A 140,864-nucleotide genomic window follows, 5' to 3' on the forward strand; every position below is an offset into this window, starting at 1 on the left:
TTGAACAACACATGATTCAACTAACCGCTACACCGCGATCGGCGAAGACCACACAGGCCTTAGCCACACCAGCTGTAGACGGCGAAAAGACATTCGCTGACGCAAAAGCCGCCGTGGAGGAGGCCAAGCAAATTCTGACAAAGGTATACGAACGTTCCCGACAAGGCTTGGAACGCTTCGCCTTGCAGAAGATAAACGACTTCACAACTCACATAGAGTTAGTCGAAAATCTGATCCGAAGCGGGATGCCACAGACGTTGGCGCATCAACAGCTGATACAGCCAGGAGTCGAATTATTGTCGAAACTTAATGCCGACAACCGGAGCATTCTAACCTTACCGTCGACGACGACCACACAGGCCGCAACGTCGACATTACCATCTACCGAGCTGGTAATTAAGTATGCCCGAAGTAAAATACAACTGGCGGAGGACCTCCTGAAGCGAATACAACGGCGAGCCAAAAGAGGACTCGAACATAATGTCCCGAGGACCACCGCCGAACTTACCAGCCGCATAGAATTGCTGAAGAACCTGACACAATCGGGTGTGGTCGAATCGGAAGACCACCTTCAACAGGTAGTGCAGGCTACAGATCAGCTGGTAGAGTACGAACGAAGCCAACGCCGACCAACCGACTCCGACACGGAGACCTCGGACGCATTACCGTCGACCTCATCGGCCATGGAAATGCACTCGGCAATGCGGAAAAGCCGCAGGGAAAAGATGGCTGGAATAATAACCGACGGGTGGAATCTACTGGAACACCTCCAGCGATCCTTTGTCAACGAAACACCGTCCGATCCTGAAACCCTTAAAGTGGCGAGACAGAAGATGAACGACCTGATGGCCTACCTGAAAAAGGCGGACATCCTCATGGGTAAAAGTGAACCAACCGAGGCCGACGAACGGCAACTCAGGTCGGTAGTCGAACGGATCACAGAGATCCTCGACGCGGAACCGGCATACTCTAAGCGGATTCCGACCCCATCGCCACCTCGCCGAGCAGCACCGACTACGACAGCGGTGATGACTCTAGTCGGCACGACACCGATGGAAAACCCAATCGCCAACATGGACATAATTACCCAAGCTGGACAGGATTTAGCCGATATCTTCTTTCACCGACTCAGTGGAACCTTAACGGAACAAGAGGAAACCGACCTCACCCGGATCGACCGAGCATTACGACTCGAGTTGGATTGGGCCGATACTCTAGGCTCATGGGAAATTCCACCGCCAGGTCCGAACCGAGACCGGCTAGTCGAAGCACTTCAGTCGGTGATCGACTACGTCAAACAGTACTTGGCTAACCCGAACAAAGCGGGAGCACCAGTACCAGCTCGGGAGAGAACACCTTCCCCAGTCCCATCAGTTGGACTCGACGTCGAACTTCCATTCACCGAAGCAGTTGAACAAAAAGAAGTCAACATCGGTGAAGTCGAAGAACAGTATCGAGAAGCGGTCGAAGTTATGGAGAAGCTCGGAAAACAACTCCGGGAGCTCGACCCTAACAACGCTACGGAGAGACAGATGCGTGACGCCTTGGACCAGCAGTATACTATCTGCTCAAGGCGGGTCGAAGATTTGTGGAAAGTCCTAGAAGCTAACCCACAAAGGGTTCAGCCGACCTCCACTCAGTCACAGCCGACTACTTCACAGCAACCGCCCGAGCCCACAATGGCCGAACAGCGGGCAGAACTTGATCAGAGGTTGGCTTGTGCTAAGAAGATTGCTGCCGACTTACAACGACAAGTCGACAGTATGGACGGAACAGATCCGACCATCCGCAACATACGGACAGCAATCGGAGATCAACTTAAGATTTCCCAGATGCACGTCCAAGACATAGAGGCGGAGTACGACATGCTCCGACGCAAATGGATGACGGATAAGACACGTCAGGAACGACTTGAGAGATACCGGAAGGAAACGCAACAAGGCGCATCCGGTCCGCAACAGCCGAACACTTCGAGTCAGCCGACCTCGACAGCAGCTCGGATTCAGCTCCAGCCGACCTCAACAACGAGTTTGGCTCAACCGAAACCGATGGAAATGGCCGACCGGCCCATGTCTCCAGCTACAGAAGCTCGGATCATGGAAGCAATACCGGACACTGACGAGTTGCCGAGTACGGTCGCGCCACATATAGTCAAATTGTTGGCCCGAGTAGCGGAACTCATCACAGAGATGAGAGCCCGCAGAAATTTTTGCGTCGACAACAGTCAGGAAGCAAACGACTTGGATCGAGACATCCTGGCCTGGGGAAATAACGCTCGGTTCATACGACGACTTTGTCATCCGGACGCCCCCCAAACGACCAGGACTCGACAACACCTGATTCGTACTACATCATGGTTGGAAACAAGGGTAAACGAGTACGAGGAAGAGAAGGAACGGGACAAAGAACAGTCGACGAACCTGGCAACAAACGCCATGGCTGAAGATCGGTCATCTCGGATCACAAAGATCCAGACGGCTCGGAAACCGAGCTTCGACTCAGTCCGACTTCCACCTCCAGCCCCACCAGCCAAACCCGACCTTGAATGGATAAAAGCAGTCAACACACAGTTACTGCGAGCGGACGCTGTTATAGTCGAACTCCGAAAAATGATGGACGAAACCGACCAACGGAGTCCACAGTATTGTCAGATCGACATCAACCTCGGACACTTGGAGAACAACACCAAGGAAGCCCGATTTATCCTTCGACCAACAACAGTGTGGTCAGCTAAGAATCAGGAACGGCTGCAAACATTGGTAGCCATGATTCAGTCTTTCGTAGACGACTTCTACAAACGGAAGGAAGCGGAAGAACAGAAGAAATCGAAGAGACCGCCATCCGCTAAAAAGCCAAAGGTACAATCGGTCAAACCGACACAGGTAGTCCCACCGGTGAGTCACCAAGACGAGCCGATGGACGAAGTACCAGTACCACCACTTGAAGGCGATGACGAACCGATGGATACGTCGGAGGAAGTCGGAACAACAGAAGTAATCCGACCTAAGCCCCTGGAACGACCTACAACGTTACCTGGGCTCTCACAAAGAGAACCACAGAGTGAACGAACACCTGACGGTCGACTTATCCTCCAACCAGGCGGATCGAACTCACCGAAGTTCGCACGGAAGCCGAAACGACGGATAACGTCGAAGAGCATGGACCACGCAGGCGGCTCTTCCCGTCGAAGTCGCCATCACCAGTCCCAGTCAGGACCAAGGAACAACTCTTGGAAATCCTGAAGGCGACCCCGTCTTCCCTACCACCGGCCGAAGAGAAGCCGAGCCCGTCGCGGAAAGTGATGGGAGCAAAAGCCTTGTTTACTCCGGCCGTCCATAAGAAGCTAGTCGGCCAAGCTAAAACGCTGGACCTTCAACGGATACTCTACGAAGCACAACTTCAAGGAGGTATTCGAGATCGGACCATGACAGAAGAGCAACAGACTCAAATGGCCCAGAAGATCCATGCTACCATCCAGGATAGAGACAAAGTCCTGAGAAGGTTGGTTACTCTGAGATGCGGAAAGCAGGAGCTACGACAACTCCCGCTGGATACGAACATGATCCAGACGATTCAGCGGCTCCGCAATCCGAGCATCAACCCGGGCGCCTACACATTGGAGATTCAACCTCGGCCTGGAGAAGAGGTTACCGAGAAGATTCCGATAACAATGTCGGATAGTAGCGAAGATGAGGAGAACGCGGACAACATCGACTCCGACGACTCCATGCATCAAAAGGCAGCGGCACCTACGAAGGGATCTACACCGAAACGAGGTAGATCGCCGGTAAAGCAGATTTCGCCGACTCGATCAGCATCCCAGCCGACTAAGCTGCCAAGTCAACCGACGACTGAGAAACCACCTAGGTTCTCACCTCGGAACACCCCAACGAAACCAAAGAAAACCGAAGAAGCGATGGATACAACATCCCCTTCGGAAGCGCGAGTCGGAATTACGGTCGAAACGTCACCACAAAGGGACGAACCGACCTCCGTTCACTCTGGTCCACGTCTAACAATAGACGAGTCTCGAACGAACGAGTCGACGACCGAGTCGGGTAACATACCGACCAAACGGAGTACGGCCAAGGAGAAACCACCTCAAGACTCGTCGCGGGAATTTCATGACGACCTAGCCCTACAACACGTAAAGGACTTAACGAGGTCGGAACAGGACGCCTGCATCGACATGGCGTACCCAGAGGATAGGGAACTCTGGCATTCGCTGAGAATCCGACGTGCCAGTATAGTCGGAAATACCACGGAAGCTCGGCGTGACCACGACCGACTTACCGAGAAGATGGCCGACGTGATGAAACGAATGGGAGAACACTACCGGGCGGAAAGGAGTCGACCTAAAGCCCTACAAGAGGCTACGCCGACTCAGCGCAAAGCCACCGCCCCGGAACCCAAGTCAACCAAGAAGACGGTACAACCACCCGTCGTCAAAATGAAAGTTCCCCCTCCGATTAGACAACCTTCTGTCCAAATCGACGATGATCTCGACGCAAGGGTCATCAACTCGGCTAATTCCGCGAAATCCCACAAGGATAAACGGAAGGCTAAGAAGGAAGCAGCAAAACAGTCTGCCAAGCCGCAACCGACGGAAACCCAAAAGAAACCAGTCAAGTCGGAAACCAAGGAGCCGGCCAAACCGAAGTCGGACTCCACGGTTAAGACGCCGAAGCCCAATCCGGCCAAGCGGCATAAGTCATCCGACGACTTGGATATTTCGGATGCCGGCCCACAAAGGACCGAGCAGAAGGAGAAGGCTCAAGAACCGCACGACAAGGAGGCGGTCGAACGGAAATTTAAGGAAGTCATGGAACGAACCGGCACAAAGCCGGCTAAGACTTCAGGAGGTCGGCTACGAAACCCACCAAGACCACCGACCCCGCCCGAACAATCTCAGCCTTCAACATCCAAGCAACAGTCCGATGTAGAATCCGATCAGGCCTCGGACATTGAAGATAAGGATTCAATCTCCGACCACGGAGATGGGGATCCCTATGAAGGATTTAAAGGCGACATGAAAGAAATGTTTAACCATGGAGCGGACACCGACGAATCCCAGTGGCCAGCTCCAGACGATGTACGCGAGCGTCTTCCGGACGAACAGCCGGAGGACCCGGTCGACACATTAATCCGCACAGTCCGCGTACACGTCGAAGTCGTCCGTAGTATTCGGAGTGCCAAGGAAAATGGCAGGGACATCTACCAATCCCTGGTACAAGACTTGTCGAATAACATACAAGTCGAAGGCGAAACCGGAAAGTGGTTAACGCATCAACTCATGATGCAAATCGTCGCCTGGACTCTCGACTATGGATTAGCAGTCGCCGTCCACCGACAATGGGGACGAATGGCTGAACTTATCCAACCGGACCTCATCAAGTCACTTAAAAGTGCAGCAGCAAGGAACGCGGATGACACACCGACTAGAATTGCACGGTGTATCGGATACATTCGGAACCCCCGCGGATCGACTCTGGTCCAAATCGCCCGTGTATACAACGTGATGTACATGGACAAGAAGGGGAACATCGACGAAATTATCACGTATAGGATAGGCGAACGAATCGCGCTCCTGGTCGAGCAACATACTCTCCAGACGACTAATGCGGAACGCGATGTGCCAGTTCGGTATACCGTGCCAAACTTCATACCGGAACAACATCGGCGTGAATTCAACCTCCGGATGTCTTACGTCAACACGGACAAGCCTCCGGCGGGCACGGAACCGACCGAAGAATACAGTGAATCCAACGAACAACCGTCGGAAGATGCAGCCACTTTGCTGCATATAGCTCGTACGGCTGCACAGTCGTCACAAAGACGAGTACAAGCCTTAACCCGACCTCGAGCACCGCACGAACCGACAACATATGTCGGCACGGCATCGGCTCCGGCGGGACGAGCAAGCACAGCCAAACCAACTCGGAGTGCGAAGGGACGGTTTATACCGAAGGACGTACAGTCACTTCCACCGTCCTCGCCTATGGAAATTTCGCCGGAACCAGAAGACTCGACCCAACAGAAGGGAAAGTCGAAGTCGACTAAAACGAAGTCGACTAAGCCGGCTAAGAAAAAGGAACCGAAGTCATCCGAGCTGATCTCGTCATCCGAGGAAGAAACCGAAGACGAAGACGACGACGACGAAGATTTCCGAACACCCGGAAATGGATCGCCGAAGGATGACGACGACGACGACGATGGAAACGGTAAACCCCCACCACCGTCGAGCTCGGCACCTCAACAGCAGGCCGAACCGGAGATACCGGCTAAACAACCCGAAGAGAAGGATAGCGGCGACAAGGCCGACGACTCCAAGAGTAACGAAGACGATGGCGGAGTATACGTTCCTCGTCAGTACGGTAAACGAGTACCACTGACGCCCGACTCCGACCACCAGCCACTTCGCTCGGACTTCCATGAGGATATGATAGAAGTCCTACCAGACGACATTCCCCCACTGGTCAACGTTAGGTTGAAGTATACCGGCATTAAATCGGCTTCGAAACCCAAGCCGAGTGTCTCGGAATATGACGCCGGATGGATGTACACATTCGCCGCTCTGAAGGCCTTAGCCACACGAGGACCGAAGTTCGCCACACCAAGAATCGCCTTCAAACTCCTCCAACACTGGAAGGTAGATGAGACGGGCGATTGGCGACAACTTAGTCAGAACAACGTACGACACTACTGCGACCTAGGATACCATGCTGGGAAGTTGATACGTACATACACCAGCGGAAAGCGGATGTACTACGAGTTCCCACCGGCTAAGAAAGACCCGGCTCCTTCAACATATGAAGGATGGATACACGCTATTGAAGCGTGCATGGAAATGTCCTGGCACCCTGACGGACTTACCCGCGGAGAAATACTCCACCAACTTATAGCGCGGTTTGAGTTCCAGTGGACATCGACGGAACCGCAGCTGGTCGATCCCAAATACAAGGCCAAACCGGACACGATTGCCGGACGGAAGAAGTACTCCCTGGACGACGAACTAGAATTCGTCATATCGAAGGCACTCTACCAACAACAATTCGCCACAAATACCGATAAAACCCAAGGCGGTCAACGGTTTATCGCCTTAAATCCATCAAATCATCGACATGGACATTTACCGAAGGAACGACCGACCTCGGCACAATCGACCGAGTTGGCCGACTCGCACCAAGCAAGTCGGCTCGGGTCGCCAGAAGCACCTACACGGGAATGAGGAAACGCAGAACGCGTTGGGAGAGAGGCATAACCGACCTCCTCCCATTGACACCACATAGGCGTCATCGACCAACAGAAGTCGACTTACCTCATTAGACGACCACAAAGGCGTCTTGGACCAGTTCGAGAACCGACCTGGCCCGACCGTAGTAATTATAGGGTGTAAATTATAGGATGCAACCGAGAAACGGTTTGCTGACTTTTGTTTTGACAGACTCGTACGGAAGAGCCCCGAACGGAAGCCTTCACGGTGGACTGCCAACAGTGCATGGATAATGCGACGAGGGACAACAACAGAATGCCCTGCGCGCTGTGCATCGTATCCTTTACGAACGAACGAATTTCCGGCACCGGAGCGCAACACCGTGCTCAGGCGGCGGCACTTTACCTAAACGTTGTCGCTGGCAATTTGAGCGCATACCGGTACTTGGCCGGCAGAGAATACCTGATTAATCAACTGGAGTCATATGAACAGGACAATCTGGCTACAATTCAGCGACAACGAGCTCGCGACCCGAGATGGGAAGAAACTCGACCACCAGTCCTAACAAATAGGCTGTTCGAGTACCGCCAGATGCTGGACCTGCAACGTCAACTTGACGACCAGAAGAAGATAAAGGAGGTCGATAGGAAGATCGCCACAATGCGAGTCCATCCACCACCGACCGATTTCGAACCGGAAATAAAGATTCGGGTACAGACACCCACACAGGGTCTCCCGACAGTCGGAGAATTAACTCCTACAATACGCGATGTCTTTCGTCGGAGATCCGAACCGACCGATGACCGGCGCATCTATAACGATGATGATGAATATGCCGGACGGAACTCAACAGCCAGTTACCTTCACACCGGCAACTCAGGAACAGTTGATGGCAATCCCACACAGGGCAACGCCAGTGGTCACACAGGCCCGTCCAACTGTTTCTCAGCAGATTCCTCAATCCGGAATCCCTGGAAATCGCGCTCAACAGCAGCGCCGACCGAGCAAAAACCTTGCGGGACATGATCTTAGACACCGGATTGGCCCAGTTGATCTTCGAGACAGAATCGAAGCGCAACGAGCCGTTATCCATGAAGCGGGAAAGGAGCCAACCAGAGCTCCACCAGGGAAACGTACTGGATCTGGAGAAACAGGGATCGGACTTACGGTCGACTTAACAAATAAGTCGAAACGTAACGTCATCCCACCTGAACAACGGCCGGAAGCTCAACAAGCAGAACCACCGGCCGAAGTCCAAGCTGAACTGGCAGCTCAACAGGAGCAGATGGACGTCGACGTAGCCGACCAGATGGCACAACTGCCACAAGTGGAAGTGCCGATCCGAGAAGACCCTCGCTATGACCGAGCTCGACAACAAGGAATCGAGGTCGTCATGCCACACCCTACCGAAAGGACGAACCACATTATGAACGTCATGAATTACGAGGAACGGTACCGACCACAAATCTGGCGGATGGTAGAAAACCTTCGTCAATTCCTCGTCCGATCCGGATATCAGGCGCTGTTCGAACAACACCAGTGGCAGGCCGACTTCAACATGAACGCGCACACAGCGCCGAATGTTGAACACCCGTACACCAGATCGAATGCGTTGCCGTCGATGACCGACCCGGTCTTGCTGAATGTACCATTGTACAGCCCGGACGGAACACGTGCGAGCCAACTAGGAGCTCGGGAATACTCCCATGACGAGTTGGAGAGTGTTGCCCAGTTCGTCATTACGGACGCACACCCAGCCTTTGTAATCACCGCGGCTCGGGCAGCACTGGACTTAACCCAGTATCTTCCGGAAGGAGAAGTCGACACGGCCCAAGACGGAGTCACGGCATTCCTGCGATTCATCTTCGCAGCTCGACTCGGCAATTACTTTTGCCATTACACCTTGTACGGACTGTACCAGAACGAGATGATACCAGCGGCTGTGGAAACCCTCGTAGCCCAACTCGGCACACCGATGAGAAGTGTTATCCTAGCTGTCTGGATGCGTGACTTGCTGTACACCCACGAACGGTATGCGACAAAGTATGCCTTTCGTGAGGATCACGTAGATCCCAGCGACGACGCAACTCGATTCATCAGCTGGTACCGCGAAAAGAAAACTTTGCCTAGCGGATTCAACTCGTCGCCCTACGAACCTTGGATGTCGGATGACATAGCACCTGGCGTACGACCATATGCGCTGCGGCTCCGCAAAACAAGCGGCCAAGGAATCGAGGAAGAGCAGAGCGGAGCGCTTAGGCCAAGAAACGGATGAGACTGACGAGATGTCTCAGCGGAGTGGCCCGGCGACTTGCAAACCAAGGGACCCGAATATACGGCCACATAACCGACCTGGCCCGGACGACGATGAAGAAGAAGATTACTTCGGCGGCGACAAACCTGTCGAAGTTCCACTCAGTTAAGATCGTGTTCCCACACTGGAACTCGATCCCATATTGGAATAACTTCAAGGAGGCATTGCCGAGAAACGGCACGGTCGAGAACCGACCTTCCGACTGAGAAACAGTCTAGCTGAGAAACAGCGCCGTCGAGAACCGACTTCGGAATGGACACTTCCCTCTAGTTTTCTTTTGGAAAATGACTAACCATGTACGCGGCGGACGTCAACGACGGTTTTGCCAGAAGGCCGACTACACAAGTCAGCCGGATTCTTTGGTCGGACCCGGAAACGCGTGGTTAGACCCGGGTATTTCGGCTCTTTCACCGTACCGGTACGTCCCCAAGGAATCCCCTGGAACGAACTGGGCAACCGACCCCAGTTCCCCAGCTTGGCAAAAACAGATCGTAACCACATCTGCTAACAAAGCAGATCGTCAACCACGTTCTGCGACCATCGGAGCCAACAGAAGCCCCAATCCGCGTTACATGGAGATTACTCCGGCCAACCGACTCCGGAGAAGAAACCGAGAGGATTACGCTAACATGGCGCGGAACACGTCGCTGCGCGCGTTCCACGCCATGTTTGCCAAGCACCCGTGGCCAACTTCGGAACCGGGTAGCCGAGCAGCCTTCACCATTGTAAACAGCGGAAATCCTCGGCCGAGCCGCCAACAGTGCAGGAAGACTCGGATTTGACTAGGTACGAGAGCCGACCACAAAGGTCGACTTCGTACTTCGCCCATAACTTGGAGACATAACGGATACTGCTGCGCAAGTCGACCACAAAGGTCGGTTGTGCAAGCCGATCACAAAGATCGGTTTTGAAAACTGTTCGACCTGTAACGACGCAGATCGTTAGAACCACGACTCGCTACCTTTAAACGATCACACAGATCGACGGAGTATTTGGTAGCCGACCAACAAGAAGTCGACCATGGACGGAAGCTGGCAGTAGCAACGTGGTAACTTAACCGGATTCTCCGTTTGAATCCAGACCTACAGGCTCTGTACCTGGAGATCAACCGCAGTCTCCCCCGGCCGATATCGGGTAAACCAGCCGATTCACCGGTGACCACGACTACGCGCGTCTCTGAACGTGCTGCCATTCCCTGAAGAGGAACAGCGACGGTGATTTGGATACTGGTGTACCAACGACTCCGCCGCGACCTGCTTCCCCATGCCTTCAATGGAACATCCTAGGCAGACTGAGTTAGAATACTCGACCTGCACCCCTTAACGAACCCCGATGGCGATGCCCACTTGCCCGCAACAGTACCGGCCAGTCGGTCTTCGTCAGCGGCAAAGAAAAATTTCCCCGCGGACGTGAGTCGTCTACCCCCAACAGAGCGGCTAGGCGTCACAGGTTCGCGACAAAACAGAATGGAAGAATCGGATCTGACGACCTCAGGGACTTGCATGTGCATGAAGTTTAAACCAAAGAGCTTGTCTCGGCAACCGGGGCCACAAAGACCCTTAGCGTTGTGAGCGAGCGCAGTGCATGATGAGACGCCAGCCAACCGGCCAACAGATGCCAAGAAACTCCTACCTCACAGGACTTGGCGACCCAGAAGCAAGTAATTCGGATTGACCGACCTCAACAGTAGCTCGGATCCGACCTGGAGTTCACGTCAGAAATAACAGAAGGAACGGAGTTGTGCTGCCGAACATCCTTCTGCCAGTCCGAACTGACCGTGGGATGTCCTGACACCAAGGACCCGGCCAACTGTAGCCGAACGCACAGGACTCCTAAAATGAAGTTGACAACCACCAGATGGAGGTCGGAAGTAAGCGACAACAGCTCGGAAAACCAACCAGAAGTACGAAATCGACCTCTCAGTGGAAGAACTTACATTCCCGGCGGATAGACACAAAGTTTATCCGACCTGGGGAAGTCGGAAAATAGCCGACCTCCGAACTTGGATATGGATATCCGACCTCAAGCCGAGGTCGGAAGTGACCGTACACAAGTCGGTAGGGTACAACAACAAGTCGGCAAAGACATTCAGAAGTCGAGAACCGACCTCCTAACGGAAAAATCCGACCTTCGGACGGATGGAAACATAGTTCATCCGACCTTCCGAAGTCGACCATAACCGACCACATGTCGGAAGTCGGCAACTTAGTCAACATGACGGAAGAAGAACGACAGATATCTGCGGTGGACGAATTCGACTTGAAGGAACTTGTTTAGCCCCACATGGGCATGTTATTGCAGGTTAACCCTAGTCGACCACTGACGGATAGGATAACCGACCTCGACAGAAGGTCGGATAACAACGGAACAGATCGGATGGAAGTCGACTGGACACTTCCATCGCTGAAACTCATAAATTCCGACCGGACCCTCGAGCCAGTTCGACTCGGAATACTAAAAACTAGGCTCGTGGTAGCAGATTGAACGGTTGTAACCGACCACTTTTGAACGGAACTGCTGTACATGACGACCACACAGGCCGCATGACTTTCATACAGCCTTTTCCGACCTGGACTTTAAGAATTCGGAACATAGCCGAATTTCCCAGCCGCCGGTCGACTTACCGGTAGGCCGACCTTGGTCAAACCGACCTCGGTTCTATTCCCCATTCAGAGAGGATGCCTCGGCATTTGCAACTCGCAACAGTGCCTCTCTATCCCGACGGACGGATACGAGTCGGAAGTAAGTGTTTAACCGTGCTTATCCGACCTCGGTGAATTTAACCGGTTACGACGGGTAACCCGGGAACCGATGCCCCGGACCCAACTTACCGGATGAAAGTGGACAGGAGACCCCGTGGAGACTCAACTGCCCCGTGGACGTCATCCTAGTCGGAATAGGACCCCGGACAGATTTTTGCATTTTTTTAGCATTTCTCCTAACAAACGGAATTGTATTTTTCTAGTTCGATCTCTTTAACAGATCTGTTTTTGTAACCCCTTTTGCTCACTGGAATTGTGATTAAACTTTATTTCATACTTTCTTTCGCGCTGTATACAACTTTCATTACACTTTTCTTTCACATTGTTCTCCGTTGCCAACAGAAGCAAGAAGCCAGCCAACAGAAGCATCACCGGTCCAACGAAACGCCCGAGCGGCTTCCGGATTTTTCGGCCGTGAGTGGTTTCCACTCATGGGTTCGGAAGTGAAGAAGGGACGGTCGACCAGACACCGGACTCCCACTGCCAGAGGACGCGTACCAGCGACCCCACATTGGGTCCGACTGGAGAGTTGTGCGGTACTGGTGCGGTACCGAGTCGGAGCATCCTTCGCAGGAGCTCGGATTCCCGCCCAGAGGCATGTCAGAGGCACATGACTGCGCCTGGTGCATACGGCCCACCATGGACGTATTTGCACTCATGCTTGCCATATCGCCTCTCGCTGTACGTACGTGTGCTGCTGCACTGCACTCATATCCGCTGAAGCGGATATACGCAGCGCACACACTGAGCATACTTGCTCTCTCGTCCCTCTCGCAGTATGACTCAGCGTTCATACGCTCGCGTTGGATTGAGTCCAGTCTGCGCATCATCACACAGCTGATGGCACACAGCACGTGCTTGCCGCCAGTTGCTTCTTTCACGCCTTGACGAACGCTCAAGAGCTCTTCTAGCATTCACTTGCTTGTTTAGCCATCAGTGCTTTGTTCTTGCATTCCCTGCTATTACGCAGCATTGTTCCTTTATTTGTACAATAAAGCACCACTCGTGATCTCCTCGCGCTTGCCTGTTACGCGTAACCTTCATTCGCGCTTGATCATCGCGTGCGTTATATGGTTTAACAAATTTTTAATAATTTTTCAATAAAGGTATAATAATTTTTCAATACCGAGTATTCAGTATATTGTTACAAAGTGTTAAAATTAAATTTAAATATTGTTAAAAATTAATTCGTCAGCCAGGATGTTCGATTATCAGTTTAGAAAGGTTTGCAAAAAATGTGTATCTACTTACAAAAAATTTATACTTCCTGTAAAAACATGTGGTATTGTATGTTCCTTTAATTTACGTTTGACCACGCCTTTCTTGATTACAGCAGCTGAAATTGTTTTTAAGTATACTGCGTAAGTGTGCACCCCTTCTGCAAAAAATAAAAATTTTTTTAATTTGGAGCCTCCTTATGTGCCCTGGTTATTTTTGTAGTATTTTACGAGTATTTCACCTGCGTTGTATTTTTCCTACGTACGTTGGTGTCCCACTGTCCGGAGTTAATTATTGGAGGTGCAAAATTGTGCAATTAGTAACGCTCCTGCCCACACTATCGTGTTCCTAGCAGAATAATTCCCGCTTTTGAACTGCAGGTTGGGGGCTTTGTTATCTTCATTCTGCCTTTCTGCCTGGAACTGGATTACCAGAATAATTACATTTTCGACGCTCTGCAACTGGCCGATCAGCACCGAACCTGGCACAAAGGAATCGTGGGAGTGGCTGGGATTTTTATTATGGGCATCGGTATACTAGGCGCCACTGCGGCCTGGGCTCATAAGGACGACAAAGCGGTCAGGATGCTGATGGCTCTCTTTGGTGTAAGACAGGAATATTTATTTCAATTAATAATTCGGCAAACAACAGAGAAAAGTCAAGCGATGACACTTAATCATAAGTAACAAGTAACAACTATACCTGCTCTATTAAGCCGATTGGCAGAATGTAGGATTGCAACAGACCAGCGTCCTCATTTTTTTGTTTGCAGGTAACCGCACTGCTTGCACTTCTCGGTGGTTTCCAGATCTTTGGCATCGTTTTCATTCAGACAGAAAGAGATTTGGTAAAAAAGAAACCAGAAAAATTTATTACAGAAATAAGTTTTTGTCAGTAACGGGTTTTACTTTTGCAGATGGAAACATGGACAAATACCGATTTGCTGCACAGCATTCACCTGTATAAGACCACACCCAACGGATCTATTCAGGAGGAAATAGATTTCAAACAATCTAAGGCAAGGTGGTCTTCACGGTAGATGTGGTAGGTCGTTAGCTACAAATATTTGAGATAACCTTGGCGCGTTCCATTTATGCCGCATACTATCGCGCAAAGGGCAGTCTATCTGTACAGATCTGTACTAGCACTTAACACAACTCTTAACGTGCTAATACTTAATTCTATTAAGTTATTAAACATTAACACTTCCTACAAAGCGAACGCATATGACCCGCAAATCGAATTGCAAGTAGAGCGGAAACTGGTAAAAAAAACGATTATGACAACGTCTGCGTCGACTTTGCTATTACAATCTTGGTGTCTGGGACGGGCCTTCTAAAGAGAAACGGATACTATTCTTAATTTTACGTGTACTATAATGTGCTGTGGTTTTGGCGACGGTAGCGCGTTGAACTCGATTGGCATAAATGGTGCGAGTGGATTTTTCTGCAGTTAACCCTGAACAATGCATTCTTAGCGCGTTGTCTTATCCGTCGACGAACAATTAGAAAAATAATAATGATAAATATACGAGTACAGCAATGCTTTAATGTAACTCACAGCAGACAATAAGGGGAGCGGGCACAAGTTCAAAGTGTGTTTGGGATAATTATTTGTATCACCGTTGAATTAGTCAGCGGACTGATAATTCGTCGACATTGCCGAAAGTGTTAGTCAACAACTGATTACAGTTCGAGCAATCTATTATCTACCATAGTATTATTATCTACCATAGTATTATTATCTACCATAGTATTAAGAAATTCAACATATTGGAACAAGACAAGCGTTGTTTGGCGTAATACGAGTTTAAAAACGGGTGTTATTTATAACTAGTTAGGCTTATGATATGACTGAATGCTTAATATACTGCTTATGATATCCCTGCATGCTGTTAAAATTAACCACTGTGAATAACTGACCAACATTTTTACTGTTTTGCAGGGTCAGTGTTGTGGTTCGCAAAGTTATCAGGATTGGCTGGATCAAAAGACCAAAGATCACCTTCAAAATTGGATTTTGGGGCCAAATTTTACACTTCCGCTGAACAGAACTGACCGCCGGGAAAGCTTCGCGAGACTTCAACATCAGTCAATAGGATACCAAACGTTCTACATGCCACCTCCGTCCTGCTGTAAGGTGGAGCAAAGCCGCTGCACTATTGATCTGAAAACGCTGGCCGGGTGCTCGATCAGCTCGGATCATGACTTCTGCGATATCTACACTGAAGGATGTGCACCGAAAATGAACGCCCATCTGGACACAGTTGTACTAAACGCGACGCTGGTCATCGCGTTTGTATTTCTCTTTTTAGAGGTAAGGAGCTCCCAGTTGCACAGTTTCTGATTAGTTACTCCTGTTCCGATTTTAATTCAGATTATTTTATTAATACACTTTATATACATCTAATTCAGTTTATTTTTTTCCAGCTTGCCGGTTTTATTGCCGTACTTTGCTGTGCTTGGCGAACACTGAACAACATGGCTCTCAACTACCACAAAATTAAGGATGATGGAATTCCCCAGCCAGTAACCGGATCCGCGGGCACAGCTACTCAACTTTCGCTCGAAACAACAAGCTTACAGTCGGTCTCAACAAGCGCACCAAATTACAGAACCTCGTCTTAGAATTATTGCAACAATGTCAGATTGTTTGATAGACATAATTTTTCATGATTTTATGCTGATGTTGCTGGAATGTGTTGCTAGAGGATTTTCTGGTGCAGTCTGAAGCAAAAACTAAAATTTTAAGTCATCTCCGCATGCATTATCCACGTACATAGGCTCAGCAGGTCGATACCACTAGCCGATGAAATACATCTGATTTCGCAAGAAAAACCACTTCCTTCTAGATTTTTCGAAAAATTTCGAACTTTTTTGATAGCACCGGTCATGCGTTCGGTGAAGAAATCACTGGAGTATTCACTTGTCGGCAGTGGCTCTCTCCAGTAGGAATACCGGGCAGATCCAGACGAAGTACAGCTGAATACTGGCGCACGCTCAGCGGTTGCCTAAAAAATACGGCCAAATCACCGACGAATACAGCTTATATACAGAGTAATTGTAGGCGAAATGCGAAGAAATATCATGAGTGCACAGCTGGACCAAAATGGGATGCATTTCGGGGTGGTACCAAGAAAAGAAAAGAAATGTGGTAGAAAATCCACTGACAAGCAAGATATACAGAGGGTGAGCCACCGACATTGGCACAATGCACAAACTGATTTTTTAAAACTTCCTTTCGTCTACAACAATTTTTTCCAAAACATTACCCGATAGCCTGGGGTATATTGTACTTGATAAATTTGTCTGAGCTTAGTAAAGGATGTCTTTCAAAATCCAGGAAGAAAAACCTGGAGCGGGGTAGTAAAACAGTGCGTTTCAAAACTGGAATGCCTTTCGCAAAACAATTTCCTAAAAATCCCCCTTTACCGATCATTACATACGAGATGCATTAAAATGTTAAAGAATCAGTGCTCTTTAAAACAAGTGTAATTCGGTTTTGATCAAAGCCATGGTTGAGTTTTTCTGGACGTCGGCTCCCAAAACTGACCGGATGTCCAGAAAACATCTGCCATTCTCTAACTAATTGTCCATTCGTCCTGAATTTCATAGAATATCTTCTACAAGCCTGTCAAAATAAATATTTGTTTATATCAAAGCGAAATCGGCATCGGCGGTTTTTTTACCACGAGTTTCCCACTGCAAAAGCCAGCCGCTTCATTGAGAGTGTAAATCCCCAATTTTTTAATACTTCTGTTTTTTTTCCCTCGGGATCCTGAACAAGGTTTTCACACAACTTTGTACGTTTTCATATAACCCTTAAAATCTTCTAAAATTAGAAACTGAATGTGACCAAAAAAATTCTTGCTTCATTTAATAATCATTTAAAAACAAAAATACAAAGTGAAATGTTTTGTCTGGGTTTTTTTCGCCGGTCGCGGACACTTGTGGTCACTTTATGTCACGTGTGCGCAATATCTTCTTGGAAAATTAGTTGTTTTCCGTTAACAGAGCGCTAAGGAAAAAAACTGCATCAGCGGATTTAAAAGGACTTGAGCCTGGAAGTCACAAATAATTTCCTACCAAAAGTGTGCCAATGTGGGTGGCTCACCCTCTGTAATATAACGGAATATAATCTTACGGAATTATAATATAACGATTACGGGCGATTTTCGCTTTAACACAGCTTGAGGCAGGGTTGACAGGCAAAAGCGCGTCGTATAAATGAATGTTTCCCAGTCCCGCCGCTCGTTATCTTACATTTTCGGCTTCTGAATTTGTAGTAAACTGCAATATTTCATCATTTGTGGTCCTTCGGACGGTAATCGTCAAGATCAAGAAGCAAAGAGCAGCAAATCAGCAGATCCATTGTGTCATAAGATTAGTCACAGGAAAAATCTCCGTCTTGGCAAAGATCCAGGCGATCACTAAGCCATAACCCTGCAGATTATGTAACAGAGAGCACGTTTGCCGGTTGTTATTTCATACAGAAACGACTCGCAAAAGTGTTTTCATCAACCGGCAAAAGCGTACGGCATACGGTGCATTTGTTTGGACAGTTTTATCAACTGCAACCGCGCATTCCTCTGTGACACGGGCATGGTGTAAAATTTTTCCGGAATTTTAAATAAACGAAATGGCTATTCGCCCGGGACTCCGGGCGAGAAGCCAAATGGCTATTCGCCCGGGACTCCCGGGCGAGAAGCCACATGGCTATTCGCCCGGGTTTGGACTTTCACCCCTTGCAGGTGGTATCATAATAGAAACAAAAGATCACAGACAGCGACGGCGAGTGACACTTTCCCGTGATCTGTCTGTTCCTTTTAAAGCAGTAACTAGGCCATCTTCCGTAATTTCTCCGTAAAACAATTCAAAGAACACAGACAAACAACATTTCTCACTTTCTTGCGATCAGTAACCACTGGCCAGTTAACAAAAGTGCCATCGAATAAGTTATTCGCTTCCTCAACACGCAAGCGGCATATTCATTTGGAATAAAATTACCTGCATTCAAATTGTCACTTTCGTTTGGTTGAAATTTTATCCAGGTTAATACTTATACCGCTTATACTTATACCGGTTAATACTTATAACGCCGCTTACAACGTTTTTTTACGGCTGCCGTTCACTGCAATTCCGTTTTTATTCCGCTAATCAAACACCGAGGTTAGTAAAAATGATACTGTATAAGCCGTTAGCGATTCCCGTCAAGTTTATACATGTACTTTTCCTTTTGAGTTTACTTTGTGTTATACTGCATTGACCGATGTCCATAAGACAGCAGTAATTTGAATCACAGGAAAAGCGGGTTGGCAGATAGGAAGGGGCGCTTTAAGTTGTTATGGCGGCAAGCACCTTAAAGGTGGCTGTAATAACATCTTGAGTGCCCTTTTGTTAAAGACGTAGGCAATGCACAAATTAAATCTAAATTATTTCTGCTAGATCGAAAAAAAGCTAAACACACAAAAGGCTATGTCGGTCACCGCTGTCGGACTGATGTTGTATTTACTATTAGCTAACCGGCTTACCCACTTTTTACTTTTTGTACTGTCGTTTATTTTGGTTTTTAAATTAATTGTTTATTTTTTGTAATCACCCTTCGATACTCATTACACACAGACCTTGAATGATCAAGTATTTCCGGCAGAGGGTGGAGCCTGTCTGTGTCAACTTATTTCTTTTTTGTGTTAGCCGTAATAACAGTGTTTTTACAATGGAATTGTTATTTCATATCGGCATTGTATGTACCCATGTTTACTTTTTTTCGTAGTAGCTTGTTTACGGCTTTGGCAATCACATTATTAGCAACATTTTCTATTAGTTATAAGTCTGTTTTTTCATAATAATGTTTAGTAGTTATGTAGCTGTTTTTTCATAATAATGTTTAGTAGTTATGTAGCTAAGTCAAAAACTACCCGGCTACCTGATAAAATTCCTAAAAAAGTAAAATAAGTTTGCGACGGCTAAGCATTAATTTCCAAAAAGTGTCCTCATTTGACTGAATAACCTCTGTATATGCCAAACAGCGGTGACCAACAAATCTTTTACAGAAACAGCAGACAAAACCTTGCACAATACAACAACCTTGCACTTGCAGGTTACGATACACATACAGTTGTGTTCGCAGGTGCACAATGACGTAGTCCAAGGCGTAACGTAAGGGAAGCCATGGACAAAGAACTGACACTTGACTCCGAATTTGGGTCGTATGCGGAACTGGAAGGCTTTATGAACGCTTACATGGACTCTACGTACCAGTATTTTGTTAAAGGAAAACGTACTGACACACTGCAAATTGCTGATAAATTGAGGAGTACCCACCGATACTGCAAAATCGTGTACGAATGTATTCACTACGGCGAGCCGCGAATTCCTCGATCAGAAGCGCGACCTAAAGACCGACCTAATCAGACTTCTGTTAAGCTGGGCTGCACAGTTAAGGCGATAGCGAAGCTAGAGCGACGTGATGGAAAAGCGTATTTTTATTTTACCGAAATCCCTGACGTCACAAAACACATTCACCCTTTAAGCTTGGCCACCTATAGCTTGTACCCACAAAAAAGGGCGCTATCACAAACCGAACGAACAGCTACGGTAGACATGCTAAAGACTGGATTGCCAGCGTCAGCAGTCGCAAAGGCAATAAACACGAATCGCGGAGAAAAGAACAGCGGGCGAGTAATCCACAAGACAATCCACAACACCGCAACAAAATGCAAAAAAGGAAAAAGACAAGGAAAAAGCGAAGAAGAAGTCATACAGGATGTGATTATTAATGTTAAAAAAAGCGACGCAGATGCCATTGTGGAACCCATCCTCGACGATAAAAAGCGCTTGACAGCACTCTATATCCAAACCGGAACAATGCGGGAAAATTATCGAAAATATCCCGAAGTTATATTTGTTGATGGCACAGGAAGATAACGCCACTACCCAGCAATCAAAAATCCGAAAACGAATTGACGGTGTGCCAGTTTACCACTACGACATGGACATTGTTCTGAAGCTTGGGAAGTTCATCGACATGAGAGTGGTTAATGCGTTCTGCTGTCTGCTAAACCGAACAGTTCGTGCGAACGAAAATCCGACATGCGCGGAAATCGCAAACCTGTCTCACATTTTGAAATGCCAGCCGAATTACGGAGTAATTGATACAGTAAGAAAGCAGATCGACAGCGGCCGCCTCCTGGTACAGCCGTTGTACGACCACTCCTGTCACTTTGTCACCATCAAGTACAACCCAAAAGACCAAGTAAGCTACGAATGTTTCTGATCAGAATAGCATAATAAAATGATTCGATATTAATACTTTTTAGTGCGTTTTCGTATTCGACTCTCTTGGCTGGGCGCAGAATAATTGGATAAAAATTCAAATTTGGACTCTGTGCGGAAGGAACGAGCCGCTGAACGTGCGTGTGGTGTCCTTGCATCCACAAGGTGGAGCATCGAACAGCTGTGCTATTTACGCTTGCGCGTACGCGTATATGTGCATTATGAAACCTGATGTACAACTTGATTCAATTAAGTTCAAATGCGGAAACGCATTCAGGCAAGTACTTTTTAAACTGCATTGATATACAGGACAGAGATAACACAGATATAAGTACAGAATAACACAGGACATAAAAGTTCAGATTTCACAATGTTATTGGTTTAGGCAGTGGATGCACACCGCAATTGATTCGGAAATACTGGCTGAACCTATCACTACATCTCCAAGAATTCGTACCGGCTGGACAAAGCCGAGCGTGCCTGAGTTTGTTTTGACGGAGGCATCAGTTAATCGCCTTCGGGAAGTGGAGAAGATTCCAGTTCTTGACGTTTTACACGAAAACGACGGATGTCCTGCATAAAGCAAAGTAATTACTTGCACTACCAAAGTAATCCGTAGCAAATAATGATTTTCTTGCATTGATTATATCAAAGCATGCTTCCGCGTTTGCAGAATGAGAACTTTGGAACCTTCAGGACGGCACATGTGGAATACTGTAACTTGTAAATGCATGCTGCGCTTCCGCCACAGTGACAGTTTTTCGCCTTTGATTTCCTAGCGTTTGTTTGTTTTGATTTTTACTTGGAACTTCATCGTTAACTGGCTGGAGTACTTCATTTAAGAAATATTGGCTCGATCAGTACTGTAGCTGTTTACGTATACTGCGTTTGGCTGTTTACTGCGTTTGATTATAGCTGTTTATACCATTAACTTGTATTTGAATTCACGTTTAGTTTTTCACATTTTGATAAGGTAAAATTTTGCCAGCAGGTTGTACATGTAATAAAACCTTGAAATGTGGCTGAGGTGTTTGTCACCGATACGGTACGACTATCTGGTCAGCATAATTACGGCTGACTACCACTTCCGTTCTGCTGGAGCGGCTTATTTGAAGACCACGTATACACCGGTTACACTAAAAACTTATAGAACGTAAAGATTGCTATTGCGGCCCACGTTCTCCGGCGAATAGCCGTTTGGTTTCTTGCCCAGTATCGATCCCGCGGTATCGATCCCGGGCGAATAGCCCTTTGGCTTCTCGGCCGGGAGTCCCGGGCGAATAGCCGTTTGGCTTCTCGCCCGGGGTCCCGGGCAAATAGCCCTTTGGCTTCTCGCCCGGAGTCCCGGGCGAATAGCCGTTTGGCTTCTCGCCCGGGGTCCCGGGCGAATAGCCCTTTGGCTTCTCGCCCGGAGTCCCGGGCGAATAGCCGCCACCTTAAATAAATTAACTGGTATCGGGCACGTCCTGCCATTTCCATCGCAAATGAATCGCAAATGTTACCCTAACAAACGTTTGCATCTACATTTGCAAATAGTACGTTTAGCATGGAGAGTTAGGCGAAGGTTAACGTCGTAGAATTTATATAAATCGGTGCTAGCAAATTCGAACATCTGTACTCGGATGCCGTAAATTATTGTGCAAGAACAAAACTGCCAATTTTAAATAAATTAAATTGTATAAAATGATGAAAATCTTTGGCTTGGATACTGTCACAAAAACGTTTTTTTGCCATAAAATGCCACACAACACAAATATTTTTGCACGGCGCATAGCACGAGTTATTGTACTGAAATATTTACCCCACACAAACATTACAGTACGTCAAAGTCTGCGCACAATCCACACTAAGAACATCGGGCTTAAATGCATTCGTTTTGACCATCGACTTCATATAGTTCCCAATCGCCGCCACCTCACCGTTCCGTTTGCTAGCCTTCCGATACGAATTACTCAGCATCTAGAATAAAATCCCACCATTGGTGGAGGTCGATTACATTTGGGTAAGCGTTGCGCGTCGGGTAACGGGAAAACGCGTAAAAAATGTGACGTAACAGCGCGTAACCAAGCAAACATTCTGATTCGCAGTCACAAAATCTGGGATGGGTTTTCAGCTTACTTGTCCGCGTAAGCGTTGCGCTTCGACGTCGAAGCGCAACCATTACCCAAACTACGAGTAACTCCTACTAGTAACTCTCCTGCACAGATCAACAAAATTTGTGTGTGTTTGGACTAAAGTAAATCCAGCGACTCAGAGTCACAATCTGAAACTCATAATTAACTTTTTTGACGTAATACCACATTTACCACATTACAGCATTAAAAATGAGTTTTTCAGTTCCATTTCGGTGTTCGATTTCTTTCTTGGCACGGAAGCGTACTCGACTCACGATTGGACGATTGTTTTTCTGCTGACAAGTGAGTCATGGCTAGTTTTTTATGCGTCTCTCCATTACCCACGCGCAACAGTTACCCAAATGTAATTGACCTCCACCAATAATAAACCAGCGACCCAAATCACACTCCAAAACCCATAATTCACTTTTCGACGTTATACCACATTTACCCCATTACAGCATTTAAAATGAGTCCACTTCGGTGTTCAATTTCATTATCGGCACGGAAGCGTACTCGACTTACGATTGGGTGATAATTTTTTCGCTGAGTCATGGATAGTTTCTTACGCGTTTCTCCGTTACCCCACGCGCATCGGTTACCCACATGTGATTGACCTCACACATTATCGTTTTAATAATATTACTCGAATTTAACCATTAGGCGGTATTAAGTAGGGTTGTCATCACGTCGTCCCACTGTTTCACAAACTCACCGTTTTCCTGCTCACAATCCCATCATGCCGAACAATTGCGGGCGTGATAAAAAAATGTGATGAGTGATGGGGCGGTGATGTGATGGGATGAATTTTTATTTTTAAAAATGAAAGGTGAAAATCCGTTACCTAAACTATAGAGCTTCGACAGTACATACATTTTTAGCAACATTTTTAACAAATTCTGTGTTAGAGCAGTTTAGGAACGAGAAATGCGAAAAGTTGCAAAAGCATACTTTGAGTGACTTGGTTCGCCTGTGGTTTGGTTTGATTTAATTTTAAAATACATGTATCTGCAAAAACTTGTAGCAATTTAATACCGTCTTTGTGATTTGGCGGTTTTTGATTTTGTGAATTATCTGGCAAAGTGGCCGGAAATTGCGATACTGAAGTGACCGTGGAGGAAGAGGTTCATTAGATACTTGACATAATCCACCAGCGGCTTTTTAGTTTTTGCGAACTGCTGCAAAACTGCGAGAACCATAAGCCTTTGTTGCTTGCAGCTTTTGACTTTGGAGGGTTGTCAACTTGTTGTAGTTTAACTATGTAGTTGCGTCGGTTTTCTTTAACGTTTTTGAAAGGTGTCTTTCTTGAAAACAGTTATCATAAAATTTTGAATTTTTTGTTATGAAAAATATGTCAGAATTATTCAATAAATTAATAATCTATCCCACCAATCACATCACTTCCTGTTCACATTCCCATCACATCCCACCTCCAAAACCATGGTGGGATGACAACCCTAGTATTAAGTATTCTTAGTTTTTATCACAACAGCCATCTCAGTGAGCAGGAAAATCCGCTACGTCTTCCGAATAATCGAAAGCAAAACGGACGAGTATTCGACATTCAAAACTACGGTCGAGGGAGCAAGAATATATCTATTGCACACCGGGACACAGGTACGCTGACCCGGAGAGCTTCAGAAACCCGGCACATTTTTAGCGGAGACACTGCCAGCTATGCGACTGTCAATTTAATAATTATTTACTTTCTCGTATGGCAATAAAGCATACCGGTTGCGTACCGGTATCCTTGGACGTATCCGCATAATGACCGTTTTCCGTGTTGCAGTTGTAACGCTCATGTAGGTAAGACATCGGGCCATTGCACCAAGGTCACGGTAGGTCGTTCGTGTTGGGACAATCAGTGTGTCCTACTCCATGAGATCCTGCATGCTCTGGGTCTCTTCTATGAGCACACCCGGCCGGATCGTGATCAGTACGTCGAGGTCTTCGAGGATGAAATCATGCCGCTCCACCGAGATGACTTCAAGATCCTGCCCCAAATGGACATGCACGGCACCGCCTACGATATCGAGTCCATCATCCATTTTGGAGCGTATGATTTTGCGCGTTCTACCGAGATACCCGCGATGATGCCCAAGCCACACCCGGACCACAGTTGGCCGTGGAAGATGGGCCAACGGAGAACGTTGTCGCCTCTGGATGTGGCCAAGTTGAAAAATATATACTGCGCCCACACAGCAGTTGATTTAAACGGTTTCGAGCACGAATAAACCTACGCACTGGAATTATGCATAAAGTTTTTAAATTTTAGTTCCCTACAAAACGTTCAGTGAGAACTGCTGTAATAGCGCTTGAATAAATAAAATTAATTTCATTCTGCGGATTCTCCACAACCCTTTTTTTGTCACTTAGCATTGCACAAATAAAGCGTTGCTTGATATTTTCTATAAAGCACTCCTCATTTGATTTTGTTGTTTGCTCAGTGAATGACCCCAAGTGAACTAATGACAACCGAAATCGGCGCTGTTCAGTCCTTAACAGAATTAAATCGATCGGCGGCACATGGATATAAGAAGCATTTCGACGCACTGTCGAAACCGATGCATCCATAATGCACTATTACGATTTCAAGCTTTGTTCACGGTGACGCTAATAAAATGTAGTTCCAGTTAGCATTTTATGGTTCGTTGAGGCAAAAACCGTGGGTTAAGTGCTTGTGCTTTATTCCGCAAAAACCGATAAAGGTTACAGCGCTTACATAAGCACTTCTGCAAACTCCGGTATTTCGTCTCCACTTCTACTACGTATCAGCTGACGAAAAAACAACACGAGTGCATCCATCAAATGCAATGCATTTTTCATCCAGCTGAACTGACAGTTAGGTCAGAAAACTATTTCTGGAAGCATCTGTATCACGCAATTTTAGTGGTAGTCCATATGGACATAAATCAGAAACAAAAAAGGAAGATCCACTTCAACAGATACGTGTGGACGTAGGAACTCACGCGGTGCCACTGATGGCGCTACCACACAATCAAGACCGAAGCCAGCGAACCACAGTTTACTCACTTTACTGTGTGCATCAGACGTTTCCGGTCATCGACTAACCCCACTGGAACGACACAATCTGTGTCTGTGCGAGATATTCCGTTACATGCACCGGGATGTGCTGAATGCACACAGCATGCGGCACGAAATCCTGCGGATGGTCGGCGTAGTTGATCAGGTACTGCACATCATTCAGCGAACGGATGCGCAGTTCCGCCGGTTTATGGGCGATAATGTTCACCACCATCTTGCCCAGCTCTACGCCCGACTGACCGTTCGTGGCCACAACAATTGACTGCGGAGCCGATGACCGCGGCGGAGGGTGGATTTGGTTACTAACGGAAATCTAAGAAGAACACTAATTATTGTTATTGTAATTTGTAGACCAGACTGCACAAAAAGCAGACGGCGAACCTGAGAATGAAACCCAGAATCGTTGCCCGGACGTCCGCTGTGGAATCTTTTCCGACGTTGCTGAAAAGAAGGATTCGGCAAGCGCTCCACAGGCGTATGCTCAGCAGCTTTCAGTTTCACCGGAATCGCACTGTGCTGCGGCTGAGTAGGCTGCTTAGCAACCTATAAACAAAAGGTAAATGAATAAACACAAAGAAAAAATGCACGAGGTGAACACAATGAGAAAATAACGATCTTTCATTTTTGCAAATAAGAGAACTGTGTCGTCATTAGAATGTCTGCTAGCGTCTTCTCTGGCTGCTTGGGAATGTCGGCTGCGGTCAAAAAGCATGAACTTTTCTTATGCCAAAAACGGGACGGCGGTCGGGAGCCAGGTCAAACAAGCACCGCACCGGAAATGCAAAGATCCGGTGCCGGTGAACGTACCAGCGTACCGTACCAATATGATCGAACTTGGAGCGAAAAGGAAACCGTACAGCCTGCGCTACACCAATTTACTGACCAGCAAGACCAGTGCGGACATCGAAGTGTGGGGACACAACGCTGTCCTGAAGACTGGGTAACTTTCTGAATAAGTTAACCAGTGCGGCAGTAATAATATTGATTTAAGTACACTTGACTGTTTTAAAGGCGCTCTGCTCTGTACACACTACATACCCAATTTCTGTTAACTGCATGTTTTGGGTGTAGTCAGTCTTGGTTTATTCAGGCTAGTTTTTTTATACTTTGAGGTTATTATATTCAGCTCCAAACAGGTTTGAAATCCCATGCTACTCTGTAGACATCATCCTAGCCGGACATGGGCTACCTGCACTGATTCAATTTAAATTAAAATCAAAGGCGTCTGGCACGAAAGGAGAATCGGTTGCTGGAGGGAGCAACACGTGCACCGGGCAGTGCCTCGGCGCAGCACTTTAGAACGTAGTGTTGAGCAGAGCAGTTGGCTTAAAATTATGAGTTGGGTCAGCTCTGCTCATATGCAACTAATTCCGAAAAATTGGGTACTCTTTGTCACAGTTAGCTCCCGGAAGTCGGGGTGGATGAATCGCCGTAAGAAGCAGCACTGGCGAATTTCAAGGGCGCGTTTCACCCTTTTTTTGCCTGGTCTGCTTTGTGGCATATTGTCATTGTGCTCTCCACAAGGCACGAGCCACTGATTCTATTTCTATTGCAGAAGCGGTTCGTCTAACGCTCCCTTACCTTTGAGTCTTCACTGGTCTCAGTTGTTAAGTTGCACTGAGACTCATGCCCGAAAATTGCGCCAGTCCGCAGCGCACGCTTATCACTTGGCAGCGATTCATCCAATATCGAAAAATTTTCTGGAAAATACTGTTATTATGACAACAGGTTCACTAACAACGTGTTTCTATCCACAACTTTACCCAATTCCACGCGCTTTTTCATTGCGAGCTCATATTCTGCCACAGCCTCCCGAGCGTTTTCGAGCTCTTTTTCCGGGATCCAGCAGGATTCAGAATCGTCATACCCCGTAAACTTGACAAAATATTCCACCAATCCGTTGCGATACCGCTTCTTTTTAACGCACTCCACTTCGTACTCTTCGCTGTCCGAGCAGAATTCCGGTTGCGTTAACAAGGACTCATCAGAGGCGGAACTAAACATTGTGAATCCTGGCGCACCCAGATCAGAAGTTGCCGGACAGCTGTGCCACTACAACAGATCCGAAACAGTAGGTTACCAAGGCTGTTTCGAATCGGGCACTGAGCACGAGCCTTTCTCCCACCGGGAGGCGCGCACTTATGCTCTCTAATATTATTAAGCCCGTCTATCAGATATCAATCATATCATCACTTTCTAAATGGTATTTGCGAAAAACTAATTTCCGTTTCAAGATAATTTTTTAGGTGACCACTACGTACACACTCTTTCACACCCTTTCACTCCGTACACAACCAATTGCACTCTCTTTCATTCGGTGCACAACCTTTTTGCGCACTACCATTCACTCGGTGCACTACCAAACTTTTATATATAGAAGTATTTATATATATTATACTTAAAAACTTGTAATCTATATTACTACAGAAAAGCAACACTACAAAAAAAATATTGCTACTTTTTTGCAACATTATGGGACCGTTCCGACGAAGACGTCCTGGTGTATGACAGCGTCGGCAAATAACTCACGTGGCAAGCAAAGATTGAATAAACAAGTGTTTCGGAGCAGGTCCTGCGGAGATTAGGGTGAAAAATGTTGTTGTTAAAAAAAAACGGTAGACATTGCGCGTTCTTTTATTCCAGAAATACAGTAACTCTGGTGTGAAAAAATTAAAAAAATTAAAAGGTTGTGTACGGAATGGAAGGTAGCGCAAAAATGTTGTGCACGGAAGGAAAGGGAGTGCCCAAGGCTATGTACGGAGTGAAAAGGGTGTACGGAGTGGTCACCTAATTTTTATCCAGAATATTCTCCTTACATTTAACAGAGCTCCGAGTCGGAGCCTCCGACTATCATAAAGTAAGGCCATAATGCCCATTCAGATGTAATATCACACCCCTGCCCCTGCCAGGGGCACCCCAAAAGCCACAACAAACCAGATTTATAAACATCAGAGGTCTGGCATTAAGCTCTTACTATAATTATCGTACGTCCTTAACTGTTGTAAGAATAAGAGAACCAGTAAAAGAAAAGTAAAACATGTAGAATGTCTGTAGCATCAGAGTGATAATGGTTGGAAATAAAAAATAATTCTGCACGAGCAAAGTGTGTATATTAGGCTTGAATTTTCCTATATACCAGACTTTGTGGAGCCACTCCATCTCGCTACTACAGTAGTTTAGCTTCATATTTGCTGAAGCGATATAGCATTACTACAATTTGCACTCCGCAGTAGCCAGACTATATTAACGAACACATCTTACCAGGCTATTGGAACTTTTTTTGGGTAATTTCAAGAATTTTATGCATTTTCGTTTTGATTTTATGAGATAAAACTATCCAGACTAGGAATGTAAAAAATATGCGGAGTAATTACAACACCACTGTATCCTGTACAAAATAAATCTGAGAGTTTCTTTTACATGTGTACTTCTATAGACTACAATTTTCGAAATAACACCTCTGTTTCATACTTTTACACTGAACTAGAAATTAAATTCTAGCAACATGATTTAACTTGATGGTAAAACGGACCTATTTTGTGCATGACCTCTATTCTTCCGCTTATAAATGATCTATTTGAATCAGATTTTACTTTCTTATTTTCTGATATAGTATATTGGATTTACTTCGATTTCTTTTCTTAATGGGCTCGTTATCGCCCCTGGATGTAAATATCCCTCATCCAGTACCGGAGTGTGGCTATGGGGCCTTGCCTGGGGAATTTCTCCAGAGGCTCTGGATGCAGTTGCCACGCATTTGTTGTGCCCCGACAGTTCCTTATTTTGTGAGCACTTTCTTTGATCTCCACGCACTCAGATCTCAAGCTGCCTCGCACGTTTGTTTGTAAGGAAGATAGGACCTGGTGAATGTAGTCGCCAGAAAATCCGTCCCAGCATGGAAAAAGTTTGTAAGAATTCAGCAATGCTACAGTGCGACAACCAAAAGAAGCTCCTTGTAACCGGAACTCCGGAAGCCGATGTTCTACCCGAACATTATCCACCGCAGTATTTAAATAACTGAACCCCCGAAGCAAGTCAAAGTCAGGGATTCACAGGCGACGCGAAGAACTAGACATTGACGATTCAGCCTGACTCCGAAAGCGGGTAAGACGTATCCTCAAAAACAGCAACGTTTCTGGTACAGTGCAGCAGCTGATAAGCAAAGAAATAGAAATGTCACTATCCGAAGAAACGTTGGCTGCGGAGAAAGAGATGCATCCCTTAAACTGCCGATCAGCCCACCACCTTCAGGCGCCGCAACGCCACTGCGAAATCCTGTAGGAGCAGCAGAGACCTTTTTAGCCATCCGTGCATCCCGAACGGCTCTGCAGCGGGGGCAGATTGGAGGAGACAAGCTATTTTAAGGTAATTCTGACCGTGAAAAACCCGCAAAGCAGCCAGATATCTCTATGGCACATTGGCGGACGTGATGAACATAACGCTCAGGGTATATGTGCCCCCAAGATCACTGATATCTTATACGATGCCAATTTTATCTGCCTCAAGAAAAAGGCGACAGAGCGCGCCCGATCGCGGTGCCACGCTGATTGCATTCTGCACTGTTTCTTCCAAAATTGCGTCGTCTTAGCAAAAAACTGCAGCCGCTTCTACTAGATGTAAAAAATGCGTTTGATTCGCTTGATCCCAATAAAATGCTGGAAGCAACGGAAAAATTCCTGGCACGATACTACCGATACGTGTGGCAATGCTACGATTCCCTAACGGTCTTTCTGCATGATGCCTATCGCATCTCATATCAAGCGGGGATGAAACAGGGCGAACCCTTCTGGCCGCTGCTGCATTGTCTTGCTACCATCAAACCACACCGTCATCCGACATCGAAATACGGTGGCACTTTTTTGGATTGGAATGGATTACGAAATGACTCGGCAGACGTGTGCGATGATTTGTGTATCACCTGCAAGGATCTCTGAAAAAACGCTCTCCGCCGCATCTGAACATCGCGAAATGCTTGTTATTATTGATCGAAGTATCCTAAACCGGTCCCCAAATAGAAAAAAACGAATTTTTTCTGTCGCTTTCTGATTTACTGCTGCCATTGAAACGAGCTGAATTATCTCGGCACACCATTGCATGAAAATCCGGTAGCAAGGATGTTAGCTGCTGAAATTTAGATTGGCAGGTTGACTCAGCGCTTCGCATTTCGGCCTGCAGTGTATCCTTTAAAATGCAGCATGCGCCCAAAAAAGAACGATATATAGAGTGCGGAATATGTAGTGTTAGCGTGAGTCAAAGTTGCTGGGACAGTGTGACAAAATGATCTTTAGCGAACTAACAATTAGCAATGTGAACATCACCGACGCCGATGCCAAGCGTCACTTCCGGTTGCAAAGGTCGGCATAGAAACGAAACTGGAACCTCCTGGTTCGCACCGAACCAGCGGCAAGCGCCGAGATGGAGTAACGTTTGCCCCGTGGACAAACAAAAATGGTTAACCTAGGACACACCAAGTATATGTGTTCGGTAGCTTCGTCACGCATTCCAGCAACATCGAAACAAGGAGGGGCTGCCGCGGAAAGCGCAGAGCAGGACAAAGTAGCGAAGTGTCGTGAAATCGGCTAGGAGTATATGCTCCGATACGATTCTACGGTACGGGTTAAACATGATTATAGCGTGGGTAAAGTGTGCACTGAACTATTTGACCTTCAATTCATTTATAAATGACTTTGAACGTTGTACAAATATTTGCCGGGACTCCTCAACCGAAATAGATCAGTAGTAAAACCAGGCAGGTGACGCCATAGGTCTTCCTGGTGAAACTAGTGGATGCTCAGCGATGCCAGAAACCGACAAGAATTCCGGGCATATCCAAAGAAACCCCAGAGATTGACGTAGGATTGCCCATCATCGACGCACGCAGTGCGACTCCAGTTTAAAACGGAACAATCTTTCGTGCGATTTTCTTCGAGAAAATGGGAAGAGGAGAAGACTCGACCAAGCAGGATACGTGTTTCCGTGATTTTGTACTCTGTACGAAACAGTGCTTTGAACGTTTGCCCAAATTTCGAGATATGCTGATCTTTACACTGCGCAGAAGATACCAGTAAACCCCTGAATGTTGCACTTTTCTTGTTATTAGCCTGTATCAGCAGTCAGCAGAGAGCGACGACTGCTCAATGGAGTCTGAGTCAGGGTCACTTGAAAACAGCATAGCTGTCTCGCAGCAGCTAAGCACTCAAATGCAGCAGACAGTCAATTACATCACCGCACTGATAACGATACTCAGCGCTTCAAAATTCTTGGCGATGCATTATGAACGAGGTTATCAAGCGGATTGAAGGAAAAAGACTGTAGCGATGGCAGTACTTTCGCCTTTGTATACAAGAACGTGATACGGGCTAATTTCCCATACCTCGCCGTTTGATGCGATAACATCACCCAGCATCAATATGCTAACCTGCGGTCCACATTCTATTTTTGACGCAACGCCAGAGAAACCTACAGGAAAGATGGTCGATGACTCGATACATCATCGAACCAAAAGGTCTGCCTGTGAAAGATTAGAAAAGGGCAAATGTGATCATCGTTATACCGTGGGAGCACGGAAAGCCGCCAGCTGTAATATTACCTTCGATATCCGAGACCGCCAGCTGTACTAGCGGTATCGGATATCGACCCCACTTCCGTGGACCTCGGTGCAGCAGCTGAGATCGTGGGAAAAGGAAATGAAGTTTGAAACACGTCTGGCTGCAACCAAGGTAGATTTCGTTGCTGCAGCCACAGAAATTCACGGTCCTTGGAGAGACGCAGGTGTTACTGTATTTACACAAGTTTAAGAGCCACCATAATGACGTCATTCGCTTATAAACACCATGGGCCAGCAGCTACGTTCAAAACGGTTCAGCAAACAGCTGACTGACTTGTCTTCCCGTTGCAACAGCTGTTCTGTAGCATCAAAAACAAAATATTTCCCATTAAATTTTCTCTTCTAATGGTATTTATTTTTTCGCAAGTTACTAATGGATAAAAAACATCGAAAAAATTATCTTGAGTGGGAAATTCGTTATTATGTTAAGAGTTTTAAGTCCAGCCGATTATTAGTTAGACATTTTGCGCGTAAGAAAAGCACCTCCAGAGCAAATCTGATGCGATGGATATCCAAGTAAGTTTGTTTGCGATTTTGAAGTTTTTAATTATCTTAATCAAGTAATTAAACATAAATTGTGCTTAGAAAGGAAAATCTTGCGCCAAAAAAAAGAGGCCCTGAAAAGCTTTCGCGATTTCCCCACTCGAAAAAGATCTTCGACAATGGGTAGATGAAGAGCGCGCGAAGGGATATCCTGTAAACCGCGGTGATCTCCGTGCCAGGGCTCTGGAGATTGCTGCTGAAAAAAACATCTCTAAATTCAATGCATCTAACGGCTGGATTTCCAAATTTATGGCACGACAACATCTGTCCTCACGAGCAGTCACGCACACTGCTCGGAAAGAAAAGTTTTCTGAAAAAGACATTGTAAGCTCAATTGTAATTTTTAATCATTTTTTGCGTTTTCGTTCGACAATTCTGGTTTATTATTTTTTGCTTTTCTTAGGCTGGTCAAGAGCGATTTTTGGATGAGCTGGTCGAAATTGTGGATATCCAACAAACACCAGAGAAAGATATTTTGAACTTTGATCAGACTAATGTGAAATACGTTCGCTCGAAACAGCGAACAATTAATGAGTCCGGAGTCAAACAAGTTTCAGTCGTTACTGCGGCGGCAGAGAAAGAAGGCTTCACGATCCGCCTCGCGATATCAGCAAGCGGAGAAAAACTACCTGCTGTCATTGTTTTCAAGGGTAATGCCAGAACAGGTGTGCTGTCGGAAAGGATCATGAAGAAGCTGGATATCCCAGAAAATGTACGTGTACTGAGCTCTAAATCGTCCTGGTGGAACGAGCTGCTCGACCATAAGTGGATAAAAGACACGTTTGAAGAAAATGGATATCCAAAAGTATTAATCAGGGACCAGTTTTGCGTTCACAAAATGAAACCATCAGCGGACCTTCTCGAAGAGCGCAACATTCGACAGGTGTTCATACCTGTTGCTATGACGGGTTTTTATTAGCCCCTGGATGTCGGTGTTAATCGACCGTTCAAAACTTTATTATCAGGATAAGTATCATAAGTGGCGGAGGCAGCATCATGAGACGACAAAATCTGGCTATTTGAGAAACCCTTCTCGGCAGGATATCCTGAATTTTGTCTCTGTGGCTTCAAGCAAAACTGAAGCACTCGAAGACAAAGAAAACACAGATATGGACGATTGCCCAAACGGCACCAGTTCTCTCGATATGAGCTGCGAACTCGATTTAGAAGATTCTTTTAGTGACGAATTATAAATTGTTAGCCGTTGAACTTGTCAATAACTGCTGGATATCCAAAAATAGTATTATTGGCAGAAACATGAAATAAAGAGTAATGGAATACCTAATTACAGAAAATTGCTCAAAATTGCTCACTTGGGCAGTGAACACGCGCAGCGTTCTTGCTGAACGATTTTGAACGTAGCTGCTTGTCCATGGTGCACACAGGCGGATTAGGGCATTTTTGTGGCTCTTAACCCAGGAAAACCGGGTACTAGAAGGGATGGGACTATAGTTTTGAAAATTGGTAGTTTGGGATAAAAAAATTCAATTAAGAAAAAAATATTTTTTTCAGAATTTTCGCTACCATAGGTCAAGCAGGAGATGACCATGTCGAGCTAACACGCTTGGGAACCATGTTGCTCCGACATGTTATTTATTGCCGTTTATAACAGGCGATAGAAAAATCGCACAGAATATGCCAATCGCTTAAACGATAGGTCTCAACGAGTACTTGAACACAGGTGCATTACGATGGTCATCAAGATGACCAGTGGTCAAGGAAAATTTAGAAACGAAAACATCCTAATATGCACTAGTACATAAGCGCTACTTCGATATTTCGCAACAGTTGGTCACTTCTGCTCTACGGTTTGGACAATTGGGCACTTGACCTATTGCTGACCACAGTCCTGGTGACGCACAGTGGAAGTAATACTATTCCCGGTTGTGCAACCGAACACTATAGCAGAGATTGCTAGCAGGAAGCATACGAGGGGATGTCAGTAACGCGTAGACAACATAAGAGTATTCTCAAAGTGTTGTACGAGTGACCAGTTGTGAGAAAACGAGGGTATCGCGCAGTAGGGTCAATAAAGCCCTGCCAAAAAGCCTACTCGTACAATCTAACTTACGTTTAAACTTTTAAAGAAAACAACAAATGCTCGTATTTACAAAGGAGGCAGTTCTGTTAGTCGACTTGTGGTGGTAGGCTAGCCGACTCCCTAAGCATCACGAATTATCCAAATTGTGTGGGAGTGATTGATTATACTTTGCACTGTCTATGTCGGCACCGCTGCTAAATAATGCTTAGTTGCATAAACGGAGGCTGCCTTTACTCCCAAATGCTCTCTTCCGTTATACCGACCGCTTTGCACAGACTGGTTTCCAAAGGTTACAAGCGCTCATGAACCGGAAGGTTCAAATGTTTTTGATGCTCAATTAGCGAAGTGTAGACACGAGATTAATAATTTTTGCAAGATTTCACACTCATTAATACAGTTTAACTCCGATATAATCTGCAAAGAATATACGATTTTTCTCTGAAACAATGAATAGCTGGTAGGTTACAATACATGGCAATAACGGCGTTCCATACGCAAGCAGTTACACTGCAAAATCTTTTGAATTCTGATTGTTCCGGGTAATACGGGTCATAGCAATTTCAGAGCTACTCACAGCGGTCATTACACAACTTGTTTGCCTTTTCTTCACATTAATTTTAATTGCGTTTAGTCAAAAATTACGTTTTTCGAATTTCCGGTCATTGCTGACCAATGGTCACTTCACTGACCACTATGTACAAGTCAGTTAATACAGCTTTTTTTAGCTTTATTTTGATTGTTTATTGTGTCTTGTAGGACGCTTCTGTCAATTAATATGAATTTTGACACTTATTAATAAAATAGTACCGTGCCCAACCGTGTCATAACCGACATGGGATTTTCAAGTGACCAGTACTGGCCAGTGGGCGTTAATTTTCGGAACTTTGCTTCATGTTTTTATAAAACTCCGCAATTAGTTCTCCTGTGATTTTGTTGGTAATTATCTGATGTGGGGGTGGCTGTACAGACAAGCAGGACCTCCGGGAGCCCAGTTTGGTCAGTTTTGAGCATGTTTGGTCACCCTCTGGACCTTCCGGATATGACCCAGCTTACGGTTATATATTTTAAACTGTCGTCTAACATAACTTCTTTGAAACAAAACCAATAGAAACAACCTATGATCATAACAACGGACTACAGAGAAGAAGTCCTCTACCATGTCGGTCTAACACGCATAGTGTGGAACGGGTTAAACTCGTGTAAATACAGTACTCTAAACCCCAATCATCCATAAAATATTTCTGAGCCAAATCTGTCCACGTGTTATTTGCTATTCAGCGAATTATTCTAATCTAGAAATAACTTCTATAACTTTTTTCGGAATATCGTTCGTATAAATTTGTTTCTAAGTAAATTATTAAGGGTGAGCTCGAATATTGTAAGTATCAAAAACAGGTTTGAGATTTGTGGAAGATGATCTCTAGTCTCTATTATTCAGCAAGTTATTCTAATCTAGAAATAATTTCTTTTAATTTTTTCGGAATATCGTTTGTATAAATTCGGTTCTGAATAAATTATTAAAGGTGATCTCAAATATTGTAAGTATCAAAAAAAGGTTTGAGGTTTGTGAAAGATGATCTCTAGTCCATAGATTGCTGGCTAGATAGCGGATCAGAATTTTACAAGATTATTACAACATCTGTGCAAACTACTTCCACATGCCTCAGATAAATTTTTCAGCACTAAATTCGAGCTCGGCGCTATTAATTCATATACAATACAACTTCTGAGATCGCAGAAACGCTTTTCTTGCGTTAAGCTGAATTTCTACCGTCAGTGGAATCGGTGGGCACCATGAAAGCGTAGGAGAAGTGTTTCTGTAATAATAATTATGTTTGTGGTACTGAGTTTGTAGTGACTTTGTACTTGATATCAGATACCTATTAATGGTTAATAATGAAGAGGCGGTTGACAAAGAAATTGACAGTGCGCAGGAAATCTATAGACAAAAAGGACAGGCTTTTCCTACTTCACGGCCACGAACTTATTTGAAAAATCGATGCACGCAACACCCTACCTAATTAAGACGAATGAAATTAACTTTAAATATTTTTGAAAATTTCCAAATGTTTTTTAAAGATTACTAAAATTTCTAAATATTACAAAATATTCCTAAATATTCCAGACTACTGCAAAATTCGCTAGATATTGCAAAGCGCTGCTGAGTATTATCAGTATTGCTCAGTCTTGGAAAATATTGCGAGCTCAGTCTCAAAAATGTTACTATAATGCTAATATTCGTAAATAATGAATTGGGAATGCTGTGTTCTTTCGGCAAAATTGCAGTTTGTTAAATGCATGATTTTCTGGTGTTTCCTTAACTCTCGCGTTTGTGGCGGTTCAAGCAGCAAAAGCTGAAACAAGATTTTCAGTTTCTTTATTCATTAGAAAAACAGTTAACAAAGGGAAGGATTCGATGGAAAAAATCTGGAGTATTTATAAACAAACAAATAGCTAAAATTTTGAAATTTGGAAATAAAAAATGTATTTTGTATAACTGGTAAGAGATCCCGAAAAAAAACTTATGATTAGCAATTCTTTTGGGTCAATAAAAATCAATTTTAAAGCCCCACTGAGATGCTATGGATGCATTAAATTTGTTTTATCTGACAAAGTACTGTACTGTCAAAAATATTGAAAAAGTGTAAAAAAGTACAACCACGATAAATCATCCCGCTTTCAATAAACTTGAATGCAGTATGTAAAAAATTATTTTCGGGGATATATCATGTAAGGCTCTTCAGTAGTAGTAGTAGTAATGGCAGTTTGTTGCTAAGTCAACTCAAGCGCGGAAGCACAGAATGTACATGAAATCTGTTACGGAAAGTAACCAGCTAGCTTTGTTTCCTGCTGCGATGCAAAGGCCATACATGACAAGAACATCACAAATCATCACAAAAAGCCATGCGGATGTATTCTCTTTCTCAATGCGTAATACATTTGTTCAAACTATTTTAAAAGACCCCGCCCATCAAAACGTGGAGAAACGCGGGATTTTCAAAATAACTTGGCACTGTGAACGATAAGGTACGCTTATTTTCGTTATGATTTTCGTCGAAGCTTGCGTTTCGAGCGAAATTATTTTCAATTCAAAAACGCGCCAAACCTTCCTTTTAATTTGATGGCGACTTCTCAGAAACGTGCACTGTTTTTGCAGCAGGCCTACAACTTACCACGTACCTCGCTTGCTTAATATCCACCGTCCTTCCTGAACACTTGTTGGTCCTCGAAGATTATATCAGTACTTAGATTAACCCAAAGCAAAAACGACCAGGCTAAAATAGTTAACCAAGAATCAGTGGGAAGCGGAATGAGCTCATCGGATGACTACGCGCAGTAACTCGTAATTAGCAGGAATGATTCGAAAGAGTGTCGTTTCTCATCTGAGTAATAACTAGCAAAGCACAGTATATATAATACATACTCATTGCAGTCTGCGCGCGTTACCGTACCTAGTATTACTACATACTTAAAGATTTCACGGAAGCTCCTGATTAGAGAAATTCTTCGCAAAATTCTTCGTCAAAATCATAACGTTTACGATTTTGAACATAAGAATTTTGTTGTACTACTTATTCAGCATATTATCAAGTTTGAAAAAATCATTTCTTATCATTTAAGTGTCATACTTTGTCTTATCTCTTTCGCGGTTTTGATCTTATTCAAGCAACGCGTAGCAACGTGTACGTAACCCTGCACATGGCGATGGCACCAGTGTTGAACGGTATGGTATGAACTATGATACTCGTAGTGATAGTACAATGCATTGCGAGACTCGCACAGCATTGTACTATCAATTAATAAAATAATTTCAGTTGGCTCACCAGTGGTGACAGGATAGTGTCATAATTCATCTCTGGGTAGTTATGGAAAGTTCACCCACCGTTGAAGTTACGAGTTACCCGGAGCAGCGAGTGAGGCTACGATTAACGCTATTTATCCAAGTAGACGGAGTTTTGGGTTAGACCGCGAGTTACGCTACAGTGGACAATACGATTTGCATATAATTTTTATTCGAGTTACGCTTTTTGGGTAGCGAGCCACGCTACAAAGTTACGCTCAAACTGAAAGGTTTGGAAAAAACTCGCGTTATGCTAAATAGTTAAAACTAACTGTCCAGATCTGTTATATTCGTCTAAAATTGAGGCTTAAATCACCGAGTAAGATAAAACTGGTCCTATTCCTATTTAATTGTGCGCCCGTTCACGTTAGCGAATGTTTTTCTATACTTGTTTTGCATGATTGGTTACTTGGTTAAAAATTTGGTAATACCTACCCTAAACAATTTTTTTCAAAAAATAGTGCTGGTTTTTATTTTATTCTGTGAAATAAGTCATAATTGCCAGTATTTGAGGAATATCGCACAATCCTGACACTGCTGGTCACAGCCGACTCCGTTGCACTCACAAGTGCTGCCTTCCTAGCAACAGACAGCATAATTTTGTGAATGATGAATGTGCTCGTATAGCGCACGTCTCTCTGAACTGTACAAAAATATGCCACGTCACCCCAAGTGCATGAGGCAGTGGAGACGGCAAGGCATTGTATTACTATAGCGTATAGCCGTATTTCCATGCCCAGATTGGGTAACGACCTTTTATTGATAACTCAGAAAAAAACACTTAGAAGACATCCGCTGCTTGTGCTCACTTTCGTGACTACTACCGCTAGTTTTGCCAGTTCCACCATTATGCTAGGGGCACAGTTCAAGTGCGATGCAGAATTCTTCGAATTTCTTTGATTCACACCAGAAAGTGCGAGAGGTGCGAACCGAAGAAAAAGTTAGAACAAAATTTGCTTAAAATATGAGCACTCACACTTCATTGAATTTCTAAAAGAAACCGAGATTTGCTCCGCCGTCGGCAGGTCATGGGCGCAAAATTGACGGGATTTCAGGTCCAGAGCGACTGCATTTCGGATTCAATTTATAATTCTTAAAGTTATTGTGATAATGAGGTAATCGTTAATACCGTATTTTTCGAATTAGAAGCCCTGGGCTTCTAAATTTTCAAAGGTGCCTGGGGAGAGGCTTATACAGCAGAGGAGGCTTATATTGTAGAGGAGGCTTTTAAATTTTCAAAGCCTTTAAACTAGCGTAATTGCTATGCACCGTATATAGAGAGAGGCTTCTAATACGGAGGAGGCTACTAAATTTTCGAACTACGGTGGGGGGAGGCTTATACGATAGAGGAGGCTTCAATTTTGGAGGAGGCTTTAAATTCGAAAAATACGGTAATTCTCTCAAACCGAATCGAATTCCTCCCTTGAAAAATGCGTCCTAACATTCTGCCAAAAAAAACGTCTGTAGTTGACCATTCTGCTGTCTAGCGTTTTGATCCCACGCCATTTCGCAAAAAAATCTTCAGAAAAGAAAATCCCTCCCACCAAAAACGGTGCCAAAACGCTCTTCGCACTCGTTTAAAGAAAAAAGTGCGAAAGGCGCTCATACTTTTTGTTCGATGCGAAGGATCCCATAGAACATTTTGCGCCCACACTTATTAGCACTTTTCGCCTTCGCACTGTGCGAAGGCCTTCGCACTTGAAATGTGGCCGTAGCATTACCCTTCACAACTGTCCTGCTGCATTCCTAATATGCGGTAGAAGGGCGGGGCCGGTGCAAATACGCTCATTAGCTGCATGAGCGGTTTAGCAATCATACAGATAGAGTTCAGCGTAGCGCTAACAGGGCAAACTATAGGTGCGCAGTATAACAGAATTTATGATAGCGAATTCATGGTGCAAAGCGCTTGCGGCAATAAGCCACTGCAGTAATGGATTTCCACGTTGACGAAACATCCTTGTAGAACACATTTTTCTGCAAATTGAGTTGCGGTCATGGTTTTCCTAACAGATCATTAGCTAAATGAGCAGTTTTTAAAATCGTCGTTTAAAGTGTTTTGAACAACTGCTTGACGACAGAAACAACGACTTCCAGAGGCTGGCTAGTTTCACAAACAGCCATCGTGTTGTGGGTGTATGTGCAGTATATAACATACTCAAATTTCAGCTCTTGTCAGAACGGGAGTGCAACAGGCTGACCCCTTGGATGTTTTACTGTTTTAGGTCCGGGGCAGGGGTGAAGCTCCCAGAAATATGAACCGAAAAAACAAGCATAATAATTAAGGGGTGTCTACAACGGTTTCCTAATAATTAACTAGTCTGGTGGGAACCAGACAAAATTTCAGATAGAACAACATGAAGACCATAAATATTGAAAACCAAAAAGAAGACCATTAATCCTCCTGCGCCTTGCGGGGGCTTCTTTTGATAAACAAATTTTAAACTACACAAATTTCAGAAACAACTCTTTGTGTTTCGATTTTTGTAAATACGAGTAATTTGGGTTGAAGCAATTTTCCTCAAAATCGCTCTTGCAAATTAAACTTCTATGTCATTTTAACACCAAATGCATTAAGTTTAAAAAGAATATATGTAATGTTTGCCCGATTTGCTTGTGACCTTTCGCATATAAACCGTTATCGGCTAAATGTTCTTTCGTTCGCTGACCAGGTTAGTCACCGACCTAGCGAGTACCAATCCAATTCTATGTTAATTTCTACGCCGAGACAAACTGGCGTGAAGGCTTACGACCTCACGCGGTGCCTTCTTATAACGATGCCTTACCCGACGCCTACATCATACCCTACGACATCCCGCTAGAAAGCTTGAGCTGGCCTGATTAAGCTTGAACCGGCCAGTATGACGCGGCGGTGGTGGCAGTTTCGATACAGAAGCTACGTTAAATTCCGCGAGGTCACGGATATCGAGGACCAGAAGAGCCTGTTATTGGACTCGCGCGGCATTGACGCTGGACAGATGTCCTTCTCCACATGTCTGCCGTGCAATCCGGGCGATTTCACTGTCTCACAGATCGTCGACAAGCTGGAACACGCCCATCTAAAGAAGACGAATGCCGCCACCGAATAGGTCAACTATTTCAAACTCCAGCAAGAGTCTGGCGAGACCTGGGTGGACCTTTCTAACCGCCTGCGACGAAAGGTGTTTTCGTGCGCATTTCCAGCCGCCGTGCTCGGGAAGAGTGTGTCGGCGATCTTCCTTAACGGAATCGTCAGCGAAGCTTCACGCCAAAAGCTACATTCCAAGACCACCACTCTTGAGAACGCTCTGGAGACCAGCGAAGAATACGGACTCCGGAAGAGCAACAAAAAGGGTAGTATGGCGCCGGATGTAGCACGAGTGGACAAAGCTCGCTATGGCAGCGCACAGAGCGCAAACTGCGGCGGCGGACAGGAGCGGCGAGGCGCAGTTCCTGACAGGCAACCCACTGCTGTATATATATGGCGGTATTGAACGGCGGTATTGAACGTGTCCGATGGCTGCAGATCGAATCATGTCCAAACGGAGTGCTAGGCAAAGGAACTGGCTTAAAAAAACTGCGGAAGAAAAGGCCGTATCGCGAAGGTGCGCAGAAACGCGAAGCAGCCGCAGCGCGGACGGGGTGAACGCGGGACCTTTCTCGTAGAGGAGAAGATGGATCCGTTTTCTGTCGATGCAACAGCTGGACGAACCATCCACGTGTCGATCAAGTTGAACGGCGTTCCCCTGTTAGTTTTGGATACCGGTTCCAGCACCATAGTGACTTTCGACACTTGGCGGTCGGTCAGATTACCTATGCTGTCGTTATACGCGCCCCTCCTGCGAAGCATCGCTGCGCACGCTCGGATGGTCTTTGGCACCGTGACAGCGAACCTCACGCAAGGCCGGAACAACAAATCGCTACCCGTTATCATTGCGGTCAGGGGCGGCAATGTACTGGGCAGAGACTATAACCGGGCTCTCGGCCTTAGCTGGTTGAGCTTGCGAGATCGCCAGTCGGCATCCGCGCCCGTCATCTCCAAAATCACGGTGGATGAACTGCTAGCGAAGCACAGCGTCGTATTCCGCAAAGATCTGGGCCACTGCCTGCCCTACAAAGCCCACATGCACCTGAAACCCGGAGGGACACCGGCATTCCGCAAGGCGCAACCGGTCCCGTTCTCATTCCGGGAAGCTCTCGAGCGCTACCTGGACCGCCTCGTGGAAAAGGGCATGCTTGGTCTGGTCGATCAGGCGGAGCTAGGCCGCACCGGTGGTGACCACGTAGAAGCTGGCGGGAGACCAGTGTGTATGGTGGTCGAAGTATAACGCGTCCGTGTGGCCAAAGTATAACGCGTCCGAAATAATCGGACCCGCTACCGCCTACAATGGATTTCAGCACTGTGGCGACTGCCACATTTATGGTTTGCCCGTAAACTTTCAGTGCTGGTGGCTGCTGCCACTGGGACTTTTATACCCTGCCGCCAGCAAGAAAACCATCATAGACATAACGGAGATTTCGTACCACGAAAGTGTTAGAACGACAGTTTCATTGTGGACGCTTCACTGATATGAAGACTGCACGTTGCACTGACAAGTTCAGCGTTTCCGATACAGACTGCAATCATGTCATCAGTTGTAATATTCAAGGTGTATTCATCGCATGGTGAACGACCATGGAAGGAGTTCGAAAAACATTATTAGTTCATGCATAATGTGCTTTTTTGCCTTTCATGTATGCTTCCATTACGGTTGAACAGATAATTTTAATTCAAACCAAACGAGTACATGGTTTAAGAAACAGCTAAATAAACAAGAGCTCAGTAAACATATCCGCTCTCTCTGCGGTGCCCAAAACAGAGGCGGCGTTGCCGCGTTGTATCTCAATAGACAATCGCTGCCGAAGAAATTCGTGAGAGCGGACTTCACCTGAATGGGTCCGTAAACGCTTTCCCAGTTCTTTGATGATGGCAATGGCGGACGGTCCCCAAGGGCCCATTGTCTCAAAAGCGATGGGCGCGAAAATGTAACGACCGACCAAATAAGAGTATAAACTGGTCTTCCTTTCCTCTGCCTGAACGGCGGCCGATCCCGCGTTTGCCGATGTAGACTTGACGTGGGAAGCGGCAACCGTATCAACACACGTAACATCCCAAGCTAGACACATGCCCCTCTGCCATGCAAATGTTGTGCATCCATCTGGACGTCTGCTACTTGTGTTAGAAGTGCCGCGAGGCTCCAGTTTTGCAGGGATTCCGGCTGATACGAATGCGCGGCATACGACACTGTTAAGGGCACCATGCCGTGGATGCCTGCCGGCGGAAAAAGAACACGAAAGACCGTGATGGGCGTAGCAGTCGACAGGCTTGTAACACTTCGCGCAGTTGTGCGGTTCGCAGATCTTAGCGCCGAGTCTGAGCCCGACGGAGATTTTCAGCGTGTCATCGTCGAGCAGGTTGCCGATATGGGCCGATGGCAATGCATTAAGCCAAATACCGGCTTCCGGTCTCGACTGAGCGAGTAGACGCGCCTTGTTAACCTCATCGTCGCGGAATACTTCTAACAATGTGGCGAGAGACACGTTACACAACGGGAGGTCCCATGCTTTTTGTGACTTTCGGAATTCTGGTGAAGGCAGTTCTGTCAACCGGGCATTGGTTTTCCAAATTTCCAGCGCTGTAGAGACATCGACGGCCGGTCGATTGGGGAGCAGTAAAGACACCAGGTCGGCAACGGAGTGAATCGAAGCCAGAAAGGCTGGGAGTGCTAATTCCTCCGAGCGACGTAAGCCAATACCACCCCTGCTAACCGGAAGGCTCGCCTGTCGCCAGCTGGGATAGTCATCGTGATTGGTTCGGACGTTGCACAACTGTTGGAAGCAGGAACGCAAGAATGGTAACATCGTAACTAGCAGGTATGGTAACATCGTAACTAAGAGTGCGGCAACAAAGCTGCTCTTCGTGTCTATACTGGCGCATCATTCTCGATAACGGTGTAGTACCGTCGTTCTGGTTGCTCGCTTTTCAAAGGACATTCTTGTACCGGTTCGTGGATTTCCGTTGAATCCAGCAAAAGCACGTTGGCTTCACTGAAGAAGGCATACTCCATTTCATCGGGTACGACTTTCTGTATAACGTTCGTCGCTTTATTCTCCTTTTCACCGCTTGCGACTTCCTTGTTATTACCAGTCGGGTTTAATTCCATTTCATCTGGTTTGTCCTCGGTGGCGGTCGCACCGTTTTCCATTTCCGCAGTTGTTGCACTTCCGTTCGCCGCGTTACTGGTGGCAAACTTGTCAAGACGCCATTCGAATGCCGGTAAATTTCGTGGTTCAATGGTTAATTTAAGCTTCTTGGAGCCAGCGGAAATGCAGTCTTTCAGCAGACACTGCTTCCCACAGGCCGCATGTTTCCTCCGTAATTCCTTGATTTCCACCCAGTACGCATCTTGATCCTTCCGCTTTTTAATTCCGTGATCGTACAGTTTCGACTTGTAGAATATCTGGTATGGTATCTGCTTTATTAGCCGATCGTTTGAATTTAAAGAATACAACTCGCGGAGAAACGCGTGCAGGGAAGTATGTAGATCCGCTTTAAAATCCGCGAGCTCGGGCGAAGTAGGATGGAATAGTTCCACCACGTTGCGATTCGGTTCAACAGCGACCGAGCGGATTCCAATATCCGTCATAACAACCGGGTTACTTTCAATGGGACGAGGTGGTCTTAACTGATTTAGGCTTGCCGTGTGTTCCTTGCATAGTAGAAAATCGCTATCCTCTTCCCCGCCTAAGGTTGCCAAGATTGCCACAATTTCCTGGGATTTATCAGTCAATAGGCTTTTCTCCAGAAACGGCACTGGTGTCCGTGTAATAATCAGCTGCGCTTGATCGGGATTCTGTTCATCGCACCACGCCCATTCGCACAGCCAACACGGCCGGTAATGGCAATAACGATCTTTAAAATCTGTAAATACATACAAAAATTTAAATAAAGATAAAAAGCTGATCAACAGTTATGTCAAAAAACTGAAAAAAAATCAAAATCAAGCATTTCATCGATATCATAAATGTTAAACGTCCAAAGATAAATATCGATACAAAAAAATAAATAAAGCAAATTATTATAAATAAAATAAAAAAAGTAGACGTATAGAGAAATACAAAAAAAATCGTACCAGAGCATTGTGAGCACTTTTCGCGGTGACTAAGCCAGAAACTCTTGTCGGTGCAGAGACCGATTAAATAATGCAGAAATGGCAAGAAGAGTGACCCCACAATATTCCCCGCAAGTAGCGCCCAATACATGGCGGATTTCGGAGGAATTACAAACGCCGACCCGCCGTTACACCGGATCCCGTTTCTCCAGTCCAAGTGCGTGGCGATCGCGTACACCGCAATTGCCACTCCTTGGAGGATGGTCGCCAGGACACACCCCCGCATTGTCATCGTGGTCGTCACCGGCACCAATAAAAAATAGCCTAAAGTGGTCAGCAGCTGGCTAATGAATGCGCAAATTGTCCCAGCAGACCGTTTCCATGCTTTGCCCATGTTTTCCAGAGTGGAGTACTTCCGGCGATAGGAAAACGATAAAAACCCGGTAATGATGGCTGTCTGGATGATAATCACCAGAAGAGACGCGGTCCAGTTAAAAACGGTCAATGAGATGAGAATATGATACCGGCATACAATGTAAAAGAAATTCGTGATCCATCCGCAGAAGGCAGCGAAATGCGGTTTCAGCAGCTGATTAGCGGTGCTCACGTCCACGCTGTCTTTCTCCAGGAAAATTTTATTGTTGAAGGCGCATTTGCCGGGAAGTGCTGCGCAGAATGGAAAATATTTGGCGATGGACAAGAAGGACAGGGCTGCGGTGATAATGGCTTTCCCCCAAGGAAACAATCCCGTTCCGGTGAGGATCAGCAAGATAATTAGCTGCGGATTCGATTCGTATTTAATTTCGGTGAGCTGCGCTTTTTGCACTTGCAGATCCTGGAATTCTATGTCTTTGCTATATGAATAATGATTAGTCAGTTCCCCGGAATTTCTCCACGCTCGTACGTATGATACGCATCTGATGGCAAAAAATCAAATTAACACAAAAAACTGAATTCTAAACAGCATAATTTTTGGTTATGTAAAAATTGTGATCAATTTAAAATTATTCGATGGAATATCAGAAAACATAACTAAATGAATACTAAAAAAATACTGGTAAATGAAATATAGACATATTAAAAAATATGAAATGGAATAATTGAAGAAGAAAACTTTAAGAAGATTTGATGACATTTTTTATCTTGAAAATTTTTGCAAATTACTAGAAAGACTTTTAGAAAGGGATCTATTTGATAAGCATTTATGAAGGATGCAAAGAAAAACAGAACTAACTGATATTTAATGAAATTATTGATTGCGAAATTTTTTTAAAGTTTACCGGTTGATAAATGTAACGGGAAAGATGTCCAGAATGCATGCAAATACTGGATGGCAGCACTGTTCGAACGGCAGCGTTTCTCCGGCTCTAATCCGTTCTCCATCTTTCGTAACCAGCAAATGGTCTTCGGATTTGATGAGATTTTGTCGAGCTAAACGCCAATTCAGTGAAGCAGCTTTCGCCCAGTGTTGATGGGTCGCAAAGCGCCCTTTTACTGCGGAGAAAAGAACAGGGAAAAACGGCACTGCCGTGATGAAAAACAGCCAGACAACAGCAATGGCGCATTTGTTTTCCCACCATAAATTAATAATAAAGAACACATCGCTGGCAATATCTAAAAGGGCTAGAAGAACGGTGAAGCAGCCGAAAAGGAAGATTAAACGAATCCATTGAAAAGTGGCCGATGATGCGTGATGCGGGTTCTGGAATCCATAGAAGAAATGGCTGACAGACATTCCTGTGGTGCAGGGAAAGCCTTGTAAACTTCATTCAGTTTACTAGATTGGTAAAACAGCCGTTAATGTTGCTGAAAGTACGAGTATGTGCAAGTCAGCTCCAACAAACCGGTTTTGAATTGAACGCAGTCGAATGAAATAAAAATAGCCTCTTCTACCGAGCGATTTCACAGCTGTGATAAGTACAGCCGCTCCCGGCATGACACACACAGCTACACTATACAAGCAGCATGTTGACCGGCATTCAACTTCCCGATATCATCAGCTTCCCACAGCTGACAGACGCAGCTAACAACATTAATAAAAGCGTTTTCAAAAATCTATTGAGGAAAATAACAGCTGACTGCCGCACAAAGCGGGAATACCGTTCACCCAATCCCTGCCTTTACTTGTGCACGGTGTGGCTTTAATTTAATTTATGTATCACTCTTAACAAATTTGTACAAAATAATTTCCGCACTGAATAAATATGAAATCATGTAATAAAATTACCGGCATTAACAAAAACAACAAAAACAAAAACAAACAACAAAAAAAACAAAAACAAACAAAAACAACAAACAACAACAACAACAAAAAACGGCATTGGTTACGTACTATGGTGCATAAAAACGCACCTCTTACTAACCGCAGAACATTCTCACTGGTCGTGTTTAATTTAGAAGGTCTGTGCAGAAAAACTTACTTATGAAAACTCCGTTATTTGGTTGTTGTATCTGGAAAAGCAATCCAGAAGATCTTAACCAGGATGATTCTGGCAAGCTGGACTGACAAGCTTGTCCCAACCGGAGGGTCCGGACAGGCCTGCCAGTCCATCCAGTCAATTTCGTCCCGTCATTTTCGTCCTTCCGTGTACGACACTCCACTTCCCTCCCCGCAGCTTCAGGAATGGAAAGAAAATACACTCGCACCTTCAGAGCACTCGGGCTGTTTTATATCCGGGATGATGCCAATAAAAACTCGACAAACCCGGCGGCGGAAATTTCGTTTATGCTTTGACCGTCTTTAGAGCACCACAGTATCCCGCCGGACAAATGCGGTTCCAACAGTTTCGCACTTTTGTCTGCTTAGCTTCCTGCTCATATGCTGGATAGATGTTTTTTTCCGTAGAATTTTGGTTCGAAGAGTAATAGGGCGGACTTTACTGCTTGACGAAAGGTGGGATGTGGTCAGGCAAGCCTCTTACAGTCGCCACAACCGTTTATTGTGGCAGGTCGTCTGATGCTTGCTTGCCTGGTTTTGCGGGACAGTAGTGGATGATAGACTCCACTGAATTGAGTTGGAGGTTTAAGGACGCAAATCTGAACGTTTGTTGGCAGGGTACAGAACCATCGAATTAGTGCTGCGCGTTTAAACATTCGTTCTAACCGCATTTACCATTCCTGCATGGACACTGCCAGTGCTGCAGCAGAAAGAACATGTTCCTCGAATAAGGACTGTACAGCCACTCATACCATGTTGCATGATTCAGCGGTGCTGCCCTTCCCGGTCAGTAAACAGAGATGCGGGTAACTCTCCGTATATCCGCGATATCTAGGAGTAAGGGTATTTTCTTGGTTGCAGCATTTCTTGGTTGCAGGTTAAATTGTCGGCAGGTGATACAAGTGCAATATAAAGCAACGTCTGTAGCACGCCACCACGAGGGAAAAAAACAGGGGAAGTAAGAGCGGCATTGGTAAATGTTGCAGCGATATGGCGTTATTGCAGATTTACGTTTAAAGTCGAAAGTATTAATGATATGAATTGTGGATTGTGTATACCCGCTTTATGTACTGCCATCCGTCGTATAAGCGTTCAGCTGCGTCAGCAGCAGTAAATGGTGTCTCCATTGAAATCTAATGCCTGCCTAAGAGTGTAGTTCGCTTCCAAGGAATGCGCTCCAAGAAAGCATACCGGCAAAGTGCTTGTTAGTGTGTTTTACAAATAGCACTTGAAAAATCGGAGAAGGTATGCGAGGCGCAATCGTCAGCAAACTGCCGCGTATTACCGTACTAATTCGTGACACGCATGCTTCAACTTTAAATGTGCTGATCCGGTTGGTTTCGAGAGTGCCTTCGTGACTTGAGAAAATGGCACTGCCATGCCGGAGAACTTAGCAGAATGCTTGCCGCGAATAATGTCGACAATTTGCAAATTGTGATGTGCCACTTTAAAACCCGCTAACAAGCATTTTGTGAGCTTACGACCATTGGTGTTAGGGCGCAACATGGTCTTCGAAAGGTTCTTCTTAATTACCCTTGGCAATTAATGTACAATTAAATGCGGCATTTAATTATGGTTAATTTACTTGAGCGGAAGTTGTCGTTTCGAATTGTACCGGCGCTCACTGCCTTAGCAACAGTTGTCTTGTGGGTTAGTGTCGATATTAAGTAGGTTGCGTTTTGCACGGCCGGACGATTAACGGCAAAATTAACGACAGTTTTGGCGTTGTTAATTTAAGGCCCCGGTGATTCGCATAAGAGGTTGCGTTATGCACTAAACAATTAACAGCGATAGATATTAGCGTGGCGAACTGTTGTGTTTTGACAGTCATTTTTTAATTTTTTGTATCGATACCGAAACGATTTCATGTTGCACCGTGAAAGTAACAGAATAAAGATTTTTTGTGGTAGAAAAACATAAGGTTAACACGTGTATGAACGTTTTCACGCAAACACTATTCTAAAGCAGTGTTATCCACTTATTCCATTCTTGAATGCAGGACTTCGTTTCTCAGAGGCCTCAGTACAGTCTCCGTACACTGCTACTCCAATAGTAAACTACTCGAATTACTGTATTTTATTATATGGAATAATTTTTACAATTGTGAAAGTTAAAGTAAAAAGTAAGCCATATAAGTGAAAAGTTTAAAGAGACCATTGGCAGCACTAACATTCGAGCAGTACTGTTGTGATTTTCGAAAAATTCGAGTCGAGTGGGCAACTCAGGATTGAATGCCCAGGCAGAAATTCACTGGGTACACTGTCTCGCCTGCGCAGTCTTCGTGCTCAATGGTCTATATGGGCCCAGTCGTTCATTACTAAATTTCAACGTCGTTATTAACGAAACGATACCCCCTTCGTTTCGTTAATAACGACGGGTACTGCCGTTTAAACGTTCGTTAATTGTACTCCGTCGTTAATTCTATCGTCAATCGTACCCCTTCGTTGATACCGCAACCTGCTTAATATTGACTCAAATGCATGCCACAATTTGATAAGTCATTCGAATCTTCAGAACAGTTGCGGCTGCTTCCTGAACCTTAGTTCAAGTTTGCATTGTTAATCAATATGTCATAGGATAATTAGCATTACAGGACTTACAGTAGAAACAGAAAAACAAATCGTACTTGTATCTTAAGCTACTTAAAAACGGAGGTTTTGGGTTTCAATGCCGGGAGACTAAACGACCGCAAAAATATATTAACCAACATAAGCAAGTCAACTTTTGCATCAGTATTCTTGTAATAGTACTGTCCTGTTCTTTTGCGCGGCTATAGGGAGATCGTAATGTAGTAAATGCCAGGCACGCATGCTTGGGTGAAATCGAAATAAAGGTTGTATTTTTTTTTTTGTACAATCAGTAACGCTTTATTAGGAATGTTGAGCATTGGTCCTGAAAGTTAAGCAACAAATGGCCATAGTCCATCAAAAACTCGTGTTGCGCGCAGACACCATTAGGCATGTATGGTCCTAAAGTATAGGCGGGCGCAATTTCGATGCATGGTTTTCTTATGGCAAAGAAAAAAGCACATCAGCATCCTGTAGCCGTGAATCCCAATTAAAACAAGCATATGGCCCAGTGGTGACCTTTCCGAGAGGTATATAATTGACTTCCGCTAATGTTGCGTTCATGATAGCGGACACTGCATTTTAGAAGTTTTAGTGTGAGTTTATTCGCAATTTCGCATCACTACGGCACCTGGAGCCATGTAAAAGCAGTGGCCACATCCATGCGTAGCAAGGAATACCAGCTGACTTTCCTGCTTTTCGCTCCACTCTGAAGGTCCATAGGTTTCTTAACAGTTCATCAGAATCTTAAAGTAGAGGATACAATTCTCCACAAACCTGTATCTTTAGTTTCGGGATCAAGGGAACCAGTGAAGTTACGAAAAACGATTCGAATAAAGATAACTCCCTCTCTGGAGTCTGGACTGCACAGTCGCGGTAACATTTTTAACAAACACTCATACACTTTCGAAGGTAGTTACTTGCGCCATAGGTATATCGTTGCACGATTGCCCAAACGTCGGGACTTAAGTAATTCTCCAGTATTTGAGGATTTTCTGACGAATAATACCGGTATGATGGTCAAGGGTGGCGTAGAGGCCCAGACGCTGGACGAGATGCCGGTGGGAGGAAAGTTTCTGGCGCAGCTGCAGCGCGGCTGGGAAGGGATTAAGCTCCTTCCACAGCAACAGCGCCAGTAAAGAAGGCGGGGCGGGAGGGGGGCGATATGCTCATAGGGTCCGGAGGGGGTGTCCATAGAAATGTCTGACTGCGTTAAAAAGTAAAAGCAGACAATGTGTGTTAAACACGATTAATCACGGAAAAGCGAAAGTGAATATTATGATGAAAGGTAAATGTGTGCTCAAATAGCAAATCACCAGATCGAGTGACTCTGGTCAGAGCGACAACGTGCGCATACTGTAGTTTTCTGCACGTGCGTGCGTACGTGCCGCTGTACGAGTTTACGTTCACACCACGCAGCTCACGGCATCTGGCAGTCTGGCAAGTGGCACGGATCCACTTTTCAAAGGCCGAGTAGTTAAAGCACAGTACAAGTACAGTGTGGCATAGTACAGCGGACACAACACTCTTGACGTCAGTGCCACTGCATGTGGCTTGCAAAACTACTTCTTCCAGTAGTGGCATGTTCTGCCTAAAGCCCCCAAACAGAAAACTGTACTGCCGTAAACGGCATACTGTACTGCAGAGCAGCACAGGTACCGTAACGAAAGTACCGTACGGCGTCCGTAACCGTATGCCAAATACACGGTTTTCCAATGGGCTAGCCGTATACGGTACGGTCAATCCGGTTATGTCGTCAGTTGGCTCACATTTAGTGCTGCACATTGTTGACCGTTCGAGTAAATCATAAGAGTCCCATAAAATCTTATCCCAACGAATTGATTAATCCCTAACATACGCTGTGCAGAAGCACGCTGACTAAACGAATAATCGTTTAATAAACTTGGTGACAGCTGTAACTTTCTTACAGCTCTGCGACTCAATAAGTCTATATGTACTAAACCGCAGCATGGTCTACATAGAACATGAGAACAACAGTTTGACCCTTGGCTACAATAACAAGATGCGATCGGCCAAGAAAGCCTAAGTGCTACAAAATAGAGTAATCAATCATTCCTCAGTGACACTATCTAGCATGCACAGCACAGATGAACGCCTTTAACATAATATATACAAGCCACCACACACAGACAATCCTCCACTAAATCACAAGTTGTAAATGGTTCATTCACACAGGCACCGCACATGTCCGATCAACACGCTGTCCAAAAGACCTCTGTACAGTCCAGGATGCTGGCATCGTAACAGAATCGACTAGCACACCAGCTCGCCGATCCGGCCAAACAGTCATATTCGCCCTTGATACTCCTTCAGCGGGCATTCCTGCACCGGCTGATCTTTGGCCTTGGCATCATCGATAGATAAAACGTTTTCATCGTTGAAGTACTCGTACTCCATATCATCCGGAACGACGCTCCCGTTGCTATCAATCCGATCGAGCCGCCAATCGAACCCCGGCAAACCATCCGGCTTAATCTCAAGTTTCAGCTTTTTGGAGCCTTCAGAGCGGTTCACCTTCAACCGGCAGTGCTTTCCACAGGAAACATGCGCATTTCGTAATTGCTTCACTTCTGCCCAGTACGCATCCTGCTCATCACGTGACACAATTCCTTTATCGTAAAACTTTGACTTAAAAAACAACTGATACGCGAGTTTCTTATACAAAAATTTCTCCGAGTACAGCGCGCGCAGGAACGTATGCATCGACGTGCGGAGATCCCCGCTAAATGCCACCGATTCCGGCTCCATACTATCGGACAGCTCAACAACGGGGCTGTCATGGTTGGCGATACGTAATTCAATATGTGCCATAGTAACGCTGTCCACTGCTTGGTTATGATCATCGCTCAGTTGGTTTGTGTGCTCTGTGCACAACAGGAAATCTCCCTTGGCGCCTTTGTATACTGACGCGATTAAAGCGGCAATCTGTCGGGACTGTTCATTAACCAGAGACTTCTCTAGAAATTCTACTGGCACTCGACTGTGGATGGATTCCACTAGGGGCAGCATCTGCTGAGCATTCTGTGCTATTAATTCCTCCTCTTGAGTGATTTCTTCATGACACCGCACCCATTCGCACAGCCAACACGGCCGATGATAACAATAGCGGAATGCGAACTCTACAACAGAACGACACAGTTTTCGCACCAAAGACTGGACATTGTTTCTATAGTGCTAATAAACGTTCGTGAACGTAAATGTTTTCGTATTAGCCAGATGTTTGTGGTATTTCAGTGCAGCTTCTTTAGCTTTGGGAATCACCGGCACACAAATTTTTTACACTTGCAATCACGGAATTCCTTAACGAAATCACGCCTCGATAGCATTCGAGCGGCAGCAAACTTCAAAATTTGGTTTACTGGATTTTTACCTGCACATTCAAAGCAGTCTTTTCTGTGACGTAGCCAGAGCGTGGAATCGGTGCACAAGTTGACCACATAATGAATAACCGGCAATAAGAGCGATAGCACAACATTGCCGGCCAATAGTCCGTAGAACCAAACTGATCGCGGCACCACCGCGTGGAAGATGTCACTGTCCCGGCAGTGTATCTCTTTCCGCCATTCAACATGAACCAGCAAAGCGTAGACACCGGCCGCCACCAATTGAAGAATGGTCGCCAAGAGACACCCCATCGTAGTCATCGTTGTGGTCACCGGTACTAAGAGAAAGTATCCCAGAGTTGTCAGAAGCTGAGTGATAAACGCGCAAATTCGTCCGGTAAGCTTTTGCTTGCCAGTGTGCGATTCTTGCCGATACGATTGCCGGTAGGATCCAATCAGAAACACGGTTACAATGGCGCAGTGAATTCCCGTAACCATCAGCGAGGCCACCCAGTTGTACACCGTCAGGGAAATAATCAAATGATATCGGCAAATAATGTAGAAGAAATTCATAAAAGTTCCGCAAATACTAAAAAGCCTTGGTTTTAACAATTTATTAGCTTCGCTCAAACTAATACTGTCTTTTTCCAGATAAATTCGGTTATTGAACGCGCATTTGCCGGGCAATTTAGCGGAGGATGGGAAATATTTGGCGATGGAGAAAAACGACGCCAGAGCGGCGTACCAGACGCTGCGGAGCGGAAATAGTCCGGTGCCAATTAAAAGCAATAAAATTATCAGCTGCGGGCTAGATTCGTATTTGATTTCGGTTAGCTGCGCTTTTTGCAGCTGCATATCCTGGAATTCGATGTCTTTATTGTAGGAATAGTGTTTGACGGACTGCGGAGCGTTTTTCCAAGCTTGCACAAATTTGACGCACCTGCTCCCCAAAAATTGCAGATATAATCAAATTGCTGTTGAAAAAAAGATTCGAAAATTCTTGGAAGAAAATAATTAACAAAAGCGATGCTAAATTATCTTTAATTATCTTTAAGCGATGCCGAATTATCTTTTATTATTTATCTTGAGCAAAATATTTCCTAAATGAACGCTAAATTGCGAAACTATTACTGTATAATTTTTTAATTAAAGCATTTCAATAAAATAAATAAAAGAAATTTTCAATTAAATTTTGTTCTTAACTTAGCAATTTTATTCGCGTAATTATCTACAAAACTCGGTAATTTGTAGAATTACTTCTCGTTTTTAGAGTAGGTTTATAAACATCTTTTAAACGTTTACCGACGAAAAAAGGAGATGGGAAAAATATCCACGATATTGCACACCGCCTCCCGACAGCAGTTCTTCAAAAACGGTGGTTCTTGGACTTCTACTTTTTCTCCGGCTCGTGTCGACAATAGGCGTTCTTCCGACTGGATGAGTTTCTGTCGCGCCAACCGCCAGTTCCAAAATGCCGCTTTGGCACCGTTCTCATGCTGAGCGAAACCACCCTTCACCAGCGAAGACACCACCGGGAAAACCGGCACCGCGGTAATGAATATCAACCATGGAATGGCGATGGCGCACCCGTTGTGCCACCACAAACCGACAATGAAAATAACATCACTGCTTACATCCCACAACGCCAGCAACACGGTAAAAAGAGCGAAGGAAATTAGCAGGCGAAACCACTGCCCAAAGCATGAGTTTTTATGGTGAGGATCCCGGAAACCTAAAAGGAAATGTCCCAGTCCCATTTTTCCAACCGGCTTAAGCAGGCCGAGACAGCATTTTTTCTTCGCTTGAGAACTGTAAATTTACGCAACCCGTTACTGCGGTGTAGCCGGAAGCATTATAGTGGATATGCTTTTAAACTATGATCGCAGGCACAGTTGTATACAAAGGAGTGATTAATGATTGTCTTCGAAGCCGGTTTGAACTTAAAATCAGTGACAAACTTCGCAGACAAGAAGTAACTATACTCGGCGACAGTCAGTCTGACACATCGTACAAGCCTCCAAGGTGTTAGCGTAACTGCTAGCTTTGTCATGTGTTAAGTATTCTATTTTCTGACGCATCTTCGTGCAACGCTTTTATTATCTGCCAGATCTTTATGTCGTAGAAATAAGTACAGCGTTAAACGAAGCCAAAATTTCCTTTCCTTGTCAGTGGTAAAGAATCTGCTGATATGTAATAAGTAGTAACTAACAATATGCCATAAAAAAAACTGCGCTTTGCGAAATAATGATGAATTTTTACGTATGATGCTTTTGTCTAGTGCAATAGTGCTTAGTCAAACAAGTTTGACGGTGAGCAATGAGCGCACACCGTCTGATAATTGTCTCAAAAATAAACAAGTTAACAGAATGCAGATACATCGTAGCACATCATAGGCCGATTGCAATCCGTATTTCAACGCTGGCATTCAGAACACCGTCAAAGTGCGCTTGCATTAAAAGTTTCGTCAACCGACTTTTGTACATCGCAGCAAAGCGTGCCTTGTACATGGCAATCACTACTTGCATCTTCTGATCACGCTTTTGTCTGGCCATGCATCACGTGTGTCAAGTGTGTCAACGCATCGGCACTTCGCAGCGTGGCTCGGTATGTTCGATTCACGTTGAGCGCATTTACCAGTCTTCCGTGATTTAGAATGAATAATCTTTGCCTGATAATGGCTCGCCTCACACATTAATGCGACCCATTGCCGTATTCCTGACATCTGAGGTCGAAGCTATAATAGTGCTTTACCCGCTATAATAATTTTTGTTATGTTCGGATTCCCGTTTCGACGAAACTGGGGAATAGCAAAATTCCGGCCGCCCTTTCCTTACACACTGGAAGAACCCATCGGCCATGGCGGACTGTCGCGGGCTGTCTACAAGGTCACCGACGAGAGTTCAGAAGAGACGTACGCGGTCAAGGCCATCCCGGTGATTTCCGGCACACCAGACGCTGAACTGCGTAAACATCTCCACGAATTCAAGACCATTGTCAAGCTCAGCGCGCGGCCCCACCGCAATGTCGTTCGATACTATTATTTCGATGTCGCACGGTGGGATGCTGGACCGGAAGTGCGACTGTTCATGGAATACTGCAACGGTAAAATTAGTAGTTCGGAGTATTTTATATTGCCGGCGAACAAAGCAGATAAATATGAAAAGAAAAAAAAATAAAAATATATAAAACACAGAGTGAAATATAAATAAGTAGTTTCAGAACAAAATGAAAGCAAAGTAAAATAAAACTCCTTTTTAAACAAAATCGTGCTTTCCTGTTCTAATAATTCTGCGTCGTCTTTAGACAGTCTTTTGCTGATTTGCTGCTTAACAGGAACTAGTATAATAAGCAGCGGACGCGCAGTTAGGTCAACGACCGCCGTTCTTTTGTAGCGGCTACATGCGAAATTATACACGCAGTAGCATATTGCAACGAAAGTCATAATTTTATAGTATATAGTGAGTGGCGCTCATGGATTTGCATATTGATAAATAAATTACGTTTATAGTAAGTAAACAATTCGGTCACGCTACGGGCGTGGCAGCCGACTGCTGCAATAATGCAATGATACCGAACAACATTCAAAAGAACTGCCGCGAATTCGGTTATAATATGATCTCTGTAATTAGTCTCGTGTAGTGTATGTAGTACTCGTACAAAGATTGTACGAGTATCTCGTGAAATGGATAATGGCTTATGGCTAATGTGCCGTAGCAACGGTATTGTTGTTGTCCGTTATTGTTGCCATGTCTAGTGTTTAGTTGGTTGTTTGCTGCTATGTCCGCTCACCAAAAAATTTTATGTAAAAGGCTCCTGCTTGTAGCGGACGTCATCACGCGTCCTAAGGCTGAGCGCACGTATCCGCGTATGCGTGCATATTATGCACACGTATGAAGACTTAGCGACTTTTTAAAACTGAAGCAATTCCAGTCCATTCTGCTTTCACAACATAACTGGAATCTAGAATATTCTGGCACCAGAAGTGAACTCGCATAGTTATGTGCCATAAGAAAATGAAAAAGCAATTACAACTGCTATTAGCTCTTGATATAAATAACAAAAGTGAACGTTTTTTCCTAGTCTTGCAATATTATTAAAACAAACAGAATGCCACTGAAAAGTAATTCAATTCGTTTTATTCAGACAAATACATTCGGGTACCACAATCGTGGGTTTTTGCTGCCTCAAGGCAATACAATCTCAGGATATTATCATGTTCTTGGAATAATATGAAAAAAAAACTTTCAAGACGCAAGACCCATGGGTCGCGTTTAGTTCTAAAAAATCCAATAAGTTCTATACATGGCTGTTCTTTAACTGCAAGTCAATCTACAGGCCAAAGTGTAGACATTTTAATCCAAGCGTACCGCACAGTTTATCCCATAGTGAACTACATAGTTGAGCCCGCAGTTTATCTCGCAGTGAACCACGCAGTTAACCGCACAGTTCGTCCAGCAGTAAACCCCACAGTGTATTCCCGAGTTCTTTGCATAACGTTTTCCCTTGCAAGTCAATCCGTATTAAACCATACAATATGTTCTACATAACATCTCAGGATTTTTTATTTTATTTTGCAATATTTTTGTAGCAATATTTCTTGCAGTATTCTTTAAAACACTACCATTTTCAAACAAACATTTATATTAAAGTAGTTTTAAAACAATGATGATTTATTCACAATCACTTCTGCTGAGTATTTGCGCAACAACTGTGAGCAATTCGTAAACGCTATTATTAGGAACACTGGCAGGCGTGCAAAGTAAATTTCTTTCCGGCATGTTTGTTTCGGTAGTTCCTTCAAAGAAATCGAATTTACAGCATTTTGGCTAGTCATAAAAGTACTTGATTTATGATGTTTCGTTAATGTTTTGATCCCAATAATAATTCAGAAACTGTTTGCAGATATAAATTCTATTGAAGTTTGTGCTTATAAAAAATTATATTGAATACTAAATGCAATAATTCAACTGTTATGAGGTTACTTATGTATTTATTTAACATTGCAGATCACACAGATCAAACGTAGAAACGCGAGTCGGCAACTGCATTAATCTGCATACAAACTTTAGTAAGTAGTTGTTTTGTTTGTAAAATTGTACAGCAAAATAAAATAAAAAAAGTTTGAGATTTTATGTGGAATATATTGTATTGTTTACTACGGATTGAATTGCACGCGAAAACGATATGCGAAGAACTCCGGAATACACTGTGGGGTTTACTGTTGGAAGAACTGTGCGGTTAACTGTGTGGTTTACTGCGGGATAAACTGTGGGATCAACTATGTAGTTCACTATGGGATAAACTATGCTGTACGCTGTGACTTAAATGGACTTATACACTTTGGCCTGTAGATTGCCTTGCCGTTAAAGAACAGCCATGTCTAGAATTTATTGGAATTTGTAAAATAAGCGACCAATGGATCTTGCCTTTTGAAAGTTTTCTTTAAATTATTCCAAGAACGTGACATTATCTTGAGTTTTTTATTATCTTGAGGCAGCTTGCAAAAACCCACGATGAGTTCGCAAAACTGTGGTACTCGAATGTATTTGTCTGCTTAAAAAAAATTGAATTGATTTTCAATGATATCCTGTTTGGTCTAATAATGTTTCAGGACGAAGAAAACATGTTCACTTTTGTTAATTATATCATGAGCTAATAGCAGTTATAATTGCTTTTATGGCTCATAGCTGTGCGAGTTCACTTCTGGTGTCCGAATATTCTAGATTCCAGTTATGTTGTGAAAGCAGAATGGACTGGAATTGCTTCAGTTTTAAAAGTCGCTAAGTCTTCATACGTGTGCATAATATGCACGCATACGCGGATACGTGCGCTCAGCCTTAGGACGCGTGATGACGTCCGCTACAAGCAGGAGCCTTTTACATATAATTTTTTGGTATGTCCGCTCGGGACAGCAGCAAACAACCAACTAAACACTAGACATGGCAACAATAACGGACAACAACAATACCGTTGCTACGGCACATTAGCCATAAGCCATTATCCATTTCACGAGATACTCGTACAATCTTTGTACGAGTACTACATACACTAGTGTAGTGTATGTAGTACTCCTACAAAGATTGTACGAGTATCTCGTACACTACATCTCGCCAAAAAAAACTCAATTATAAAAACCCCAATTGCTACGAACAGGAATCGTCTGCACAGAACCGGGAAGTTTCTAAAAGTTCTAACAGTTTTGTGAAAAAATAAGTAGTTTAATTGGTTCCGCCCTTTTTTTTATCAAATTGAAAACGGCCTTGGTGCGTTTTGTAAGAAAATTCTAAGCCGTTTTTTATGATTTATTAAGGCCTACATCTTTTAATCTCTGCAGTCAGAAATTTACGCGGAAATGTGAAGTATAAGGAGGATGGGCAGCTGCACGTTCAAATAAGTCTGACAAATTGCCTTTCATTTAGGTCACAACCTAGCAGGGAGAAATGAGTCATTAGCGGCTAGCAAGCAACGCTTGAAGGAGCACGACATCGTACGCGATTTGAAGGATATTTTGCGAGGTCTCCAGTACTTACACCGGAACGGAATCGTCCACCTGGATATCAAAGGAGGCAACATCCTCATCACGACAACCGGCGTGGTGAAACTGGCTGACTTCGGTTTAATCACCAAAATACAAGGCGCCGTCACAGCGTCCGGCGAAGTCAACGGCGCCGCGGGCACCACAGTGTACATGGCACCGGAGCGCTTTTCCGGCGTATTCGGCCGTTGTGGTCGGGCCAGCGATGTATGGAGTGTAGGTTGTGTATTGCTGGAGATGCTGCACGGACATGCACCGCGTTTCTACCGCCGGGAAAGCCGCGGCAAAATGATGCTGATGGTACGACTACCGGAGATCGAGGCAGCTCTCGCTACAGGAGAAAAACCTTGTTATTTTCACCCGGGGTCGAAGGAGGATCCCCAGAAACTGGGTCGGAAAGGATGCCATGATTCAAAGGAGTTTCTGCGTACTGGTAAAGACTTCCTGGATTCGTGCTTTCGATTAACGGCAGCGGACCGCCCCACGGCGGCGGCTTTGCTACAACATCCGCTCTTAACGGTAAAGCGAGGTCCGTTCAATTTTTTTACTGCGACTTGAACTGCCATGTCAGAAAAGGAAAATTGTGACAACAGGGAAGAGACCTACAGGAATATCATCAAAAAGTGGAAGTTCCACTAACAAGCGCTGCGATTGGTGCGGAGCCACGCTGGAGAGGCATGCTGCAGTGGATCGCTCAATCTTTATTGCCCAAAAATCCACCCAGCGGCCTGGCGCCTTTGTGTACGGGGTGCAGACGTATCCAGCAAGTCAACAGCGACATCTTTCATTGGCTGGTGCGTTCACCAGACAGCAAATACTGCGCGTCGTGCTGGGCTAAGGTGTGCAGTCAGGCTAATGGTAGCAGTTGATCTATCAGTAATTCAGTATCCGTGTATGTGATAAATTCAACGGTTTTGTGTCCTTTAGGTTCGAAAGCACTACGTTGGAAGTAGAAAGGTACCTGTGTACCTGAATTGAGTTTAATCCCGCTAAACGTGCAGTATAACTTTGCAGACATCGGATCTGCACATTGCCAGCTGTGCTGATTTTCTTCGTCTTCCTTTATCTAATTCGGCATCGGCCCAGCAGAAGCAAAAGCCAGCAAAATGCTTCGCTCGCGTTACTCACGGAGAAACTTTCGCAGCGCATTGTGCCGGTTGCGCTCGTGTCCAGCGCAGCGATGCCGATCCGTTCTACCACAAGGCTGAGGATCCGCTGACCAAATATTGCCGCACGTGCTGGAACCACATGTGCAACAGCCACCTTCTGTGTTGTGCGTGTTGCGGCCGCCGTCAGCGACCCAACGGCGAACGCGTCCATTGGTGGATGGACGGCAGCAATAAGGCCTACTGCACTGTCTGCTGGTGGCCATTTAAGACGGTTGCACCGGCTGTGTGCACTGGGTGTGGTCGACGACAGCTGGCTAATGAGGAAGGGTTCCACTGGTCGAGTCACGTCCCGCGGAACAAATACTGTCCGTCGTGCTGGAACCAAATCAAGAAAAGGAAGGCGTTTTCCTGTACGTGTATTCAAGCGCAAGATCCTGGTGGTGATCGAATGCGCAGCCAGCGTTTTAATGCTGATCCGAGCTATTGTCAGAAATGTTGGCCAATAAGGAAATAAGTACCCTACGTGTATGTTTACCTGGTTGGCCATGTTAATTCCTTCGATTACGCCTGACTGACGGATACGCAGCCGATGGCTTCTGAATTTTGTTGAGCATTCGATAGCTCTTTTGTGATTAATCTTGCCTCCTGTCAATCTCATGAAATGTGGACTAGATTCGGCGGTTTTAACTTTCGCATACTTAACAGCAAAATCCCGCTACGCTTGATAATAATTTGCAAAATAACTTAAATAGGTTCACAAATAAGCCATCTGTACTGCCGTGTGCTCGCCTCGATCGGCGTTTTAATTAAGTTTTTTTTTATATGAATATCCAATATCCATTATCCATCTTACGTCAGCACTACCGATCAAGCTGTGTCAACAGTAGCACATCGTGTCATCTCTAAAATCTGATGTCTGCCGAATATCGTAGCTCGGTTCCAAGGATTGCGTTACTGAATATTAAACTCATCATAATTATTTTGCTTATAAGTTTGATTATGCTTATCATAATTGAAAATTGATCGAATTTTAATTATGATCAGCATAATCAAAATTCAACAATTTTAATTAAACTGGAGCATAATTAAAATTGTCCAATTTTAATTTTGCTTATCATAATTAAAATTCAGTTTTCTTTTGATCAAGCTGTTTATAATATGCATAAGTTGACTCATGATTAAGCTTAAGTATAATTAAAAGTGACCAGTTTCAATTATGCTCAGCATAATCAAAACTGCCATAATTTTAATTGAATTAATTATATTGTTTAATTCCCAGCATAAATAAGAGTTTAAGAGTTTAATTATCACTAGATTGCGTTTGAAAAATATGTTGTTAGCGGGTTTGCAAATAACCCTTCACAAACTGTCGGCGGGATGCGCAAAGCGATCGCTACAGGAACCGCTGAATCGTTTGCGGATTTGCTTTGAATTTGCCAGTTAAGCTACAGATAGTTCAAAAGATTTATTGTAGCACGGCAAAACTGTAGTGTCATGCCGAAGGATTTCAGATGTCTGTCGCAGTCGACAAATGTTTTAAGCGCTGCAGAATTTCGTGGTTACCAGTTACCATTTTCACCGGCATATTTTCTTGAAGTGTGCCCTCCAAACCGAAGGATAGTATTCGCAGCAAACGCTTTCGTTGAAAAACCCATGTTCAACTGCTGTCGCATCTTATCGGTTAATATTTGAACTAAAAACGGATTTCGGAAGAAAAAACCACAACCTGATAACTGGCTGGTAGAATCAGCAGGCTGTCTATCGACTATCGAGACGTTTACTTAGGAGTACAGTCTGTACTAAAGCATGTCAACTCTAACTGCTTACTTAGTGCTTTTGGGAAGTTTTAGATTGCGAATGCTGGTTAGAGATGGAAGGATATTAACCGAACCATGACTGTAATTATTCTTATCGAAATTGTGAGAGCATTTTATTCTTCGTTTTCGAAACGTTTGCTTGATCCAGTTTGTTCAAAGTTAAGCACGTAAGAGCAATAACTGTTGTTAATCAATGGAAAGCTTCCGCATTCCGTAAATCGGCAGCCGTGCCACGCCGCGCTGCGTTTATGACAAATTGATCGGAGCAGAGGATTCATTAGGCAGGAGGAGGAGCAGAGGCACACCAGTTATACAACAGTTAACAACTTTGATATTTCTTTTGACGCTCCGCCTGGCTGTATTTCGGCTCGGTGTCGGTTCTGCGAGCATTTCGCAGAAACAAAATGGTCACATTCGTGGATGTTTCCTCCATGGTCACCTACCCATCCGCTGCCAGATACACCGCTAAGGCGACGGAGACGAATTGCGTACCAATGGCACATAACGATCCCGCCGCTCTTTCGTGAGCGGTACATAGGTTCCATGTAGCTGCAGTTTGGAAGGTCGGCCTCATTTCACGGAACCGCGGCCCCTATTTCGCAGCACCAACAGCTGTTTAATATCTTCTGTTGTCGACTTGACTGTGAATTCGGTAGCCGCGGCCCTTGTACTGTTGAGAGCGGCCCTTATCTGTAGTACATCGCGCTCATGCGCATAGCGGAGCAGAATTTTTTGCAGGCCTCTAGTGTCTGGCAATCCCCACCGGCAACCAACTTCCGTTTTTCTTGGTTCATCAGTTGGCTGAGATATTCATCTAGAGCATAGTTGTATACCGACATGGCGTTGACTTACAGGAAATGTGCACATTACGCTGCGATACCGGCGATGAGATCCAGCTCATTCTAAAGTTCCGCCTGCTGAGCCAAAGAATGGCACACGATATCTTCCGTCGCTAGAATACGCTTGACTCCTGCTGCAACAGATCGTGAATGCTCTCGTCTAATACCTCAACCGACCTGACACGATATTCGCACTTGACCAAAACACGTGGCTCTCCACAATGGGAGCATTTGCTGGCGTCGTTCAGCACCTGTTAGCTTCCAACACGCCATTAACGCGCCACCAAATTATAAACAGTAGTGTCTGGGAACGCCTTCGAAGGTGCGCCCCCTCTTCCTGTCTGCGCTGTTTGCCACCGATTGTTGAAATGCCGAAGATTCACCTTTCATTAATTTTCATTTATTAAAACATTTGACTGCGTCCGAACGTACCGGACATCGTAATTTCCTACGATACTGCTGATTTCGAAATACATAATTAACAGCCGTTATTTGCACTATTGCAAATACAGACTTCTTCCTTTGTTATTTTGAGAGCTCAAACTGAGCCCGATAGCTCACTCTCTCCTTGCATTCCTCGAGCTTACCTATGTTACCACATAGCCTTTAGACGTGGATGTTGCGTGTGGGGACATGATAATATATTCGCGGCCTCGTACATCAGTCGAGCCTTTGTCGATGCTTTAGGGGCATCCATAAATTACGTACGCAGAAAACCACAATTTTTTCACCCCTCCCTCCCCCTTCGTAGCGGTCCGTCACGTTTGCTTGACCCCTCCCCCCTGGTTCGCTCAATCGTAATACATGGAGCTGACCACCCCCTCCCCCCTGGGTTCGTCAAGGCCGTCACAGCTTGTCACACTTTTTGGACCCCTCCCTCCCTGGTTCGCTGCGTACGTAATTTATGGATCCCCCCTTAAGCTGCTGCGGTCCAGACCAAGAGATGGTCGCTGACGAAACACAGCTGCCGACGCCTGCCGTGACCGGGGCTACAGTTTCGTGAATTTTGGTCCAAGTGCCGTTAGAAATTTTCAGACCCTGTGGAGATGGTAATAAAGCACTTAAGTGAACCAGATGAGAAGACCGTACAGTCGCTGCTGCACGGAATTTGTGGTGTTTTTGGACATTCTCGTGTAGCATTTTACTTCGTACTTAGCAACGGCGGTGTTAAGATTACTTACTTTTCGTCGTAATTTATACTCAGTTATCTTCGAGGTGGTTACCGTCAACGTGAACTCGTATAAAAAAACGTATGGTCTATGGTCACTAAAAATGCTCTGAACTGCGCAGAACTGTCGTTAAGAATTCTATATCACAATAAAAATCTGCTGTATCTGTAAGTATTTACGGTGTTATTCGTCATTATGCGTTTTTTGCTATTTAGGCGTCAATAAATTAAGTTTATAATTGAGCGAAAATTTTTGAACTTTTTATAACAGTCTAATGCTAGATCCAACTGTGATCCAGATACGGAGACCTAAACGGAATAGATCCCGTGGAGTGAGCTATGCGATAAGTATAGCGAACTACGCGGAATCGCGAAACGTCGCACCGCTAATAGCTGACTTTTAATAATATTGACAAATCTGCTCAACAGAAAATCAACAATGATCGGCGCAGCTCGATCGTAAAGCGTGGAGCCCATTCAACAGCGTGCAACGCTGTGCAGCACGTGCTATGCCGCGCCCACTAACAAAACACAAGCCAATCAGAAGCGAGACACAACACAGGCCATAATCCAAAGGCGTAGCGCCTAGCGCCACTGACGTGAACGCTAGTGATCCCGGTCTCACATGCCTCTGGGGGGATGCCGAGCTCCTGTGAGGCTGGACACACTCCCGAATCCACGAGAAGACGACGGTCGCCGAGTGCCTGTGTGTGCTCAAAAACATCAATTTCTCTTAATCCATTTTATCACATCAATTCCGTAAAGGCACAATTCCATTTAATACAATGTGAAATAAAGAGATCCAATTATAAAAATACTATCAAATCATTAGAACAGATCAACAGTAACAGATCAACAAAAGTATTAATCAAATTGTAGACTAGGATCCTCCATTTCTGACTCGCAAAGGTCACAGGTCCTGTCCACCGTTTTCCGCACTTTAATCCATTCCGCTCCGTTGAGCAACTTCGCGCATCCGTAATGCGACTTTCATCACAATCCGCTTTGAGAATCGGGTGCGTATCAAGTACGACTTAGGAATACTGCTTCATCTTTGGAATATAGTGCGTATCGATTGTACGACTTCAAAATGAGATCCATAAAGGTCATGGAGGGACGTCAATGAAGACAAGCGTAGTTCGCTTCCTCCCTAGTAAAGGTCATCCTTTGTTAAGACAATCCGTTGAGATGTGCGACTCAATTTGGGTTAATGATCCCAAAGGTCATGCGACTTGAATTCTATTACGGTGACTCTGTTGGGCAATTGATGATCCCAAAGGTCATCCCACTCGTCAAAACTTCCGTTAAAGGTCATGGAGGGACTTAGCCAGTTTTCTTTAGCTTTCAAGCACTTCTTCGCTTGCCTCCCTGGTAAAATTTACGGTTTGACCTTTCTGTCGCACATCCAACTTCAGTACGCCTCGAGCGGCCAGAATGCCGGCAAGTTTACCGTAGCATCTCTGATGGGGCCGGCTAGTTACCGCATTGAATTTACCCCATGAAATTTCCACATTTAATCTTTTACTCTTGTTCGCCGCCTGTGGCCAATGTTAATACGAGAAATCCGGCTCAATTACCGTAGTTTTTCTCGTTTCACCTTTAACACTGAATCGCTTAAGAAGAGTGCCGGCGCAGTTTACCGTAACAACTCTAATGAGGCCGACTGATTGCCGCATTAAGTTAACCTCATCAATATTCCACCTGTTGTCTTTCTCTTTTTCGCCGCTTGTGGCCCCGTTTCGTATTCAAGAGATCCGGCTTGATTACCGTTGTTTCTCTTGTGCATTTATAACACTGAGTCGCTTAGAGAGGAGAGCCGGCTAACTGCCGTAACTACTCCCTTGGGGCCGGCTTTATAGACCGAATCAATTTCAACCCCAATAGATACTCCACATGATTTCTTTTAGGCAATTCTGTGCTATAAACGCTGCAAACAACAAATACACAAATACAGTTTATGTTAACATGTCACGTGTCACGTCCTTTATACAACACCATTTGCATCTTTGTGACGTACCGACAAATGCCGTAGACGTCCTTTTAATAGTGTGATCCTAAAGGTCAACACTATTCCATTTCATTTGAATCGCCCTCGTCATCTCTCGGCGGGCGTTTCTTAGCGCTTTCCGGTTGGTTTCGGTCGGAAGTTCGGTCAACTGGTTCCGTCGAGTCAACTTCCATGACCTTTGTCGGGTCAACTTCGCGCTGGCCACGACCTTTACCTTGGCGACTGCGCTTAACCGCCTCAAGTCGATGGCGTGCGTCATTTTCTTCGAGTCGCAGTCTTCGATTATCAGGGTCTTCCGCCAATCGACGCTGCACGTCGGCGAGATTATCCCGAAGCTGTTGGTTTCGGATGCCGCGTCGTCCCATCTGGTTAGGCGCACGGTCTGGGCGACGGTCACTTTTCTTCACTAAGAATTCCTCAATGTAGGTTTCGATTCCGTCCACCGGTTCGACGTAGTCACTGCCCAGAGAATCTTTGATCTTATTAATCCTTTCTTCTACTTGGGATGCGTGGCGCTGTGTCAAGTTGCCCTTTTCCATTCGTGTCTTGCACTTTTTCAGCGCCTTGCGAGCCGTATGCGCTATGCTGATATGTTCCATCGGTTGTCCCAATTTAGCGACATGAGCTCGGAAGAACGGTGGAATGTCGTCTTTCATGGTATTAGACACCAATTGATTCTGTGTCTTGTAATGTGCCAGTCTCGCAGCAAAGACCTTTTGCCCCATCCTTTTTGCGGCATAGTCCTTAGGATCCACCTGTAGTCCTATCGACGCCCTTGCTGCAAGCAACTTGAAAGCTGGGTTCACATGTCGTAGAACAAACTGAGCCACGTATTCTTGGCGTTCGGGATAATCTCTGTAGTAGAACTGTGTCATCCCGATTGGGTCAGTTGTGTCCAGCGGTACATCCAATAAACTTAAATCCACCAAACTATGTAGTCCATTCCGTCGAATAGGGAGATAACAGTCCCGTACCGAGTCGCGGTGGATGAACAACTGACGGAAAAGTCCTTGTTCCACTCCTTGTTTAATCTCTCTCGCATAACCCGAGTCAAGTAGGAATTGGCTCAACTGTCTCAGAATTGTGCCAATTTTGTTGGCTTCAACCGAATCCGGCTCAAGTCCAAAGTATCGACAAATTTCGACCGTTTGTTCATCAATATCAGTCGTATTATATTCCATGTCGATGGTATCCGGTTGTCGGTTATCGAATCTGGAGTTCTGTCGGTGATCAGCCCGGCGATGATTATCCGGTTCTCGTTGACCTTCTGGTTCCCGTCGCTCTCCTGACTCAGGCTGCGACGGTTCGTTACTCGCCGGTTGTTCCGGTTGAAGGTCGCTATCCAGAATTACATTTCGTCGATGGGTCACGTTCTCTTGAGACGTTTCCGCAATCGAACTAGTCCCTTCCATCGCATCGTCTTCTTGTACGACGCTCACAATTGGATCCACTACATGAACCATTGACTCCACCCGCTGATACTTTGGGGGTGAATCTTCCCGTTCAGTGCTTGATGACCTTTACTTGCGCCCGAGTCAAAGGTCGCATAAAATGCAGCTCTCTGTTGCCATCTTTTATCCTGTGGGTCGGGTGTTCGGTTCCGCGTTTGTTCGCGTCTTTTGTCCCATGACCTTTCAGGTGTTGACATTCTGACATTGCGATTCCGGAATGCGACTCCCATCGGCACCTGATGCCCTTCCTTTTCAGGTTCTGTACGGAATGTCTCCGCACGCCGTTTTTGTTCTCGTTCCCTTGTCGCTGCCAGAATCTTGGCTGTATCAATCTTCCGCTGTATGGTCATTTCAGTTATTTCATCTCCGTGGCGCACCCATCCTCTTCCGCCACGGTAATCTCGGTCGCGGGAGCGTTCGCGTGACCTTTCAGTACGGTACTCACGTGTCCTTTCACGAGAGTGTTCACGTGACCTTTCACTCCGTCTTTCAGAAGTCCGTTCATGTTCACGTGAATGTCCGCGTGACCTTTCTCTATGCGGAGGCGACCGTGGCCGTATGAAGCCTTCATCCCGTTTGAAGCTTCTTGTCAGTTTCTTTTGGGCTTATCGTTGGTGACCTTGCTCTTTTTCCACTCTTCGTGGCTCCGCTAGATGGTTCTGTAACCGAACTGGTCCGTCCACGTGTTGATCCTGCGGTCGAGCTGGCCCGTGACCTTTCTGCTCGTTCAGTTAATTCGGCATCAATCTTTCTCTTTGTTGCCAAAAGGTCACTGTCAGACATTTCATCCACCGAAGTGGCTTTTTCGACTAATGGCTTAGATGTTCCTGCGCTGCTGGTCGCTGGAATCGTTTTCTCTTCCGGAAATACTTTAAGGTATCTCAGAACCTTCTCGATAATCCGCGGCCACTGCCTGCCATGTACTGCCGGATGATATTGCCACATCGATGCAATTTTATCGCTAATTCTTTGCGCTTGACTTCTATCGCTTTTGTTTTCTCTTTCAACGCTGTGTGGCATGGTTTGATGACTGCCTCCAGGCTGATCAACTTTCCATACCATCCATGTTCGTCTTCCACTCTCATGTGAATTCTGTAAAGGTCACGGCACATCCTGTTAAAGTCCTGAATGGCCGTTCCATCCGCTTCTGTCAACTCTTCTGCTTTGTCCACGATTACGTTTAAACGCGCATCGTCCTCTCTGAGGTCCAAAGGGAGTTTCGGCGCGTACTCGTGTACTGAAGGTTCGCCTGGTGGCGTCAACCGTAACCCATCTGGTCCCGTTTCGTCCAAGTTAGGGCCCAGTGATGGCAATATGCCTCGCGGTCGTGGTGAATCGAACCGGTTTCCGCCTCGTCTTCCTCCTCTCTGTGGCGAGTTCCGGTGAGATCGTTGCGCTCCAAGTTGCTGCGGTGTTCTCATGCGAGGCGCTCCGATATCCGACAGTGACAAGCCTCCCGTCTCCGGAAAAGGCGGTAATATCGGAGATGACCTTTGTGATCGTGGTGGAGTTCCGCTGAATCCACCATGTCCCATAAATCGACTCGGTGTGGTCTGTTGCGGTGGCGGCATCAACATTCTTGCCGGTCCCATCATTACTTGTGGTGGTCCCATCGGTGGGGTATATGATCCTGGATACGGTTGATACGGGGCGCCCGTTACTTGTCCCGAATACTGGGTTCCGGCAGGTGAGCCGTGGTGCACCCAGCTAACCGTGTCCTGATAACTCGTCTGCTGTCCTGGATCGTGATACACGTAATATCCCTGGCCGCCATAGTAACCTCCTTGACTTGTTCCAGGTTCATTCTGAGCCGTTCCCACTGACGACGTCGATCCTTCACCATATGAGGTGTCATAACCGTATTCACCTTCCATTCTTATAGGTGTAGATGCTTTTAGTGGGTTTCCAATACTTTCCGAGTCTGAATTATCCGAGTTTTGTCGTTCCAATCTGTCCATTAACTGTGCTTACCTTCTATAAAACGAAACAATAAAGGTTAACTTTTTGCACAGTGGTGACCTTTCTTTTTCCTTTTCGACTCCTATTTTTAATTTATTGTGACCCCTTATTTATGTCTATGTGGTTATTTGTTCTCTCGTCCTTTAGTTATCCGATCAAGAAGTTCTTTCTCGGCTGCATCCTCAGGTTCGCCTTTTGGGTCAATAAGTCCGTAGGGGTCGGTTTCTTTTTCTTCTGTTTGGCTTTCCGCTCGTTAATTGCTTTCGCTATATCACGGCCCAATTGTTCAGCTTTTGATTTGACCGCTTCTATCTCCTCTTCTCTCTTTTTTATGAGGTCATTCTCATTACCGGTAACAGTGCGTGGTTCGAAAAAATTCGGGTCACGCTCTGACATCTCAGCGTCCGTACGCTGTTTCGAAAGGTCATCCTTATCTTCGGTAGCAGTGCGTGGTTCGAAAAAGGATTGTTGCAGGTCCTTTTTGGAAGTACGCTCTGGTACTTTAGAGGTCGGTTCGTTGTCTTGTTCCTGTGACCTTTCTGCCAAATTACCAGCCTCCGTGTTCAACTTGATTGTGACTGCTGTTTCGAAATCCTTATCCTCTTTCTTCTTTCTTCCTCTTTTCTTTGTAGATTTGTTTTCTTTTTCCATTTCAGGTAGCGGAGGTGGTTCGAAAAAAGATTCTTTTTGAGGAGTATGCTCTGCGCCCTTATCCACTTTTTCCCTTTCAGGTAGCAGAGGTGGTTCGAAAAATTGATTGGTACCATTTTTCGAAGCAAGCTCGGCTTCTTCCGTTTCTTTTTCGTTCATCGTTCGTTGCGAATCTTTCTCGTCGGGTAATGGCGGATGCCACGGCTTTAACCGATCAATAGAAACCACTTTTAGATCCGCTTCCTTCTTCGGATTCTGCTCGATGACCTCCGCTTCGTTTGTTCGCGGGAAGCTAAGAATTTTCCACACTTTGTCGTACTTTGACTTGAAATCCGACTGATTTTCTTTTTTTCCTTGTTTAGTATCTTTTGGAAGTCGTATAAGTACCAAATCGCCCACCTTGAAATTCGGCTCCGATTTCTTCTTATTATAAATTTCCGCATTTTTCTCATATGCGTCTTTGATGTTACATCTCGCCACTTCTTCGGCAAAGGTCAAGTTCTTTTTCATGGTCTCCACCCATTCGTCTGGAGTTCCGTAATCATCGGGTATATTCGTTTTTGTAACCACATCTTCCGGCATTGTCATTTCTCTGCCGTGTAGCATATAGTATGCTGAATATCCCGTTGTGGCGTGCACGACTCTGTTCATCGCCGAAATAACATATGGGAGATACTTGTTAAACTTCCGCTCATTTCCCGCTTTTAGGTATTGCGCCAAGCCATCAGCAATCGTTTGCATCTGTCTTTCTACTTGGCCTTGACCTTCTGGATGATACGCCGTTCCAAATGTGTGTTTAATCTTAAACACATTGGTGACCTTTGTCAACACTTCGGCTGTGAAGTGCCGTCCACGATCCGTATGTAGGATGTGCGGTGCTCCGTGTACCAATATCACGTGCTTTACAAAGACTTTCGCGAATTCTTTAGCCGTTGCCGTCTTCATTGGTACCGCAATCACATATTTCGTCAGTTGATCAATAAACACCGCTATGTATTTGTATCCACGTTTCTTCGTTGGCAACAGCGGTCCCTTCAAGTCCGCGTAGACTCGGAAGAATGGGTGTCCAACCTTTATCTCCTGTAGTTTACCGGGTGGGCATTTCCTCGGTGTCTTGCGAAATTGGCATCCTTGGCAAGCAAGTATGTAATTCTTCACGTCAGTGCTCATTCTGTCCCAATAGTAGCGCAATCTTATCGCTGACAGAGTCTTTTCAAATCCCAAATGACCTGCTGCTTTCTCGTCGTGCAATGCGTGGATTATCGCTCTTCGCATTGACAACGGTACCACATATGACCTTTCAAGTCTCCCATTTTTATCCTTTACTCGGTACAGTATGCCGTTCCACAACTGGTAATGCACTTCAAATTTGGATCTCGTTTCGGCGTCTGGTAGATGTTCCAGCTCGTCTATTATCATCGCCAGATGAGGATCTTTCAGCTGTTTGTTTCGCAACTGCAAGTTTGAGTCATCTTCTTCTTCCTCATCACCTTGTAAGTTGACGATACGGACTGTCGCCGTACTCAGTTCGTTCCAATCCTTGATGACCTTGCATCGCGGTAATGGCTTATATCTCTTTTTCATCTGTTTTGGGAATCTCAACAGCTTGATCGGGCATTCGTTCAGTGCTTGTGTCACTTTATCCGTTTCCCAAAGGTCATCTCCTTTCTCCGCTGCTTTATCAAGTCCAGTGACCTTTCCATTATGAACTTCGGCCTCTGCTTCAAGTCCGGTGACCTTTAAGTCACTAACGGTGGGCAACCAACTTTTTACACGATTCACATTAGCTTCTATTTCAGCCGACTCATTCGCCGTAGCTGAAGTGACCTTTAACCGTTTTTCTCGTTGTTCCGCCATCTGTAGGAACAGCTGACCGATTTCGATTGCTGGTTCTTTCGTGTCAAATTCCTTTTTATAATCCTCGAAGTTTGGGATCTCATCGAATTCCTCTTCTTGACACGTCGGGCCTTCAATTGGCGCTCTTGATAACGCGTCCGCGTTGTCACAATATTTTCCCGGTTTGTATTCGATTTTAAATTGGTGACCTTGTAATGCCATTGCCCATCTTGTCAGGCGTGGGTTCATTCCGACTTTATTCGTCTCTGACCTTAACAAATTGGTGAGCGCCTGATGATCCGTCCTTACGGTGAATTCGGCATAATCAATGTACGGCTTGAATTTTCTGACAGCAAACACGACTGCCAGACATTCCCATTCCGTTACGCCGTAATTTCTCTCTGCTCCGTGTAAGACGCGGCTGGCGTACGCGATCGGGTGACCTTCTTGAGATAGGACAGCACCGATTCCTTCTTTACTCGCGTCGCATTCGATTACGGTCGGCTTCGTCGGGTCAAACTTTGCTAATACAGGTCCTTCGCATAACAGCTGTTTCAGACTGTTAAATTCATCTTCGTGTACCTTCGTCCAGTCTTTCTTTACATGTTTATCCTGTCTCAGCAGTTCGTACAAATGGCAAGTCTTCTGTGCATATCCCATTATGAACTTGCGGTAATAATTCGCCAGTCCGAGGAATGACCTCAATTGCCTTTCTGTTTGCGGTCGTTTGAATTCTTTAACTGCGGTGACCTTTTCAGGATCCATTCGAACTCCGTCTTCGCTGAGTATATGACCTAGGAATCCCATCTGTCTCATTCCAAATTCACATTTCGTCGGTTTAATCGTAAATCCCGCTTCAACTAAACTCATTAAGACGTTTCTCAAGTTTTGCATGAAAATCGCCCAAGTTTTTCCGGCGAAGATAACGTCATCGATGTACCCGAAAACGCAACCCTTTCTTTTCGCTTTCGACAATACTTTGTCCATGCACAGTTGGAATGTTGCTGGCCCATTGCAAACTCCAAACGGCATACGTTTAAACCGATACATTCCATCTTGCGTGACAAAGGTCGTCTTATTGATTGACGCTGGATCCATTGGGATCTGCCAGAATCCACTTTGCAAGTCCATTTTCCCGTAATATTTGTTGCCTGCACACGCGTCGAGCAATTCATCTGGATTCGGTAGCGGGTAATTATTCTTTCTCGTCAGCTTGTTAAGCATAATGTAATTGACACAGAATCTCGTCCCCATTGTTCCGTCACCATTTTTCTTTACTGCCAGCACGACTGGGAAACTCCACTCGGCGTCCGACGGCTCGATTACATCTTGTGCCAACATTTCTTCAATATGTTTTGTTATGAACTCACGGCCTGTCCAACTCGTTCTGGCCGGGTTGCATTTAACTGGTTTCGCGTCTCCCGTATCGATTACATGAGTGACCCCTTCACGTCTCCATACGGTTTCTTTGATGTCGGTAAGACCTTCCAGAATTCCCAGAACGCGTTGTATACGTCGTTCTTCTGTTCTTCAGTTAGGTCAGGTCCTAGTTTCAAATTCCCAATTATCTTTGTCAGTTCCGTTTTCGTTGTATCATCCACCTCTGGGTCCTCGAGTACGTTCTTTACTGTCCCAGCGTTGACCTTTACATTCTCCATATGTTCATACGGCTCAACGTAGCCGAGAAGCTGATTTTTCTTCACGATTCGGTATTTGCTACTATGATTCGCAATGACGATTTCAAAGTACTTTCCTCTGTGGTCCGTTACTCCTGCCAACGGTTGTACTTCAGTTTCTACTTGTGGGACCGGTGTGAACATCAGCTTGTTTTGAGCCGGTGCGTATTTTCCCATCTTGACCTTTACACGTGTGCAGTTTGACGGTTTCAACTTGATTCGTTGGTCGCTGTAGACTTTGATCACGTCTTTCGACATTCTGGCTTTTTCCACTTTCAATCTTCTGACTTTAATATCCTTTTCTTTTTCTTCATCTACTTCATCATCCTCATCCAAGTCCATTAAATCCTCTTGCTCCGAAAGGTCACTTACACCTGAATCTTCCGAAGTTGTTGAGTTATCACTTGAACTCGTCCACTCTGAATCCGAATTACTGCTCTCATATCCCTGTGCAGTGGCTTGACCTTTGTCAGCCTTTTCAAGTGGGCGCTCATCAACTCCTTCATCTTCCGATGAAAGGTCACTTTCGTTTTCTCGCGAATCGCTAAGTTTTTTCGCTTTCGAATTTTTGAGCAGGGGTTTGTCCCCTTCTTTTGCCTTTCGCCCGTTTCGTGCGGCTACTCTCGGGTGACTCCTCGCTACTCGAATTCTCGTTGGTGACCTTTCTGATTGATCGGAGTTTGACCTTTCTTCGTCCGATTTTGACTTTTCCAGTTCATTTATTTCTTCGGGGCTCGTTAATGGCTTTTCGGTCAACTCGACCGGCGGACATTCCTCACCGTTATCGAGTGACCTTTCCCCGTTTTTTGCCTCAGTTACTGGGTTTTGTTGTTCGTTCGATATCCTTTCAACTTCCTCTTTAAACCTTTTCCACATTTCACCTCTGTCCGTTAACATTTGCGCAATATCGAAAGCCGACTTTGAACTTTCTTCTGTTTCATTCGATTGTCCTTCGGCTATCTCTTTAACTGGTTCCTCTTTCTCTGCTTCTTTGACAGTCCCTTTATTGGTTTGATCCTGTTGAACTGTTTCGTAACCTTTAGGTCGTTTAGGACCAACGAAAATGCAGTTTGCCATCAGTTCTTCGGTGACCCATTCATCATTCGGAATCGTTTCATACATGCACCATGTATCGCCACCTCGTTCTGGGTAGTCCACTCCATCTGGATCTGGTGCAAAGGTCACCTTTTTCTTTTGCATCAGTCCCGGTGACCTTCTTCTCCGGGTTACTTGTAATTCTCTCATGTCTTTGACATCAAATGTGGGAATTTCTCTTTCAAATTTATCCCAGTATTTCTCGAATGCTTTTTCGTTTCCCTCTTTTAACGCGTTGTAGTACACTTCAAGTGATTCGTAGACAGGTGTACCAAGTCCTGCCGGGAAGATGATCGTTCTCCCTTCACCTTTATACATGTGGTTCACACGGAAGTCCCAGAAAAGATCAACTCTCGCTTCTTCCCACATTTCTCCTTCCTCGGTCATTTCTTCTATCTCTCGTTCAAATCTCCTTTCTGTTGCTACCGGATCGAGAGGATCTTGGATTCCTTTCTCCACACGTTGCAACCAATGGTTCAGCCATCTGCCTCTTCCAATTATGAAACTTTCCACACATGACAACCACGTTCGATATCTATTCCAATGATACCGTTCGATGTGTGGTTTCCACATTTCGTTTGTCCGCATGATGCTTTTCGCTTTCTTTTGGGCATGACCTTTAAGGTCTGCTAATGCGGCATTACATCTTGGCCATTCTGAAAGGTCATCTTGGGAGGCATTTTCACAACATTCCGTGCATTCCCATTGTGGTTGCACTCTGCACGGATCCTCAAAGTAACCGTGGTGACAACTCCCGGCTCGTTCTTCTGGAGTTAATGTCCTTTGACTCGCTTCAGTTTTAACCTGTTCCTGTACTGTGGTAACTTCCTCACATTCGATTGGAGTCACGCTTTTATCCTCAGAGGATATTTCAATGACCTCTGGTTCTTTTTCTGTTCGGTGACTTTTCAATTGTTCGAGTGCCTTGTCGCGGATTTCGCTTGTAAACATCTGTTCCTCTTCAACTATTCGTTTAAAAACTCGTAACCTTTCACTCTTTTTATCCTTCCCCACTTTAGCCGTCTTTATTTCCAGTGCCTCTGGTACTGGGATAGGCTTTGCCCACTCCATGTCTGGCACAAGAGATTGTTTCGCTGCAACTGCCGCTTCTTTCTGTGTGGCAATTATCTCTTCAATCATTGGTGACCTTTCAATCGTTGGTGGCCTTTGAGAGTCACGTTCTGTTACTTCCTCTTTGGCTTTATCTGGTAGCCTTTCATTTTGGGTAGCAGATCGTGGTTCGAAAAGGTTCGAATTACGCTCTCGTTCCAAGTTCTCAGTTGCTGGTGACCTTTCGTCTTCCTTTCCCAGTGCCTCTGGTACTGGGATAACTTTTCCAACTTTTCCATTTTCATTTTTCGTTTCCAGTGCCTCTGGTACTGGGATAATTTCTTCCTGCTGCACTTTTGTCATTCCCGGTGCCTCTGGTACTGGGATGACCTTTTCTCTTCCCTTCTGTGCCAGCAAGGTCCGATTTAATGTCTTTTCGATCTCCTGCTGAATCATTTGCAACTGCTCAAATGGTGACAATTCTTTTCGCGTCATCTTTTTCTTTTCGTTTCCCGGTGCCTCTGGTACTGGGATTAGCGTTTTATTAACCATTTGAGCATTTCCCGTCTGTTTTACAAGTTCGGTGACCTTTCCGACTTGAACTTTGGCGACTGGTTTTGGGTCGTCTTCTTTCTCTTCTTCACCTTCGTTATCCATTAGTACGAATTTCTTTTCCAAGAAGTCGAATCCCAATAACACTTGTACGTCGTCACACTTCGGTCGGACGTAGAATGAATGTTCGCTAGTCTTTTTCCTTAAGGTCACTGGCGCTACACAGTAGCGCGTCACCAGGAATCCTGACGTTCCACTAATTCCATTTATTTTCACCAATCTGTCTGGTGGCAATGGGAGCATGTGGAGTCCATTCTTCTCGCAAAACGGTTTGCTGATCAGCGACGTCTCAGCGCCGGTGTCCAACATTGCGTTGACCTTTATGTCTCCCACTTTCACTTCGTGTGTGTACGCTTCAATTCTCTTGGGCAATTTTCCGTTTTGAATCTTCAGTGTATGAATCTTACATTTCACAGGAATGAGCGATACTGGTCCCGGATCCATATCGGAAAGCACTTGTCCTTTTGCTGGAGTGCTATGACCTTTCAGTACCTCGCTCAGCTTATCAATCCTATGTGGAACGTTAGTCCGAACATCGTAATATTTTCGAGTCTCTTTCTTGTCTATTTGCTTCTCAGGAATCTTTTTACTGCTGGTGACCTTTTCGGCATTTTGCACTTGCTCGTTTGCTTTTGTGCCAGCTGTGTGACCTTTTGTCATTTCGTTTATCGTCTGATGAATCAGTTCCTCTTTACGGTTTTCATTTCGCTTATCTCTCAGCTTCTCAATGACTTCACTTGTTATTTGGTCAGCTCGCTTCAATTCGTCTTCTTCACCATCTCTCATCTCCTCTGGTGACCTTTCATATGTGACCATATTATATCCCTTTTCGGTCATCCATTCGATCACTTTCGCGGACACTTCATTGTTCGTTTTCGTCGGATCGATTTGTGAAGACATTCCGTCTGTTCGGGCTGGTGACTTGTCATTGGCATCCTTTTGCAGTGCCTCCGATAAGTCCCGTGACCTTTCAACTGCGCTACTCTGTTGCGTTTGCGCTATCTCATTTGACCGTCCTTTTTGTTCATTTTGCGCTAAGTCCTGTGACCTTTCGTTGCGCTTCATGACAAATCCGCCACCTGTCAGCTTTTGTATGGGGACTTTTTCTCCATAATTCGGCGGTTTATCCTGTGGTGGAGCATTACGTGAATGATTCCAGTCAGCGAATGTCTTCTTATATTCCTCTGGATTGAATACTGGGACTGGGTTCGATGACCTTTGCGCTGGTTTCCCGGTAACCAACTCTTCCAGTCGCTTTCTTTCACATTGCGTTCGCAACTGTTGCATGTCCCAGTAGTCCTCTTGTGACATTCTCGCTTTCTGCTTTGCTTTCGGCGTCACAGGTATCCACATCCCGTGATTGCCATTCGGTCTGTAGGCCACTTTTTTGCCACTTCTCCTTCTGTTGTAATGTTACTGCGTCCACAAGTGAGTCGTCGGAGTTCTGTGCCGTTTCATTATTCTTTGCTGCGCTGTTCGCAGTGTCAAGTCTGTTTCTTGACCTTTTAACACGACGCTATCGCCGTGACCTTTGGCGTTCACACCTGCTCCGTGACCTTTCGCTTGAACTTTTCCAACAGACGGTGACCTTTCATCTTTACTAATGACGGTGATATTCTGCTTAATCCATTCTTGCCTTATTCGCTTCTCTTCTTCGTCTTCTGAACGATTCCAAAACTTTGGCTTTGGCTCCCCGTAACAATCGCAACTTGGCTCATTCGCGCTTTTATCGTTTTCCGCAATTTTGCTGCCACACTTCTGCTCAGGTACCATTCTGCGGTGACCTTTGGTCCCGTTGGTGCGTTTCCACTCGCAGTGCCATTCTGCGGTGACCTTTGATTCTGCGACGGTGTCCTTATAACCGTTCCATTTCCTTTTTGCGCTGACGGCATCCATATAGCCGTTTCTCTTTGCTGTGGCGGCATCCATCTAGCCGTTTCTTGTGGTTGCGGCATCCATATAGCCGGTCCGTTTTGCTTTTTCGCTGACGGCATCCATATAGCCGTTGCAGTGGTCACGTTCACTGCAGTACCATTCTGCAGTGGTGACCTTTCCCTTTTATCCGGTGGTTTAGGGTCGGGTCGATCAGTAGGCTCACCGGTGCCTACTGATCTTGCCCGTTTCCCTGAACCGGCGCCCCACCTTGTTGTGCGCCCTGCACATTTCCTTGCGCTTGCTCGTTCACTGGGCCACCTCCGTTTGGCTGGCCACCACCCTGTTGGTAGTTTCCGCCTCCATTTCCACCGCCTCTGTAATTTCCGCGGCCATAGCCTCTGTTTCTTCCTCTGAAGCCGCCGCGGCCGAAGCCACCACGGCCGAAGCCGCCATTCTGGCCACCACCATTTCCGTTTCCATAGTTACCGTTACCTTGCTGATTCTGAAAGTTCGCTTTCGCCTGGTACCATTGCGTGATCAGGTCATATCCATTTGCGACCGCTTGGCGCCAACCACCGAGCCCGCGCAGTCGTTGCCACTCGTTGAAGGCAAACAGGTTTGGGTTCTGTTCCGGTGGTGTGTGGGCGAATTTGCATCCCTGGGTCTGGTGGTTGCCATACATACAGTACTGGCACATCTGAACGTTGTTCGCCACCCATCCGTCAATCATTTGGAACTTGAATTCGGTTCGTGACCCTTGATTTTGCTGATTATTGTTCTGGTTTCCTCTGTTTGGCTGAAAGTTGCCTTGCCTTTGACCTTGATTCTGAAAGTTTCCTTGGCCTCCATTCCAGTTTCCATTTCCATATCCATTTCCACCGAAATTTCCATTACCCCCACCTTGTTGTGGTAACCCGACATTCACAGGAGCCATTATCTGTGGTGCCGGTGGAGCCGCATTCTGGGGTGCCGGTCTCACTTGAGTAGCTGCCTGTATCGCCGCCACCATCGCATATGTTATTGGTTGTCCCGTCTGACTGTCGATAAAAGTCACCTTTTCGGTGACCTCTCTGACCGGAGTCTCCACGCGGTATTCAACCGGCTGCTGGACTGGCGCAGCTGCCATTCTCTGTTGCGGCACGTTTTCAACTTGGCCTTGGCGGATGGTCACGTATTCCTGATTACGTTGACCTTTTGGTGCCTTGTATTTTTCTTCGCCCGTTGCCCAATGTCGGAAGAAGTCCTTCACATCCGTTGGCGTCTTGCACTTCTGTATGCGCAGGGCTTTGTAGAGTTCGTTGTCCCCTCTACATCCTTCAATCAGGAAACCCACTGCTTGTTTCTCTGTGATGATCCGCTTTGCTTTGAATCGCATCATCGCCTGATAATACTGGTCCAGCGATTCTTTTCCGAGTTCAAATTTCCTTGCATAGGCCTCACGTAAGCCTAAGACTTCTTCATCTCGATCACCATATTCGTCCTTGAATTTGTCCATCCACTCTGTTATTGAGTATTCAATTCTATCTTCGGCTGCGATGTCCTTTTCTCCTTCAAACCATGTTTTTGCAGGACCTTTCACTGCACTGGCTATCTCAATCATGATTTGGTCGTCCGTCAACTGATAAGTCCTTTGGGTTTCTTTCACCAATCGTGTCCACCCACTCACTGTGTCACGACTGCCGTCAAAGGTCATGAGTGGTGTTTTCCGGGCCATCGAGTTGAGTGCTTTTGTCAATTGCACCGCTGTGTCAATTTCTGCCCTCTGGTCATCGTCTTCTTCGCTACTTGCATCATCACTTTGATTTCGTTTCGCTTTTCCATAACGGGATTTCCTTGGACGCTCCTGCCGGCTGGGGGGTCTGTCCCGTCGTCCTTCATCAATGAACACATTTGTCTCCATGTGCGGGGGAAATTGTGAAGGGTCACCTCGACTCATATGCGGGTAACTTTCCGATGGTGGCTCTTTGTCATCTTTGGCCTTTTCCCCGTCCTTTTCGTTTTTGACACTTCCTCTGCCAGTACCAGTTCGTAGCGGCATGTCGAAGTGGAAGCTTTTACCCGTGCCCGTTTCATGCGCCTTGCTGTAACTGGGCGGGGGGGACTCCACTGTTGCCGTTTTAACTCCATATTGTAGGAGTTGTTCATCTTTGTGCTTGTTAGACGTCTGGAGCGCCTTGTTCTCATCTTCCAATCGTTTAGTTCTCAGTTGAAGTTCTTCTCTTTCTCTCTTTAGATCAGAATTTTCCAGGTTGACCTTTCGTAAGTGTTCCTGCAGTTTAAAAGACTCCTGCTGGGTGACCTTTTCATTTTCCTGTTCCATCTTTTTGATGTGCTCGACCAGCTCACTCGTTTCATTTTCGAGTTGCTGATACTGCCCAGCGGCTGATCTCAGCTGATCCTTGATTGCGATCAACTCATCATCTTTTGCCAATGCTGTGGTGGTCATCTCGACGAGGTCAGTGTTCAGCTTTGCAATCTCCTGACTCTTTTGAGCGACCTGTTGTTGCCACTCTTTGTCCTTCAGCTCCAATGTTGTGACCATTGTGTCCAGTCGCCGTGCTTCCTTCTGCCATTTGAGTCCTTCCTTAGTGACCTTTTCAATGTCTTCTGTGACCTTTTCATTCTCCTGGTTGACCTTTTTGATTTCTTCTTTCAGGCGTTCTCCTTCAGTAGCTGTGATGTCTCTTGCCTCTCGCATCGCTTTGATTGCATCATTGCGCAACTTCTCAGCTTCGTCCGCCCGTTCCTGATGACCTTTCGATTCTAGTTGCAGAGTGCTGACAGCCTCCTCCCGTAGCTTCAGGTCATTCCTTAGTTTGAACGTCTCCGTTGCCAATGTCGTTAACCGTTGTGTGACCTCTGCGAATTTGGTCGCGTATTCGTCCCGTTTAGTTTCAGCTTCAGTGACCTTTTGTCGTAACTGGTCACACTCGTCCTTCAATTCGGCTAAGTGTCGTGACCTTTCAGCTGATTCTTCTGACATACTTTCATTAAGGTCACTGACTGCAAGATGACCTTCCATTTCTCTGTCATCTACCATTTTCAGATACTCCTCGGCCAGTTCCCTTTGCTTTTCATATTTCACCTTCCATTCTTCTGCTGTATTCTCCAAGTATCCCCGTTGTTGTTCCAACTCAAATAGCCGGGTCTCAAGCGATGTCAGTCTCTCTTGATATTCCTGTTTTCGTCTCGCCGTCTGATCTTCCTTATTGTGGAGTTCATCTTCCAAATCCTTCACGCGCCTCTTCAGAGTTGACGTGGGACTATTCGGTGACGGCGGTCGTACGTTGATGACCTTTCCCGTTTGTGTCCTTTCAATAAGGTGCTCGGGTATGTCCTTAAACGGTGTCATCCCTTCAGCACGATCAGCTTCTTTCATCGCGGTCTGGAAGGACATATTCATCGTCGCTTCGTCATCCGTAAAGTAAGACTCATTCGATTCGTCTGAGACCATCGGAGTTGCCCAAAGGTCATCACCAACAGTCTTATCGTGCAGTGAAAGGTCATCCAATCCCAGTTCAGCCAATTCCATTTCTGTGACCTTTGTCTTATCCATTTCCATTCGAGTCAGGTTCACGTTTTTATCCTGCTCGTTTGTTCCGCTAATGGTAGCATCCAGCTGTGATGCTCCAACTGGTTCCACTCCTTTCCCTGTGGGCATTTCCTCCCCGGTGACCTTTTTCTGGTTCATCGGATGACTTCCCGCCGCAGATGCGGGAGTATCCTTTCCGTCACCGCTGGAGCTCTCCTCATTCTGTGTAGCTCCAAGCGCCACTTGGTATGTGCTATCACTGCCTTTGCTGTCTTTTCTTGCAAAGGTCACAGCCGCTCGGGTCTGTCTATCATGTCCGACTGGACGCGCGAGCGACTTGTATTCCTTCTTATATGGATCAACTGCGCTTTGTTGTGATCCTCGGGAGCTCCTGCTTCCCTGACTGCTGGTAGATGTCGGTTCCTCTTGTTCTTTGTCCATGTTGATCGGATAACTTGGACGCTCCTGTCAATTGTTCTCACACACACGTTATTGTATGGTTTATTCGATTTTCCTAAAGGTCACTTTGTACCTCCGAAATTTTTCTAAGTCTTTATTAAAGGTCACTTTTCGACTGAAAAATTTCGACCAAGTCCCGTTTAAAGGTCACTTTTTCGGTAAAAAGTTCGAGAGGTTTGCCCTAAAAGGTCACTTTCGGACAAAACTTCGAGACCGTTTTTTACAGTTTGAAACACGTTAGCAAATGAAATCCTACAGCTGCTGATATCGCTGTACCACTATTCAGTTCAATTTCGCTTCAATAAAGGTCACCGTTCGTCAATTCCGGATCTTAAAGGTCACTCGAAAGGTCATTTTGATCAATTAGAACTTTTCGGTAAAGGTCACTTTCCGATGTCAAAGGTCAACTTCTGATCTCAAAGGTCACTTTCCTGCTCGTCTCAACTCAAAAGGTTACTTCTCAACTCGATTCAAGTTAAAAAGTAACTTTCCAGCTCAATTTTAATCAAAGGTCACTTTCCTTTGTCTCAACTCAAAAGGTCACTTCTCAACTCAATTCAAGTTAAAAGGTCACTTTCCCGCTCAATTATCTCATCTCAAATCAAATTTCCCATTACGACTCGAGTTCAACGGAAAATCCCCATTCGGGTTGTTTACTTCATTCCTATTGGTCAGCTAGCGCAAATCATTCAGTTCAAATTTCAACCAATCACAGCTCAGATAACTGACCAATCACGTTGCTCCTCTAAAAATTTATATCTGCCTGACGTCACGGTCAACGGCCAGACATGCGCGCCGTGTGCAAAACTCCGCCTATTTTTACGCTCAGCTCAGAACGGACCAATAAAAATTGACAATTTTACCGTCTAACCAATCTCGTAATTAATAACGGTTTTCTACCTGTTAACCGTCCGTTCCACGGGAAAGTGATCCAGATGATCCAATTCTTCTCCACCGTCCGTTCCCGCGCTGCCGCTTTTCCGTAGCGGTTGTGCCGCCCGCTTTTTATATGCTACTGTGCCGGCTGACTGCCGTAGCAACAGTAGTGGTGCTCTACTCCAGTTTGGAGCAGTCTGATCTGGTCTTTTCCGTGCGCCCCTTTTGGCGCTTCGCCGCTTGTGGCCCACGGCTTAGGCTTCGCTGAAGCCTTGCCGAGTACCAGTGACACCAGTGTAGGTCTTCGCTGAAGACTCTACACCGAGGAACACTGGCGACTGCTCTCTTGCACTCTTGCACAGCTAAGGAAACAGCACGGTTCTTCGCTGAAGATACCGTACCGAAAACCAAAGCTGGAAATCCGCGTCCGTTGGAGGAAATTGCACCGCTTGTGGTGTGCGCTTTGCTGTCACACAGACCTGCGCCTTGCTGGTCGCGGGTAACACGTCAAATAACAGGCCAATTTTGCCTGACACAATTCAAATCAGATCAGATCAATTCAATCAGAGAACCGCTGTCGGCTCTGCTACCATCTAATGCTAGATCCAACTGTGATCCAGATACGGAGACCTAAACGGAATAGATCCCGTGGAGTGAGCTATGCGATAAGTATAGCGAACTACGCGGAATCGCGAAACGTCGCACCGCTAATAGCTGACTTTTAATAATATTGACAAATCTGCTCAACAGAAAATCAACAATGATCGGCGCAGCTCGATCGTAAAGCGTGGAGCCCATTCAACAGCGTGCAACGCTGTGCAGCACGTGCTATGCCGCGCCCACTAACAAAACACAAGCCAATCAGAAGCGAGACACAACACAGGCCATAATCCAAAGGCGTAGCGCCTAGCGCCACTGACGTGAACGCTAGTGATCCCGGTCTCACAACAGGAACCCCCTCATAACAAATGATCACAGTATAATAAGTCACTGAAAGATTACATGTCATAATAAATCCAAAGTAATCTGTGTAACTTGAAACTGTCATATTGTCCATGACCAACACAGTAGTGAATGCAAAATTCACAGCGCCGTCAGGTTTTTAATCTCTTATTACACGCGCGCACCCGTTATTAATAGCGGGAAATAGTTTTATGTTTTTCCCTTATTCATAACGGAGAGTTGCAGGTACGTGCTCAGCAGCCGTGTCGTGGATCCTAGCGGGCTGTTCAGAATTGGCAAATTTGCACACTAAACCCTTACACGCCATTCAAACGATTAAAGCACAGGTCAGCTTGACGGATCCGTGGTCTCAATGCTGAATCCGGTTGGAAGGTTAAAGAAGAATACTGCCGGCGAAGAGAGAGGTCAGTCCATCTTTATAACCGGATTTCTCCGTAGCAAAATCGTTCTCCCTATTGCTGTGCGCCAGTATTATATGGAGAGACGTATTCTCAAGCTTGCTGGTAGTGTTTGTGCTCCACTGCAAACGTGCAGCTGTTCATTCTGAAGTTACAACATTGTACCAAAACGACACTGTCCCAATTGGCATCTAGTTTCAGTAAGCATTCATGTGCAACTGTACCTAATTCAAAATAACTATCTTCCTTATGTCTGACAACACTTTGGGGAATCTTACTGCTGCTCCTGGATTGCCCTTAACGAACGGTATCTACAATTGTTTGGTAGGTGCAGTCTTTGCATAACGCAAAATTATTTATCCTTTGTCAGTAGTTCTCTTAAAAGCATTTTCAGAGATTGGCTGTAAACGCATTCGATAGCAGCCTTTTTTGATTTAATAAACCTATTTTAATTTATGACAAGATACTTTCTTGACCGTCCGGTTCAAAGTGCTTTCCTGCACGGCCTTTTTTTCCGTCATGAATAATGTACTCCACTTGTTTTCGAAGCCATATGTGTAAGATGTACTACATCTTACACTTGAATTTAGTCGCTAAAAAACTACATCTGATGTAGTTTTTTAGCGACTAAATTCAATAAAAGTGTATTTGAATTAGTAATAAATCAGGCCGCTGCAGGCACGTAGCGCACAAAACGTATTCAAAGTTAAAACTGAAATAACTGTTCGCCACTTGTGACCTCTTACAGCTTAGGGCGAAATGGTCGCTTACCTCACGTATCCACATTCGGTACGCATGAAGCGCAGTGCACTGTACGACAGAGTTCAAAATATGCGGTTCGTACAAGGGCGCTGCACCACATGCGTACAGAATGCTGGGTATGGGGTTAAAGTGTGCACGAATGCGCGACTCCTTAACGCATCGAGCAAAGTTAGCAAAGTCAATCTCGAAATTCGTTAGGGTTTGTCTGATAACAATTATTTGCAGGAAGAAATAAAAGAAATCCTCACAAATGGGAATCTTGTTTAGCAACTTTGCTAAGAACGCTGGTGCCACCCAAGCGACCCAGCTGCGTGCCGGCATGGGCGAGTTCGGTGAATATCTGGTTCAGGTGGCGGCGCTGCTGCGCGACAGCCACCACACGGTCCACGGACTGAACACGGTGGGCGCCCATTTCGGCCAGCATCTGGCCCGCGCCGCACAGGCCTTCCAGGATATGCGGCTGAGCGTTAACGGTCTGGATTCCGCAGGACGCGATGTGGGTCGCGAGTTTGGCCGGCATTTGGTGGACGCGGCGGATCTGCTCACCACGCACGGAATCCGGATGGTCGGACTGAACGAAATCGGCCGTGAATTGGGAGAGAATTTTGGTCGGCAGCTGTTGGAAGTGGCGAAGGTGATTAAGGACGTTAAAGTTCACATCCAGGGACTGCAGGAGCTGGGCCTGGTGGAATTCGCAGAACGTGTGAATAACGCCCTACGCGATATGCGCATAAAATTGGAGATTGGTCCGTATTTCTTCCGGGCCATTATGCAGGGATACGACGTTATCACCTACATCGTGCAAGTGGCTCTGCTCATTGTGGTGTTGATCGGGCTCCAGCTGGTGCGTCATGACGCTTTGTGGCCGGGAATTCTGGCCGTCGGTAGTGGACTGGCTTCGTTAGTTTACACCGCCGTTTGGAAACCGCGTGCGCTACCGCAGCTGACACAGCGGCACAACAGTCAGCCGGTCACGTTTACGAACAGCACCCAGGAATCGATTAGGTAAGAAAGGATGCACTGTATCGAGGTTATGCCACTCCGTCATCTACTCTGCAGCAGATTAATGTGATTTTAAACTTTTTTAACTATTAAAGTTTAAAATGCGCGATTCTAATTTCACTCAGGTATATACAATGAAGTTGAAAACCTGCTACTAGATAATATGTTCTTTTTTGGCGTAACGTTTGCTTACGATCAGCAGTCGAGTAGAAAGTGGAGAACTTCCATTTATTTTTATAAATTAGTCTCCCTCAAATGATTTCATTCCTCGCATAAAGGAAAGTGTGATAACCGCAACGGGTGTCGCAGTAACCGGCATTATAACATGGGCATACATTTTGATGGTTCAAATTCAGAAAACTTGCATTTTTTACCGTTGCTGAATATCGGCATGGCTTCTACAGCAACAGTGGTTTCCGTATTTTCAAGGACAAGCGTCTTTATATAGTAATTCATATTCATATGCGAATTTATACTGTTAAAATTATTACCGGTACCGGAATTCCGTGTGTAAAAAATCAGTTTCCTTTTTCGTACTTTCGAAATGGCATTCTATTTCTTTTTTGCTCCGGTAATGCTTTAAACTGTACGCGATTTTGCGCAGCTGTTGTTCTACTTTTTCAATTGTACATACAGCTCAGCACAATCCCTGGAAGCCCCAAAGGATACCGCGCAGCCTTCCGTTCAAGAAGATTCGTTATGTATCGCGACCTCTGATGGCATACAACAAGGTCACGAACCCAGTTGGTTGGCCGATTTTGAGTTTCCTTGCCCTGGACACCGTTATGGAACCTGTGCAGCTATTGACCGTGTATGGTTTTGTGCCGGCTGTCAATCCCGTATTCAGTACGGATATGACGGTAATCTGTACTGCCCGTGTGGAAATGCCGCGGCGTCCACGTATCGGTTCCGTTGCAACGAGCCCAGCCACGGGATGAGTCCCATCCTAGCCGATTCGAAGGAGTTAAGACAAAAACTACAGACGTATAAACGACCGGAAGAGATCAATCTGCTGATTCTGGGTAAGCTTCACACGAATGCTATACAGATTTATATCCTATGCAGTATATTTTGCTTCGCTTAATTTGTATCTGATGATCTTTTTCCAAATTCACGAAGTTTCGCTGAAGACTGTGTGAGCTAGTTTCGATTAAAATATCACATGACAATTTTTACTCACGATAAACTTTACTTAGTTCTCAGTAAAGTCCCTGTTTGGTGGCGCATTCTTACTAGTAATAAATTCGTGACGTCAGCGCGGGACAGTATCGGCCAGGCCGTTGCCGAAACCCTGCGCCTGCGAGGGCTCGTGTTTTCAGTCCCTTCTTAGATATTATAAGTGTGTATATGAAGGTCTATAATATTAAAAGTGTCAGATAAATGTCACTGCTCAGGTATAAGCGTATAACAAACGGGCAGCTGGTGAGAAATCACAAGCTTCCAAGTCAGGCGTATCGCTGTTTCACGTATTTTGCTTTTCTGACAGTTTTGCTGATGGCGAACAAAATTTAATAAATAAACTTTCCCACGTTTTCGCTGTTATTTAGTTATTTACAAACGCTCAGCCTGACATAAGCTATAGGAGATAGATGTAGGCGACACGGGTGACACGGCGCTCGGCCCAGTAAGATATTGTGCATAGCGTATCCCTATAAACATCCCTTTAAAAAGAATTAAAAGATTCAGGTGAAACTTTCACCGTAAAAGTGAAGACATACTGTTTGTGTTTAAAATGACGCATCCTATGTAATTTTTAATGCTTACTTTATGTAAGTTGCGAAGTTTGATTGAATAATTAACCAAAAGTGAATACGAAAACTTTTCTTTTACGTTATACTGCATTAAATATGAAGATATTCTATGACCAACCAGGGCACATAGGCTCCTCCAAATTCAAACAATTCTCATATTTTGTAAAATAGTAGTGTACCGCTGTAGAATGCTTAAAAAATATTTTTATCTGCCATCGGGCGTGGCCATAAAACAATTACTGTAAACGTTTGTAGTTAAATTACTGTAGCACCCTTCTCAAAGTCTCTGGGAAAGCTTTTCAGATATTTAAAACCTATATTAATTTTTTAGCTTCAGAAAGAACTGTTTTAAAACAATTGAAGTAATTTACTTATATACGTAGATTTATTGCCTGAGATTGTTGCAGATAGACTCTGCGCTGGCATCGCGCTTTGCGCGGCAGTGGACCTTATAGTTAATCTTTATACATTAACCTTTACTAGTACGGCATCCTTACTTTTGGGGGAAACAAACCAGAATAATTTCAAGTTTTATTAAAATTTTTAGGACACCTTACCTTAAAATCTTTCGATGGCTTCAAGCAGAACTTGTCAGTTAAAATGGTCGTAGTAATACCTGCTAGGTAATATTAGGTATTATTACGATACCGTTGGAGCGCACATAAATTTTTAAGATTTCTGGCTCTGAATTCAAAGCAAACATAATTATAATTTTTTGATTGATAGTATTAATTATTTAACGTGAAACCGTTCTATGATTCATCCGAAACATAAAGTACATAACAAGCAAACTATGAGTATATGACGAGCGAACCGTGCAAAAGGATATCGTTCAAAAAGATATCGCTCGCACGTATATAAAATTAGTCTATATTTTACAAATTAAAACCTTAATCCGTGCAGTGAATAGTCATACTAGAGTGATTTTTTGCGGTCATCACAATAAAACTGCAAAATAAATTTTAAAAAACTGAAAACAAGCTGGCTTTAAAAATGCTGATCATTACATTTCTGCTGACAGAACTCGACAGTGTGGACACACAGTGTAAAGACTTAATGAAGAATGGCTGTGTAATTTTAACACTTCTGAACGTTTCAAAACTGCAGACGGAAGTACATAATTCCTTGGACTTATCGGCAAAAATCACCAGAATCTTGGAAAAAAATTTGAAAAAACGGTTCAGATAGTGGTTTTTTAACTGCTTTAAAACAAAAAGGTCAGCATCAGAAAAAAAGCGTTAGTTTTTGTGTATTTCATAGACCCGGAGGATGAAATAGTGTATCTTGCAGGAACAGATGACTGCTAACCGATCGCGTTTCCGAAACCTCACCATTTAATGATATTTTGATCAAATATTTCGATAGTTTTTTTAAGTTCCAACGTCAGATTATACTGTAAATACACAACGTTATTACTGAAGTATTTACGAATACACGGTATAGATATATAGTAGGAAAAACAAATCTAGCCGAACCAGTCCCTTGTACTTGTGATGTAAGCCAGCTGAAGGTTTACGTTGTAGGTAGGCAGTTTTATGTAAAGCGGTGATATTAAAGCTGTGGCACAGACGGTACATGTCGTATTACCTTCACCGGGCTTTAATACAGTTTTAACCTGTTTACCTGCAGTTGTTCGAGTACTGCTTGCTTTTTATCAGTAAAACACTGTGTTAGCCTGTGTAGAAACAACATAAGCCATCAGTTGGCTTACATCCGACATACAAAAAAACTTTTTTGTCAGAACGGCTCGTCATACGCATGTGTCAAAACTATCTTCTATCGTAATGTAGGGCCGTAGGCACTGTACGAAGTTACCTAGTTTACGTAATACTGGACAAGTGAACATCGTACAGCTTAGGACAAAAAAGACGCATAATCCCACCCACAGCATTCCGAACGCATGCAGCGAAGTGCGCTGTACGACTCAGCTAAAATATCCGGTTGTCGTATAAATGCACTTGCCACATGCGTGCGGATATCTGGGTATGGGGTTATGCTTCTTTTTAGTCCTAAGATGTGTGTAAGAGACGTATATGTTGCTATAATATTAGCCACAATATTATGCATTACATGCACCAGGATCCACGTTTCCGGCATATTTTTTTGCTGAGGAGTTTTTAAAGCAGTTTTTTTTTATTCCGATAGGAGAAAGCGGCGTAGGAAAATCAACCTGGATCAACGCTTTCATCAATTACCTAACGTATGACTCGTTGGCGACGGCCGAGCAGGAAGGACTGATCTGTCTGATACCGTCTTCGTTTAGCCTCTGCGACGAGGAGTACCAACAACTCCCCAAGGTCACCATGCGTTTTAATCCCGCAGGCACGCGCGTCGAACGCCGCTCTAAGACCACTGCAGCGAGTACTGAAAACACCGACGACACCACGCAGGCGGGCACCCAGGATCCCGGGACCTACACATTTCCCTACAAAGGCCGCATCGTGCGCTTAATCGATACACCAGGCATCGGCGACGCGCGGGGCATGGAGCAGGATCGAAAGAATTTCGAGAAGAACCTGTCACATATATCGCACGTCAAAGAGCTGCATGGCATCTGCATTCTGCTGAAACCAAACAACGCCAAACTGAACGTTATGTTCCAGTTCTGCCTGCAGGAACTGCTGATTCATCTGCACAAAGATGCCAGCCGTAACGTGCTGTTCGTATTTACTAACACGCGCTACACATTTTACCGGCCGGGCGACACCCTCCCGGCGCTGGCCGAACTCCTGAAGAAAAACAGCCAGATCGAAATTCCCCTGAGCAAAACCACTATGTTCTGCATGGACAACGAATCGGTGCGATTTCTGGCCGTCTTGCAGGCCGGAATCCAGTTCAGCGCTGAACAGCGGGAAGAATGCGCTAGAAGCTGGAAGAAATCGGTAGAGGAGACAAGCCGGTTAATGGATTACGTATTCACACTGAAGGCACACCAGACACACGAAACTATTCATCTCAACGATGCGCGTCGCTTAATCCTGGAACTGACGAAGCCCATGGCGCATATCAGCACACTGCACAAGGTCAACATCAAGAAGATGGTCGATAAACAGGAGGAACTGGCGTTACTTGATAAAGATAAAGACGCTTATGCGAGCAAACTGTGTACGTTCAAGGATGTCTTGGATTTCAACGAAGTCAACTATCCGCGCACGGTGTGTACAGCTGCGAGCTGCATGGAACTCTGGACAGATATCTCCGGGAAGGAGCGGGCCAAGTATAAAACCTGGTGCCATTCTCATTGTTTCTTGAAAGGCGTTCCCGAAGACACTCCCGAACTCGAAGCTCTCTTGAGCTGCACCGCAATCGGCGACGATGGCCAATGCAAGAACTGTGGATGTAATTACAGGCTGCATAAGCATGTCAAATATGATTGCCGTGTTGTGTCCGTTCCTTTCACCGACCAAACCGTTTACAGTCTGCTGCAGCAGAAGAACGGACACATCTTAGCAGCGAAAGCGGTCATTCACCAATGCAAAGCCGAGGAGGAAGCGCTGCAGAACGAGCTGGACATCATCACCAGCATCGCATCGAAATTCGCCCATTTCCTGAAGGTCAACGCCATGTCGGTGTACAATGATGCGCTGGACGAATATCTGCGGCAGCTGATTAATGAGGAACAACAGAAGGTGGCAGCCGGTTGCGACCGCCAGACGTTGGAGGCGTGCAAAGAGATGCTGCAGCGCTATACTCACGAGCGCAGAGTACTGGAGGAGGCTTGCAACAGCGCAGGTGGGACGGCCATGGAATTCACTGCGATGTCGGTGCAGGAGGACATTGAGCGGCTGCATGCGCTGCCGACTAGCGGGCCGATGTTCCGCAAAATGGAATGGATGGAACAGCAGGCTAAACGCCAGCGTGCCACCTACATGGAAACAGCATATATTCCGCGTAAAGTGGATCGTCCTCGCCATGTGCAAGAGCCGCGTCAGCAGCCGTCGTCTGAGGGAGGTTTCCTGCAGCGCGCATGGAACAAATTTAAGCGACCGTGGAAGTAGGTAACATCGGCACTCCTTACCGCCGCGGAATGACAAGGAGCTGCCATCGGGTTTCCAACCTCGAAGGAAAGTGCTAACATAGAAATAACTGTAGCGTTTTTTTCTGTGGAGGGAATATGGTTCGCAAGTTGCTATTTCATCATAACATATTTTGCATAAAACATAACATAATACATTTTTTGAATTACATAATTTTCATAGCATTTAGCAAGCTGTGCAGCTGTCAGTTTTCGTTCTATTTAATTCAGTTATTATAAGGCAATATGTGCTATGCTTTGTCACATCGATATTTTGCTGACGACTGGCTTACTTAACTTTAAATTGGTGATGAATTTGTAGCTAACTAGCCAGAAATGTTTTCCTGACGAATTATGAAATTAATGATTGGTAGTTGGTAAAATAATAATCGACAAGTTTTGTAAGCGATGATTCGCTGAAGACATTTTCCGACCGACGATCCTTTTTTCTGACTTGTTGGTAAAATGGGCCAGCATTAGCATGAATAACTTTCCGATATCATGTAATGGAAACAACGACAACTCGCTAACATTAAATAAACTTGTCTTATTCTTCAAAAGCAGGTTTAATGCAATGGGTTTTCAACCGCACACACACCAGGCAAATACCCCGTTTAGGACGTTGAGAACTAAGACCGAAGTGAAAAATGCACACAAACCAACAAGTACATCAATCAGCTTAAAACAATGTTAGAACTGCATCACTATTCTAAGTACTATGCGCTTTTAGATATTTCGATGGACTTTGTCCAGTAAAATGTACAAGTTCCAATGTTGTTAGTGAGTACTGGCTTCATCAGTATATCTGTAGTTTACCATCTGTAAAAAAAATATCACTAAGCTGTTGCTAGAATGGGAAAGGAATCGCACAAATTAACGTGGAAACTTGCTCGGTCATTCGCGATACTTGCACCACGGTATAAAGGATTTCTCTGGTAGCGCAAGACATTGTAGGAAAATTCAGTACTTTTTTTGCTGTCACACCTCATTAACATTTCTTGAAAGACAAAAGAAATAAAAGGGGCGAAACGGCCATCAAGTTGGAAAACGTGTGGCAGTGATTTTCTGACGATCCATAAGGGCTACAAACTTTTTACAGACAGAAAGCCATAGCAAAATTTTACGCTGATTCTGAATCTGCAATTTGTTTTTTGAAATTCCAAAAAACATCTGAGTCGAGTAAAGTAGTAGTAATGTGGTTTGAATCGGGCATATAGACATAGAGGCCAGGCAGGCAGCGCGCTAGACAACCTGTCTGCGCCCTACAACCGCACTCACTCCGACTGCTGCTACGACTTATATAAGGCTTACTGATATTCATAATTCGAGTTATTCAAAAATCATAATTTCGTATCAAACCGATAACGAGCCTGGAGAGCATAGAAAACTAACAAGATAATGTGCAATTCGTTTTGAAAAATTCCAAACGGTTAAGGCTGTAGGTTGGTGCCACACGTTTACGCCCTTAATTACAACTTGATTCCTTCGACGAAAACATGCCGAAAAGTACTGAATTTTTGTACATGCTACGTTCAGCGTCACTGATAGTAAGTGGTCTAATATATATATGCGTTTAGTGTGAATTACCAGCTGATGCGCGGCGACCGTTTTCGTAAAGTGCAAGTTCTTAGTGCTTGTGAAACCAGCTGTGGTTTCTCTAGTCAAATTTTTTGAAACGCAGACGGTGGAAATAAACTGTTATTTTCAGCTGGTATCAGCTTTTGGTGAATTCGTGATGTGCTGGTATGTACGCAGCTGCGACCAAATGGCACATAAAACAGATGCCCGCAGACCACAGCTTATAATATTAGAATTTTACGGAAAACTTACCTTGCTCCAATCGACAACATAACATGAATCGGTAACTTGTAAAATTCTTTAACAAGCGGCTGGCATGGTCGCCGTCGATGGACGACTGATAGTTAGAGGCTGCTGGCTGGTCTCGATTATCATTAACATGCATGGCAGCCCACCGCAAACTTACTGCTCTACAATCTCGCGCCTTTGGATGAGACGACTGTGCTGAACCAAGGTCACGAAAATGCTGTACGTTCGTTGGCACTGTGTCTATGCCGACACGTCAATGCTGCGTTTATAACCTGACTACACTTGTGTTTCACTGTTCACAAGAGCTGTAAATGTCGTCTCGGAAATGTGTTTTGCGCTAATACACTTCCCGGGTAAATGTGCAAGACTACTGAGAAACTCTCGTTACCCAGATGAATCTTTTCGTTGGCTATTACAATGCATAACCCGTCTGTGTTACTTGCTAACTTTACCCTATGCTACTACAACCAGAGCAACATCGCCATAAACGGAAAGGACAAAAATATAGACGGCACATCGTAAATGCGGTCAAAGCGAATTCTTTCATATTTATAAAATGCAGACTCTGCATTTTCTACAGAAGTGTAGTCAGTAGTCACCATTGCAGACTACACTACTCTACGTTAAACATTAGTATATGGCTATATGCAGTACAGACACAAGCTGAGGTTAATGGAAATGCCGGTTTTATATACCGCGCGACCGATCTGACAATTACCGGCCTTTTCTGGCCTGTTGTTGGTCCTGCCCGTTAAAATATTGGTCCTTAGGCCGATGGTTCAGCGAAACCCTATCAATGGCGTCCGCTGTAAATCCGACTGGCGAAATTTTTAGCACTGTATGCGGCAAATAATTTTTCAAAAGAAGTGACATTCGTAAGTTAACATTTTAACAACGCAATTACCGCAAGCTTCTTCAGTTAAGTTGATATCGCGAGGGCGAAACTTTTGTCTGACGGTAGTGACATGGAAAGTCTGCAATGTAAGTTTCAGTTTTCAGTTTCAGAAGGTTCGAGTATTTCAATAAATACGCTATTTTGTTTTGGCTTTTGCCGTGAGGATATTTACATGGTGCGCATTTAAACGGTGTAAATAAATTCATGGTGATTCCGCCATAAAAATCAATTGGTCTGGCATGTTTAGCAAACTTTTAACAGTTTTCGACAACACCTGACCTGGCAAAAATTCATGCTCCTAACTGTTATAATATTTCATTTTTTGAGTAATTTAATAGTATAAATCATCAGTTATAATGAAATAATTTATTGAAATTTTACTAACTTTATAGTAAACATTTTACTGGTAAATTAAAATACTTTATCAGCAGCTAAAAACAGTTTATAAACAGTTGACAGACAATAGACTCCATCAACGCTACGGTGAAATGTAAAAAACAGTGACTGGGAACACCTTCGACGATGCGTCACATTGCGTCCAACGGTTTCCTGTGTGCGCAATTTGTCACCGATTTAAACTGATATGCCGAAAACTTTCATCCTTCATTTCATTTAATATACAGCCGACTGCGCGCGTACGCGCTCAGTGGTTGCATCGTAATTCAGTGCAATACTGCCGACTAAAACTTAATTATTAGCCAGGTTCGGTTATTTGTACATAGTACGTAGGAAGCTCTTCCTTTAACTTTGAGCAGCTGGAAATGGGTGCCATCGCTCACTCTCTCCTTGATTTCCACGAGCCCCACCATAAACAGTCCGCCTTTTGGCAATGGTTCCGTCTGCTGATTCCCTTCGCTCTGAGCACCGTCTTCTTGGCTCTGTGGGATGTCGGCAGTGATATCGATTTCATCGTTAAACTATAGTGGAGCAATGAATGTGGCGTCGCCGTTCCTTGGCTACTGCTTATTAGCGCGGTGCCGCTCTTGCCGGTGCTGTGTTTGCTAGTGAAACGGTGCTTTGCTCACCACCAGCATGCCGCACGAGCTACATCGGGGAATCTTCGCTCAGCGCGGCAGAATTTAATCCATTCGGAAGAGCTGCTGTTGGCGACGAAAGCCGGAGAAAAAGTGGACGCTATGGAAACACCACTGATTTGCAACGTCCTTAATACGAATATATTTCCCATCTCGTTTTTTCACCGGTAGGTTGTTACTTGTTACTTAACATCTGAAAATTGAAGTGGATCGCAAACCGAAGGTTTCTTATCCAATCTTTTTCGAATACTTCTTGTAATTCTTTTTTCTTCACAGCTGTAGAGTTTAGTTTATTTTGTTCTGTACAACAGATGCTTCAGATTTGTATACGCTTGGAGAAACGCTCCACAGTCCGTTAAGAACTATACTTACGACAACGATATTGAATTCCAAGACATGCAGCTGCAGAAAGCCCAACTAACCGAAATCAAATACGAATGCAGTCTGCAGTTAACCATCCTTTTGCTGTTATTCGGTATCGGCTTACTTCCGCTTAGCAGTTTCTGGCTCACCGCTCTGTCATCTTTCTTCTCCATCGCCAAATATTTCCCGTTTTTCGCAAAGCTGCCCGGCCAGTGCGTGTTTAACAGTCGAGTTTATTTAGAAAAGGACAGTGTCAGTTTTACTGATACCCACAAACTTTTACAGCCACGCATTGTCAGACAATGTCAGTATCTGCGTTAGTTTCACAAATTTCTTTTATAGCATGTGTCGCTATCGGCCCATCGGGTAATAATTCCCATGACAGTGTACAACTGGATCGCTGCACTACTCGTCTCCGGTATTCACTGCGCTGTTATCACCGGGTTCTTCATTGGCTCAAATCAACAGTCATATCAGAAACCAACGGTCTTCGTGAAAGAGAAATCATCCAGTCAGATTTGTGCGTTTACCAGTCAGCTGCTAACCACGCTGGGCTACTTCCTCTTGGTGCCGGTGACCACGGCGACGACCACGATGGGATGCATCCTGGCGACCATTCTCCAGGTGGTGGCAATCGGCATCTATGCTCTGGCGGTGCACTATGACCAACGGATGGGAATGCAGTGCCGAAGAAGTGACATCTTCCATGTTATAATAATAATATGGAATTTATTGTCTTCGTGCGACGGGGCGATGCCGCTTTACAGCAGTGGACAATGCAACAACCAAAAGTCTATCAGAAGCATGATGGAAAAGCGTGAAAAAACAACAACTAATTTTGAAAGTTGTCATCCATGGTGAAACTGCTAAATGGACAAGATTCGTAAATCAAGATTCATAAGCTGGAGTGTGGAGACAAGAGAGGCAGATGGCCTGGCTACCGCAACAGGGTGGCGATGTATCGTGATGGCGCTAATTTGTAGTGGCTGGGATAAATTCAGGATATTGTGAACGATGGCAACAACAGACGTTCTGGGTGGAGAATGTTCGTAACTTTGGTTATAAGTAATTTTTTTTGCAGAATTTCAAGACGTGTATTGTAATCATCGGCCGTGTTGGCTAAGCGAATGGGTGTGGTGCCACAAAGAACTCAGCAAAGCCGAAGCTGGTCGCGAACGTCTTCCTGTGGAATTTCTGGAACAGTGCCCTTTAGATGCCGAGGCTCAGCAGATCCCCGGTGTTTTGAGCTCCTTGTACAGAAACACGAGCGGGGATTTTCTGTTGTGTTGGAGACATGCCAATGAACTCCACTGGGATCATGGTGACGCGAAGGAAAGCGTGACGTTGGCGGGTGTCGGGATTCGTACCAGCGCCGACGATAGTGCTGTCATCGAAGTCTTCAGTGCAACGACACCCGAAATTGTGGCGTTCAAAGGAGACTTGCGTATCTCGATGCACGCTTTCCTGCGAGCCCTGTACTCGCAGAATTTGTTAGATATGAAACAACCTTATCCTTCAAATCAAAATTCTACGATGCTGGCAAAGTGACGCCTGACGAGCCAGACGAGTACTAGATGGCAGTGAAGAAGTTGCGGGAGGCGCACGTATCGTGTGGGCAACAGTGCCGGTCGAAGGAGAGCAAATCGGCTAGCTCCAAGATAATGAAACTGGAAATTATACCGCCTGGTAAGGAGAGTTTTGTTTGGCGGCTGGATTCAACCAACCCCAAGGGCGACGTCGTTCAGGATTTGCAGGAATATAAGTACTTCAACGATAAAAATGTCTTATCCGTTGAAGAAGCAGCGGTCAAGGATGAGCCGGTTAAGGAGTGTCCACTGAAGGACTTTTAAGGCCCAAACTGACTGCTTGTTGGGATCGGCGACATGATAAATTGATCCGGATGGTTAATTTCGTGATACGTACTACTTGACTAACATGCTCAATCTAACGGGAAATGGATGAGTGGTTTCCCGGCGACACAGTGGCTCTTCTAATTTGTGCGACGCGTCCAACCTTTACAGAAAAACCTGTTTGCTACAGATTTTATTCGCAAAGTTATATATAAATCCTTTTTTGCGTTTTAGAGACGTATACATTTTCTATTTTTATTGCACAAATATGATTAGACGCTTAGCCATTTATGCAAGAGATGAACTGCGACGAACGCCGCACCTTTAACCTTACACAGTAAAAATATGTACGAAGGAATGGAGAAATAAATCAGTTAAAAAATGCATTATGACACTCAAATCAAACAATATAGTAGCATACGACCCCAGATGCGGCTCGAAATATCGCAGGTTATAATATGGAGATTTTTACTACATATTTTGATTAGGAAGTGGTCGCCTAATCCCGATCGGATTGTCTTTCATTGACAAATGGTTGAAGTTCTGCATTGACAAATGGTATTTAACTTTGCACCCAAAATCTTCGATTACAGCAAAACCAAGTTGAGTCTTTTCTGTCGCACTAAATATATTACCGCACACCACTTAAACATCACGTATAATATTAACAGGTACTGTACTAATACGCATAATATACTGCATAGAAGTATATATTATTTGCACGCGTTTGGGAGCTACCAAAATGACCTTAGCAATAAACAATAATGCGCAGCTTTTCTAAAGTTGAAAAAAGCTGTCGAATATTCTGCGCATCACGGCATTTTTCTGGTTCATAAATTTGTGTAAATACAAGTACAGCACTGATTACACGCCACGCCTCAGAGTCGCCGCATTTCAAAGTACAGAGGACTAAGTATCATGAAGCTGAATGGAGCACATGGCACAAAATTCAGATGGTACGATGTCGATATTTGCTCTAAATCGCAACCATTTAAAAGATGAGTCGCAGAGGGTGCGGTAGCTCACGGAGTACTACCATATACAGTAGTGTACACACTTCACGCCAGCATTTTACGTCGTACGAAGTCAGATGTGTAAAAAATATACCGAGTTATTGCGATGCAAATAAATTGTTATACAGTATTGCGCAGGTACAAAAAAGCTACCCACTGGGTAGACTCGTATTTCTTTTGCACAGGCACGAGTCACCATGCATCACAACCAAAACGTCACTGCAATTAATACGCTAGCATTCTCTTTCTTCTGGAATCTTGTTCAATCTTAATAGAACTACTTAAATGGCCATGATGAGTGAGTGATTGGTTTCCGCCGACCTTACGTAACGTAACGGTCAAAGATAATAATAAAAGTTTACGGCAAGCTTAATCGCAGATTGAATCAGGAACGGAACAATGTGAAAGCAATGGTGCGTTTTCCTGGAGGCGCAGCTAGCCTGTTCGCGACACGTGGTTCTTATATCGCCTTATCATAAAACGTTGCGCCTGAAGGGGTTTGACCTACTTCAAAGTGTTGTACTTATCCTTTATAATAAAAGATTAAGAGGGGGCGTGACCAGTGTGTCTGTCAAATCCCCCAGAATCGGAGAGTGGATCAATATTCAACATTTACGGATCATTCGATAGCGCTGATTTCGTAGATGAGCCCGCAACTTTCGGATTTCAAAAAACAAACATCGTTTGAGAGAAAACTGTAAAAAACCCTATCATACAAAGTCTACGGAACCCCAACACAACCAATCAGCGAAGACTTAAAGTAACTGCCTTGCTGCAGAGCTTGCGCGGGTTATATCGTGAAACAAAATTCGAAAAATTTTGTTTGTTTTGATGTATTCGGTCTGCAATGGCTTTAAGAAACATTATATTAACAGCGGTGGGCTTAAGGATAATAACAATTTAGGCACAAGAAAGATTTAAGTTATATAGCGCGGGGCCGTATGGGCGCCACGCGTATCCTCGACAGCGAACAGCGGTGAACCCGGATGAGGCTTTATTGCCGAATCTAATGCGCACCGTGGCGCAGCAACACCAGACTAACGAGGAAGGATTCTGCAGCCAGTGCAACTGTACTGCAGATCCGTCAAAACAGCGCAGAAATGTGCGGGGTGGAAATCCCCAAAAACAGCGAATAGCTACTCAGGAGGGCGGAGCGTCCTGCCCTTACAGTTATTTTGACAACCGAACGCACAAACGACCCAGGGAACTTAGGGAAGTGTCCCAAGTGAGAGCTGCATGCGTCGCGAATCTTGCTGGCAGCCTGGCAGTACCAATTATTAAGTAGCTGCGGGATGACGGTGGCTGCTTGATACTTAGGTAAAAGGCAGTGTTTTGCGGTAGTTTTAACTTAATCATTTCTCTGTTGACACTGTTTCTTCAGTTTCGTATTATACCGATGAAAGACGGTATTTTTAAAATTAGTAATGAAAAACGGATATTTACAGAAGGCGAAACGGAGCTGCTGCGCGAGTGGAGCTCGCTAAGCAGGAGGAGCAGCAATCAAGTGAGACATCGTTTGGCAGTTTTTTAATCTTACAGTTTATCAGCCAGCTCTGCACGACTGCAACAATTGAACCTTTTATATTTAGTTAAGTATTAAGTAGTTAGTTGGTGTGGGATTGCCCCTTGCCGCTGGAAAAAAATCACTTACCGTAATTATCGAATTTACACCCCTGGGGTGCAAAAGTTCAAACGTCCTGGATTAGGGGGTCTTATTTCGGTGACGAGGCGTTATTTTGGGGGGTGGTACTATTTTTCAAACAGTATTTTTCAGAAGAGGACGTTTATTTTTCAAACAACTGCGCATTCTGTTCCATTGACATTGAACGCAGTAGATACCGGTGTTTGCAGTTTCAGAACCTTACGAGCAGCATTCTGAAGCATAGCACCAAATTATTTTTGTGACCGTTTACTGTTTATTAATTACATCATAGCAGTTATTATGAAGCAATTGGCCTTATATCTATCATTTCGTGGCGCTTAACATTTAATAAAACCCCCATGGGAGGCAAATTCGGGGAGGAGCTATTTTTCAAACGGGTTATGGGAGGGGGCTTACTTATTACGGAGAGTGCCTTATTATGCGGGGAGGTGCAAATTCGATAATTACGGTAATTCGGTAATAACTTAGTTTTTGTCAGCAAAGTTAACTGTATTAGCAAAAGCGGTTGTTTTTATTTTAACTGCATTTATCATCAGGCAGCAGTTGATTTCCTCTGCGCACTTTGCGCGGTGTCAGCCATACTACCGTAGAAGTATAGGTAATTTTACCAGTACACTTGCAAGTTGCAACACATAATCGAATTTAAAATATAGAATCTGTAATTATGATCCGTATTTTTCCTATTAGTACAGTATCTCAATCATAATTTGAGTCTTAGCAGCCTGTGTATAACGTAAATTATTTGCAGCTGATTTGTTGCGCGCAGTTTGCGCGGGGTCTACTAGTATTTATATGTTGTACTTGTAACAGCTGGCTGGCTGGCGGGCTACATTTAGCTCCGTCTAGCCAGCATAGTTTCATTAACTTTTTCCTTTCAAAATGAAGCAAAAGTAATTTTTTTCTGTAGTAGAATGTTCAGTAATTTTTTCTGAATCTTTCGACTGTAGGCTTGTTAAAATCAGTTGCGTATTTTTGACATGGGGACCAAAAAACGCTGTGGCTTGTCATCAGTGGCTTATTACCATCTATATGTACAGGGCATTAGTAATCGTAATTCAACCAAGCATGAGTTGGTTGAACGTATCCTTCTTGCTCACGACAATCTTTCTAAAATTTTCTGTATTTCAGAATCTCACTTATCATCTTCGGATCTTGATTAGCTATATGAAGTCCCTGGTTACAAGCTGTTTCGGAAAGATCGCAGTAAAAACCACAGCAAGGTTCGCGGCGGGGGTCTCCTATTGTATGTGCCTAATTACATTATCTGTAAGCTTGGGGAATGTAAAGAAACGTATGCTCATTGTGAAACCTTGTGGGTTTTGTTACAAATCGGTAAGCGAAAAGTATTGCTTGGCTTGATTTATCGCGCTCCGGATTCCAACGCTCGTGATACGGAATATTTATTTGCGCATATTGACAATGCCCTGCTCAGTTCCCTGATTGCAATTACGTGCTTACGGGAGATTTGAATATATATTGATACCTCTACCAACAGCGCTCCGTACCACCGCTATTACCATGATTTGCTGACAAATTTCAACTTGGACGAGAAAATTTTTTGCTACAGTGGCGTGGCTAAAAGAAAAATAAAGAAAGACAACGTGAATTCCATCAGTTGCAGTAAAATCGATATTATGCTCTGTTCCCCCCCTTCCCTGTATACCAGCATGCGTGCGACTGATGTCAGTTTTTCAGATCATCGCTTGTGTCGTACTGTTGCACAGTACAAAACCAAAATTCCAATTCACCAAACCATTCAGTTTCGAATGTGGAGCCATACGAAGGACAGTAAGTTCTTGGACGAAGTCGGTGAAGTCGTGAAACACTATGAGCATTGTGATGAACAGCGTATTTAAATGATGTTATGGAGCACTTTGTGAATGATCTCTCAGCTGTGGTTGAGAAATGTTTCCCTACTCGCACCCGGCGAATAAAACGCGCATCTCCACCGTGGATGAATGACGATATTAAAAAAATGATAAAAACGAAAGACCAGATGTACGAGCAGAAATGCAAGGCGCGTGGGACACCGATATATGATCAGCTAACTCGCGAGTACAAGCGTGTAAAACAGCAAGTCGCTACGGCTAATTTGAATGCTAAAGAAGAATTCTTCAAAGAAAATAAGCGCAGAAGTGTCGTCGTGTGGAAGGAAATTGGCCGAACACTGAAAAAAGATGCGAGTCCCCGTGCAGTTGCAGCTAATTTGAACGAGATTAATCGTCATTTTGTAACCATGGGCCAACACGGAATTCCACATGATCCCCCAGGGCAACCGCCGCCGGGGGACGAAAGTAATACCTTGTTTTCTAGGTTCGCGCATGTTGATACAGCAGTGGCGGCCGGGATACTGCGTCAAATGGCTTCCAAAAGAAAAGCCCAGGGCCGAATGGGATGCCACCAAAACTGCTGAAAAAACGAAATTTTAAATCCACATTGTCAATTTGTCATCCGTATGTCAATTTGTCAAAAATCTTTCAAATTGGCAGCCAACCAGGCATTATCGTTTGGGTTACTCTTTAGATAATTACCATGAATAAAATAGGCAAAACTACAGATCCATAAAAAAAATTGGTCATTCCCAAGAAAAAACGGAATTTTAAAACCACCTTGTCAATTTGTCATCCGTATGTCAATTTGTCAAAAACAGATCAAATTGGCAGCCAAACAGGCATTATCGTTTGGTTTTCTCTTTCGATGATTACTATAATTGAAAGATCGCGCTTCGCGAATCGCGCCGTTAATTGCCCCAGTCCTAACGCAGATGGTGAATCGGTCGCTAGACGACGGAGTTTTTCCTTCCGTCTTTAAAAAAGCGGAAGTTTTCCCATTACCTAAAAGCAGTTCCCCGCAGTGTGTTGACGATTTTCGCCTGATTTCGCTGCTCTGTAATTTCTCGAAAGCTTTCGAGAAATGTATACAACTGCAACTAGTGCGCTTTCTGAAAGATCACAACATCCTATCCCCGAATCAGTCTGGATTCCGAGACGGCCATTCCTGTGAAACTCTTTTACTAAAAACAACGGAAAAGTGGAAAAAGACACTGGACAGTAGCAATGTGACGGCATTGTGTTTTTTAGATCTCAAGAAAGCATTCGACAGTGTAAGCCATTCACGGTTGTTAGAAAAGATGAAGCGAATAGGAGCCGGGGTTATCGTAGTGGAGTGGCTGCACAGTTACCTCACCGGAAGAGTACAGCGGGTGCGAGATGGTCAACGAGTGTCTGACTGGCTACCGCTAACATCTGGTGTACCACAAGGGACTGTGCTAGGACCGATTCTTTTCACCATATACATTAATGACGTGCTGATGTTGGGAGCAGGCGATTGCGATGTCGACTGCTTTGCAGATGACACGATCGCTCATGCGACTGGACGAACGAAAAGCATTGCGGCCGCAAAATTGAACAGTGGACTAGTGCGCGTCGGCCGAGCACTGGAAGAAAATTTGTTGCAAGTAAACCCAAAGAAATGCCAAGCGATGTGATTATGCACTGACCGAAATACAGAACCGGATCCGGAAGTCGTCATTAAAGGGTCGGTAATTAACATTGCGAAATGTGTACGGTATCTTGGTGTTGAAATCAATAATCACCTGAAGTTGAATGAGCAGTTCAGAAAGGTACAATGGAAAGGGAATTTTGGCATTGCCATGATTAAACGGGCACAACAAGGGCTCAGCATGTCACAGCGCAAAGGTCTTTATCACGCCTGCTTCGGCTGCCATATCGCACACCAGTCGCCGGTATGGTCTGCAGCGTCTTCGACTGAGCGCGACAAGCTAGTCGGACTACAACGTAAAGGTCTGAAAACCATCGCTGATTTCAAGATGCCGGTTACTCCGGAACTGTATCAGAAGTTGGGTATCCCTCACATATTCGACCGATGGCGTCAGAGCGATGCGGTGTGGTTGTTCAAGTTCTGGAATAAAGATCAGTTCCAGCTTCCGGCCTACCTCCTGGACATGATTCAAGTAAAAGATAACACCACGCGCTACAACTTGCGGAAGCCGGCCCGGATCGATGTTACGCGGGCAAAGAAAGTTATCGGAGGGTGGACTATGGAAGTGCGCCTAAAGCGTCTTCTTGATAAAATTTTTGCTGTTAATCCTAAAATTCTCGAAGCCAGTTCTGTACCTTCTTTCAAATTTCTACTCAGATCTGTTAATCGCTCCTAAATGTTTTTGTTAGCAGAAAATTGTTTTTGTGCGACCAGACGTGAAGTCCCTTCGGGGTCGTCTGCTCTTGTGCCGTAGTAATAGTAGTAGTAGTAGTATATATCGGGCTGAGTAACGAGTGCGTGGCCCTGCAAGTCAGTCAACAGATGGCTCTAGCGAGGGACAGAAAGGTATGACGAAATACAAAAAAAATGAATCACGGACGTGCTTTTAGTTCTGACCAAGATAGTACTAAAACGGATGAATTACGCATTAGTCACCGGCTCGTTGGGAAGCTTAAAATTTCAATGGTGCGCCGTGTGCACTGTCGTCTGATCGTAGTCATCGTACAATTAGGGATTCTATTCTATTTGAGCAAAAAGATTTTGGCTTATAAAGGTTTCTTATACTGTTTACTTTAACTCCAGGCTATCGGTCAAGTATATTTAATTAGTTAGATAGACCGGAAATGGATACCGAGAAGCAAGATGGCGCCGTCTGCGCCGAATTAGTCGAGAGTGTCGGCACTGCCAATTATCAGCCATCTTTCCCGTATACTATACCAGAAAAACTTGGCCAAGGAGAAATGTGCAGCGGCGTGTTCCTAGCCCAGGATGATTCCGGTCAACAGTATGCCGCTAAGCTAATACCATTGCGAAAGGACCATGTAGATGAAGATCTAAAACGCTGGATCGAAGAATTTGAAACTATCCTACAGCTAAGCTCGGACCCAAAGAATAAAAATCTACTGAAATATCTGCATATGGATATCATCATTCTGGAGAAAGCACCGGAATTTCTCATCCTGATGGAATATGGCCCGGGTAGGAAGTTATTCAGTGGTAGTTTAGAACCTTCTGATGTTAACTACGATTTTGCCCGCATTTAAAAAAAACCGATACGCAAATTTGCTGGCATTAGCTCGTTGAGACATAGTGTAATTAACTAAACTTAGGACATTAGTTTTCTGCAACGTTATTCTCTACTGTAACAGACAAGTGCGAGGAGATCACAAGTGAGCTTTATTGTACAAATAAAGGAACAGTGCTGCGTAATAGCAGGGAAAGCAAGAACAAAGGCATCGATGGCCAAATCTAGCAAGTGGATGCTAAAAGGTTCTTGAGCGTCTGATGGCGTGAATGGAATCCTGGCGGCAACCACGTGCGTGCTGCTGGGCAGTCGTATCAGCTGTGTGATGATGTGCAGACTGGACTCCATCCAACGCGAGCGTACGAACGCTGAATAGTACTGCGAAAGAGGGACGAGAGAGCAAGTACTGCTTAGTGTGTGCGCTGCGTCTATCCGCTTCAGCGGATGAGTCATTGCAGCAGCAGCACACGTACGCAAAGCGAGAGAGGCGATAACGGCATGCAATGGGCACAAGTACGTCCTGTGTGGACCGTACGCACCAGGCGCGGTCGTACGCCTCTGACACTACAATAATTATCGAATTTGTAGCTTCCCCGTAATGACGGAGCCCCCGCAAAAAGCGCACCGAGACATAATGGCTCCCTGATGATGACTGATGACCCTAGACACTGTCGACAACCTGAAAGCATATAAAAAAAACCTAACACTTTAAGAAACCACCGTGACTACAATCATCAATAAACGGTGACTACAGCCTATCTACTGATTTTACCCTGTCAACAGGAAGGAATAAACGGTCTAGTTTTCTCATTTGATACGAATGTGCCATCGCTGTAGCATCACATTATTGATAATAAAATCTGGGAAAGGCTTTCTTAAAGCAGCTGATTGCAGCATTGCTTCAGTGAGAATACTGGCTGCCATATCAGAATCATTTAAGACAGATTCACAATGGGTATATTTACCACAAATGTCTGCTGTCTTAGGCGGAACCTTACAGGACAAATACCGGGACCCAGCAGAGTTGCGCCATAAAAAATCGGAATTGCGTGAGGATTTGAAGGGAGTCCTTAAGGGTCTACGATATCTTCATGGAAAACGTATCGCCCATCGTGACCTGAAGGCTGCCAATATCTTACTCACCGTCGACGGTACACCAAAGATCGCTGATTTTGGTTTAATCGTGCAGCTGGCGCGGTCCGTCACCGGCAGCCAAGAAATTTTCCCGGGCGCCGGCACCATCCGGTACATGGCACCTGAAAATTTCAATCCGGCATACGGTTGGCCGAGAACACGGGCTGATATTTGGGGGGTTGCCTGTGCGGTATTGGAGATGCTGTATGGACATGAGTCCCGGTTTTACGAAGAAACCTCAGCCGGTGCACGGCCCTTGCAGGAATTCGAGATACAGATTGCACTCAGTCGCGGAGATAAACCGTTCTACGATAAAAGTGACTGGCAAACTAAAAGCGGACTGAAGGGACGGTTTGTAGATACCGCGGAAAATTTTCTGGACATGTGTTTTCAGGCCAAAACGTCGGATCGACCCAGTGCAAAAGCCCTAATCGAACATTGCTTCGTGCAGGTATGTACACTAGCGGAGCAAAACGCTTTCAGCAGAAGCCGCAGGGCTACTTCAGAGAATTAGTTAAAGTTCCATTATGTAACTGCCCGCTTAGTTCCTCAAGTTTACATCTTGGAAGGATGTTTGGTGGGAGGTATTTGTTTGCCATAACAAGCTCATTATCAGGAAACGAATGCATGATAATCGCGTTACGTTTAGGGAAGGCCATTGAGCAGCTCTCCACCCATCCGTAGGAAATCCGGTCGGCTGGACAACGTAGCGCCCGCAGAATCTGCGCACTTTTTCCGTCTAACGGTAAGTTAAATGCCACGTAAAGGTTACAATATTATCACGGTAGAAGATCTTCTTGCCCGCATCAGTTGTGAGCCATAATATATCCTGTAACCGCGCTATAAAGCTGCGCTCACTGCCTCTACCACACATTGCACAGGTCATCGGGCAGCGTGCTCGCCGTTTGCGATAATGATATACCAGACTCGGTGGTGCAAAATCTTCGATCGGCTACTGTACTGGCCTACTGTTTTATCGAAATAAACTGAATGTAAGCATGCAGTTCTGTTTTAGCGCACGCCGTCTCCAGCGACATCATCGCTGGAATCACTGGAATCACTGGAACCACTGGAATCACCGAATTGGTTGGGCAACGATACAGACCAACAATTTTGTCCCAGTTGTATGACCGTGGTAGGACAACCATTCCCTCTCATCCGTACATAAGTTTGTCTCTTGTCGCAAATGGAATTCTTTTTAGCATGGTCGTGCTAGCACGACAGCCAGCCCCTCTGAGCTATTCTCGAGAAACGACCGCAGTGGAGGTGTTCCTTGTGTGGTGAATACCGTGCCGTCGGAATTGCCTTCGGCGATGCAAGTGTTTCGGGATGGGAGTGCGAGGCGTTTAGAGCGGGAGTGCGCTCAGCCAGATTCTATCAATACGATTCGCGTCAGCCGTGTTCAGCAGCAAGGTGTCTTGGAGGAAATGGCATCGTCATCGTTTCCGGGCAGTCTGCCGATGTCCCGCTCTCATGCCATTCCAATTATGTTGCCAACTACGCAGTCGTCGCTGATGTTTGGGGGCAGTTTGCCTCGGGAAATGGCTGGTAATCGGATTCACCAACGTAGAATGCCGAATTCCATACCGACAGCATGGAAGACGGTATGGAGGCAAGATCACTTTGACTGATGAATGATCTTCATATTCCGAGTCCGAGATTATATGGCATATTCTTACGATTTTCAACCTCCGATTTCTGTTGCTCCTCTTGCTTCCTGGAGAACAATTTCAACGATCTGCCACAATCGGGGGAACCGGCTACCGATGGTACAGGCCGCCGTCAGAATGACCGAAGAATTTGTAAAAACGTTAATGGTTAACTTGCTTGCTTGACCTGGCATCCCACATCATGCTGTTTTGTATGATAAAATATACTAAATTTAATAATATTTTAACCGCATTCTGCATCGACGTATTCAACTGAATTTTTTAGTACCACTACAGTAAGCCTTATGTTGAGTTTAGGGAATTCTTATATAAAAGCCGGCCTACCTTAATAAAATATGCGCCAAATAAAATATGAAAAACAGCTCGTATTAACACGTAAAACGTAGAGCAAAATAAAAAGGAGAAATTATACGCAAGCTGTGAAAATACAAATATGGGCACGGTGAAAGGTACAGTGATGGGTACGAATGCCATTCGGCATCCACTGTATCCTAAGTGTAGCCACTGTACCGACACTGTACTCTATCTGCATCCACTGTACCGACCTCGTAAATTTCTTGTTCCGCCACATTCTTCTACGTAGCAAGCGCCAGTGCCACGAGTCCAGCCAGACCCAGAAACGCTTCTTCGTTCTTGTACCGGGCCGTCCGCTTGAAATCCCCGTCAATGAACGGCCTGACCCCGTTCACCAGAGCCTGCTGCACATCCGCACTGGATTTCGCGTCCCTGTAACCTCGCGGGGAATCGAAGCGAAAAACTGGCTCCTGCCCCTGCAGCATCAAGATCAGGATGCACGCCAGACTCCACATATCCGATCGACGGCCGGGGCGCCCGATTTTTTTTGGATCCAATGTTTCCGGGGCTCTGTAATGGTAGGGCGGACCGCCGTTCGTTGGCACTTTGCTTGCCTTGGTCACGCTGTCCTGCAGCATGACGGCCGCACTGTAGTCGGCGACTTTCAGCGTTCGGTGCACACGCTCGGGAAAAACTACTCGGTAAATGGCCCCGAGAATATACGTATATTCTCGGGGCGCAAGTCGCGGTGCACAGTGAGCTGGCTGTGCAGATAATCCAAACCGTCGTCCACGTCGCGAAAAGGCCGGAGAACGTCGGCCGCCGTGTAGCCCGTGTTATATCCTCTATGCCTGTCGGCTGTCGCTCACATCGAGCTCGAGTGTTTTCCCTATCCAGAAAAGCGTGCATAAATATTTATTACAGCAAAAAACAGTTGTAAAAAGTCACAGTGAAGGGAACCCAGAAGCTCCCTTTTGATAAGTCATCTACTTACGGAAGACATAAGAAATCCAAAATATGTAAATGTCTCATAGAAAATGCAGGAAACACGAGTTCGGAGATTTATAGTTCAGCTTAAAGCAAAGCGCAGGATGGAATTTTTTCGCAGCCGTTCACATGGGAAGCTAATTTAAAACTATTACCGAAATTTTGGTAGCGACAGAATAAGGTTTTCATTTTGCTTTTCAAAGTCGTTTATTTCGATTTCTGGATGCATTTATAACAGCCTGTCCCGGTCTTCGGTTATTTATTTTTCCTTTAAAAGGAAAATCTCGTGATATTTGCGGAGCGTAAGCTTTGAAATTTACTGCACGAGATTCACATATTTCTGCCAAAATTTAGCATTTAATAATCTAATTTTTTTCTTCGTGCCGTTTGAAAATGCAATACTTGGTAAAATGGCCCATGCAGGAAGGATCTTATTGTAATAACTTCAATAAAATAAGCACATACCGTAGCAGCGCTCCATGAAAATCCGCAGATAATACTGCTGCAGCTGCGGATCGACACTATAATATCCAGAAAGTGGTAGATTACAATATTCATATGTTGGAATTCGCGGATAGATCGAAATTCCTTGACAGACGCGATTATGAGGTCATCGCATGTGGCACCGTTGGCTTTCATGGCACTGGCCACAATTTCTGGACGGAATTCGATCACTTTAACGGCAAATTTCTGGCCGCTAACGGTATCTCGAGCTTTGAAAACAATGTTTCCGGTACTTCCGCGCCCTAACGGACGATCATTGTACACTCGTTGAGGTGATGCCGGCTTGAATTCCGCAATCCCCAAAACTGCTGTCAGCTTGGTACAGTTCTGGTCGGTTTCGTGCATTCTTCCTTTGAATCACGGCAAGGATTTCAAGATCAAGAATTTTTAATGAACGCTTCAGCACGAGTATGGCGTACAGAGTACGGATATACGTAGACATATGTTCGTATGTGTGTCTCAGCCTTTATTGTCCTGTGGTTGGTACAATTCAAGATCGTCAATACATGTAGTTCACAATTTCACGAAAACAATCAAACAAAGTGCTACGTAACTGACAACAAGGCAACATTTTGGCGCCGCAAAAAGGGCAAGCCGACCTGCACATCACAAAGGGGCCTAAAAAAGAATGAAGAAGCAAAAGCTGATTGGACAACTCCGCCCACTCCAAATGCCGATGGCGAATGGCAATTGCACAGTCTTTGATGGAATGAGAGGCCCCTCCTCCTCGATGTTTGGCACACGGCAGCATGGATGGAGGCATACGTTTCACGATGTTGTACAAGATGTGTTGTCAACTGGGCACAACAGCATCTTAAGCTACCAAGACGGCCTGTATGAATGTTTTCGTTGGCTTGTTCCGATCGGTCGCGCACAATTATGCAAAGGAAAAGCACTTCCTTGTGGATGCAGCTAGCCAGCTCGCGACACATGTCTCCTTTAACTTCTTCGTCAGATAACGGTGCGGCTGCATTTGATTATTACCCTAATCCAAAATATTGCACTTGTGCAAACAGTTCATTACTTCAAGTATCGTGAAAGGTGTAACATGTGGGTCACGTTCCAAGCCAGACAATATCCCAATGGTACCCACTTGCTCGGGACAGGAAAAGCAACACCATAATTCACAAATTCTACTCTTACAGGCGTTATATAATTTGAGTATCCTCTAAAAGAACTATGTATGCTAGCGGTGGTTGGCAACCACATCAGTACACCGAGCGAGTGCCATACCACTGGAAAATGGCATTAGATTTGTGGAACGGGAAAAGCGTGGCGTACGCCTTTCGTGGCGTCAGACAAATTTTATGCTATTGGCGAAGGCTTAATAGTAATGTTTACGTTGCAGCACAATATTTACTACAGCAATTTATTTCTCATAAATTCATACATCCACTGTCGGTTAACAATATAACCGTACACACTGTTATATCAAGACTGAATAAAACAACTAAAATCGTCGCCGTGACAGAATAAAACAACCAAAATCGTCGCCGTCGTCTAAAATCGTCGCCGTGACTGAATAAAACAACTAAAATTGTCGCCGTCGTTTATTCTTTCCTGCCAAAGTGCCCAACTGCAGCGGCATTTCCCTTCATATTAGCCCAACTAATTCGCTATTCAAGAAATGTCGGGGATCAGCTCTCGTGTTTATCCGCCTCGCTGGGATACACCCAATGCCAATTTTTAGAGCTTTTAGGGTTGAAGCAGAAGGTCACATTCGTGGATGCTTGTGCCACGGCCGTACATCCCATATTCTCTGCAAGACACCTCGTGGAGACTGCGAATGCAGCGGTGTATTGCGTACCTGAGCCAAATCGCGAATGCGAACGACATTCCGTGAGCGATACAACGTCTCCACGTAGCTGAAGCGCTGACGTTCAGCATGCTGTTCCATCCAGTTCATTTTACGGAACAGCGTCCCAATGAGCGTCAGCCCAAGCAACCGTTCAACGTCTTCCTGCATCGTCCTGGCCGTGACTTCGGTAGGCAAATCATTTGCGCTGTTAAGCGCGCCCGGCAGGACAGCGCGTTCGTGCGTATAGCGTCGCAGCATCTCTTCGCAGACATCCAGTGTCTGGCGATCCCCTCCGGCAGCAACTTTCTGCTTTTCTTGGTTAATCAGCTGGTGGAGATATTCATCCAGAGCATCCTTGTGATTGGACATGGCGTTGGTTTTCAGAAAATAAGCATATTTCGATGCCATGGTGATGATGATATCCAGCTCATTCTGTAGCTCCACCTTCTGGCTCTCTAACTGGCGGACAACATTTTCCGCCGCTACAATATCCAGATCCTTTTGCTTTAACAGACCGGGAATGCTCTCGTCCATAACCTTAATGGGCTTGACACGGTATTCGTTTTTGACAAGCATGTGGTTTTCATAACCGCATCCACAATGGGTGCATTTACCGGCGTCGTTCATCATTTGACATATACGCAAGGCTTCAACATTAGTCGTCCCAGCGGGTACGTCTTGCGCTTCACAGTGCGGGTGGCACCATGTCTTGTGATTAATCCGCGTCTGCCCCGTATTGTCCTGGTACAAGTACATCTCGATGCAGCTCGGCGCAGTACACACCAACCGCGGATGAGGGATTTCCACCAGCTCCAATTGGTCCTTGCTAACATACTGTTTACTCAGGAGGACGCCCTTATATTCTTTAAGTAACGCCAGTTCATTCTGTTTGCCATGCGTACTGTTGATGTTTGCTTCGTGAATCGTGGTGATTTGCGCCATGAGTTTCGTCAGGTCCCGGAATAAGCAGCGTGCTTCATTCAACGTAATGGTTGCCTGCGTTTGGTGCGCGTCGAGTCGGGTCACGTGATCTATCAAGCGCGCCGTCTCCTCCACCGACTTCTCCCAGCTTTTGGCATAATTCTCCCGCTCCTTCTTGCTGAACTGGATCCCGGCTTTGCTAGCGGCCAGGAACCGTACCGACTCGTTGTCCAGACAAAACATGGTGCTTTTGTTTAGCGGAATATTGATATTGCTACTCTGCTCCAAAAGTGTGGCCAGTGGCGCCATTGTGTCCCCAGGGCGATACCATGTCGACCGCGTATGAGTAAAGACGAAGATCAAATTGCGGGAAGCATCTTTGTGCAGGCGAGCCAGCAGTTCCTGCACACAGAACTGGAACATCAGGTTGGACATAGTGCAAAAGGGTTTTAGAAGAACGCATATTCCGTGAATCTCTGAGACATGCGAGATATGTGAGAGGATCTTCTCGAAATTTTTCCTGTCGCGATCCGGATCAAGAGTGTTCCCAGTTCCTGGGGTATCGATTAAGCGAACGATGCGGTCTTTGTACGGAAAGGCGTAAGTTTTGGTATCCTGTGGGGCATCATCGGTTAATTCCCTGCTTGCCAGCGGACTGTTCGCTTTATGCTCGACAAGCGTCCCACCGGGATTGTAACCCATGTTAATTTGTCTGGGTACGTAATTTTCCTCCGTTAGAGTGAAAGACGAGGGTATCAAACATATGAGACCTTCCCGCTCGGCTATGGTCAACGAATCATAGGTTAGGTAGTTGATGAAGCCGTTAATCCATGTGGACTTTCCGACACCAGGTTCACCTGTCAGCAACAAAATCTTTAAGATATTGCTAGACAAAAGCGGCTTACGCACAGTTGAGCCTGCGGACTATAAACTAAATAAAAGGTGAGTGCCTGGTGTTCCTGTACAACGCGGATACCGGAATTGCAGGGTTGTACCAGTTCTTATCTCTTCTTCTTTCCTCAATAACGTCCGATGGTGGCGTGCGGGAAGCGTATTCAACCACGCCCCCGAGTCGCCATGCCATTGTACACGCTGGTGGCCGTTAAGACATAATGCCGACAAATCATTGATCTTCAACCTAAAAGGAGCAGATTTATTTCCTTCGGAGGTTTATAGGTTCGCAGTTTCTTTTTTAGTTCTTGAGGCTCTGCATGGATTTGGCCGATCCCGTGGCCAGGCTTGTTACAACGGAAGCGATACGTGTTGGCGGGGGCACTTCCACACTGACAATACAGTTTATCGTCGTACCCGTACTGAATTCGTGATCGGCACGTGTCGCAAAACCACGCTCGGTCCAGAACACCACAGGTTTCATAGCGGTGTCCCGGACATGGAAACTCAAAGTCCACAAAATACTTTGGCTTTGTTAGATGCGTATCTTGTCGTACGCTACTGGAAAGCGCTGTACACAAGGGCTCCTCTTGAAGTGGTGCTGCTTCATCTGGTGCTGTCAGTGGGTTTCTTGCACCACTATTTGAAAGACAACACTTCCGTCAGGAATCAGGACCACAATCAGCAAATACCGGAAACCAACAAATTGCGGTATTCAACAAATTCTCGGCAATAAAAAGGCTTTCGGGAAAAAATCTTAAATAACGATCGGACATTACCGTTACCAGTCCTTTTAGCTCGCGGCTACCCGAACAGCCTAAGCTGACGGTAGTTCTAACGCTTTTGTTCATACAAAATTCAGTTCCGTTGTTTTTCAGTGCTAAGTTACTTTTATTCTGTCATGGAGTTCATCCATAGTTCCTCGATACAGTTACGCTGTTTACGTATCAAGTTGCATAAAATTACTTTTCTGGGTGGACAGTGCGCAGAAAGATCGGTGACCGCAACATTGTGGCGGTTGTCTGTTTTGCGATGACATTTTAAAATTTAATATAAAATAAAAACAGGGATTTTAAAATTTAATATCGGAAGCATGACAGTATTACTAACCCCTGTTCTTGTGCTTACCCTTCGGGTTCCTGTTCCTTGTTTGTAGTCGTGACCGGTGTGAGAATGGTGGTTCTCGCTGCGAGATTTTCCAACGCCCGTGGCTTGAAAACCGTGGTATAGACTAACGCCGTCAGTCCAACAACGGCTGTAAGAATCCCTGGCCAAAAATCGTCATGCCGTACAAGATGCCAGCCGATTAAAACAACGATAAGCAGAGCCACCTGGACGGCGTACGTCACCACATCGTAACCATGCAGCATGGCCCGGAATGTATATGGTCCAATATCCACCTGCATGTCGCGCATATGCGCCAACGCTCGCTCCACACTGTTACCGAACTGCGCTACACCCAACCTTTCCAGTCCGTGCACGTGGAGATTGGTGTTTCCAATCACCTTGGCCACTTCCAGCAGCCGCTGACCGAAACTCTCGCCGACTTCGTTCAGTCCAGAAATATCGATATTGTAATTGGTGAGAATTTCGGCAGCCTCTACCAATGACTGGCCGAACTCGCGTCCCAGTTCCCGTCCCACCGTTTCCAGACCGCCGACATTCATCTGCATATTCTGGAAAGCTTCCGCGGCCTTTTGCAGATGCTGGCCGAACTGCGCCACCGGGTCTAGTCCGTGTACAGTGTGCTGGCCGATTGCGTGGACGATGTGCTGGGTGTGGCGCAGCTGGATTGCCGCTTGCTGAAGATCCCGTCCGAATCGTTCCAGACCGGCTTGCGTTTGGGCGGCAGCAACAGCCCCAGCATTCCTCCCCACGTTCCCGAAAAGTTTTTTTGCTAGCCATGCAATGGGCATGGCTGTTGCAGTTCATACAGTTCTGCCGTCCCAAAAAGAGGGTCTTCAATCAGACAAAAAATCGTGCGGATTGATGTGTGACTGGTTACGGAAACGCGTTGTAGGTATAACCATATGTAACAATAGATGAATAACGGCACTTCCCTAAAAGTAAATTCCTTTAATCAGCACGAACGACCCGGTCTATTTACAATGTTAGGTGACAAGGGTGGAAATAAATATTTGCACACCGTTAAAGTGACAGGAAGCACTGCGATTTACTAGTAACATTAACTAGATTAAGTAAAAGGAAGAATCAAGAAACCAAGCGCATGGATCGAAGGATTTGTCTCACTTACAGTACAGTCCGAGCTCGACCGTGCAGCAACCGCACCAAATGAGGTCGTGCCACCAACTGAAAGGTAGAAAGCAGGGTAAGTGCAGGATTTAAGCTCCAAAAAAATTGTCCAGCGCAATTCCACAGTCGTGAAGAAAGGAAGTGGTAGAAGCTAATTCCAATTACAAATGTTAATTTTGAAAAATTGTTTAATGAAGGCCGATGCCCAATCGTAGACATTTATATTCAGTTAGTCAACATTACACCGTAATCGTATTATGTGTACATTAACCGCCTGCAATGTTATCGTTTGTAAACGGATGTGGTCTGTATAAATAAAAAGGTGAGAACACTGGCGCACTTTCAGGTGGCTTTAATGGACAAATTGTTCCGAAAATGAATGTGATAGACGTATTGTTGAATGAGCACATCTGATTCTAGACAACAATTGTGCTGGAATTTGACATATGACAGGTTATCATCTTACCAGAAGAATATCGTGCGCAACAATCAAAAGTCATTGCGCACCATGATAAGACTGTGAGTGTCAGCAAAGTCGACGCTTGAGAGCAGCAACGGTAACTAAAAGTATTATCGTTTCACACAAGTTTGATAGTGCTTCTTGTGCGCAAATGAAAGTTTTCAAGGCTTAGTCAACACAGCTTTCCCCTTGGCGTTGAATAAAATTTATTTTGGATTATGAGATTGAAGTCCATTGGTGAATAGCTACTGTATATCCAGCTGCCTGTTTGCCAAATCGCAAGTTTTGTACACCATCCCGTATAAAGAGTACACAGATCTACGGCACGTGTACATACGAGGATCGGTCAGGTGTATTCGTTAGGATGCCAAGGAAAAAGATCTATATCTCCACAGCCGCGTAACCATTGAAGCAGAAATGCAAAACCTGAGCTTTCGAAGCAAATTAGAAGGAAACAAAAAAAGCTGGAAAAACTAATTGATTCAGTTAAGTAATGATGAATTCGGAGTCATATGTAACGGTCAGTAATGGAAAACAAGCAAAATATTCGTTCATTATTAATGGAAATAATTGATTTATAATACTTCGTAAATAACAAATAAGCAGATCGGTAAAGAGGTTTTGTGTTGGACTGTAAAAACATTCTGAAACTGGTTCTAACAAAATACCGCACAACAGGAGCATGGACTTATGGTACCATCCTAATCCTTATCAGCTTATCACCTTATACAGACTGGTAGGGTCTATGCATAGCAAACCGCATTTACTACGGACGACAAAAAGAAGTTGAACCGATCAGTCGGTCCGCGGTTCAAAAATAACCTCGCAACGACACGCCACCAGTAAAACTTGGACGCTTACTCACTTTCCTTGCATGCTACTTTCAGACGCTCGCGCTCCGTGAATATCGAGGTGCAACTATACTAATTGCATATCATAAGGTGTAGAAAAAAATATTAACTTTTTGGTACTAAAAATGTGGCTGTTTATGGCGTACAGCACAAATTCTAGCCATTTTGCTTTCCCATAGACTTAAGCATAGATTGCAAGCCAAACGGTTTTGCGCACACATCGGCTATGCTGTGCCTACGAGAAAGCAAAATGGCTAGAATTTGTGCTGTTCGCCATAAACAGCCACGTTTAGCATAAAAAAGTTAAGAATTTTTTTCTACGCCTTTTGATATTGTGCAATTAGGGTAGTTGCACTTCGATATTCACGGAGCGCGAGCGTGAGTAGCATGCAAAGAAAGTGAGTAAGCGTCTAAGTTTTACTGGTGGCGTGTCGTTGCGAGGTTATTTTTGAACCGCGGACCGACTGATCGGTTCAACTTCTTTTCGTCGTCCATTGTATGTGTCCCGCAGTGACAGCAGTCTATATTTTTAAAGATAACAATGTTCGGTAGCTGCGCTTAATATTGATTTCTAAAATGTATAATTTATTTCCGACTATAAAGGCATTTGAGGTTTATGCAACGCTGACGGTCTCTTGCCATCAGAATGATTCCAGACGCTGTCGTTCCTTTCCCTCGCTTAAGATTGCGCACATGCTGTTATCCATGAACTTAGGGCAGAATTCTGGAGCTGCTGATTTTAAATATGCATCATGCAAAAGCTCTGCTGCCGACTTCCGCTGTTCCGGGTCGAACATTAAGCACGACTTTATAAAATTTAACAAATTCTGGTCTCCTTCGGCACTGGAAAGTTCCGGCAGTTGTGGCTTGCCTTTTCGACCACCAACAGACACCACCGCACTTGTATGATATGTATATTTTTTGCCATAAGAATAGTTCTCCCATTCGTGCGTTCCTGGTCCCGTACTGCCTTTCCACTCGCAAATGACGGGCTCCTCCCCGGTTGCCAGGTATATCGCAACGCAGCCCACACTCCAGATATCGGTTTTACCGCAAACTTCTGCTTCTTCATTGGGAGCTAAAGCAGTACAGTGCAAGAGTTCCGGGGCGGCGTATATAGGAGTGTAGCAGTTGTTCTCCGTTTCGTGGCTCAGTTCCCCATTTACTGCAGCTCCTTCGAAGTCGATGATCACTACACGCTGGTCAGCGTGAACTACAATCAGGTTTTGTGGCTTGATATCGCAGTGAAATATTTTGTGTTTGCACTGTACATGCAAGTAATGGAGCCCGGTTAACACGTGGCAGAGAAACTGTTTTATGTGCTCAGGGGAGATGACGCCAGTGTCCTTCAAATTATTTTTCGTCCAAGCGCGTAAATCATTACCTAAACAAAAATCATGATGTTATAGCAGGCGGCAGGGGATAAAAGGTGGCAGTGGCACCTGCCACTGGCAGCTGCCACCGGCAGTGGCAGTTGCCACTACGAGTTCTGGCAAGCGATAAAACGTGGCAACTGACCGAATTTTCAAATGAGATGGACGTGCCATCCAACGATAATCTCTTTCTTAAATAAAAAAAAAATTCAGAAGGGAGTAAGTCACCGGGTAACGCTAGTCAATGGTTCTGGTATTTGCTGTGGTAGCGGTGCTGGTAGTGTCACCGATGCCGGTAATGGTAGGTATAGTACATAATTCTTAGGTACTGGTGGTTTTAATGGTGGTGGTGATGGTAATGGAAGTGGTTACGGACGTGGGACTGCATCTTTTCAATTTTCTCAGATTTCCTTGTTTTGCTTGGTTTCTCATTGTCAGGTGTCCCAGTTTTCCTACTTTCCTAGCTTTTTCAGCATTCTTAATTCTATTATTTTCCTTAGATTTCTTAGGATATATTTTGCTGTTTCTTAGTTTATTTCTTAGATTTTCTTAAGAAACAACACAAAACTTAAGAAAAAAAATTGAAGACCTCAGAAAAGAAAACCTTAGAATAACCTAAGAATAACCTAAGAATAACCTAAGAATAACCCGAATTCACCTAAGAAACCTAAGAAAATCTAAGAATAATCTAAGAAGCAACCATAAGAAAACCTAGCGAGTAAGAAAACAAATGCATAAGAAAACATCCCAAAAACAGATGAGAAAATCAAGACAGCTAAGGAATTTGGGTTTCCACCTTACCACTACCATAACCGCTGCCAGTCCCATTACCACCACCAGTACCGCTACGCTTACCTCTACCACCACCAGAACACGTACCATAAATTAGAACTACCCGGCGACTTACTTCCTTTTTAATTTTTTAGATATTTTATACAGAGATTATCGTTGGCTGGCACATCTATCTCATTTCCTTGTTCCGGCAGTTGCCACGTTACAGTATATCGCTTGCCAGAACGCGTAGTGGCAACCGCCACTGCCGGTGGCAATTGCCAGTGGCAGGTGCCACTGCCACCTTTTATCCCCTGCCATAGCAGGCAGAAAATTTTCGGGTTTCGTGTATGAACTGCGATTAAATACCGGCGTAATAAAGGCTGGCTGTAAGATGGCAAAGGTGGTTTTCATTGCAGTAAACAGGTTCGGCAAGAGCTAAGCCGCAGTATTTGGTAACATTCCAATGATCCAGGTTAAGTAACACTCTTATCCTTGGAACAAATGTACTGTTAAAAACTTCCCGCTTGATCTTCGCCGTGACAGCTTTTATGAAGATCTTCTGGTTTTGATGGTCTACGGTAAACAGTAGCCGCTGCATCCGTTCATCTCGAGGCTGCCAGTCCTTCGGTAATTTGCTTATGAATCCGCCTTCTGGGAGTATATCTTCCACTACGAACATCTAAAACGAAAAAGTTTTCATCAACTTGTCGCAGTCAATAAATAATGGCATAAACGAAATTCCCATAAATGAATTTATACCCTGAAAGCTGCGTTGTATTGCAGTCTTGTGAAAATATAGCAGTCAATGCGTAAAAACTATTTTTACAAAAGAAGCGCTCAGTTAAGAAAAATTGACTTCCTAATACTGTAGACTACCATTAGGCTTACTCACTTCTCCTTGAAATAAATATTTTCAGCTCTGCTTGACAGCTTCTAGATTGCGCGAGTGGTTGTAGGCGCAGCATAGCACTGTCGCCATTGCGCCTTGCAGTGTAGTACGTATTAGTAATGCTTTTCATCAGCTTTTTATCTTTTCATCAAACGCAAACGCCCCCAGGCATGCAACCATGCGGTTGACGCAGAGATTAGTAGTTCTACGGTAGGCAATAAACCGGTAGAGCTAGTGCAAGTCATGCAATCACACAGACACTGTTTCTTCGCTAGGCCGAAGCAAAATAAAAACCATTGCTGCAGAAATCGTCGTATGTTGATCAGTTAGTTATTAATAACGCAACAGCAACTGACAAAATATCCAGAATTTTTATCAGTTTTTCCTATCGTTTATACGGGATATTCGTCCTAATTTCCAAAATATTGGATTGTAAAAAGCTGATAAATCATACCATGAATACTGTTGAGGATTTCATTCAGAAGCCTTCCTGTCGTATGTTGGACAAATTGGAGGTTGCCGCAGCAATTATAGATACCGTTGCCTCGCGCCATGACAATCAGGAAGGTGGCTTTGATTTCCGTCCGCATAAAGTTGTTGTTTCGGGACGGACAGCGCAAGTTTCCGTGCTGAAAATGGACGAAATCGATTCCGATTATGTAAAATACCATCACGAGGAAGCCGTGCGTGCTCTGTTGTATGCTGCTCCGGAAATCATTGCAGAAACTGGGCTAATGGGCATAGAATGCTTCCAGAGGGCGGACGTTTGGGGATTTGGATGTTTGTTGTTATACCTTATCAGCGAAACCCATCCTCTACATTATGCTACTTTTAAAAATAAAGAAAGACGTTGCCTTAATTACGAGCAAAACCCGTTTCTTGCTATCACAATAATGGCGGCAAGCGGTAAGAGCCAGCCCGATTATCAGAGCTATTGTGGGGACTATACCGCATTGTTGGAACTGTTCGCTTCCTGTTTCCGCTTTGAACCAACCGAGCGAGAAAGCGTGTCAACACTGCGAAACCAACTTCTTCCTGCTTGTGCAGTGTCATTTGCTGCAACACCATCGATACGAAAACCTTTTGAGATGGTTTACCTCATTTCCAGTAGGCCGGAAGACCCACAAATCTCCGAAAGCACGGGATTGGCAGCCGCTGAGATTGAGCGTTCAAGTAAGACGATCCTACATAAGATCCCATTTATAATTTACAAGACATGCCCAGGGAAAGGTCATAGTACAGATGCCGTTGTGCAGATGCCTGGCAAGTATCAGAATCGGTTAGACTGTGACTATCAGTGTGAGATGATGTGGAAAAAAAGAATATAGAAAGAATATATAATCGTAAAAGAATATAGATACGATAGCACCACTTCATTTTTTCTTCTTCTCGGTGTCAATAAATCTGCAACAAGCGAAACCCAGCAAGGAATATATAGAATACAAATATACAAATATACAAATAAAAAAGCATCTATGCACGATCAGGCCTCTCAGTGTAAGCGTATTAACAACAGCCAACAACATCATTTTATTTTGTTGCGAATGAGAAATTTTCAATAACACACACAACGTTTTTAGAATGTTATTAATAAATTTTCGGATTATACAATCACAGACTTGGTCACAGCGATTTTGCATCCGTATTTTTATTATTTCTAATAATATTTTTTTGTTCAGCTGCAGAGCATTCACGCGTAAATGTTTCCGGCATATCTGAAAAGAATCTTCCCGAAAAGTTGTCGAAAGAGAAGCCTGCCCTGCAAAGGCATCCAGGTCGTCCTGCGTTCGTACAAACAGTAGCCGAAGCCAGAGGATCTGGAAGGGAAGAACTGTACGAGACACCAACACATTACGAGGGCGCAGACTCAAGGGCTGAATCTATTTACGCGAAACTTCCCGATAAAAGGACCCATAAACTATTGGCGGAACACAGTGGTAATCCTATCAGCGTGAGGACGGAGGTGCCTGCTGACAGAGAGACAAGAGAAAAGCTAAAGTTCGCATCAAAAAAGTGAATCGCAACCACTGACCGCGCGTTCTTACGAAGGATTAAACATTTCGTAATTACCGACTTCACAGACGGCTGTGTATAGAATCGCCCCTGTAAACAGATTTTCTGCTGAAAATTTATTTTTTTATCCATTTTGCACAATCAAATTTGGCAATTTTTCGTTATTTTTTTTAAAAAAAAAGCAGTGTGATGCAATTAAGCATGTCCAGTCATATTCTAGGCCTAAGGATTCCTCAAAACGCGATCCTAGTTCTTGTGCAATGAGAACCACTCGAGAACAACGTGATCGTTGCCGGAAACACTTTAAGTGCTATAAATGTTTCGGGGTTTTCAGCTTACATCGACGCTTGCTTTGCATTCACCTGGTGCCGGTGTCGAGTGTATTTCTCCGAGTACAAGGAACGCACCTCATAGCATACTTCCGTTACCTTGATTTCGTTCGTTGTCATGAGTTAAATATGTAACAAAGTGCACTGGCTTTCGCGGTTTAACCTTATAGCAAAATTCAGGGTCTGCATGGTTTTGAAACTTCCGGGCACGGCGGGCAGTGAAACGCATGTAAATTGATTGCAAATACGGTAGCTGGTTCGCAGAAATTATTATGTCTTTGAAACAAATTGATTTGCCAAATTCGAAAAGTGCACGAAAAAAATCAATCTAAAAATTAAACCAATGTTAAATTATAAGAATTATCAAGAAAAGCGAAGATCTGACGCGGTTAGAAAGTACGTATCGGATTTGCAGTTTGGAATCAAACGCAAATAAACTAGACATGGTACCGCTTTTCCTCAGACAAGTGGGCCTCGCAAAGTACAGTAATCACGGTTACAATGCTATTTCCCGCTTACAATTTCAGTTCAGTATTTCAAGGTATATTAACACAAAGGCTGTCATTCTCATCCTGCTACCTTTTTGCAATTCTTCAAAACGGCGCAGCGAAACGGCGCAGAAATCACCGATGTAAGAACGTGCCAATGCATATTTTCTGTAGTTAGTGACACAATTGCGTGCCCCTCCCCTCCGCCTTCGTATACGCTGCCAGTGCAACCCGCCTGCTGTGCTCTGTAGTCTGTACAGTGACTACGAATACGGATTTTTATACATGCACTGTACCGTTTCCGACCGCTCCTCATTCCGTCTGTGTGCCAAACTAAGTACGAGAAACTGTTTCCGTCTGGCCCAACATCCTTGCAAAAACGAGAAAGGGTAACCGCGGTTAGTACGATTCTACTACTGTACCCGCGCGAGTTTAAGGGACAAAAAATTCCCCCAGACCGCCCGCACTAGATGTTGATTCCTTTGACATTCCCGTACAACCGCCGTACCATCGTGCACGGGAAACAAGGTCATACCACCCGGACGTTTGCCGTGCTTGTCAGAAAGACCTGTCGGTTCACTTTGACAAGGGTACCCCGCAGTCTCCAAGCCACGTTTGGTTTCGTTGTTCGGTTCGAGTCGTTCGACATGACGAGACAACCTGCCTTTACTACCAGAAACAAGACAATTTATAGTGCGCGTTCCTCTCAACATGGCTTCCACAATTTACGCAGTCGTGTTCTTCAACTACGGGGAGTCCAATTCGAAGAGCGACACCAGATTCTGATATCTTCGTCCCGGAGGAATGTACGCAGGTATGGTGCTGGGTGAGCGTTCAACCATGCGCCAAAGTTACGATGAAAAGCAGGCAGCAGCACTGATTTATCAGTTTCGCTCGTTAAACTGAACTTCAGCAAAGCTACGACAGCGTTTATCGTTTGGGCGATCCCAAGAACACTGAAACTTTCTACTTTCTTCGGGCGGAGGTTCGAATCTAATACATCATGCCCACAAGTCTACCACAGCGTCCAGGAGCTACCGTCGAGGGCTGATAGATGTCCGAAACAAGAGACACCACTAAATACACCGATGCCAAAAAGGCAGCAAAAACTAGCGATTTAGTGGTGCGTAGTCCCAGTCCACCGTCCTTAACCGGCAGTGTCATTTGGCTCCACTGGAGGTCTGTCACACGTATGTTCAAGATCGACTGCATGCCAACGCGCACACCATCATCGATGGCTTCTGTGCGGGATCCATACAGCAGCTTTGGGATTAGCAGGCAGTGTTTCAGCTGGCACTTTCCGAGTTCATATTAGTCGCATGTCGGACGATATTACTTGCCACACTGGCCTAAACATATGGCACGCTTCTCTGCTCAACGTCTGCACCATTTATGACGCACATACAATAAGCCATTGCCGGGTTGACAAAACCACAGCGATGTTAGCGGTTTTGTCAACAGTTTTACGTACAGCTGCATTTGCGATTTGGTAATGGTGGTTATTTTTGTTGCACACTGCATGTACAGCCCACCGAAAGCCGTCTACTAAAGTCATATCCAGATTCAGATCTATATTGCCACGAATGGGATGCACCAGGGCCGGCAAACCAGAAAAGACTGACCAAAACCAACATTTTATTTTGAAAGCCCGTAGTCGAAACACTGGCCAGATAGTATTCATTTCTTTCAGAACCTCTCCCGCTTGGAACGCCAAAGTCGAAGAGTTTTGACTACCTTCACCAAATGCAACTAAATTAATATAATAATCCTTATCTTCGTGGTATTTTTAACCAAGCAGTGCTGCCACGTAAACCAACTGAAATATATTTAAAAAATGAATGTCTATGAATTTCTGCTAATTAAATTATCAAAATGAATTTTATTTGCAGACCGTTATTACGACAAGAACGACTACATATGTAACGTCATTGTCATCGAGGACAATTTCTGTACTAGTGCCGGCTGAGCAGCTATCGCTACACTATCACCACTATCTACTATGATTGTCTGTTCAATCAGTGGTAGACCGAACTACCGCCACTAATAGTAATCAGTGCACAAACCCGTTAGTTCAGCGAGTGACCGAAATACCCCTATAGTCTAGGTGACTGAGCTCGTTAGGCTAATAAGTGACCGTACTGTTACTATAGCTCATTAGGTGAGCGGATGACCGAGCTGTCACTGCTCTCCAGCGTAAAGCCCGTTAGGGAACCGGCGACCGAATTAACCCAAATTTCTCGGCTTCAAAGAGCTCGTCAAGGAACGAGCGACTGAGCAGTCACTACTGTTCGTGCACAGAGCCCGTTAGGTGAACGGGTAACTGCGCTTACCTCCACTGTCCAGTGCACAAAGCCCGTTAGGGAACCAGTGACCAAGCTGATGTTAGGGCCGTCAGTGACCGAACTACCAAGTGCCACTATAGTCCCTTGAAAGAGTCAAACGATACGAATAAAAGCTATTACAACGGAGCATCCGAATAGACCGGCCGCATCCGAATAGACCGACCGTTAACTGAGACCAAGCGCGTCAGCGAGCGGGTAACCTCGCCCATTATTGAGCGGGTGACAGAGCCCGTTAGGCGAGCGGGTAACCTCGCCCATTACTGAGCGCGTGACATGGCCCGTTAGGTGATCGGGTGACCGAGGCCGTTAGTTAGCGGGTGAAAACGTCCGTGAGTTGAGCGGGTGACTGAGCCCGTTAGGTGAGCGGGTAAAAGAGCCCGTTAGATGAGACAGACCCCGTTAGTTAGCGGGTGACAGAGCCCGTTATTGAGCGGCTCACAGAGCCCGTTAGTGAGCGTGATTGCGCTACCACTACTGTCCGGTGCTCTGAGACCTTTAGGTGAACGAGTGACTATGCGACCACTGTCGTCCAGTGCACAGAGTCCGTTAGGTGATCAGGTAATCGAGTTACCACTTCTGACCGCACATAAGATCCGTGTTTTTGCGTTAGTGCGATAATATTACAATAATGACGTTTCGGCGAAACATAGATGTTATATTATAAATATCCATCCGAAAATCAAATAAGTGGCCGTGGACCACAAGAAACGCGGAGACGAAACTGCGGCTGATAATTATTACTGCGTAAATAAATCCAACAGAAGCCAAACTCCAGAGCTACCGGAGAATTCAATATTTAGCACAATCGTATTTGCTTATACATGAAGACACTGTTTAATTCGTCAAGTACAGAATAAGCCTCGGATTTCGAAAACTTGAATATCGTAAGTAAAGAAGCGTATTCTCACAGTCACGCATAAGGCGCCAGATACTTCAGCACTGCGCCACATCGTAACAAGACGTGTTGTACGAAAAGTGTGTGCCGGCACGAATGTTATCGTACGTCAGATTGCCGGTGCAATCCACACTGAAAACACTGGGAAACTCTTCATGGGTGGTGACCGCCGGAGTCCTATAACTCCCAATCACTGCGACTTCGCCGGTTTCTTTAGGGGCGGCCAAGTGCAGCTTCTGTTTAAGGAAGTTGCGGAGCCACGCCAAGGAGCAGTCACAATGCAGGCGGCGTACGACGGCAAAATCAGCCTCGGTTAAAGGGGACTCGTGGCCCCGGTGCAACGCCATCAATTCCAGACCGAGGTCATACTCCAACATCAGGCTTTTCAGCCTTGGCAAATCGGTGAACGTGTGTGTCTCTATCATAGCGATCGTGGAGATAACGAAACGGATCATCTGCACGTTCTGCATCTGGGAAAAGTCCCGTTTCCGAATCGTCAGGTTCCTGCCCCCTTGCAGTTCCAGGGTAACCAAATTCGGAAGTGTACCGGCAGCGTAGATTTTGCCGGTGATGGTCGCCGTGACGCAGCGCAGCACGTGCAGCTCGATCAGTAGCTGACGAACCGGGTCGATGACGTCATAGTGCACCGGATCGTCCGTGTCGGCGCGTTCGTGCAACTGGAGCGTCACCGCGCGGTCGGAGCTGATGTTGTGGATGTTGCGAGTCAATTGGGCGGCCGCGGCGCGGACTCCATCTAAACAGCGCGCTTCGATGTACGTCAGGTAAATCGTGCTTTCACCCTCTACCTGATGATAAAAGGACTGCACTAAAGGACCAATGTCGCAGAGAGGCGTTGAGCCGTCTACCAAAACCGAGTATGCGAAATATTCGGCCTGCGTAAAATTATCCGTGCGGAAGAAGAACTTTTCCACCGGGACGACAGAATCGGGAGATGCAATGGCTGCTGACGATGTGCTGCATTCGGCTTCCAGTTCGCTGAACGGTTCTAGAAAAACAAAAAAAAATATAATTCAAATCCTGGTCAGTTACTGTTCGGAAATACCAGCGAACTCTGCAGCCAACAGAATAGCGGCGGTAAACAAGTAGGTCTGAAAATACATAATTCCGAATAATTGTTGTTGTCAATGCAACTTCCGGTGTGTTGGTTTTCGGTAGTGTAGACCGTATCGACAATTTACAGCGGCTGTTATGCGCGAATTCTGTAGACGTTTGCGAGAAGCCACTTGAACTATAAGTCTACATCTATTCTCTACCCAAAGCGCTGTCTTCAGCCTTACCAGTGAGCGTCGACTTTAAATCGTGTGGATCGTTTGATAGCCATCTGTACGATGTACTGTTGTACTGTACCTACCATGATCATGCAACCAGATACTGGACTCACAGCCGTTTGAAAATTGTAAATTCTCGCAACTTCCTTGGTAGTTATTTGGCAAGTGCTGTATGTAGCAAACATCTGTATACTTAAATCATTCTTAGTGTGCATTTCGATTGCCGATCACGACCATTGTGCCGCGCAGTGCCAACTCGTGAAAATGGTTCGTGCGCGCAAGATCTGGTACGGGAGTTATGACTGTTAAAAAATTCCAAAACGCTTACCGTAATTATCGAACTGCAAGCAGTGGGCTTCAAATATTGATTGCCCTGCAGAGGGACTTCGATTACGGGCATGGGCTTGTTTTTGGGAGTGAGGGAGAGGGACTATTATATTTCCAATGCGTTTTAGTGGGCTGGACTAATAAATTTTGAACAAGTTAATACACTATTTAGAAATCAGTATTAGTGCAGAATCAAACGTCGTATAAAAGAATAACAATATTCACAGGAATTCACTACATGTCTGCAATTGAATTGCTTGAAATTACAGAATCGTCGAAGGAACATAACCTTTCGCCTTTGCAAAAATGCGTTCAGTCGGAATCAGACTGGCTGCTAGTATTCAGTAGAACCAGTGCTGCCGGCCCAGAAAGCTTGTCGGCATCTACATCGACTTCCTCGCACTCTTTGTCATTATACCGGCACATGCCGCTGATCTGAAATTCCAGTTTTTCGTGCATTTTATTATAGCCCATGGCGGGCCTGCGTTAGATCGTCTGAATGCCTTATCAGAGAATGGCACGCATATCAATTAAAGAGTGACGAGCCTTATCGAAGAATGCCGGCTGAGACTGTATATTCCGCAAAGAACTTTTAATTCGATCGAAAACTTGGAAAATTGCAAGCGTAACGAACAATGCTTCTTTGTACATTAGAGTAAAATAGAGGGTGTTCTGGTGGTACGATTTCAGAGTTTAACCTTTAATTCGCAATGTTGTGGATCGTACTTTTAAATCCACATTTATTAAAATATAATTCTAACCTTTTAAAATATAATTGTTTAATTTGTAATTTTATTTGAACCGTTTAAGAGGTCATGTGCTAACCGAAAGGTGGCTAAATGAAGAGTTCACCTTGAAATAGTCTTAATTTGGATGTTGTACAAGTAATAAAATATAAACAGCCGTAAATAACCTAAAACAAAAATTTTGATTAACTTTGCCTATGTGCCTTGATTAGCGTAACTCATAGGTTTATATGTTTTGCTGTTCCTTTGCGTAACCGTTTCCAAACAGGCTGTGCACGCGGAGTCGTATCAGTGTACGTTAAACAACACATGTTTCAAAAGCATATCAACAGGGAATAACGAAACTAATTTTAGAAAATTTACAATCTAGCAGCTGTGGCTTCGGCCTTAGAGCTGGGCAACAGGAGCCGTTCATGGGCATATCGAACGCAATGAGCGCAATATGGAAAAGTTCAACATAAAAAATCCAAAAACGTCTGTAGTAATGCTATGTAATAGCTTGGAGCACTATGAATGGTACATTGGTACTCATCTAATTTTTGTTTGGCCACGCCCTATCGACCATGGCAGATGAAGTAATTTTTTAAACATACTAGCTTTAAAATATATTAGCGTTTTACAAAAGATTATATTTTTTTAAATTTATACCCGGAAAATGAGCCCTGGTAGGATTTTCCTCGTCGATTTCAAAATTTGCTGAAATCCTCGTCGGTGTGCAGAACAGTATAAGGCTCCCAGAACTGTTGCAACTTTGATAGCTTTATCTCGGCGCTGACAGTGAAACCCGAACTTCCGTATTCATCACGACTAGGGCAGTCGAACTCTGCCGCAGCCGCAGGTAAAATAAGAGCAAAATAATCGCCGCCATTGCAGAACTGTCAAAGACCTGGTTGATCATTTTTACACATTTCAACAATTTTTGGCCGGTTTGGCAGTACAGTTAACTAGTTCGCGATTCCGCGAAAAGTTTTCTGGAAGGAATGCTTAACTAATAATCATTGAACAGCACTCACCGACAAGAGTATTTGTACTTAGTGCACGAGAGTCTCACACACAAATTTATCAGCAGACCCATCACTGTACCTTTCACCGTGCCCATATTTGTATTTTCACAGCTTGCGTATAATTTCTCCTTTTTATTTTGTTCTACGTTTTACGTGTTAATACGAGCTGTTTTTCATATTTTATTTGGCGCATATTTAGTAAGGTAGGCCGGCTTTCCTATAAGAATTCCCTAAACTCAACATAAGGCTTACTGTAGATGTACTAAAAAATTCAGTTGAATACGTCGATGCAGAATGCGGTTAAAATATTATTAAATTTAGTATATTTTATCATACAAAACAGCACGATATGGGATGCCAGGTCAAGCAAGCAAGTTAACCATTAACGTTTTTACAAATTCTTCGGTCATTCTGACGGCGGCCTGTACCATCGGTAGCCGGTTCCCCCGATTGTGGCAGATCGTGAAATTGTTCTCCAGGAAGCAAGAGGAGCAACAGAAATCGGAGGTTGAAAATCGTAAGAATATGCCATATAATCTCGGACTCGGAATATGAAGATCATTCAGCAGTCAAAGTGATCTTGCCTCCATACCGTCTTCCATGCTGTCGGTATGGAATTCGACATTCTACGTTGGCGAATCCGATTACCAGCCATTTCCTGTGGCAAACTGCCCCCAAACATCAGCGACGACTGCGGAGTTGGCAACATAATTGGAATGGCATGGGAGCGGGACATCGTCCGACTGACCGGAAACGATGGCGATGCCATTTCCTCCAAGACACCTCGCTGTTGAACACGGCTGACGCGAACCATATTGGTAGAATCTGGCTGAGCGCACTCCCACTCTAAACGCCTTGCACTCCCATCCCGAAACACTGGCATCGCAAAAGGCAATTCCGACGGCACGGTGTTGACCACACAAGGAACACCTCCACTGCGGTCGTTTATCGAGCGAAAGAATAGCTCAGAGCGGCTGACTGTCGTGCCAGCACGATCATGCTAAAAAAATTCCATTTCCGACAAGAGAAAAACTTGTGTACGAATGATAGGGAATGGTTGTCCTACCACGGTCACACAACTGGGACACAATTGTTGGTCTGTATCGTTGCCGAACCAATTCGGTGATTCCAATGGTTCCAATGATTCCCGTGATTCCAGCGATGATGTCGATGAAGACGGCGTGCGCTAAACAGAATTGCATGATTACATTCAGTTTATTTCGATAAAACAGTAGGCCAGTACAGTAGCCGCTCGAAGATTTTGCACCACGGAGTCTGGTATATCATTATCGCAAACGGCGAGCACGCTGCCCGATGACCTGTGCAACGTGTGGTAGAGGCAGTGAGCGCAACTTTTTAGCGCGGTTACAGTATATATTATGGCCCAAAGCTGATGCGGGCAAGAAGATCTTCCACCGTGATAATATTGCAACCTTTACGTGGCGATTAACTTACCGTTAGACGTAAAGAATGCGCAGATTCTGCGGGCGCTACGTTGTCCAGCCGACCGGATTTTCTACGGATGGGTGGAGAGGTGCTCAATGGCTTTCCCTAAACGAAACCCGATTAAGATGCATTCGTTTCCTGATAATGAGCTTGCTAACAAATACTTCCCACCAAACATCCTTGCAAGATGTAAATTTTGGAACTAAGCGGGCAGTTGCATAATGGAACTTCAACTATTTCTCTAAAGCAGGCCTGTGAGTTCTGCTGAAAGCGTTTAGCTCCGCTAGTGCACATACCTGCACGAAGCAATGTTCGATTAGGGCTTCCGCACTGGGTCGCTCTGACGTTTTGGCCCGAAAACAGGTGTCCAGAAAATTTTCCGCGGTATCTACAAACCGTCCCTTCAGTCCGCTTTTGGCTTGCCAGTCACTTTTATCGTAGAACGGTTTGTCTCCGCGATTGAGTGCAATCCGTATCTCGAATTCCTGCAGGGGCCGTGGACCGGTTCCGGTTGTGGTTTCTTCGTAAAAGCGGGGCTCATGTCCATACAGCATCTCCAAGACTACACAGGCCACCCCCCAAATATCAGCCCGTGTTCCCGGCCGACCGTGTGCCGGATTGAAATTTTCAGGTGCCATGTACCGGATGGTGCCGGCGCCCGGGAAAATTTCTTGGCTGCCGGTGACGGACCGCGCCAGCTGCACGATTAAACCAAAATCAGCGATCTTTGGTGTACCGTCGACGGTGAGTAAGATATTGGCAGCCTTCAGGTCACGATGGGCGATACGTTTTCCATGCAGATATCGTAGACCCTTAAGGACTCCCTTCAAATCCTCACGCAGTTCCGATTTTTTATGGCGCAGCTCTGCTGGGTCCCGGTATTTGTCCTGCAAGGTTCCGCCTAAGACAGCAGACATTCGTGGTAAATATACCCATTGTGCATCTGTCTTAAATGATTCTGATATGGCAGCCAGCATTCTCACTGCGGCAACAATCAGCTGCTTTAGGAAAGCCTTTCCCAGATTTTATTATCAATAATGTGATGCTAAAGCGATGGCACATTCGTATCAAAAAATGAGAAAACTAGACCGTTTATTCCTTCCTGTTGACAGGGTAAAATCAGTAGATAGGCTGTAGTCACCGTTTGTTGATGATTGTACTCACGGTGGTTTTTTAAAGTGTTAAGTTTTTTTAATATGTTTTCAGGTTGTCGACAGTGTCTAGGGTCATCAGGTGTTGCCCTCGCTCGTACCGCTCATACAGGTTGCCCTCGCTGGCGTCTGCTAGGAGCTGCGCCGGTATGCACCGGTAGTCATTTAGACAGCCTATAATCACTAGCTTGACGCAATCGGTGTAAACCATCCGGCAATTTCTACAATGAGTCACAGTAGCGACTACCGTGTGTCTACAGTTGTCCACCGCTATCTACAGTGGTGCAGCTACCCGGAAATAAAATCTGTAGCACAAATCTGCCCTCATTTTTCAAAAACATTAAATTATACGTTTCCGAGGGAGCTATTATGTCTCGGTGCGCTTTTTGCGGGGGCGCACTCATTACGGGGAAGCTACAAATTCGATAATTATTGTAGATGATAACGTTGCAGAAAACTGATGTCCTAAGTTTAGTTAGTTACACTACGTCTCAACGAGCTAATGCCAGCAAATTTGCGTATCGGTTTTTTTTTTAAATGCGGGCAAAATCGTAGTTAGCGTCAGAAGAATCTAAACTACCACTGAATAACTTCCTACCCGGGCCATATTCCATCAGGATGAGAAATTGCGGTGCTTTCTCCAGAATGATGATATCCATATGCAGATATTTCAGTAGATTTTTATTCTTTGGGTCCGTGCTTAGTTGTAGGATAGTTTTAAATTCTTCGATCCAGCGTTTTAGATCTTCATCTACATGGTCCTTTCGCAATGGTATTAGCTTAGCGGCATACTGTTGACCGGAATCATCCTGGGCTAGGAAAACGCCGCTGCACATTCCTCCTTGGCCAATTTTTTCTTGTATAGTATACGGGAAAGATGGCTGATAATTGGCAATGCCGAAACTCTCGACTAATTCGGAGCAGACGGCGCCATCAAGCTTCTCGGTATCCATTTCCGGTCTATATAACTAATTAAATATACTTGACCGATAGCCTGGAGTTAAAGTAAACAGTATAAGAAACCTTTATAAGCCAAAATCTTTTTGCTCAAATAGAAGAGAATCCATTATTGTACGATGACTACGATCAGACGACAGTAAAACAGTGCACACGGCGCACCATTGAACTTTTAAGCTTCCCAACGAGCCGGTGACTACCATGTTAATGCGTAATTCATCCGTTTTAGTACTATCTTGGTCATAACTAAAAGCACGTCCGTGATTCATTTTTTTTGTATTTCGTCATACCTTTCTGTCCCTCGCTAGAGCCATCTGTTGACTGACTTGCATGGCCACGCACTCGTTACTCAGCCCGATATATAGATATAAGTACAACACTTTGAAGTAGGTCAAACCCCTTCAGGCGCAACGTTTTATGATAAGGCGCTATAAGGAACCACGTGTCGCGAACAGGCTAGCTGCGCCTCCAGGAAAACGCACCATTTCTTTCACATTGTTCTGTTCTTGATTCAATCTGCGATTAAGCTTGCCGTAAACTTTTATTATTACCTTTGACCGTTACGTAAGGCCGGCGGAAACCAGTCACTCACTCATCATAGCCGTTTAAGTAGTTCTATTAAGATTGGCGTGAAGTTTGTACATTACTGTATATGGTGGTACTCCGTGAGCTGCCGCACCCTATGCGACTCATCTTTTAAATGGTTGCGATTTAGAGCGATACCGACGTCGTACCATCTGAATTTTGTGCCATGTGCTTGATTCAGCTTCATGATAATTAGTCCTCTGTACTTTGAAATGCGGCAATTCTGAGGCGTGGCGTGTAATCAGTGCTGTACTTGTATTTACACAAATTTATGAGCCAGAAAAATGCCGTGATGCGCAGAATATCCGACAGCTTTTTTAACTTTAAAAAAGCTGCGCATTATAGTTTATTGCTAAGGTCGTTTTGGTAGCTCCCAAACCCGTGCAAATAATATATATGCAGTATATTATGCGTATTAGTACAGTATCTGTTAATATTATACGTGATGTTTAAGTGGTGTGCGGTAATATATTTAGTGCGACAGAAAAGACTCAACTTGGTTTTGCTGTAATCGAAAACTTTGGTGCAAAGTTAAATACCATTTGTCAATGCAGAACTTGAACCATTTGTCAATGAAAGACAATCCGATCCAGATTATGCGACCACTTCCAAAGCAAAATATGTGGTAAAAATCTCCATATTATAACCTGCGATAATTCGAGCCGCATTTGGGGTCGTATGCCACTATATTTTTTTATTTTAGTGTCATAATGCATTTTTAAACTGATTTATTTCTCCATTCCTTCGTACATAATTTTACTGTGTAAGGTTAAAGGTGCAGCTTTTGTCTCATTGTCAGTTCATCTCCTGCATAAATGGCGAAGCGTCTAATCATATTTGTGCAACGAAAATAGAAAATGTTTACGTTTCTATAACGCAAAAAAAAGGATTTATATATTATTTTGCGAATAAAATCTGTAGCAAACAGCTTTTTCTGTAAAGGTTGGACGCGTCGCACAAATTAGAAGGCTCCACTGTGTCGCCGGGAAACCACTCCTCCATTTCCGTTAGATTGAGCGTGTTAGTCAAGTAGTACGTATCACGAAATTAACCATCCCGATCAATTTATCATGTCGCCGATCCCAAGAAGCAGTCAGTCTGGGCCTTAAAAGTCCTTCAGTGGACACTCCTTAACCGGCTCATCCTTGACCGCTGCTTCTTCAACGGATAAGAAATTTTTATCATTGAAGTACTCATACTCCTGCAAATCCTGAACGACGTCACCCTTGGAGTTGGATGAATCCAGCCGCCAAACAAAGCTGTCCTTACCAAGCGGTATAATTTCCAGTTTCATTATCTGGGAGCTAGCCGATTTGCTCTCCTTCAACCGGCACTGTTGCCCGCACGATACGTGCTCCTCCCGCAGCTTCTTCCCTGCCATCCAGTACTCGTCTTGCTCGTCAGGTGTCGCTTTGCCAGTATCGTAGAATTTTGACTTGAAGAATGACTGATATGGTTGTTTCATGTCTAACGATTTCTGCGAGTACAGGGCTCGCAGGAAAGCGTGCATCCAGATATGCAAGTACCCTTTGAACGCCACAATTCCGGGAGTCGTTGCACTGAAGATTTCGATGACAGCACTATCGTCGGCGCTGGTACGTATCCCGACGTCCGCCAACGTCAAGCTTTCCTTCGCGTCACCATGATCGCGGTGGAGTTCATTGGCATATCTCCAACACAACAGAAAATCCCCGCCCATGTTTCTGTACAAGGAGCTCAAAATACCGAGGATCTGCTGAGCATCGGCATCTAAAGAACACTGTTCCAGAAATTCCAATGGAAGACGTTCGCGACCAACTTCCGCTTTGCCGATTTCTTTGTGGCACTACACCCATTCGCACAGCCAAAACGGCCGATGATTACTGTACACCTCTTGAAATTCTGCAAAAAGAGTTACGTATGAACAAAGTACTCGTATGGTATTGTAAAAGTTTGATTTTTCAGTGCTTGGAAAAAGATATCTGAACGAATCTTTGCAGTCAGAACACTGTGCTCTATGCCTCTGTGAAAAACGGGTATTGGTGCACACATAGTGAATCAGCGGTAACAGAAGTGACAGACCAATGTTCCCTGCCAATAAACAGAAGAACCACGCAGACCGGGGATACAGAATATGGAAGATGTCCCTTTTTCGGTACTGCATTCCGATCGGCTGATCATAGTGCACCACCACCTGCTGATGGTGATGGCCACCACCTGTAGAATGGTCGCCAGGAGGCATCCCATCGTGGTCATCGTCGTGGTCACCGGCACCAAGAGGAAGTAGCCCAGCGTGGTTGGCAGCTGATTTGTAAACGCACAAATCTGACTGGATAACTTCTCTTTCACGAAGACCGTTGGTTTCTGATATGACTGTTGAATCGAGCCAATGAAGAACCCGGTGATAACAGCGCAGTGAATACCGGTGACCAGTAGTGCAGCGATCCAGTTGTACCCTGTCAGGGGAATCATTACCCGATAGCGACACATGATATAAAAAAAATTTGTGAAACTTCCACATATACTGACAATGCGTGGCTCAGTGGCTGTAAAAGTTTGTGGGCAAACAGTAAAACTGACACTGCTTTTCTGAATAAACTCAACTGTTAAACACGCACTGGCCGGGCTGCTTTGCGGAAAACGGGAAATATTTGGCGATGGAGAAGAAAGATGACAGAGCGGTGAGCCAAAAACGGCTAAGCGGAAGTAAGCCGATACCGAGTAACAGCAAAATGATGGTAAACTGCAGACTGGATTCGTATTTGATTTCGGTTAGTTGGGCTTTCTCCAGCTGCATGTCTTGGAATTCAATATCTTTGTCGTAGGAATAGATCTTAACGGACTGTGGAGAGTTTCTCCAAGCGTGTCCAAATCTGAAGCATCTGTTGCACAGAACAAAATAAAATACATTCTACAGTTGTGAAGAAATATCAAAAAAGATTGGATAGAAAAGCTTCGGTTTTCGATCCGCTTTTAGTTTCATAAGTTACGTAACAACCTACCGGTGAACAAACGAGATGGGAAATATATTCGTATTAAAGACATTGCAAATCAGTGGTGATTCCATAACGTCCACTTTTTGTCCGGCTTCCGTCGCCAACCAGCCAGCCAGCTCCAGCCAGCCATTTAATCCAGCTCTTCCGACTGGATTAAATTCTGCCGCGCTAAGCGCATATTCCAGGATATAGCTCTTGCGGCCTGCTTGGGTTGAGCAAAGCACCGTTTCACTAGCGAACACCGCGCTAATAAGCAATAGCTAAGGAACGGCGATGCCACATTCATTGTTCCACCATAGTTTACGATGAAATCGATATCACTGCCGACATCCCACAGCGTCAAGAAGCCGGTGCCCAGAGCGAAGGGAATCAGCAGGCTGAACCATTGCCAAAAAGCGGACTGTTTATGGTGGGGCTCGTGTATACCGAGGAGAGAGTTAACGATGGCGCCCATTTCAATCTGCTACAACTCAAAGAAGCAAGCAACTCAAAGAAGCAGAAGCAAGCGAATATCCACGAATCATGTACAGTACAACCAAATTCCTTCACCACGGTGTAATGTACGCTACCAAAGCATGGTGATTGCAAAAATAATTTTTGATACATCGGTTTAGTTATGCGAGATTGGACGCCGTCATCATCTCCATAAAGAACCGGAAATAATGCCGCACTTTTGCAAATATGGTGTGCATGCAACCACCGACAAACATAGAAGTATGTACAATGTATATAACATGGTCATGGACACAGCCACTTTCTGAATGTACAGTAGTATGTGGAACAAAACGTACATGTATAATGTATAAATGTACGTACGTACGTAGATTGTATATGTATAAATTACCGAATCTGGCTAATAATTATGTTTAAGTCGGCAGTATTGTACTGAAATAACTGAATTACGATGCAACTAATGAGCGCATACGCGCGCAGTCACGGTATATTAAATGAAATAAAGGATGAATGTCTTCGGCATAACATCTGTTTAAATCGGTGACTAACTGCGCAAACAGGAAACCGTTCGACGCAATGTGACGCATCGTCGAAGGTGTTCCCAGTCACTGTTTTTTACATTTCACCGTCGCGTTGATGGCGTCTATTGTCTGTCAACTGCTTATAAACTGTTTTTAGCTGCTGATAAAGCATTTTAATTTACCAGTAAAATATTTACTATAAAGTTAGTAAAATTTCAATAAATTATTTCATTATAACTGATAATTTATACTATTAAATTACTCTTGAAATTAGGTATTATAACAGTTAAGAGCATGACTTTTTGTCAGGTCGGGTGTTGTCGAAAACCGTTATAATTTTGCTATACATGCCAAACTAATTGATTTTTATGGCGGAATCATCATGAATTTATTTACGCCGTTTAAATGCACACCATGTAAAGATCCCCACGGCAAAAACCAAAACAAAATAGCGTATTTATTGGAATACTCGAATCTTCTGAAAGACTGAAACTGAAAACTGTAACTTACATTGCAGACTTTCCCTGCCACTACCGACAGACAAAAGATTCGCCCTCGCGATATTAACTTAATTGAAGAAGCTTGCGGTAATTGCGTAGTTAAAATGCTAACTTACGAATGTCACTCCTTTTTTTGAAAAATTATTTGCCGCATACAGTGTTAAAAATTTCGCCAGTCGGATTTACAGCGGACGCCATAGACACGGTTTCACTGTGCCATCGGCCTAAGGACCAATATTTTAGCGGGCAGGACCAACAACAGACCAAAACAAGCCGGTAAGTCTCAGATCGGTCGTGCGGTATATGAAACCGGCATTTCCACAAAGCTCAGCTTGTGTCTGTACTGCATGTACATTAGTGCATGCAGTACAGACACAAGCAATACATGTACATTAGTACATGCAGTACAGACACAAGCTGAGCTTTGCTTGTTTAGCGTAGAGTAGTGTAGTCTGCGATGGTGACTACTGACTACACTGCTGTAGAA

General features: G+C 45.0%; 13 protein-coding genes and 1 pseudogene across 21 annotated transcripts; 5 read left to right on the forward strand and 9 right to left on the reverse strand.

Moving 5' to 3' along the window:
- The first annotated feature begins 13,449 nt into the window (after positions 1-13,449).
- On the forward strand, positions 13,450-16,249 carry LOC129594585 (CD151 antigen-like). Its single transcript, XM_055491322.1, has 6 exons — positions 13,450-13,513; positions 13,888-14,112; positions 14,280-14,354; positions 14,424-14,525; positions 15,452-15,823; positions 15,937-16,249. The coding sequence occupies exons 1-6, from the start codon at positions 13,490-13,492 to the stop codon at positions 16,132-16,134; spliced, it is 996 nt and encodes a 331-aa protein (XP_055347297.1). The 5' UTR covers positions 13,450-13,489; the 3' UTR covers positions 16,135-16,249.
- Positions 16,250-25,576: 9,327 nt separating this feature from the next.
- LOC129594544 (uncharacterized) lies at positions 25,577-38,541 on the reverse strand. Of its 2 annotated transcripts, none has more exons than XM_055491266.1 (5): positions 38,305-38,541; positions 27,704-27,992; positions 27,522-27,640; positions 26,322-26,483; positions 25,577-26,253 (listed from the first exon to the last, which is right to left on the reverse strand). In XM_055491266.1, exons 2-5 carry the CDS (start codon positions 27,942-27,944, stop codon positions 25,963-25,965), a joined length of 813 nt encoding a protein of 270 aa, XP_055347241.1. In that variant the 5' UTR covers positions 27,945-27,992; positions 38,305-38,541; the 3' UTR covers positions 25,577-25,962. The 2 variants fall into 2 exon arrangements, with proteins under 2 accessions (XP_055347241.1, XP_055347240.1); XM_055491265.1 differs by having other exon boundaries at positions 25,580-26,253; positions 38,312-38,541.
- Positions 33,052-34,283, forward strand: LOC129594557 (uncharacterized; annotated as a pseudogene).
- Positions 38,542-42,622: 4,081 nt separating the features above from the next.
- LOC129594558 (uncharacterized) lies at positions 42,623-43,276 on the forward strand. Its single transcript, XM_055491290.1, has one exon. The coding sequence runs from the start codon at positions 42,623-42,625 to the stop codon at positions 43,274-43,276; it is 654 nt and encodes a 217-aa protein (XP_055347265.1).
- A 475-nt stretch (positions 43,277-43,751) lies between these two features.
- LOC129594524 (uncharacterized) lies at positions 43,752-44,873 on the reverse strand. The gene has a single exon (XM_055491230.1). It carries the CDS (start codon positions 44,871-44,873, stop codon positions 43,752-43,754), a length of 1,122 nt encoding a protein of 373 aa, XP_055347205.1.
- A 38-nt stretch (positions 44,874-44,911) lies between these two features.
- LOC129594523 (uncharacterized) lies at positions 44,912-47,937 on the reverse strand. The gene is made up of 3 exons (XM_055491229.1): positions 47,380-47,937; positions 46,121-47,016; positions 44,912-45,909 (listed from the first exon to the last, which is right to left on the reverse strand). The coding sequence occupies exons 1-3, from the start codon at positions 47,832-47,834 to the stop codon at positions 44,912-44,914; spliced, it is 2,349 nt and encodes a 782-aa protein (XP_055347204.1). The 5' UTR covers positions 47,835-47,937.
- A 5,081-nt stretch (positions 47,938-53,018) lies between these two features.
- Positions 53,019-56,357, reverse strand: LOC129594539 (uncharacterized). The gene is made up of 3 exons (XM_055491260.1): positions 55,750-56,357; positions 54,495-55,387; positions 53,019-54,243 (listed from the first exon to the last, which is right to left on the reverse strand). The coding sequence occupies exons 1-3, from the start codon at positions 56,202-56,204 to the stop codon at positions 53,411-53,413; spliced, it is 2,181 nt and encodes a 726-aa protein (XP_055347235.1). The 5' UTR covers positions 56,205-56,357; the 3' UTR covers positions 53,019-53,410.
- Positions 56,358-56,928: 571 nt separating this feature from the next.
- On the forward strand, positions 56,929-62,879 carry LOC129594551 (uncharacterized). Of its 3 annotated transcripts, none has more exons than XM_055491285.1 (5): positions 56,929-57,549; positions 60,867-61,511; positions 61,576-61,821; positions 61,910-61,939; positions 61,997-62,087. In XM_055491285.1, exons 1-3 carry the CDS (start codon positions 57,219-57,221, stop codon positions 61,818-61,820), a joined length of 1,221 nt encoding a protein of 406 aa, XP_055347260.1. In that variant the 5' UTR covers positions 56,929-57,218; the 3' UTR covers position 61,821; positions 61,910-61,939; positions 61,997-62,087. The 3 variants fall into 3 exon arrangements, with proteins under 3 accessions (XP_055347260.1, XP_055347258.1, XP_055347259.1); XM_055491283.1 differs by having other exon boundaries at positions 56,932-57,549; positions 60,867-61,501; positions 61,997-62,879; XM_055491284.1 differs by having other exon boundaries at positions 56,933-57,549; positions 60,867-61,501; positions 61,576-61,840; positions 61,997-62,136.
- Positions 62,880-80,092: 17,213 nt separating this feature from the next.
- LOC129594516 (uncharacterized) lies at positions 80,093-83,597 on the reverse strand. The gene has a single exon (XM_055491220.1). It carries the CDS (start codon positions 83,580-83,582, stop codon positions 80,358-80,360), a length of 3,225 nt encoding a protein of 1,074 aa, XP_055347195.1. The 5' UTR covers positions 83,583-83,597; the 3' UTR covers positions 80,093-80,357.
- A 29,998-nt stretch (positions 83,598-113,595) lies between these two features.
- LOC129594573 (uncharacterized) lies at positions 113,596-118,607 on the reverse strand. Of its 2 annotated transcripts, XM_055491309.1 has the most exons (5): positions 118,476-118,607; positions 118,011-118,066; positions 116,885-117,816; positions 115,816-116,003; positions 113,596-115,722 (listed from the first exon to the last, which is right to left on the reverse strand). In XM_055491309.1, exons 3-5 carry the CDS (start codon positions 117,670-117,672, stop codon positions 113,861-113,863), a joined length of 2,838 nt encoding a protein of 945 aa, XP_055347284.1. In that variant the 5' UTR covers positions 117,673-117,816; positions 118,011-118,066; positions 118,476-118,607; the 3' UTR covers positions 113,596-113,860. The 2 variants fall into 2 exon arrangements, with proteins under 2 accessions (XP_055347284.1, XP_055347283.1); XM_055491308.1 differs by lacking the exon at positions 118,476-118,607 and having other exon boundaries at positions 118,011-118,266.
- Positions 118,608-118,799: 192 nt separating this feature from the next.
- On the forward strand, positions 118,800-124,679 carry LOC129594537 (uncharacterized). 2 transcript variants are annotated; one of them, XM_055491255.1, is made up of 3 exons: positions 118,800-118,954; positions 122,632-123,529; positions 124,036-124,666. In XM_055491255.1, the coding sequence occupies exons 2-3, from the start codon at positions 122,812-122,814 to the stop codon at positions 124,371-124,373; spliced, it is 1,056 nt and encodes a 351-aa protein (XP_055347230.1). In that variant the 5' UTR covers positions 118,800-118,954; positions 122,632-122,811; the 3' UTR covers positions 124,374-124,666. The 2 variants fall into 2 exon arrangements, with proteins under 2 accessions (XP_055347230.1, XP_055347231.1); XM_055491256.1 differs by lacking the exon at positions 118,800-118,954 and having other exon boundaries at positions 122,592-123,529; positions 124,042-124,679.
- Positions 119,812-122,438, reverse strand: LOC129594536 (uncharacterized). Of its 3 annotated transcripts, none has more exons than XM_055491252.1 (3): positions 122,360-122,438; positions 121,834-122,146; positions 119,812-120,704 (listed from the first exon to the last, which is right to left on the reverse strand). In XM_055491252.1, exons 2-3 carry the CDS (start codon positions 122,144-122,146, stop codon positions 119,962-119,964), a joined length of 1,056 nt encoding a protein of 351 aa, XP_055347227.1. In that variant the 5' UTR covers positions 122,360-122,438; the 3' UTR covers positions 119,812-119,961. The 3 variants fall into 3 exon arrangements, with proteins under 3 accessions (XP_055347227.1, XP_055347228.1, XP_055347226.1); XM_055491253.1 differs by having other exon boundaries at positions 122,356-122,375; XM_055491251.1 differs by lacking the exon at positions 122,360-122,438 and adding an exon at positions 122,227-122,357.
- A 3,571-nt stretch (positions 124,680-128,250) lies between the features above and the next one.
- LOC129594552 (uncharacterized) lies at positions 128,251-129,702 on the reverse strand. Its single transcript, XM_055491286.1, has 2 exons — positions 129,487-129,702; positions 128,251-129,429 (listed from the first exon to the last, which is right to left on the reverse strand). Exons 1-2 carry the CDS (start codon positions 129,542-129,544, stop codon positions 128,462-128,464), a joined length of 1,026 nt encoding a protein of 341 aa, XP_055347261.1. The 5' UTR covers positions 129,545-129,702; the 3' UTR covers positions 128,251-128,461.
- A 2,276-nt stretch (positions 129,703-131,978) lies between these two features.
- Positions 131,979-135,908, reverse strand: LOC129594545 (uncharacterized). Of its 2 annotated transcripts, XM_055491269.1 has the most exons (6): positions 135,634-135,908; positions 134,985-135,346; positions 133,532-134,136; positions 133,245-133,340; positions 132,856-132,975; positions 131,979-132,789 (listed from the first exon to the last, which is right to left on the reverse strand). In XM_055491269.1, exons 2-6 carry the CDS (start codon positions 135,337-135,339, stop codon positions 132,352-132,354), a joined length of 1,614 nt encoding a protein of 537 aa, XP_055347244.1. In that variant the 5' UTR covers positions 135,340-135,346; positions 135,634-135,908; the 3' UTR covers positions 131,979-132,351. The 2 variants fall into 2 exon arrangements, with proteins under 2 accessions (XP_055347244.1, XP_055347243.1); XM_055491268.1 differs by lacking the exon at positions 135,634-135,908 and having other exon boundaries at positions 134,985-135,552.
- Between the last annotated feature and the right edge of the window lie 4,956 nt (positions 135,909-140,864).

Source organism: Paramacrobiotus metropolitanus, unplaced genomic scaffold (genome assembly GCF_019649055.1).
Source record: "Paramacrobiotus metropolitanus isolate TYO unplaced genomic scaffold, Prichtersi_v1.0 Parri_scaffold0000069, whole genome shotgun sequence".
Taxonomy (NCBI): domain Eukaryota; kingdom Metazoa; phylum Tardigrada; class Eutardigrada; order Parachela; family Macrobiotidae; genus Paramacrobiotus; species Paramacrobiotus metropolitanus.

Excerpts from the sequence above, each read along its gene's own strand:
- LOC129594536 (XM_055491252.1), bottom strand. The coding sequence starts at position 122,146 with ATGTTCGTAGTGGAAGATATACTCCCAGAAGGCGGATTCATAAGCAAA. Across the intron at positions 120,705-121,833 it reads AGCCAGCCTTTATTACGCCG|GTAATGATTTACGCGCTTGG; the intron begins GTATTTAATCGC and ends ATTTTTGTTTAG.
- LOC129594585 (XM_055491322.1), top strand. The coding sequence starts at position 13,490 with ATGTTCGATTATCAGTTTAGAAAG. Across the intron at positions 13,514-13,887 it reads TCGATTATCAGTTTAGAAAG|GTTGGGGGCTTTGTTATCTT; the intron begins GTTTGCAAAAAA and ends TTTGAACTGCAG. Across the intron at positions 14,526-15,451 it reads TAGATTTCAAACAATCTAAG|GGTCAGTGTTGTGGTTCGCA; the intron begins GCAAGGTGGTCT and ends ACTGTTTTGCAG.
- LOC129594523 (XM_055491229.1), bottom strand. The coding sequence starts at position 47,834 with ATGTCTGTCAGCCATTTCTTCTATGGATTCCAGAACCCGCATCACGCA. Across the intron at positions 47,017-47,379 it reads CCCGTTACATTTATCAACCG|ATGCGTATCATACGTACGAG; the intron begins GTAAACTTTAAA and ends TTTTGCCATCAG. Across the intron at positions 45,910-46,120 it reads AAAGTGCTCACAATGCTCTG|ATTTTAAAGATCGTTATTGC; the intron begins GTACGATTTTTT and ends ATGTATTTACAG.
- LOC129594537 (XM_055491255.1), top strand. The coding sequence starts at position 122,812 with ATGAATACTGTTGAGGATTTCATTCAGAAGCCTTCCTGTCGTATGTTG. Across the intron at positions 123,530-124,035 it reads CGCTGAGATTGAGCGTTCAA|CTGCAGAGCATTCACGCGTA; the intron begins GTAAGACGATCC and ends TTTTTTGTTCAG.
- LOC129594544 (XM_055491266.1), bottom strand. The coding sequence starts at position 27,944 with ATGTTTAGTTCCGCCTCTGATGAGTCCTTGTTAACGCAACCGGAATTC. Across the intron at positions 27,641-27,703 it reads GAAAAAGCGCGTGGAATTGG|AAAATTTTTCGATATTGGAT; the intron begins GTAAAGTTGTGG and ends AGTATTTTCCAG. Across the intron at positions 26,484-27,521 it reads AGACCAGTGAAGACTCAAAG|GTTGCTAAGCAGCCTACTCA; the intron begins GTAAGGGAGCGT and ends TTTTGTTTATAG.
- LOC129594552 (XM_055491286.1), bottom strand. The coding sequence starts at position 129,544 with ATGTATTTTCAGACCTACTTGTTTACCGCCGCTATTCTGTTGGCTGCA. Across the intron at positions 129,430-129,486 it reads GTTGGCTGCAGAGTTCGCTG|AACCGTTCAGCGAACTGGAA; the intron begins GTATTTCCGAAC and ends TTGTTTTTCTAG.
- LOC129594539 (XM_055491260.1), bottom strand. The coding sequence starts at position 56,204 with ATGGGACTGGGACATTTCCTTTTAGGTTTCCGGGATCCTCACCATAAA. Across the intron at positions 55,388-55,749 it reads CCCATCTCCTTTTTTCGTCG|GTGCGTCAAATTTGTGCAAG; the intron begins GTAAACGTTTAA and ends TTTGGGGAGCAG. Across the intron at positions 54,244-54,494 it reads AGACTGCTTTGAATGTGCAG|AGTTCGCATTCCGCTATTGT; the intron begins GTAAAAATCCAG and ends GTTCTGTTGTAG.
- LOC129594551 (XM_055491283.1), top strand. The coding sequence starts at position 57,219 with ATGTTCGGATTCCCGTTTCGACGAAACTGGGGAATAGCAAAATTCCGG. Across the intron at positions 61,502-61,575 it reads TACAACATCCGCTCTTAACG|GGAAGAGACCTACAGGAATA; the intron begins GTAAAGCGAGGT and ends TTGTGACAACAG. Across the intron at positions 61,822-61,909 it reads GCGCGTCGTGCTGGGCTAAG|GTTCGAAAGCACTACGTTGG; the intron begins GTGTGCAGTCAG and ends TGTGTCCTTTAG.
- LOC129594558 (XM_055491290.1), top strand. The coding sequence starts at position 42,623 with ATGGATCCGTTTTCTGTCGATGCAACAGCTGGACGAACCATCCACGTG.
- LOC129594573 (XM_055491309.1), bottom strand. The coding sequence starts at position 117,672 with ATGCCCATTGCATGGCTAGCAAAAAAACTTTTCGGGAACGTGGGGAGG. Across the intron at positions 116,004-116,884 it reads AAGGAACAGGAACCCGAAGG|GTTGAAGATCAATGATTTGT; the intron begins GTAAGCACAAGA and ends TGCTCCTTTTAG. Across the intron at positions 115,723-115,815 it reads GCGTTGTACAGGAACACCAG|GTGAACCTGGTGTCGGAAAG; the intron begins GCACTCACCTTT and ends TGTTGCTGACAG.
- LOC129594524 (XM_055491230.1), bottom strand. The coding sequence starts at position 44,873 with ATGTTACCATACCTGCTAGTTACGATGTTACCATTCTTGCGTTCCTGC.
- LOC129594545 (XM_055491269.1), bottom strand. The coding sequence starts at position 135,339 with ATGGATACCGAGAAGCTTGATGGCGCCGTCTGCTCCGAATTAGTCGAG. Across the intron at positions 133,341-133,531 it reads TCGAACATTGCTTCGTGCAG|GGAAAGCCATTGAGCACCTC; the intron begins GTATGTGCACTA and ends GGTTTCGTTTAG. Across the intron at positions 132,790-132,855 it reads GTCCCAGTTGTGTGACCGTG|CATGATCGTGCTGGCACGAC; the intron begins GTAGGACAACCA and ends GAATTTTTTTAG.
- LOC129594516 (XM_055491220.1), bottom strand. The coding sequence starts at position 83,582 with ATGGTCTCAGACGAATCGAATGAGTCTTACTTTACGGATGACGAAGCG.